Source organism: Saccopteryx leptura, chromosome 13 (assembly GCF_036850995.1).
Source record: "Saccopteryx leptura isolate mSacLep1 chromosome 13, mSacLep1_pri_phased_curated, whole genome shotgun sequence".
NCBI classification, from domain to species: domain Eukaryota; kingdom Metazoa; phylum Chordata; class Mammalia; order Chiroptera; family Emballonuridae; genus Saccopteryx; species Saccopteryx leptura.
Genome location: NC_089515.1, coordinates 56,266,832 through 56,409,549, shown reverse-complemented (window position 1 = coordinate 56,409,549; position 142,718 = coordinate 56,266,832). Strand labels below are relative to the sequence as shown.

General features: G+C 49.1%; 4 protein-coding genes and 1 non-coding gene across 5 annotated transcripts in view; 2 read left to right on the top strand and 3 right to left on the bottom strand.

Annotated features, from left to right (window-relative positions):
- The window catches only part of OTUD7A (OTU deubiquitinase 7A), a 100,446-nt gene extending 99,996 nt beyond the window's left edge, over positions 1–450 (bottom strand). Inside the window, exon 1 of the mRNA XM_066355371.1 lies at positions 304–450. The gene's annotated coding sequence lies outside the window, so the exon portion shown is untranslated. The remainder of the gene's footprint in view (positions 1–303) is intronic.
- Positions 451–37,206: 36,756 nt separating this feature from the next.
- Positions 37,207–88,252, top strand: LOC136384624 (neuronal acetylcholine receptor subunit alpha-7). The gene is made up of 10 exons (XM_066355013.1): positions 37,207–37,284; positions 37,528–37,667; positions 60,965–61,009; positions 68,178–68,287; positions 74,009–74,088; positions 75,736–75,903; positions 76,796–76,990; positions 77,921–78,007; positions 81,442–81,551; positions 87,328–88,252. The coding sequence occupies exons 1-10, from the start codon at positions 37,239–37,241 to the stop codon at positions 87,832–87,834; spliced, it is 1,488 nt and encodes a 495-aa protein (XP_066211110.1). The 5' UTR covers positions 37,207–37,238; the 3' UTR covers positions 87,835–88,252.
- An 11,116-nt stretch (positions 88,253–99,368) lies between these two features.
- Positions 99,369–99,444, bottom strand: TRNAG-GCC (transfer RNA glycine (anticodon GCC)). The gene has a single exon. It is a non-coding gene; the product is annotated as a tRNA-Gly (tRNA).
- An 11,528-nt stretch (positions 99,445–110,972) lies between these two features.
- Positions 110,973–113,897, top strand: MKRN3 (makorin ring finger protein 3). Its single transcript, XM_066355060.1, has 2 exons — positions 110,973–112,458; positions 112,957–113,897. The coding sequence occupies exons 1-2, from the start codon at positions 110,998–111,000 to the stop codon at positions 112,960–112,962; spliced, it is 1,467 nt and encodes a 488-aa protein (XP_066211157.1). The 5' UTR covers positions 110,973–110,997; the 3' UTR covers positions 112,963–113,897.
- A 19,613-nt stretch (positions 113,898–133,510) lies between these two features.
- Positions 133,511–137,054, bottom strand: MAGEL2 (MAGE family member L2). The gene has a single exon (XM_066354610.1). The coding sequence runs from the start codon at positions 136,991–136,993 to the stop codon at positions 133,511–133,513; it is 3,483 nt and encodes a 1,160-aa protein (XP_066210707.1). The 5' UTR covers positions 136,994–137,054.
- Positions 137,055–142,718: the final 5,664 nt, after the last annotated feature.

Below are 142,718 nucleotides of genomic sequence, written 5' to 3'. Positions count from 1 at the left end.
CCTGGGAGATGCGCGCCTCTCCGGGCCGGAGCCGGTGGCCACGGCGCCCGCAGGGTCCAGAGCGGAGCCCGCAATGCAGACGCGCCGTCGAGCCTTGCGCGGAGCCCACGACCCCCGTGGACCCCTGCGCCCCCAGCGCTCCCGAGCCCTCGCGCCAAGGCCACCCGGCCTCTGCGCCCACCCGCCTCGCCACGGAGCCGCGGAGGAACCCGGAGCCCGCGCTCGCACAGAGCACTTGCCTGGCCCGCGGCCCCGGCCCCAGCCCCGCCGCCGCCGTCAGCACCGCGGCCAGCGCCGTCTCACCTGCCGCGCGCGCCGCGCCGCTCCGCTCCGCCAGCCCGCAGCGCCGCAGTCGCCGCTACCCGACTTCCATTTTCTGTCGCTTTAAAGGAAAACCGGATTAGCTGTTTCGCTCGCGCGCCGGCTCCGCGGCCCCCTCCCCAGCTGCCGTTCGCGGTCCCGGGGGCCTCTCCTCCCCCGCCTTCTTCCGCGCGCTGCTCCGCCCCTCGCGCCCTGTCCGCTCCTCCCGCGGCCGCGCGCAGCGCCCGCCTCCCGGCTCCGCCCGCAGCCGCCGGGCGCGCGCCCACCCTGACGTCACCGCCACAGCCGCGCCCCCGCCGCCCGTGGACGTGCGCGCGTGTCGCCGCGCCCCGCCCCCGTCCCCGTCCCCGCCCCCGTCCCTGCCCCGCCGCGCCGGCCTCGGAGTGCGCGTACCCGCCGCACGACCCGGGAGAGCGCACGGCGCCCTTGCAACCGCGCCCCGCACCCGGGCTCCCACGCTCCCACGCTCCCACGCTCGCCCTTCCCGGTGCCCCTGGGCACCTGCCTGCTGGGCCGCCGGAAACGCTGCTGGTACGGCCCACGTGTGCCCTCGGCCCGCCGCGCGCTGCTCGCCTCCACCTTTCGCGTTTCTTTCCCCACCACCCTGCTCGCTCCTCCTTCCCGAACATCCCAAACTTTCTCCCACCCACCCGCTCTTGGCTCCATCTCCAAGCCCTGCTCTGCTCGGGGCCAACGCGTACGGTCTAACCCAGACTCGGTCCTCCTGCCTCTGAAACCGCTTCTCCGGCCTTTGCCCATATCTTCCTCCGTCTTAGTACTTCCTCACGCCACCACCTCGGATGGCCGGTGTCGAGCGCGGCCCACGGCCCTCTGCCCTCGCTCCTGACTCCCTCCGAGTGTAACCACGCCCCCCTTATATTACAGATAACCGGCACCACCCTTGCGTATTTTTTGACCATCATTACTTTGCTCTTAGCTTGGGACGTTGGCCAGGTCCCAAATATTATATATGTTTAATGAAAGGTAGCAATGTATTTGACTCCCTAAATTAATATACTTATAAAGGCCTTTTCGTAACACACATTCCTGTGATTTTTTTTATTTTTTATACATAAATTTTTATTAATTTTAATGAGGTGACATCAATAAATCAGGGTACATATATTCAAAGAAAACATGTCCAGGTTATCTTGTCAATCAATTATGTTGCATACCCATCACCCAAAGTCAGATTGTCCTCCGTCACCTTCTATCTAGTTTTCTTTGTGCCCCTCCCCCTTCCCCTCTCCCTCCTTCCCTCCCCCCCCATAACCACCACACTCTTGTCCATGTCTCTTAGTCTCGTTTTTATGTCCCACCAATGTATGGAATCATGCAGTTCTTGTTTTTTTTCTGATTTACTTATTTCACTCTGTATAATGTTATCAAGATCCCACCATTTTATTGTAAATGATCCGATGTCATAATTTCTTATGGCTGAGTAGTATACCATAGTGTATATGTGCCACATCTTCTTTATCCAGTCATATATATATATATATATATATATATATATATATATATATATATAATTTTTTTTAACAGCGATTAAAGCCTTTAAGCAAACTCTTGGCCAATACAACAAGAATCCATAAAAGAGTAGTGTCCTTAACATGTTCACCAAGTCCAAGTTGGCACCAACACCATTCCAAATCCCTGCGAATGCAACCCAACCCCAGTTCAGTCCGTTAGAAGCTGTCACAAGGAGCAAGAGTCCAGAAAAAGTCCACATCTAGGAAAAGTCCACATGGCACTGGAATTGTTGTCATAATTCTCTACTTTGCAGCTCACGTCCAAGTCCCAATGACCGCTGCTTCTAGCTGGTAATGATTCAGGTAGACTGGAAAAGCCATCTGAGGCACGTGTGGATATGGTCTCATCTCCTCTGCCTGGAGAGATGAGACCAGGGTGCTTTTCCCTGGAGCTCTGCAACTGTGGCGTGGTAAAGAGAACCTTGGGATACACTAAGCTGGGTGGCAAAGGTAAATTCACAATAGAAGTTGGCAAAAGGGGGAGAGAGAGCTCTAAATTAAGAGTAGGTCCCAGCCTGAAATATGAGTGGGGCATTGATTTTTTGTTTTGTTTGTTTTTTCTGTATTTTTCTGAAGCCGGAAACGGGGAGAGACAGTCAGACAGACTCCCACATGCGCCCGACCAGGATCCACCGGTACGCCCACCAGGGGGCAACGCTCTGCCCCTCCGGGGCTCACTCTGCTGCGACCAGAGCCACTCTAGCGCCTGGGTTAGAGGCCAAGGAGCCATCCCCAGCGCTCGGGCCATCTTTGCTCCAGTGGAGCCTCGGCTGCGGGAGGGGAAGAGAGAGACAGAGAGGAAGGAGAGGGGGAGGGGTGGAGAAGCAGTTGGGCGCTTCTCCTGTGTGCCCTGGCCGGGAATCGAACCCAGGACTTCTGCATGCCAGGCCGACGCTCTACCACTGAGCCAACTGGCCAGGGCCTGATTTTTTTTTTTTTAACACGTGTTTGGATCCATGGAACCACCAGCGCCCGGGGTGGGGGTGGGGTGGGGATACATCAGGACACAGGACTCAGAGAACACACTTCCTGGTGCTGTCCCTTTTACAACCACACTGCAGTATTCCCAAACCCTATTACCCTCTGGCACAAGGTGGAATTGCAACAGGGAAGGAACCATCATGGAAAGAGGGGAGGTGGGGGCCCAGAATGGAGTGTAGGTTTGGGGTTTGGGAGAGCCAGGCCACTTCTTTGAGAGGTGTCTGCCTGTCACCGTTTTATCTCATCCCCACAGCACCCAGGAAAGCAACAGATGAGTGACTCCATGCTCCTGAGCCTGCCCCCCTCCCCCCTCCCCCGTCTGGGCTGGGGAGAGGGGGTTCTCTAGGCAGCCAGTTCATTTATAGATTAGACATCTGCTAGACGGTGGCGACATGAGCTCCCTCTTAATCATCGCCATCGGGAGTGAATAAATACCTGCGTTTATCTTGAGCGTGGCAGTAATTGGCTGCAAGGCATCCAGCATTCCTTTCATTAGGGTGATGAGATCCAAAAATAGATGCTGAGTGTGTTTATTGGTAACTAATAGACCTACCTGATGTGTAAAAATATATATATATATATCCTGTAAAGGCAGTGGTTTGCAGACGTGTGTGTGTGTGTGTGTGTGTGTGTGTGTCCATGCTCGTGTGGACGCAGGTGAATGCAGGTGGGTTCTGGAGGGAACAGTGGGAAGGTAGAAAGCAGGGACTCATCCATTCTTCCACCAGCTAAAGTCCTTCTTGGGAATGAAGACACATTGTGTGTGTGTATGTGTTTGTGTGTGTGTGTGTGTGTGTGTGTGTGTGTGTGTGTGAGATTCACCCTCTTGGGGATAAGTGTTCCTTCCGTCTCTCCTCTCCTGCCCCAGATGAGATCCTCCTGAGAAAACCTGGTCCTGTCTCTCGTTGGCTGGAGGTCCTCGCCAGCCGGAAGACCTCAGTGGGTTTCCCTTGCCGGGTGTCCAGGAACATTGCCAGCTTAACCTCAGATCTGGCGCAGGTTCATTAACACTGGACAACCAGCCAGAGCTCTCCCTCGGCTCCTGGTGGGGATGACTGTGTGATACGCAGGATTTCGGTCTCTGTGGTCCCCACCCCCCCCACCCCCTGAGGTTATATCTGTGAATATGTTATAGGAGGAAAAGTGAAAGAAACAAAGACAGATTTCTATGGTGGAAAACGGGTGCTGGCACAATTACCTAAAAAAAAAAAAAAAAAAAAAAAAATGTCATCGTGGCTTTGGAATCAGGCAGCGGCCAGAGAACTATGAGAGGAACAGTTGGGAGTGCCTGAAACAGACCATTATCACAGACGTGGACGCTATGGACACTGGCAGCGAGGCTTGGAAACCCTAAATCTCCTTAAAGAATGTCCACATCACCCTGAACAGACTGTCGGTCGACATAGGGACCTTCCAGGCAGCCGTCTCTGGGGACAGGCCACAGGCTGGGCTTGGAGCGCGTGGTGAGAGAACTCAGATGTGGCAACCGTGGTCATTTGGCTGAGGGCAGTTCCAAACCAAGGTGCAGCCCGGTTTCGCCTTGCGGCCTGTCGTTAAATCCGTGAGAAGAGGGGCGGGGCTACGTGGAAGGAAGAGTGACAGAGACAGAGCAGACAGCAACCAGGGCCAGAAGAGCTGGGGAAGCTGGCAGGCTGGCCAGATGGCAGAAAGCGGCTGCAGGGAAGACTCTCCCTGTCGGGAATGCGCGCACTCTCGGGGAAGGTCAGGGGTGTGGCTGTGCCCGTCCTGCGCGGGAGCCTCGGACCAGACCGGAGGCTTGTCAAAAGGTGATTTATCAATTCAGTGACCCATAAGGTCACAGACGAGCCAGGGATTGGTGATTGAGACAGTACTTACTGTAGGACCTCAGAAAGTACTGCTCAACTGTCTGGAAGGCTTCAAACTGTTAGAAGCTGCATGTAGCTCAAGAGACACCACCTGGGACCCTGGATGTTCACTCATCTCTAGCCACAGGGGGCGATCGAAGGAGAAACCGGAATGTCTGACAGACCCTAAATGTCGAGGCAGAGTTGTGGATGGTCTGAATGTGGTCCCCAACTCAAGCACAGGCCATCAGCCTGGTTCAAAATGTTAAGCATACACTTCTTACCAATTATTGGTTAATCATGAAGGGATGCTGACCTAGCACCCCCTCCCCCTCCATAGAAAGCCAGGATTAAAAACTGAAACAAGAATGAAAACAAACTGAGCAAAGACATCATTGGCAGCACACTCCGGGACCGGGTGAGGAGGGACGAACAACCAGAGAATTGATTCAGACACCTCCCTCTGACTTGTCACTCGGACACAAAGTTTACAAGACAGAAATAACCGCCTCCTGGGGAGGAGGGGAAGAGGGATTCAGGATCCAGAGTTGGTACACAGTCTGTAACATTAAAATGTTACATTGGCATCAAAAGAAAAAAAAATTATGAGATTTGCAAAAACAAAACAAAACAACAACAAAAACAAACAAACAAACAAGAAAGTTACCCATAAACAGGAAGAGACACAGTCACAAGGAATTGTTTCTTTGGGGGCCCAGATGTCAGATGTAACTGACAAAGACATCAGTGCAACTCTTATAAGCACATTCAAAGATCTGAAAGAAACTATGTTTGAGAAGAGAGGACAGTGTGAGGACAATGCACTCTAACGAAAGAGAGAATATCAACTTCTTCCAGAAGTGTTGTTGTGCAGTTAGTTCTGTTGGGCGGTCTTGCACGATGTCCACATTTGATATAATCCCAGCAACATTGTCTGGGTAGAGGGTTAAAAAAAAAACCCCACATTAGAATAGCATAATTAGTGAGCTTAACTTAGTAAGCATCTCTAGAACCTTGCGCCCAATCAAAGACTGTATAAAATTTCACCAACATTGGAAAATGCTAGGTCACAAAGGCAACGTCGGCGGATACCGAGTAATCTATTTCAGGTAGATGAAATCATCACTATGCAAAAATAACAATCCATGACAAAATATAATCGCAAAGCCCTATTCCTTTAGAAATGAAAAAAAAAATTGCATTGCTGAATAATAAGTCAAGGGATAGGGACATCGCCATGGAAATCATCAAATATTTATGCTTGAGGATAAAGAATGGCTATGATATCCATACTATAGGGATGCAGCTATCGCTATCATTAGAGGAAAATTCAACATCAAGTGCATCCATTAGAAAAGGAGAAGTGTTGACCGTGATTGAGGTAAGTATTCAAAGGAATGATGATGAGAAAAAGGGAGTGATCTCAAAGCAAGAAGGAGAACGTAGGTAGATAAGGCACACACAGATATCACTGAACGGGGAAGCAAAGGGGTGCTGAAGTAGCCAACCAAGCCAAGAACCATCTCCTCAGAAAGGACCACTAGTAAACTAGATACCTGGAAAGATTTATGATGTGAAAAAAAGGAGTTTCTCAATAAATAACATTAAAATTCATTAACAGTCGGAGCTGAAGACACAGTAATAACGGAACGATTGTAAGAGAAAATTAAGCTTGCCGTCTTACCCTCGCACTCGAAGAAATAAATAAAATGAATAATGTTTTAGAAAATATGTATGCCACCTAACTTGCCACTAACATTTTTTAAAAGAAATAGGACATTTGAATAGTTCAGTTAGCATTAAGGAAAACATTTTTTTTTTTTAAAATTTCTTATAAGGCAGATCTTCTAGAAATGAATTCTTGTCATTGTTTATCTGAGAATGTCTTTATTTCACAGTCATTTATGGTTGACTGGTTTGTTTGTTTTTTTTCCTTTTGGGGTTTTGAATATGCTATCCGACTGCTTTCGAGACTTCATTGTTCCTGATGAGAATTCTCACCAGAATGATTGCAATTCCCCTGAACTCGGTGAATCATTTTCCTCTTAGCGGCTGTTGGGATTTTCTCTTTCAAAAGCGCGATGAGGATTTGTCTCGGAGTGAATTTGAGGGAGTTTATCTTACTTTGAGCTTGTTACCCTTGGAGGTGTAGATTAATCTTTTAAGTCAAATTTGGGGTGTTTAGAGTACTGCTGTTCCTTCATATCCATTTATGTCCTTTTCTCTTCTCTTTAGACTTTGTTCAATTTATATATAGTTAAAATTCTCTCTCTTCTGATTGCATAATCTCAGTTTTCTTATTATTTCTTATGCCAGCTCAAATATGAGAATGCTTTTCAAGTCTGGAATCACCATTAGGTTATGTTTTTTTTTTTCCACATGATTTTTATATCTTTTTCTTTTCTTTTTTCTGAAGCTGGAAACGGGGAGGCAGTCAGACAGACTCCCGCATGCACCTAACCGGGACCCACCCAGCACGCCCACCAGGGGGCGATGCTCTGCCCATCGGGGGCATCGCTCTGTTGCAACCAAAGCCATTCTAGCGCCTGAGGCAGAGGCCATGGAGCCATCCTCAGCGCCCGGGCCATCTTTGCTCCAATGGAACCTTGGCTGCGGGAGGGGAAGAGAGAGACAGAGGGGAAGGAGAGGGGGAGGGGTGGAGAAGCAGATGGGTGCTTCTCCTGTGTGCCCTGGCCGGGAATCGAACCCGGGACTCCTGCACACCAGGCCAACGCTCTACCACTGAGCCAACTGGCCAGGGCTAATTTTTATCTCTTTATTTATACTTTCTATTTGATAAGTCATCATACTTTTTCTTCTATTCTTTTTTTTTTTTTTTAGTGAGTGATTTCTTTAATTTTTATTGACTTTGTGGGGGTGACACTGGTTAACAACATCATACAGGCTTCCAGTGCACAATTCTACAACACATCATCTGTATATTTAATTGTGTGTTCATCACCCCAAGTCACATCCATCCCTCCATCCTTCCATCACATCCGTCCCTCCATCCCTCCATCACATCCCTCCCTCCATCCCTCCATCACATCCGTCCCTCCATCCTTCCATCACATCCGTCCCTCCATCCTTCCATCACATCCGTCCCTCCGTCCTTCCATCACATCCGTCCCTCCATCCTTCCATCACATCCCTCCCTCCATCCCTCCATCACATCCGTCCCTCCATCCTTCCATCACATCCGTCCCTCCATCCTTCCATCACATCCGTCCCTCCGTCCTTCCATCACATCCGTCCCTCCATCCTTCCATCACATCCCTCCCTCCATCCCTCCATCACATCCGTCCCTCCATCCTTCCATCACATCCGTCCCTCCATCCTTCCATCACATCCGTCCCTCCATCCTTCCATCACATCCCTCCATCCTTCCATCACATCCGTCCCTCCGTCCTTCCATCACATCCGTCCCTCCATCCTTCCATCACATCCGTCCCTCCGTCCTTCCATCACATCCGTCCCTCCATCCTTCCATCACATCCCTCCCTCCATCCCTCCATCACATCCGTCCCTCCATCCTTCCATCACATCCGTCCCTCCATCCTTCCATCACATCCGTCCCTCCATCCTTCCATCACATCCCTCCATCCTTCCATCACATCCGTCCCTCCGTCCCTCCATCACATCCGTCCCTCCATCCCTCCATCACATCTGTCCCTCCATCCCTCCATCACATCCGTCCCTCCGTCCTTCCATCACATCCGTCCCTCCGTCCTTCCATCACATCCGTCCCTCCATCCTTCCATCACATCCCTCCCTCCATCCTTCCATCACATCCCTCCCTCCGTCCTTCCATCACATCCGTCCCTCCGTCCCTCCATCACATCCCTCCCTCCGTCCCTCCATCACATCCCTCCCTCCGTCCTTCCATCACATCCGTCCCTCCATCCTTCCATCACATCCCTCCCTCCGTCCCTCCATCACATCCGTCCCTCCGTCCCTCCATCACATCCATCCCTCCATCCCTCCATCACATCCATCCCTCCATCCTTCCATCACATCCGTCCCTCCGTCCTTCCATCACATCCCTCCCTCCTCTGCCCTCCTCCACCGCCCCACCCCCTCTCCCTCCTGTAGCCCCCACACTGTCGCTGTGTCTCTGTGTTATAATTTATATAGCTTGCTTAATCTCTTCACCTTCTATTTCTTGGTGTCAATAAATTATTCCTTGAAAACATGGCCATGCAATCTTCCATGACATGGTATTTTTTAAAAAAATTTCTCTCTAAATCTCAGTTTTCAGTGTTTGGAAAAGTATGTTCAGACAGACAGATGTTCTTCTTCTTAAATCTTGATTTGTATTTGCCTCTTTTTGAAGCTTAGAGTCTTATCAATGCACGACTGATTTGTTCAATCTCGGAAAGTCACAGCTTCCGTGACCTTTTCTCAGAATTATCTTCCTCTCCCTCTCTTTCAACTCTATGACAGTAGGGAACTCCATCTTTCAGATTTGAGGAGCCCACAGCTTACTTAAATCTGTCTTTTGAGATTTCTTACTATTCTGCTCAGTATTATATCTGCTTGGGTCTCCACCCCTGAGTTATACTGTGTTGCACATTGAACAGGAGAGAGCTCTTAGTTTTTTCTAAGCTTGTTTGTCCCCAGTGGGTCGGGATGTGTTCAGATAAATGGAATTTTATTTATTTATTTATTTATTTATTTCCCGAAGTTAGAAGCGGGGAGGCAGAGAGACAGACCCCTGCACGCGTGGGGCTGTGATGCACTCAGCATGCCCACCAGGGGGCGATGCTCTGCCCATCTGGGGTGTTGCTCTGTTTGGACCAGAGCCATTCTAGCTCCTGAGTCAGAGGCCATGGAGCCGTTCTCAGTGCTCGGGCCAACTTTGCTTCAAGGAAGCCTTGGCTGCGGGAGGGGAAGAGAGAGACAGAGAGGAAGGAGAGGGGGAGAAGCAGATGGTGCTTCTCCTGTGTGCCCTGACAGGGAATTGAACCTGGGATTTTCATATGCCTGGCTGACGCTCTACCGCTGAGCCAACTGACCAGGGCCTTTTAATTTTATTTTTGAAGAAGAAGAGCAGTGGGAAGTTCAGCAGTTTGTTTTTTTAATTGAGTTTTTTTTTAGAGAGAGGAAGGGAGAGAGAGAGAGAGAGAGAAAGAGAGAGGGAGGAGACAGGAACATCAGTCTGTTCCTCTATGTGCCCTGACCGGGGATTAAACCTGCAACCTTTGTGCATCAATCAGGACGATGCTCTAACCAACTGAGCCATCCGGCCAGGGCCAGACACATGGAATTTTCAAAGATGCGCTCGCTTTCCACTGACCATTCCTCATGTGGGCCTCATGGTCCCCCTGCCTCCGGAGGCCTTTGGTGCCTCTGACAAGCTCCAGCATCTGCTGCTCTCGGGAACATTTGTGAGCTGTTAGTCATCTTATGTAGAACAGGATATATCCGTCACTCCTCCTCTGTGAAACCCTCCCTTCAGCAAGATTTATTTTAAGAACGTGCGAAAGAACATTTCACAAGGCAGCCGGGTGAAAAACCCAGTCCTCTGTCAACATGTGGGATCCAGGGCCCCGAATGTCCGGCTAGCTGCCACCAGTCACTCCCTGGGGGGTGGGGGTGGGGGGGTGGGGGGTGGCCCTTCCCCCCCCCCCCCACCCGCTGTGAAGTTCTCATAGGCGGGCCTCGTGGCTGCTGGTCCTTAGACCCACCACGAAACTGCGCATTTGTGGGGGAACCTCTCTGCTCCCCTCGCTCTGCAGGGCTCCTGAATGAGGTGCGCTCTGAGACCTGGCTGAATCCTCAAGGTCACCTGGTAACCCGCTCTGCCCCCGCTGCTGCGGGGAGGAAAGCGAGAACGTGAAGGGCCTGGACTTGGAGCTAGCTGTTTGTCCCCCATCTTGGAGGCCCGCACGGAGCTGCTCGGAGTAACCTGGGGCAGCGCGCTTTCCAAACAGCCGTGGGGACGTCGGTGCCCGGCTGAGTTTGGCGTTGGTGGAGCCAGAGAACTTTGGGGGGCAAGAAGCAAAAGTCTCTGAGAGGGATGCAGGAGACAGGGGTGACCCCCTAGAAAGAACCCAGCTGGGAGCAGGCTGCTTCCCGCCTACGCGCCCACCTGCTCCGGGGAGAGCGTGGCTCTGGCTGTGGTGGCGCTTTGTGGGGGAGGCGGTGCTCCAACCATCCTGAGCTGTGAGTCATTTCGGACAGCCCGGATGGCAGGTGGCCACTCTGGGACCTCAGCCCCACTGGGCTCTGAACCGAGGTGGTGGGATCCATGAGCTCGAAGACGTTTTCTCTTCCACGCAAGAGCAAGGTGGCTTCCCCGCCCCCAGGGGATGGCACACGTCTTGCTCGAGCTGCCGGGTTTGCGCGTGGCTCCAGGCTCCAGCCCCGGGGAGGAGTCACACTGCAGCCCACTAAACACCCCCACTGGGAGTTTCTATAGCAACTTTCCCGGAGGAATTTCTAGGGCTCGTGGATTCTGTCACAGTAACCCAGTGAGGGGAGAAAGTGCACGGGGGTTGGGGTGGTGGTGGTGGTGGTGGAGAGAGCGGGGAGATGGGCTCCGTGGGGAGGACCCCAGAGGTGAGGGTCAGCAGCTTCGGACAGGTCCTTGCCAGCCACTTAGGGACGGGCGGGTCACCAGCTGCCCCAGAGCGCCTCACTTTTGAGAGTAAAAACGTACCTCCAAGGTGCTCAGGAAGCTGCGCTAAGGCAGGGGGGCAGGCATCTCATTCCGTCTTCCCTGAGAATTAGGGCAGGGCCAGCCAGGGCTTTGATTCTAGCGGAGGGCTGCCCGTGGGAGTCTGCAGACTGGAAATGAAATGATGCAAGAAGATGGCTCAATGAAAAGACAAAAAAATATAATAAAATAATCATAATAATAAATATGCATATAAAACCATCCTAGGCATGCAGATGCTTTTTTATTTTCTTTTTGACTGTTCATCATGACACCATTCTGGATAGCAAAGACATCTTCAAGCTTTTTTTTTTTTTGAAGCTCTCACCGGGTAAACCCTGTCGGCAGCACACTACCTCAAATCACCCATCGGCATTTTGCAGAGAGGACCAGACACGGCAGGCTGGTTAGCATGCAAGCACCGGGTCTCGGCACCGTGTGCTAGCAGGGCATGGTATTGCAAGCACCGGGTCTCGGCACCGTGTGCCAGCAGGGCATGGTATTGCAAGCATCGGGTCTTGGCACCGTGTGCCAGCAGGGCATGGTATTGCACAGGTGCTACGTGCCTGGCACGGGGCTGCACACTCCGTGAGCTCTGCCCTTGCGTAGGTAGTAACCAGCCGTGGCGGTGGGTCAGGTACAAACAGCCACAGCAAGGCAGGTGGGCTCCATTCAAAAGAGGACAGACATGCTTCTCCCTGGGCTTCAAGACTGCCCCTCGGTTTCATGGGGCCGAGAGGCTCCAGCTGCCCCTCCAGCGAAGGCAGAGCTCCGTCTGAGTGGGGGGTGCCAGGAGGAAGGTAGATCAAACCAGGAGATGGCAAGGGCACAGGTCTGAGCCACGGCGGTTATGCCTCTGACCTGGCTCTTCTCTCCGGTAGATGGTCATATGAACTCCTTTTTCAGGCTTCTTGGGGGATTCATAGTCAAGAATTCAGCCCCATTCCTGGCACAGAGCAAACACTTAACAGATTATTATTATTTTTTTTAAAAAAGCAATAAAAATAATAAAACCCCATGGAAGTTGGCAGGAAGAAAGAATCTTGTGTTGTCATGGTTGGGGTTAAGGAGTATCAGTTGAGTGGGGGTGTTTGGATGAGTCATCGGTGGTGGGACATTTCTCTAAGATTTCTCTAATAAAACCTAATTTTTTGGCTCATGCAGCCCCCCCCCCCGCCATGTTCTGTTCCCCGTTGGGAAAAAGCCTTGAAGATCTTCCTGAAGACCAACATCAAAGCCAGTTCCCACCCACCTCCACAGGAAGAGGTGTCGGATGAGAGAACCCAGGTTTGCAGACAGATGTCTAACTGAGGTCATTCCTTGACCCTTCAGCCTGTCATGGATCATTTGCACAACCAGACACGGAGGAGAGAGAATATAGTGAGAAGTTCAAGTCTGAAGACAGGACAAAGACATGTCCCGCTTTAATGTAGACTACCCAGCAAGAGGAGTTCTCTCTTACTAGAAAGAGGGTCAGCCTTTTTGGTGCCAGTGAGTCCTTCAACTGATTAGACGAGGCTCACCCACATTACGAAGGGCAATCTGCTTTATTTGGTCTATCATTTTAAGTATTAACTTCATCCGGAAACACTTTCACAAATATACTCAGAATACTGTTTGGCCATATATCTTGGCCTTTTGTGTCCCTCTGAAGTTGACAAAATAAATCATCAAAGTAGGAAAATCCACTCTAAAACAAACAGAATCTGGAGGACAAGGAGACAAAAATCTGGGCCCTGGCTGGTTGGCTCAGTGGTAGAGCGTCGGCCTGGCGTGCGGAAATCCCGGGTTCAATTCCCGGACAGGGCACACAGGAGAAGCGCCCATCTGCTTCTTCACCCCTCCCCCTCTCCTTCCTCTCTGTCTCTCTCTTCCTCTTCCGTAGCCAAGGCTCCATTGGAGTAAAGTTGGCCCGGGCGCTGGGGATGGCTCCATGGCCTCTGCCTCAGGCGCTAGAATGGCTCTGGTCACAACAGAGCAACGCCCTGGATGGGCAGAGCATTGCCCCCTGGTGGGCGTGCCAGGTGGATCCCGGTCGGGCATGTGCAGGAGTCTGTCTGACTGCTTCCCTGTTTCCAGCTTCAAAAAAAAAAAAAATACAAAAATAAAAATAAAAAAATAAAAAGGAGACAAATCTGAAGGTGAAAAGGCGTCAGAGAGAGGACTGTTAGTGTCAATCACCTGAAGGCTGAGCAAACATAATCTGTTAGGTGGAAAGAAAGTGTAGTTGTTTGAATAGCATCTCCCAAATTCATATCCATCTGGAAACTCAGAACATGACCTTATTTAGAAATAGGGACTTTGCAGGTATAATGAGTTGTGTTAAGACGAGGTCTTGCTGTTGTAAGGTGGACCCTAAGTCCAATGACAGGTATCCTTATCTGGAGAGGGAGTTAGAGAGACCCACAGACACACACACACAAAGAAGGAAGGAGGCACGTGAGGATGGAGGCAGAGATTGGAGTGCTGTGGCTATAAGCCAAGGAATGCTGGCAGCCACCACGCACAGAAACTTTCCCCTTCAGAGCCTCCAGAAGCAACCAACCCTGCTGACACCTTGATAGCAGAGTTCTGGCCTCCTGAACGGAGATCATAAATCTAGGTTGTTTGAAGCCACATTGCTTGTGGCCATTGGTACCACAAACTTAGGAAACGAACCCAGAAGGTTCCTCCCCCCTCCCCTAGTGGCTTGAGTACAAAGTGCACTGAGAAATTAATGAAATGGAGATGGATGGTCAGCAGGGAAGACCACAAATGGCCTTGGGGAACCACAGAAAACATTTAGTCTTTATTCGGAGATCCAAGGGAAGCAGAGAAGAGAACTTCAGGAAGAAAGTAAAATAACAAGATGTATGGTTTATAAAGATCCCTAGAAGGCTGGTAGGGTATGGGAGACCAGAGGTTGGATGCTCAGTGGGAGGGCTGTTCGTGGTGACCCAGCTTAGAGATGAGGGTGACCTAAGGTGACCCACTTTTTTTTTTTTTTTACAATGAAAAGGAGGACAAAAATAAATGGAAGAAAACAATATCGTCAATGAAAGAAACATTTTATTCACTGCAACAATAATACACTATAATATGATAAATGCGACATAAAAACACTTGTAATATTTTATATCGTAATTATGCTTACACGCCCATTCATTTTTAATAATCATTGTAAGAAAAAAGTACTCATTTAGATACAAATACGTCACGTCACGTGTAATGAATGGATCGACTCCGCATCCGTCGAATACGAACATGGACAGATGAGTCTTCCAATATCGATAAGGAGGACATGTAAGAGGACCCTTTTTGAGGGAGGACAGAACTTACAAAAGAAGGACTGCCTCTCTAAAGGAAGATGATTGGGCACCTTAGGGTGGCCAGAACTCTGCAGCAGAAGTAGGAATTTAGACAGGTAAACAGGTCTGAAGGTCACACTGAACCACGGCCAGCATTTGGTGATTGGACCAGTGATGCTAAAATTAATGCCGGTTTAAAGTAAGTCAGAGGAAGACAAATATCATAGGTGGAACTCAAGGAACCCTTTCGTGTGAAATCTAGGAAAAAGAGAAATAAATAACCGAAATAGAAACAGACTCACAAATACAGAGAACAAGCTGACGGTTGCCAAAGGGGAGGGGTGGGGAATGAAAAAAAAAAAAAAAAAAAAAGATCAATAGATTAAAAACAATGCCGGTTTTCCGGTTTTCTGGCTTGGGAAATTCTTTAGATGGTAGTAGATTTACTCTGGCCCTCCTTGCTTTGCTCCGTCCCTTGATCCTTTATTTACTTAACTTAAAGACTTGCTGACTCTGCGTCAGATGTGTTTTGTATCCGAAGGCACCTAGAAACTGCATCGAAGACGTTGCCTTCTAAGGACACCCTTCTCTTTGGGGGCAGAGATATGTGTAAAGTAACAATGGGAACTGAAAAGATCTCTCTCTCTCTCACACAGAAGGGCTTATCAGATTGCAACTGGGGATATGCCCAACACTGGGGGCAAAGCTGGGTGAGAGAAAAGCCAACACCAACTTTGGATGAGGTCCTGGCGTTCTATCTCGTCGTGCAAAACTTAGAGGAATGCAACAGGTCAAAACCGGTGGATATGCTTATTCAAGGTGCATCTTATTTACTTTTTGGGGGGGGAGGTTTGTTACCGATGAATCGGTAACCAGGATGCAGAGAATCAGAATATCCTGATGGTTTAATTCGTGTACGAGGAAACCATTCCTCTGTGTAGAAACATTTCTCTTATGTTTGCAGGTCCCTCCCCCCCCCCCCCACTCCAACTTCTAATCACCGTGCAATATATAAGACTGCAGGACCCGTTCACTGCAATTGGATGCTTCCCCCCCCCCCCCACGCTGTGGGTTTATCTTCAAATGCTTCATGGTTTGGGTTGCATAGTACACAATTTACAAAAAAAAAGAAAGAAAAGACATCATACCTGGATGTTCCTAAACTTCCAGCCCCGCCCTGCTGCTCCATGAATCCTTCCTATTCTATTTTTCTGGTGCTCTTTTACCAGCGACAGATGCAGCCTCCTTCTCCCACACATTTAAAAAAACCACAAAAACAAAAGACAAACAAAAACCCCCACTTCGTTTGATTTCTAACCAAGTCAACAGGATGAGTCATTGCCGTTCTTTAAAATGTGAACTCTCTTTCAAGAGAGAGAGAGAGAGACGTCTCTGAATTGTCATCCCATTCTGGGCCGTCCTCTCACATGTGTTCGTTCATGTGTCCGGAGAGCTGGTGCAGCAGCAGAAGTCGGAGGATGCTTTCCGAGCTCACAGAATTTGGATCCTTTGCCGTAGAGTTTGCTTGAACTAAAACAAAAACAACAACGACAACAACAACCCCCCCCCCCCACATCGCACCAGTTCCTTTTTACTCTCCACGGAGAAACCCAGTGCTTTCTGCACCCAGAGAACCAGAAAACCGGCAGCCCAGCGAGACAGAAGGTAGTCCAACCTTCACACCACCCGCCTCGGACAAACTCCACTGAGACCCCAGCAGCCCCGAGCCCTCGACAGACCAGTCTGCTGCTGAGCCTAGACATGCCCTCTCTCCAAGCTGGGACGAGAGGACACCACTGCTCCCCCACACGTGAGTGGGTGTCCGAGAAGGCCAAGTAGGAGGTCAGGTCTTTTATTCCCTCCTGCATCGAAAAACCAGCAGGCCTTCTCCAAGACAGGCCAAGGGTGGAATGTATGAAACTGTCCAGCCTCACGCCCCTCTCTTGTCCACTGTACAACCTCAGGGGTAAACACAGGGTTGGGAGTGGATACTGGACGAGGTCACTTTACCCTTGTATTCTATAGATTTCTGTTTTCTTTCTTTTCTTTCCCCTCCCTCCAATGGATGCACTCATGACACCCACAGAGGTGAGTAGGGAGGGGATCTACACTAAAGCCCAGAATGGCTCCAGGGAGAGATGTCACTCACATGTCCCTGGCCTTAGGAAACATTCACCAAATAAATACTACCTTTCCCTTTACCAGGGTGCCCAAGGTGGGGTAAGTTCACTTTGTCCTGAAAGGACAAATCATTACCTGCTTTTGAATTTGTATGTGACAAATTTTTCTATCCAGGGAAGCCAAGACTTTGATTTAAAAAAAAAAAAGAAGAAAAAAATCCTTCAGCGGTTCTTAAAGCGGTTGCCACCCATCGCCAGTGTCTGGAGTTGTGGTTTTCCATAGTGATTTGGGCAACAATCGGTGGACCTTCAGGAAGAGGAGACCTTCTCCTCCCAGGAGGAAGGTCAAAGTCGCTTCTCTCTAAAAGGTGGTTTTGTGGCGCCACCTAATGGCCGAAGGTTCACACTGCGCGTCGGGAAGTCCGGGCGAGGGAGAGGTTGTGAAAGACGGAGGCAGACAGACAGGTGGAGGGAAGCTGTTCTCCTGCTTGCTTGGCTTTAAGACCAGAGCAAAGCTAAATGCACTTTTAGGAAAAGAAGCTAATAGAACCTGTTTCTGCATCTTCCCTGACCCACCCAGCTTACAGCCATTATATTATATCGGTCCTTCTGCAACATTGCCCGGGGGGATGTCCGATCACACACCCTTCGTGCAACGTCCAGCTCGGCAGGCCCGGCGCCAGGGGACAATGCCAAAACCTAACTCCAAGACCAGGGACACGCCGTGCATGCTCATCTCCTACTGGGCACAGGGCCAGAGAGGTCCCCCAGGGCTGAACGCCACAGCCTGGCCGAGTGCGACCGTCTCCTGGTGCAGCCAGCAGGTGGCGAGCTCTCTCCGTCCAGGGAAACGGGTCCCCGTCACCCTCTTCAATAGCTGGATGAGAGACCTTGGCCTTTTGCATGAGGGTTCCCTAGGATGGACCCACTCCATGGGGAGGCGGGGGAGGGGGGTGCAGATACAGAGGCAAGAAGAGAACGCCGACCTCCATCCACAGAGAAGGGGCGGCTCCATTCAAAGCTCAGAGAGTCTAAACATGTAGAGAGAAGCAGGAACCGAATCGTATGAAAGCGTTTGGGATAGACACGCCCTGCGGTTTCCTTCGTGCTTTTAGAAGGGAGAGAGCAAAGCCTCTCGTGGGATGGTTGGCTGCGTTCATCCCGTGTGTTCTAAATCAGGACTGTCCCTGGGTTCTCAGCCGACAGCAGTCGGAGACACCCAAGTCTTCCTGCCTCTCTTTCCCCCTCATGAGGAGAGAGGGTCAGGGCGGGAAGGGGCCCAGCGGACTGCCATGTCTGGGACTCCTGCACTGAAAGATAATGAACCAGAGATAATGACCCCTCCTGAATTTTCCAGGAAAGCCCAGGTTTGGTGGGAGTGGGGGGTGGGGAGCAAGCTGACACAGGTGCTGCCATCTGGGTGCCCAGACTGACAAAGCCCCCCACCCCCCACCCCGTTCTCTGCAACGCTCTCCCCATTCCCGGAGGCTGTGGCGGTGTCTTCTTCTGTCTCATCTCTGACTTTCAAAGAGTCCTCAACATCCCTGATGTGCCCAGGCCATCTCGCTTCCCAGTGCCTCGGCGTGAGTTTTTCTTCCCGCTTCTGCAGACACAGGTGCAGGGGGGAGACAGAGATGTGTGTCCAGCTGATCACCGGTCACCCTGTGAGGCCCGATGTGGTCACTGAAACTCTGCCCAAGGACAGAGCAGGTTTCTAGGACCAGACCAGTTGTTATGACTAGACCTTGTTTCCTTTACTTCTAAAGCAGCGGTTCTCAACCTGTGGGTCGCAACCCAGGCGGGGTCGCCTAAAGCCATCGGAAAATACATAATGCATATCAGGTATTTACATTCCGAATCATAACTGTAGCAAAATTACAGTTATGAAGTAGCCACCAAAATTATTTTTTGGTTTGGGGTCACCGCAACATGAGGAACTGTATTGTGGGGTCACGGCATTAGAAAGGTTGAGAACCACTGTTCTAAAGCCTGTCTGTCCCTGTTCTAGACTGGGGGAAAAAAAAATTATGCGTGTGTGTGTGTGTGTGTGTGTGTGTGTGTGTGTGTGTGAAATGAATCATATACCTACACTATGACCCAAAGTCTGACTCCATGGTGTTGCTTCAAGAGACATGAAAATTTATGTTCATACCAAAGGTTATATGCGCATGTCCTTGGGATGATGAATGCATGTTTAATCTGTGATACCTACAGCAAATATAATGCTCTTCAGCAACAGAAGGAAACAAACTATTCACGCAAGCCAAAACTACGATGACTCTTCCATGCATTTTTCTGAGTGGAATGAGAAAGATCCCGACAATGACCTGCTGCATAATTCAATCTGTGTAACACTGAAAAATAGAAAATGTGTATATATAGAGAAAGAAAGCAGGCCAGGGGTTGTCATGCATTGGAAGAGGGGTTGTATAAAAGGGTAGCTCGGAAGAGCTCTGGGGATGATTTGACCAGTTGCTACGAAAAAGCTGACACGAAATGGTGGCAGTTAACACTCTTCGTTGGCCAGAATTGTCCACAGAACCCTTGGTCACAGAAAGTGAGCTTTATTGGTGTGTAATGGCTTAAAATCAACCAGCATGGGTGGCACAGGTTGAACCCAGATGGTGGTGAATGAGTCAGACTATAGTATCAAGGAATGACTTCAACATACCGAGGGGCAAGAAAGAAAAGAGAAGAAACAAAGTAAGCTCAAAATTCCAGTTCTGACTGAACGCCATCAGGCCAAGGACAGAAAAGAGGAACGAGCAAACCCTGAGTCTTTGTTCATAGACTTGTTTCCCAGAGGGGCTGGATTAGGAACTCTGAAACTATGTTACCTGTGTGCTAGTGCAATACAAGCAAGTAAAATACATTATAGGGAATGAGAGCGACTGATTCCCATGGTGGGAGAAAGTTGTTACAAAGCAGGAAAGGGGAGGGAAGGGATTTTATGATACGCTGCCCTGGAGGCTCAAAATAGTACTTCCAGTTACTTGTTTTTAACTAATGTTCATGTCTTAGTTATAATCAGTGTCTTAGGCTGATGTAAGATTTTAACATAAAAGGAGGTTGGGTGAGGGGGGTACTCTGTGACTTTCTACTATTTTTTCCAACTCTTCTTTAAGTCTAAAATTATCTCAAAAATAAATAAATAAATAAATAAATAAATAAACGAATGAAACCAGCAGAAATAAAAAACAAGGCAATGAATAGAATTTAGCAACAAATAGGCAATCTATTACTCCAACTATACCAATAATCACATTAAGTGTCAACAACAAGCAATAGCGCAGTGGATCGAAACCAATGTCAATTATATGTTGTCTGGAAGAAGCTAATTTTAAGTATAAAGACAGACAGATTAAACCCAAAGGGACAAGGAAAGGTATACCGTGTTCACACTCATTAAAAGAAAACTGAATTCCTTATATTCATTTCAGACAGATCAGACTTGGCCATCACTGGGCGTGACCATCACTGGGTGTGGCCATCACTGGGCATGCCCATCACTGGGCGTGCCCATCCTGGGCGTGGCCATCACTGGGCGTGCCCATCATGGGGGAAGACTCCCTCACTCGCCCCTGGCTTTTCTGACTGTCCCCTTTTAACACGAGCCACCACTGCTATCCCCAAACAGGTGGCCAGGGCGGGAACCTGACCCCACCTTCTCCCTGGATTGCTGTCCGGCACCTGGACAGAGAACAGAGGTCAGGTGCAGCCAGGCTTCGCCCCATTCTAGGCTGTGTCTGTGGGGGGCAGAGCCCAGGAGGAAGGCGAGAAAGGCACACATGGGAGTTTCCAGTCACTTCTGGTGTGGCCTGTGTCCCTCCTGGAGTGTGTTTTTTGGTTTTCCTCGTAAGAGTCTAGCTTTTCTCTCTAATTGCCGAATGAATTTCTTTCTGTTTAGCCTCTTATGTGCACATAAGCATCGCCAAGGTGAGCAATCAAATCACAAAATCCGAGGCTCCCTGAGTCGACCTAGACCCACCTTCCTTTCATCCCCTGCTCACTGTTGGACACTCGACTATGCCGACCACGTCCTACGCAGCATCTGTTTTGACTTAAAAGGGACAAGTTGAAAATTCACCTTAGCGCCCGCGGACCACTGGCTGCCACCTTTTCAACAGGCTGGCACTTCAGGAAGGTTTTCTCTGCAGAAACCATGTCCACATGACGTCTTGCAGCCCTGGACACACTCTGTTCTCCTCTGATCACATTACAACTGGCTCTTAGGCATGGGTTTGAGAATGAGCAAATTACATATATATATATATATATAATTAGTATCATGGCTATAAATTTTTTTTTTTGTATTTTTCTGAAGCTGGAAACGGGGAGGCAGTCAGACAGACTCCCACATGTGCCTGACCAGGATCCACCCGGCACGCCCACCAGGGGGCAATGCTCTGCCCATCTGGGGCGTCGCTCTGTTGCGACCAGAGCCATTCTAGCGCCTGAGGCAGAGGCCACAGAGCCATCCTCAGTGCCCGGGCCATCTTTGCTCCAATGGAGCCTCGGCTGCGGGAGGGGAAGAGAGAGACAGAGAGGAAGGAGAGGGGGGAGGGGTGGAGAAGCAGATGGGTGCTTCTCCTGTGTGCCCTGGCCGGGAATCGAACCCGGGACTCCTGCATGCCAGGCCGATGCTCCACCACTGAGCCAACTGGCCAGGGCCTCGTGGCTATAAATTTTGATGTCTGTTTCCCAGATGCCTACACAAAACCTGGTGTCATCACATCAGAGAATCATTTCGTCACACTGTTGTTTTTCTTTTCTCCCCAACTCTCAATAAATCATGTCATCGGCAATCTGCGAAGTCATGATGTCTGAAAAAACGCTGTTCGCCGGCCAGCCTGGGTTTCCATCGGCAGGAGGTGAGCATCATCAGTGTGGGGGGGCCCTCGCCGTCCCCCTCAGCAGAAACTCCAGCGCTGATTCAGATCACCTGAGACTGCGACTTCAAAAAGAGTTTGAGAAGTTAAGTCCCGGAGCCGCTCTGGTCTTAAAGACGAGTCTGGGAATGGCCAAGCAGGGCTCGGGCACGCGGAGAGCACAGAAGGTGAGGGTTTTTGTCTTCCAGGGCAGAAAGGGCCCCGACATTAAAAGAAGTCCCTGGAGGAGAGAAGGAGGGAAACGCTAATACTTTCTCCTGCATCCCAGCTACTTTATATAGGTCATCTCCAAGATGTGTCGTCATCCTTATTTTAGGGGGGGGGGTGTCATCAAAGCAGAGCATGGTCTGGCCCTGGCCGATTGGCTCAGCGGTAGAGCGTCGGCCTGGCGTGCGGGGGACCCGGGTTCGATTCCCGTCCAGGGCACACAGGAGAAGCGCCCATCTGCTTCTCCACCCCTCCCCCTCTCCTTCCTCTCTGTCTCTCTCTTCCCCTCCCGCAGCCAAGGCTCCATTGGAGCAAAGATGGCCCGGGCGCTGGGGATGGCTCCTTGGCCTCTGCCCCAGGCACTAGAGTGGCTCTGGTTGCGGCAGAGCGATGCCCGGGAGGGGCAGAGCGTGGCCCCTGGTGGGCGTGCCGGGTGGATCCCGGTCGGGCGCATGCGGGAGTCTGTCTGACTGTCTCTCCCCATTTCCAGCTTCAGAAAAATACAAAAACAAAAAACAAAACAAAACAAAAAAAGCAGAGCACGGTGTAATGTCAAAGGTCAGCTGGTATCTACCTACCAGAGCCAAGACAGTGACAGCACACCAGTCAGAAGCACGTGGCCATGAATGACAGTGTGGGGACAAGTCAGAAGATCCTGGGGGACTTGGCCTCTGTCTCTGGTCAGGTTCCCTTCCCAGTTACCTCTGGAAATCTCCTAATCACCCCCCCCCCACCACACCCACTCTCTCTCTCTCTCTATCCTGGTGGAATCAATCCCAAGAACAGACGTTCAAGTAACTCGCAGGGTTTGCAAACGGCCTCCTGTGGACTCATCTGAAGATGAAAATACCCGCGAGTCGTTACTCTTGTCCTGCTCCAGCCCCTGAGACACGCTGGGAGAGGCCCTGGGGGTGGGTCCCAAATCTGTCTGCCGGGTTTGAACCACCTGCTGAGGCAAAGGCACGCCCGGAGCACCGGCCACACCCTATCAGTTCAAAACCTCAGTCTCTAGAGAAGTCAACGCTGGAGGCAGTATTTTAAAAAAAAAAAAAATGCTCCAGACAGGTTGCGATGGAAAGGCATATTTGGGAAGCATGAGTTTTATTTTATTCTTCATGGGGGGTCAGGCTTCCAAATATACTGAATCCAAAGCCCAGGCGCAGACCACCCATAAGCTGGGAATCACGGGGCGGGGGGGGGGGGGGTTTGAACATGGGTATTTTTCAAAAGATTCTCATGTTCATAAAAGTGAAATCCCAGCTCTGGCCGGGTTGTTCAGTGGGTAAAGCATCGTCCTCAGTGCCCCAAGGTCCCGGGTGCGACCCCCAGTCAGGGCGCCGATGAGAAGCAATCAATAGAACAACTAAGTGGAAAGTTGACTTGATAGTTCTCTCTCTCTCTCTCTCTCTCTCTCTCTCTCTCAGATCAATGGAAGCATTTTAAAAGTTAGTGAAGCCCCTGAAAGCTCAAGGCATATTTATCCCTTTTCCTGGGACTTTTCACGACTGGGTTTAGCGCTTCCCTCCCCATGGCTTGACCCTGCATGCAAGTCAACGAATCACCCATTTCTGCTTTTGTAGTGACTGCCAGTCGTTTGCAAACCCCAGAGCTGGCCAAGCATCCCCGAATGCCCCGGGATGGCCTGGTTCAGTCCTGACATTCCCAGCTCCCAGGAAACGCAGTGGTCCTGGGAAAACCGGACTTGTGGCTGGCCATGCCGCTTGCGATCAAAGCGTTGGGGCTCATTCCTCTTTCTGCTATTTTTCCTGGAAGATCCTCTCGCCACCCTCCTGATTGGGCTTCCTAACTGAACCGCCACCGTGACTCATCTCAGCTGCTCGGCTCGGTGATGACTCTCCCCACCTGTCTTCTGAGCTGTCCCTCGCCTCACTGGCTCCCATAAGATCACACAACTCCTCTCTTCACTGGTCACCTTAACCCAGAACCACCCCCCCCTGGCCCCTAATCTGCTGGCATCTCCAAGTCGGAATCACCACACTCTGCCCAACTTTGAGTTTTTCTTTCCACGCTTAATCCCTTCACCTTTTTTTTTTTTGCCCCATGAAACAAAATAAAAGAACAACACAAAATAGAAACAGACTCGTAGATACAGAGAACAGACTGAAAGAAATTGTTTCTCCCCGACCAGGTAGTGGCGCAGTGGATAGAGCGTTGACCTGGGACACTGAGGACCCAGGTTTGAAACACTGAGGTTGCCAGCTTGAGCGTGGGCTCATCTGGCTTGAGCGTGGGATCGTAGACATGACCCCAAGGTTGCTGGCTTGAGCCCAGGGTTGCTGGCTTCAGCAAGGGGTAACTGGCTCAGCTGGAGCCCCTATTAAGGTACATATGAGAAGCAATCAATGAACAACTAAAATGCAGCCACAACAAACTGATGCGTCTCATCTCTCTCCCTTCCTGTCTGTTCCTTTCTCTCTCTCTCTCACTAAAATAAAAAAGAATTATTTTTTAAAAATTTCCCCCCAAATTATTATAAAAATGAAATTTAGCTACTAGAAAGAAGCTGACTAGATAGACTAGTTTCTGGTGTATTAAAAAAAAAAGTAAACATGCAAGTAAACAGAATATTTAGCAACTGAAAGGAAATTAACGTAAATATTATATATAGAGGTTTCTTTTTTTAATTAAAAGAATTTTCCTTTAAACATCCTACTGGTATCAGAATAAAGAGGAAAAACACAGCATCTATGCAGAAGAACAGAGCAAACAAGATGACGTCAATTAATAAAACGTTAGGAACTTTTAAAAGTAGCAAAGTTGAAGGACCGTCCATGCTGTCTCTGCTCTACCAGGGCGCTAAGTGCCCACAGGGAGCGAGGCAAAGGAAGAGAACAGAGGACATTGTATCCATGGACTCAAACCAGGATGCTTTTAAAGAGCCTTCAGAGAACAAGAATTCCTGGAAATTACAAATATGATGGGGAAAGCAATACATTTGGTAAAAGGGCTGGAAGATGAAGTGGATGTATCCTTCAAGTGTGTAGAGTAAAACAACAAACAGATCAACTATAAAGGGGGAAAAAAATATCAATCTGGGAGGCCCAACAAGCAAATAATTAAAGTTTCAAAAAAAAAAAAAAAAAAAAAAAAAGAAAGAAAGAAAGAAAGAAAAGACAACAGATAGGAAGAGAAGATAAATAAAGATGAAGTAATACTAGGTATCTCAGAACTTCAGGGCAGGAGTCTCTGGATTGGGAACAGAGAATGACAAGAAACTGACCATTCAGCCCTGGCCGGTTGGTTCAGTGGTATAGCATCTGCCCAGTGTGTGGCTGTCCTGGGTTCAATTCCTGGTTAAGGCACACAGGAGAAGCAACCATCTTCTCCACCCCTACCCCTTTCACTTCTCTCTCCCTCTCTCTCTCTTTTCCCCTCTGAAGCCATGGCTCCATTAGAGCACACTGGCCCCAGGTGTTGAGGATAGCTCCATGGCCTCTGCCTCAGGTGCTAAGAAGAGCTTGGATGCTGAGCAGCGGAGCAACATCCCCAGATGAGCAGTGCATTGCTTCCCTTCCCATGGTTTGATCTCACAACCATGAGTTGCTCAGGGTGCATGCGGGAGTCTGAGTCTGTCTCTCTGTCTCCCTACTTCTCACTGAATTAAAAAAAAAAAAGAAAGAAAACCTCACCACCCATATGTCAGAGAACTTCACCTGCCTACAAAAACGTGGCTCCCAACCTTATCTTCAATGCAAACCAATCTATCAATCTCACTTGAGATACGTTCAGAAAGGAAGGTCTCAACAGGTAATGTCCATGCCCCCTTTTCTTTAAAAAAAATTTTTTTTTCTGAAGCTGGAAACGGGGAGAGACAGTCAGACAGACTCCCGCATGCGCCCGACCGGGATCCACCCGGCACGCCCACCAGGGGCGACGCTCTGCCCACCAGGGGGCGATGCTCTGCCCCTCTGGGGGGGGGGTCGCTCTGCCGCGACCAGAGCCACTCTAGCGCCTGGGGCAGAGGCCAAGGAGCCATCCCCAGCGCCCGGGCCATCTTTGCTCCAATGGAGCCTTGGCTGCGGGAGGGGAAGAGAGAGACAGAGAGGAAGGAGAGGGGGAGGGGTGGAGAAGCAAATGGGCGCTTCTCCTATGTGCCCTGGCCGGGAGTCAAACCCGGGTCCCCCGCACGCCAGGCCGACGCTCTACCGCTGAGCCAACCGGCCAGGGCCTGTGTCCCCTTTTCTTAGAAGGGTTTGTTCTACTAACATGTGACAGTAATAAAATAAAGAGGAAAGTATGAGACCTAAAAAAAAGAAAATTAGCTACTTCAGAAAATAAGCTAGTAATTCTTAGTGGATGACAATTGGGTGAGAACTTGATTCAATCAAGATTCTGGGCTCTGGCCGTTTGGCTCAGTGGTAGAGTGTCGGCCTGGTGTGCGGAAGTCCTGGGTTCAATTCCCGGTCAGGGCACACAGGAGAAGCGTCCATCTGCTTCTCCACCCCTCCCCCTCTCCTTCCTCTCTGTCTCTCTCTTCCCCTCCTGCAGCCAAGGCTCCATTGGAGCAAAGATGGCCCGGGCGCTGGGGATGGCTCCGTGGCCTCTGCCTCAGGCGCTAGAGTGGCTCTGGTTGCAACAGAGCAACGCCCCAGATGGGCAGAGCGTCGCCCCCTGGTGGGCGTGCCGGGTGGATCCAGGTCGGGTCCATGCGGGAGTCTGTCTGACTGCCTCCCTGTTTCCAGCTTCGGAAAAATACAAAAAAAAAAAAAAAGATTCTGTAGGAAGAGTCCCCAGGGAAAAACAAAATGGTAAATTATTAATGGAGATTTGCTTTTTCATAATGGAAGGAGAAGTATTGATGTGATATACATTTTAAAAGTAATTTAATAACATTCATTGACAAGAATATTATGAACGACTATAGAGAACTAAATATAAAAACCTAGATGAAGTGAAAAATTGAAAAAAAAAACATAAAAAACTAAATTTGGTGCCAGAAATAAAGGAGGGAAAAAAAAAGAGTAAATAGCAGTAACAAATATGGTCTTTGCAGATATAATAAAGTTAAGGCGAGACCATTCAGGTGAGTCCTAGTCAAAAATGCCTGCTGTCCTTATGGGATGGGGGGCGTGTGGACACAGATACGCAAGGTGAACACCACGTGACAATGGAGGCAGAGACTGGAGTGACCCGGCTCTAAGCCAAGGAGTGACAACACCGCCCAACCCCACAAAGAGACAAGAAAAGATTCCATGCAGAACTTCAGAGGCAACACGCTGACACTCTGGTTTCAGACTTGTGGCCTCCGGCACTGTGATACAATCAATTCCTGTGCGTGAAGCCAGCCAGCATTTGGTCCTTTGTGACAGACGTCCCAGACAGCGGACACATGGTGAATTATTGAAGGCCTTCTGTCCGAGATCAGGAATGAGCTCTAATGTCCACCGAAGATGGAATTGGATGGCCCCAGCAAGTGAACTAGGTCAAGAAGAAACGGAAGCAAAGAAAGTTGATAAGGAAAAGTTCAAAACTATTTGATTTGGTATTTGTTATGACTGAGGATATTTTTCTTTTGAGTCTATAGAAAAAAACAACAACAAACCCTACTAGAATTAAGAAGTGAGTTAAGAATATTTTCCCGGAAGCATGTGGAAACTGCAGGGCAGAAGCAAATCTCTCTCTCGCTGACTTCAGCTTCCAGGGAGGTGCTCAATACACCCAAGAAGAATAAAACTAAGGTGACCAACTCTTTTTACAATGAAAAGGAGGACAAAAATAAATTGAAAAAAACAATATCATAAATAAAAGAAACATTTTACTCATTGCAACAATAATACACTATAATATGATAAATGCATAATAAAACATTTGTAATATTTTATATTGTCATTATGCTTACATGCCTATTAATTTTTACTAATAATTGTAAGAAAAGAGAAACATTTAGAAACAAATACGTCACATCACATGCAATGGATTGACTCTGCATTGATCGAATACAGACCTTTACGGATGAGTCTTCCAATATCAAAAAGGAGGACATGGCCCTGGCCAGTTGGCTCAGCGGTAGAGCGTCGGCCTGGCGTGCAGGAGACCCGGGTTCGATTCCCGGCCAGGGCACATAGGAGAAGCGCCCATTTGCTTCTCCACCCCCACCCCCTCCTTCCTCTCTGTCTCTCTCTTCCCCTCCCGCAGCCAAGGCTCCATTGGAGCAAAGATGGCCCGGGCACTGGGGATGGCTCCTTGTCCTCTGCCCCAGGCGCTAGAGTGGCTCTGGTCGCGGCAGAGCGACGCCCCGGAGGGGCAGAGCATCGCCCCCTGGTGGGCAGAGCGTCGCCCCTGGTGGGCGTGCCGGGTGGATCCCGGTCGGGCGCATGCGGGAGTCTGTCTGACTGTCTCTCCCCGTTTCCAGCTTCAGAAAAATACAAAAAAAAAAAAAAAAAAAGAGGACATGTAGGAGGACTGTCCTCCCTAAAGGAGGATGATTGGTCACCTTAATAAAACCAGTTTTAAAAAGAGTAATATAAACTGTTTGGAGGTGCTTTCCAAGTCTTGTTACTGATTTGGAGTCTGAAAATGCAAAAATAAAATAAGATAAGATAAAATAAAAGGCTTTCTTCACACACTTCACTTGCAATGGTACCTGTTGGTGAAGATGAAATAAAATAGACACAAAAGTAGTTCAGTAGGTGGTAAGGAGCTATTTAGATTGCGTTGGCGCCATCATTTGAACACTCGTGTATAATTCTGAGGTGAAGACTTGCATTTCAGAGGATTCCAAGATGGAGACAGAGGAGGTGGATGGACGGTCCACTTTGCTGCCTCCCAGAACCAAACTGGAGTTATAACAGAATTTAAGAACCAGTGTCCTGAAAAATCAACTTAGGACTAAATGAAGAGGGGTCTATAAGCGTGGAGTCCCAGAAGAAGCCACACTGAGACTGGTTAGGAAGGGTGGAGACATGGAAAGAGCAGTCCCCCCTCCTCAGAAACGAGTGAGCGTGGTGGAGGGTCCACAGGGACATGTCGGCTGCAGGGCGGTTCTTCCTGAGAGGGGAGGGTCCTCAGCCCCAGGCCCAGCACCCCAGCCTAGAGCTCCAGCACCCAGAAGAGGAGCCCACACCACATGTGGTGGTGAAAAGAGCTGAGGTTTCTGTCTGCCAGAGAAAGAGGTGGGAGATGTCAGAGACTCGGGGTCCGTCTTAAAGGGCCAGCACAGAAAATCTCCTTCACAGCCAGTGACCCAGGGAGCCGGCAGTGGAAGGCTGAGAGTACCAGAGTGTCACATGAGGAGAGTGTGAACTGGGTGGCCCCCCGGGGGGAGAGATGCAGGGGGGGGAAGGCCATGGGAACCCCTGTGTTGAGCCATGGGAACCCCTGTGTTGAGTCATTCTCCATAGTGCAGTCACCGTCTTTCTTGAGTGGAGGAGTTCCCTCTGTGTGGCAGAAGCCTGGGAGAGCAGCTGCTCCCCTGTGAGGACAGCTGTGTAAGGCACGCTCTCTGGCTTCCTGGCTGCAGACGCCTCGCCTGGGTAATGTGTGAGTGTGGGGCAGCACCACAGGTGTGCAGTCTGTGTAAGGCTGCGGGAGCTTGCCCGCCCGGTGAATGCCGGATGGTGGATTGCCTTCCCGCCACTGTGAGGGGCCATTTCTGCTGTTCATTTGCCGGAGAAGCAGGTTGCCCTACCTGTGTGCTCATCCACCGGTGCAAGAATCTATTCAACGGGAACGGCCCAAAGCTCTGGCTCTGCAGTTCCTCTACTGTCTGCCCGACTCCCACGTGGACCTGCCTGGCTTCCGCCACCAGCATAACACGCCCCTCGGGAGTCTCTCCTGCCCCACTCTGTGGAGACTGGGCCATTCTGACAAGTCAGCCAGGAAGCGGGGGGCGCATCCGTGACTCAGTTTTCTGGAGTTGAGATTGGAGCTTTCTCCCACACACTCTCCCAGGACTATGACTGATGTTTCCACCTCACAGTAGACACAGTAGAAAGTGTCCAGACTGTGGGCAGACCCCATCTCTGGGCTTCAGAGGCCACACCCACTGGACTCCTGATAGCCACAACTTACTGAGGTCTGTGAAAAAAAGTTCAGGACAGACTGACATCCGGGGCCCTTGGGTGGGAGCCACACCCACCACCCTCCTTTATCGCTGGATAGCCCCAGGTTCTAGACTCTACCAGAGGTTGTTTTGGAGGCTGACCCCAACAAGCACCCAGCAGACAGAAGCAGCGGAAGGTAGACTTCAGGGAACCCTGGGCCTTTGGCTGACTTGCCCCCAGACCCAGTGCTGGTAAAAGCCAGCCTAGTGTTTAGCATGGTCCTTCCTTTTTTTTTTTTTTTTCCAAAGAAAGAGAGAGAGAGTCAGAGAGAGGGATAGATAGGGACAGACAGACAGGAACGGAGAGAGATGAGAAGCATCAATCATTAGTTTGTTTTTTTGTTGTTGTTGTTGTGACACGTTAGTTGTTCATTGACTGCCCTCTCATATGTGCCTTGACCGCAGGCCTTCAGCAGACCGAGTAACCCCTTGCTCGAGCCAGCAACCTTGGATCCAAGCTGGTGAGCTTTTTGCTCAAGCCAGATGAGCCCGGGCTCAAAGCTGGCAAGCTCAAGGTCTCGAACCTGGGTCCTCTGCATCCCAGTTCGATGCTCTATCCGCTGCGCCACCGCCTGGTCAGGTGAGAAAGAAAAATATATATCATATGATCTAACTCAGGGGTCCCCAAACTACGGCCTGCGGGCCACATGCAGCCCCCTGAGGCCATTTATCCGGCCCCCACCGCACTTCCAGAAGGGGCACCTCTTTCATTGGTGGTCAGTGAGAGGAGCATAGTTCCCATTGAAATACTGGTCAGTTTGTTAATTTAAATTTACTTGTTCTTTATTTTAAATGTTATATTTGTTCCTGTTTTGTTTTTTTACTTTAAAATAAGATATGTGCAGTGTGCATAGGGATTTGTTCATAGTTTTTTTTATAGTTCGGCCCTCCAATGGTCTGAGGGACAGTGAACTGGCCCCCTGTGTAAAAAGTTTGGGGACCCCTGATCTAACTTATATGTGGAATCTAATGGACACAATAAACTGAGGAACAAACTAGAAACAGAAGCAGGGTCACAGAGAGCAGAGGGACAGCTGTCAGAGGGAAGGGGAAGAGGGATGAGATCAGAGAAGGTGAAGGGATTAGTGAAATCCTATATACCGCATTTCCCCATGAATAAGACACTCCCATGCACAAGACGCCCCTTAATTCGGGGGCCCAAAATTTGAAAAATAAAAGTATTACATAAAGTTATTGAACTCCAGTTTTTGTTCATCATAAAATTCATACCACTCCTCATCACTGTCCAAACTCCCATCCATGAGCTTGTCCTCGTCTGTGTCTGATGACGCATCACTGTCTTCCACAATGGGCGCAAAAACAAGCGTGGAAAAGCGGGAAATGCAAGTTAAAAAAAAAACTACAACTACTGTATAAGACGCACCCAGTTTTTAGACCCTAAATTTTTCCAAAAGGGGTGCGTCTTCTACATGGGGAAATATGGTACATAACACATAGATCCAGGCAACAGGGTAGCAATCCCCAGAGGGATGGTAGGGGTGGAGGTCAGGGTAGGGAGACAGGGAGGTTAAACAGAGGTGGAAAGAGATTTTGCATGAAACATGGGGGGCACAGTGCAGTAGGGAGAGGGTATTATATTGAGTGGGACACCTGAAACCATGTCCACACAATAAATTAAAAATCAAAAAATTTAGAAAGTAAAAAGAAAAAGAAGAAGAAAGCTAAAACGAAGCCACAGCATTTTTCCAAAACAACTATAGGTCTGAGAAAGAACCCTTGTCCTGGGAAAAAAAAAAAAAAAGAATGCATTTCTACAAACAACTAAGAGCAAGACAGATGATCTGATTAGAAAAAAAACAACAAACAAACAAACACAAAATGGGCAAAGGTCTTGAAAATCACTTCACAAGAAAGAATGTTCCCCCATACCAATACACAGAGGAAAAAAAGCTAGCCAACTTCCTTCGTCCCTAAGGAAATGCAAAGGAGAAGCCACGGTGGGGTTAACTTACCCATGAGCCAGAATGTCTGACATCGCCTCAGAGACAAGGAGGTGAGGATGTAAAGCAAATAGACGACTCCCACACTGGGGCAGGGCCCTCATCAGGGACCTGTGTCATGGACAGGACATGGACAGCCTCTACGAGAGCTGAACCGTCACAACACAAATTCTAGGATCCAGCAGGGGGCTCCAGAGAACGAGGAGAGAGCCACCTCTATGTCTAGATCAGTATCTGTATCTCTCTCCGTTCCTAATCAGGTAGGAGGCGTAGGGGAGATACATGAAGCTTTTATGTGGGAATCGTCGTACACAGGGTGTGGAGCAAATGTAGGTTTACAGTGGCTCCTATGGCAGGGGGATGATGCAAATGCAATAATTAAGAAATCATAAAGTACCTTTTAAATTTAATTTTATAGATAAAAAAAATTTTTTTTGTATTTTTCTGAAGCTGGAAACAGGAAGAGACAGTCAGACAGACTCCCGCATGCGTCCGACCGGGATCCACCCGGCACGCCCACCAGGGGGCGACGCTCTGCCCACCAGGGGGCGATGCTCTGCGCCTATAGGGCGTCACTCTGTTGCGACCAGAGCCACTCTAGCGCCTGGGGCAGAGGCCAAGGAGCCATCCCCAGCGCCCGGGCCATCTTTGCTCCAATGGAGCCTTGGCTGCGGGAGGGGAAGAGAGAGACAGAGAGGAAGGAGAGGGGGAGGGGTGGAGAAGCAGATGGGTGCATCTCCTGTGTGCCCTGGCCGGGAATCGAACCCGGGACTTCTGCACACCAGGCCGACACTCTACCACTGAGCCCACCGGCCAGGGCTAGATAGATAAAAACTTTTTTAAAAGAAATACTAATACAAGGATCAACTCTGTGTTTCATGTACTCACAACTGTAAACTTACTTTTGTCCCAGCTTGTAGTGATATATATATATCAATATATGGTAATATATATAAATATATATTAATATATAATATATATAAATATATGGTAATATATTAATATATATAATATGTATATATCAATATATGGTAATACATATATATCAAGACATGGTAAATAAAACATCAGAAATCAACACAGATGTGAGCTTAGACAGGCAGGACCCAGAAACCAATGCCGCGTGAGTCACTCGCAAGCTGATTTTACTGCCCTGCAGCCCCAGGAGAGGGCAGACTACCGACTATTGCCTCATACACACATACGGCTTGTTCCCTTGCGTGTTTTATATTTTTTAATTTGAGCCTAGGTTCATGGAAGCAGTGAAGTGTTTTGAGTCCCACGTCTGTGACGGGTTATGAGTGTGGTCCTCCAGGGGATATCTTAAATTCCAACCCATGTGGGTCGTTGCCCGTTTGGATTCCACACCTGCCCCCAATGCCTTCTGGGTTGTTTTTATTTTTCATTCACTTCACAAACTTATTTTTTCTCATTCCAATTGGACATTCAATATTATTCTGTGATCATTTCAGATTTAAAATATGTGTGTGTGTGTGTGTGTGTGTGTGTGTGTATAATTAGTCCCCTATCCAGAGCCAAAGCAGAAAACATGCTTCCTCTCTCATTTCCCAGAGTCATAATTAAGGGTTTTCTGGTGCCTTTTACATAGAAGGGGGGGATTTTTTCCAGGCTCTGAATTTTTTTTTTTTTTTTTTTTGTATTTTTCCGAAGCTGGAAACGGGGAGGCAGTCAGACAGACTCCCGCATGCACCTGACTGGGATCCACCCGGCACGCCCACCAGGGGGTGATGCTCTGCCCATCTGGGCCGTTGCTCTGTTGTAACCAGAGCCATTCTAGCGCCTGAGGCAGAGGCCACAGAGCCATCCTCAGCGCCCGGGCCATCTTTGCTCCAATGGAGCCTTGGCTGCGGGAGGGGAAGAGAGAGACAGAGAGGAAGGAGAGGGGGACGGGTGGAGAAGCAGATGGGCGCTTCTCCTGTGTGCCCTGGCCGGGAACTGAACCCGGGACTCCTGCACGCCAGGCCAACGCTCTACCACTGAGCAAACCGGCCAGGGCCCAGGCTCTGAATTTATGTGGATCTATATCCATTCCAATTCCCCGCCCCTCACAGACGCAAGGCCGAGTCGCCTCCCTGGGGTGCGTTGAAATTCCAGGCTCTTATCCATGGGGCCCACGAGGAGGTCTGCTCTCCTGGGCTGCGGCTGCAGTTTAGCTTGTGTGTGACTCACTCTGGATTAGTTTCTGACCCCGGCCTTCCTAAGTTCAAGTAGGCACTCATTTTTTTTTTCTTGTTTCATTTACCATTTTTTTTTTTTTTTTTAAGGTTGGGAATGGGAGTGAGAAAGGAGCCTGTCAGCCCTACTCCCCAAAATGTCCTACATGCCTTTCCTCATTTCACAAATGAAATAAATAACAAGTCGGGGCCCCGACATGGGGTGGATATAGCCAAACACACAGCTCCACTTACCGGCGCAGCAGGAATGGGAATTTATTTCTCCACACGTGAGCTGTAAACTGGAAACAGCATAATTCATTGTGCTTGTAGACACCCCCCCCAACCCCGTGCCTAGCAGAACACAAGGCACAAATAACTTCGACCCACCTGGTGTCCTACTGAAAAGGGGTTTATTTCTAGGTTTCTGACGTCACAGGGTACAAGGGGGTACGAGGTAGTACTTACGCTCTCAGGAACACGATCCCCATGAGCATACTCAAGCTGTACGGATTCCCCGGGCCCCTCTGGGCTCAGACCCCTCTGGAACGGAAGGCGGGGCTTTAAGGGTCCTCTCCGTGTGGGACAGCCGGCACTCCGGTCACGTGGTCAGTGGGCGTGCTGCCGGAGAATCTTCCCACTCATGCTTCCTTTGCCTCCTCTATTTAATTTGCCCCCCCTTTCCCCCCCACTCTCTTTCTGCCAGCAGCCAGGGCCGGGTACGCATTTCCTCACCGGGTGCCAACTCTGTGTGTTTTGAAGGGTGGCCACAGATGGTGTGCCACCCAGCAGCCAGGTGAGGCCAGGAGCACGTCTGACTGCTCACCAGTAAACGTGGTTCTGGCGTCCCCTTATCCTTCAAGGCAAGCCCAGGTCAGTTGTCACCTCTCCTGTGAACCCTTATCCCTATCTGGACCCTCTCTCCCTCCCTTCCTCCCTCCCTCCCCCTCCCTCTTTCCTTTTTTCCTGACCCTTTCACAGTTACCAGAGCCTGTAAATGACTGTGTGTTTATCTGTGCATCCGGTAAACAGGTGTAGCTTTGCTAGGAGACACTTCATGACAAGGCTGTCCCTTTTCCTTTTTTCCCCCCCAAACTAAACAACTGCTCAGTTGTGCATTTCTGTTGCTGGGGTAAAACTCAAGGGCAATCACCTGTTTGTGAGCCTTTCCCTAGTGTTTGCTGTCATCCAAGAATCCCAGAGTCTTTAGGCAGTTCAGAAGCACGGCTAGCGGTGGTTGAGCTCTCGCGGTAGGTGCAAATGCCCTGGGGCCTGTAGAAAGGCCCGCAGCAGCTCCCCCTTCTGGGCGTGGGGAATCCCGCTGTACTCAGTTGTCCGCACCCTCGTGCTGGGAGCGAATGGCCACTGTTGCAGACCCTCCTTGAGACCCTCTCCCCCTTCCTCTTCCAGAACCATGCCCACCCTCAACACCTGGGACTTGACTGAACCCCTGACCGCCCCCTAGGCTGGTGTCCTCTCTGAGCATCCCCTTGGGCACTTAACTTTCTCCCAGGCTCACAAACAGCCTGCCACTGCCTTCCAGCAAGACGGTGAGAGTTCAAGTTTCCCTTAAGCTGAAATCGTTTGCATCTCCTTTTTTTTTTTCACTCTTACCTGAATTGTCTGTTTTTTATTATTATTATTATTATTATTATATTATTATATTGATAAATCAGGGTACCTATGTTCAGAGAAAACATCTCCAGATTATTTTGACATTTGATTATGCTGCATACCCCTCACCCAAAGTCAAATTGTCTTCTGTCACCTTCTATCTGGTTTTCTTTCTTTCTTTCTTTCTTTTTTTGTGTATTTTTCTGAAGCTGGAAACGGGGAGAGACAGTCAGACAAACACCCGCATGCGCCCGACCGGGATCCACCCGGCACGCCCACCAGGGGGCGTCGCTCTGCTGCGACCAGAGCCACTCTAGCGCCTGGGGCAGAGGCCAAGGAGCCATCCCCAGCGCCCGGGCCATCTTTGCTCCAATGGAGCCTTGGCTGCGGGAGGGGAAGAGAGAGACAGAGAGGAAGGAGGGGGGGGTGGAGAAGCAGATGGGAGCTTCTCCAATGTGCCCTGGCCGGGAATTGAACCCGGGTCCCCTGCACGCCAGGCCGACGCTCTACCGCTGAGCCAACCGGCCAGGGCCTTATCTGGTTTTCTTTGTGCCCCTCCCCCCACCCCCTCTCTCTCCTTCCTCGCCCCATCTCCCTCCCCCCCCACCATCACATTCTTGTTCATGTCTCTGAGTCTCATTTTTATGTCCTATCTATGTATGGATTCATATAGTTCTTAGTTTTTCCTGACTTACTTATTTCACTCCTTATAATGTTATCAAGGTCCATCCATGGACAGCCCAAGTGTCCATCAGAGGACGAGTGGATTAAAAAGCTTTGGTACATATATACTATGGAATACTACTCAGCCATAAGAAATGATGACATCGGATCATTTACGATAACATGCATCTCCTTTTAACAGAGGACGGCGCATAAAGAGGATGTCCACCGGAGATCCCATCACACACTCATGCAGGCCCCCTCCCTTGTAGAATGCCCTCCACCCCCACCCTGCCCCCCCAACCCCGGCTGACTTCGCCTCTCCGCTGGGCACTTCCAGAACCGGGCTGAGAATCAGGTTAGCGACGCTGAGGAAACGTCTGGATCTGGGGAGAGGAGAGGGTTGGAAGGGAGGGAGGGAGGGAGCAGATGGCGTCCCAGGTCAGTCTCTGCTGGTTGGAGAGACCTCGGGACCTGTGGGAGCCGGGGTCTCCTGGAATCTGTCCTCCAGCCGCCGTGGGGGTGGGAGAGTGGGGAAGAGGACCGGATCCCAGAATAGTCCCGGTTCCGCTCCCAGAGGCTTTGTCCCAGATCAGCTTCGGGGTGAGAACGAGAGGGAGCGCAGCCGGAACAAAGGACAGCGCGCCAGCACCTGGACAGCGCCCGACGCGTCCGGACGCGCGCGGCGCGCTGCGCGCAGGGCGGGCTCCCGGGAGCCGGAGGCGGGGCGCGGGGCGCCGCCTCCTTGCAGCCGAGGGCTGCGGTTCCCGGGTCGGCCGGCCGGGGCGCGGGCCGGGGGCGGGGCTTGTCACGTGGAGCGGAGGGGCCCGCGGGGCGGGCGCGCGCTCGGCGGTTTAAAGACGCGCCAGCCCAGCCTTGGCGAGGCGGCGCGGCGGCTGCAGGCGGCCAGGCCCGCGGACAGCTGACAGCTCTGGGACCCAACATGCGCCGCTCGGTCTGGCTGACGCTGGCCGCATCGCTCCTGCACGGTAAAGCCGCGCGGCTCCCCGCTCTCCACTCCTCCTCCGCGGGCTCGCGGTGCAGCCCAGGCGGCTCGGCGCACACCGCGCTCGGGGGGTCGTCAGCCTTGGGGGTCGCGGGGGCGTCGGGGGCTGCCCGGGGGAGGCTGCACTGGTTCGGTGGCTGGGATCGCGGGGAAGCGGGGTGGGCACCTTAAGGAGCACCCCCGCCGGCCTTGCCTGAGCAGCCCGACCGGCTCTCCTCTCCGCAAGTGTCCCTGCAAGGCGAGTTCCAGCGGAAGCTCTACAAGGAGCTGGTCAAGAACTACAACCCCTTGGAGAGGCCCGTAGCCAACGACTCGCAGCCGCTCACCGTCTACTTCTCCCTGAGCCTCCTGCAGATCATGGACGTGGTGAGTCTCCACGTGGCCACAGGGCTGCCCTCTCCCCGCTGCGGGCTCCCGGGGGTTGTGGAAGCGATGAGTGGCTGGGCGGTCTGGCCGGGACACTCTGGCTGGCCCCAGGCCAGGCGGGCTGGTGCTCTGACCCCCTCAGTTTCCCCTCCTGCGAAGCTGTCCCAGGGCCCCAGCCACCTGTGCGTGGTAGTTCATTGCCAACTGTCCCCCCCCTCCACCCCCAGCTTAGAAACTCGGGGAGCAAGTATCCTTAGCCAGGAACCACCAAGAACAGGGTCCAAGTGGTCCTATCTTAGTCCCACATATGGAATATCTTGACATGCAGACTGATATTTGGAGTCATTTAGCCAATTCTAGACTTTTCTGCTGCTGGTGGCCTGTAGGTCTCTTTGAGTAGGGGGCCTGGTGCTGGGCTTTGCAAAAAAGTAAGATTTCCAGTTCTTTTTTTTTATGGCTGCGTAGTATTCCATTATGTAAATGTACTACAACTTTTTTTTCTTCTTTTCTTTTTCTTGACCCACTCAATAGTTTGGTGAACCATGCCATCCCCATAAATTAGAAATGAAAACAAAAGAGCAAAAATGGCTGTTTATCGAGCTCGGTCTACAGGAAAGAAGATAGGATGTGGATTTTGAGTCAGGGGAGGAGAGGCTGGGAAATAGAGCCCTCAGCCGAGCTAGGTTGGAGAAATGGCATTGGAGGGGCCCGGGGCTCTGGGGCAGGTGTGGTGGTGGGAGGCAGGTACTTCACAGAGCGGCTCCCCTGTTATGTGAAGGAGCGACTTGTACGTGGGAGCCTTGGTATATTCTGACTCTCTGCTCATTCCTGCGTGGTGGGTCTTATGGAAATCTCAAATGTCCTGAGTCTGTACTTTCCCGTTGATGAACCGGGCACAATAGCACTTTATTGGTCAGGATGGTGAAACTAAATAAAGAACCGTGGAGGCAGCTTTGAAAGACCACACTATGGTCAATTTTATCAAAACAAAAAATAATGTCTCCTCCCCCACCCCTGCTCAGGACAGAGGTCCAGGCCACTGAGCTAACTCACTCCACGTGAGGTGGATGGGAGGGCGAGAAGGAAGACCCCCCCCACTTGCCCAGGGTTGGCTCTTGCCAGACTGCCTCACCGTGTGTGTGTGCTCTGTAGCAGCCTCTTTTGGCCGGGTCCTTGTGCTGAATGCATGGGATGTGAGGGTGCTGTAGATGGACACTTGGCCGAGAAACAAAAACAGCAGTTGAGTTGAGTGGACCTTCTTAGGGACACAGAAATCTGTTTTGGAGATGAAAGCCACTCCCCGAGAAGCTGCAAGATTTCTCCTGGGCACCCCAACCTTTTTAAGGGACTCTTCAGAAAGCAGGTTACATGAAGGATTGGGGATTTTAGGAGAAGCCTTAGGCATGGGCTGGGATGACACTGTGTAAAAATTAGAAACAAACATTTGCAAACAAATGCCAAAAAAGCTTTATTATTATTATTATTATTATTATTATTGGTCAAGTTAGGAAATTTTAAAGTAACCAAAAAAAGAAAAAAGTTAGGAAATTCAAAAGTAACAGATCGTAAGCACTGTGTATCACCAACACCCCAGCATGAGAGAACCGTGTGTGAAGACAGGTTGTGGGGGTGGGGGAGGGGAGGAAGACTTGGTCTGACCTTGGCCACGGACTTAGCCATTGAACTTCCCAGCCATGCAAACGCTCAGAGTTCATAGAGTGGCCTTGAGCCGAAGACCTTTCTAAATCCCCTTTTCCCTCGTGCGTAAAAGGAGAGACTAACAGTACCCGCTTCACGGGGTTTGGAGAGGATTAAGTAAGAGAAATTGCCCAGCACATATTGGCGATTCACTGAAGGTTCAGCTCGACCTTAATTAGGTAGCTTATTCAACTCAGAGGTCAGGTCCTGAATGCCCGGGAAGGCATGCTTGCTTGTCCAAGGTGGCTGGCTCACTGGTCAGAGGCAGGGCTGCAAGGCCAACCCACCTCTGGGCGCCCCTGCCTCCTTGCAAGTTAGTAGCAGCCTTTGCGGAACCAAGTCACCTTCATGGATTCATACCGCCCAAATTGTGACCGATTGACTTGAGAGGACTGTGCTGAGATCTCGGGGAAAGGAGGAAGTCTCTCTATCGGAGCTTGCACTGATACACGCAAACACTTGTAATTCCAGTCAGACTTGGCTCGAGCCTGGTTTAGAAGCTGAGCCAGCGCTTCCCATCTGGGATCTCAGCACCACGGACAGAGGCACAATGACTCGTAGGCGCTGCTTAGGAGCGAAGTCTTGACTGGTCTACGATTCTCTCTTCGCAAATTCAATTCCGGAGGACGTTTGCCCGTTCTGTTTTAAAGACTGCCCTCTCCCCCCAAATCGTTTGACTGTTCCCCTTTATGCCAGTAGAGAGTCCCAGGCTGCAGTGATAGGGAGATGACATAGGATGCTACACATTTTGTTTCTGTGCAAGCTTCTTTTTTTTTTCCCTCTCTCTCTTTCATTGCTTTATTTCACACATATTCACTGAGCTTGGCTGGTGAACTTACTAGATTCTGGGAGCTCATAGGTGAGTAAAGGATAGGTTTCTACTTTGAAAATTCACCTTCTGGCGCTGGCTGGGTGGCTCAGTTGGTGAGAGCATCGTCCCTGTGTGCCAAGGTTGTGAGTTCGATCCCCGTGGTTAGGACACGTACATGAAACAACCAATGAGTGCATTGGTCCTCCCTCTCATCTTCCTTCCCTCCCTTCCTCCATCCTTTTTTCCCTCCCTTCTCCCCTCCTCTCTCAAATCAATACAGTAAAAAAGAACTCACATTCTAGGTAGCAGGACTGGCATGGAGTCCAAGATTCTTGCATGTGTAACTTAACATAAACGCCTGTACACGCTGCTGCAAATGCATCCAGGAGAAAAGTGTTTATTCCTAGTTAGGGTGGCTGGGAATGGTTTCAAAGCTATCTTTTTAAAAAGCGATTGGGAGCCTCCCAGTTGAAGATATTACAGAAGGCTCTCCCAGTACTAAGACCAGGGCGAGGGAAGACAGAGAGGGTGTGGTAGAGGGAAGCACCCTTTTCACCGAGGTGTGTTCTAGGGAACTGGGGCTCCTCGTTCCTCAGGGCTGCAGACTCTCCAGCCAGATGTCTCAGAAAATGGAATGTGGTTGTGTTTGTTGAGAATTTCTAAAAGAGGTGCAGGATGGGCCAAACGACTCACTTTTCTTCCTCGGCCCTTTCATAAGAAGGGTGTGTTCTAGGAGCTCACCCAACAAGACAGAGGTTAGCATTATTTTTTTAGAAGGAGGTGAACTCGAGAGGTGAGTTTCAGAGACAGGAGAGGCAATAGAGTACGTGCTGTCTTGAGGGCCTCTGCAGAATTTGGATTTTTCCCAGAGCCCTAGTCTGGGTACCTCCGAGGGCAGGAGAGGGCAGGGTGCCAAGCGTTTTGTGAAGCTGCAACATCAGCTTGTTGTAGCCTATATTCCTAGAAATGGAAATGGGCCAAACCATGAAATTTGTATTCAATCCAAAAAGTAGAAATCATAGATTAGAATTAAAAAAAAATGTGCCGACATTTTAAAGACAAGACACGTATCTTTAAAGAATCACCTTATCTGTCGTGGTCTGTTTCAGTTACTGGGGAAAGTCTAGGTGGATAGTGGGAGTTTGTGGTGGGTGTTTATGGAGAAGGGAAGTAGCTAGGTCTGTGTTTAGATGGAGGATGCTAAGTGGCAGTGTGTGTGGGGGGACAGATTGGAGAGGAGGAGGGGATGAGGGGTTCACAATTAGACCGGTCACTGTGAGAATGTGGAGCAAAGGACATATTCCAGAGACATTTGGACCCATTATCTATGACATACAAGTAAAATTCACCTGGGGACGTAGACAGATGTGCTCAGTGACAGTCCTTAAATGGTTCCTAAATGCATGCTCTGACTTACAGTGGTTATTAATTTACCTTATGGGCTGGGAATGAGATAATAGCACAAGAAATCATTTTGAAGTGATGCACATGTGAGGTTCTAAACCACCCAGCAGTTTCCATGATATATCTTTTTTTTGTGTGTATTTTTCTGAAGCTGGAAACGGAGAGGCAGTCAGACAGACTCCCGCATGCGCCCGACTGGGATCCATCCGGCACGCCCACCGGGGGGCGATGCTCTGCCCATCTGGGGCATCGCTCTGTTGCGACCAGAGTCATTCTAGCGCCTGGGGCAGAAGCCACAGAGCCATCTCCAGCGCCCGGGCCATCTTTTGCTCCAATGGAGCCTTGGCTGCGGGAGGGGAAGAGAGAGACAGAGAGGAAGGAGAGGGGGAGGGGTGGATAAGCAGATGGGCGCCTCTCCTGTGTGCCCTGGCTGGGAATCGAACCCAGGACTTCCGCACGCCAGGCCGATGCTCTACCACTGAGCCAACCGGCCAGGGCTTTTTTTTTTTATTTCTACCATTTAGCCACTCACCTGTGCACACACATCGAAGGCCATTCTAAGTGTGGATTTGCATAAAATTAATGTGCAGTTAGGGAAGCGTGTTTGGTGGGCCAGGTATTGAAAAGGAACAATATGAACCAACAGCTAATTAGACACCAGCGTAAAACGCATCATTCTGCGTGAAGGATTTTGGTTAGTTTGTAGGTTTTTGTCATTGCCGCTGCACTTTTTTTGGGGGGGGGGGGTTTGAAAGCCTTAGTCACAAGACAGTTGAATAACCAGTTGTGCATTTGGGGTTTGCAGTTGCAGATGACAATAAAATGTTGGGAAGCCCACTGTCCCAAAAGCTTATATATCACCTGATAATCTCTGTGATGGCTTTCTGCTCAAGTTTATCAGGCTTATAATTTTGCATTCATTAGTGTATATTTAAAATGCTGCAACCCTAACAGAATGGTATCAAGTGTTAGCGGTAAGATCACGCACCTTGAACACAGTCTACAAAGGCAACTCAAGGTGCAGTGAAGTAATTATCCTAGTAATGTTTTGAGACATGTTGCTTCTTAAGGCTACACACCAAGTTAAAAACAAAACAAAAAAGGACTAAGGAAGGATTGACCACAATTACAATTGCTCCAGACATTCTGGTACAGTTTCTTCTCTGTTTCCTTGTGGTCATAGGATGTGCAGAGAAATACTTAAACCGTAAAACAGTTTAACAGCATTACGATGCCTTAAAAACTAATTAGCTGGCATTCGTTTTAGAACAATGCAAATAAGCCAAGTCATAAACAAATAGAGTTTTAAAAATAAAATTGTATTCTTGTCCCATTATTATATAATGCCTGTCACCACCACATCATCAGTCCTGATTCCAATTCTTATTTTAGAAAGTGGTTCTCTCTCTTTTTTTAATGTTTATCAAAATCATCCGTGATGTTGCTTCTAAGCCTGGTTGGTTTTGTTTAAATTGTGTCCCAGGCATTGCGTGTGGAAAAACGGTGGAGATAATTTGGGGGCTTTGAAAACACACACCCCTCTCTCTCTTCCTCTAGTTTTATGTTTGTTCTGAGTAGCATACAGGCTGTGGGCGCCGACAAGCTCCCACCACTGTGATGCCGTTAGTAGTTGAGATAAGCAGTTGGGTTTCCAGTTCTGTGAGGGCGGGTCTGTTTCTGACTTTGATGTCTACCTTTTAGGGTGTAAGCAGAGGCAATTGACTAGGGTCCTCTGTTCAGTGACCCCTGAACTCCTATTTTGTCCCCCGGACTCCTGAGTCTGTCAAGATCTGGTTCAACATTTGGCCTCTCCAGCATGGCTTTGGGAAGCATCCCATGTTTCTGGACAAGTGGTCCCCAATCTGGTATTCTCTCCCCTCCTGGTCTTGAACCTGAAATTCCTCATTACCTGTTCCTTTGGTGCTTTCGTGCCTAAGACAGTCCCATCTCCCCATGTTTTCCAATTGTTCCCCCTGCAATTGGTTGGTGGGAACCCCCTGGTACCTCGTTGCTGATGGCAGAACGGAAATGATGAATTAAAAATGTGTTCACAGGCCCTGGCTGGTTGGCTGAGTGGTAGAGTGTTGGCCCAGTGTGTGGAAGTCCCGGGTTCGATTCCAAGTCAGGGCACACAGGAGAAGTGCCCATCTGCTTCTCTATGCTTCCCCTCTCCTTTCTCTCTATCTCTCTCTTCCCCTCCCACAGCCAAGGCTCCATTGGAGCAAAGTTGGCCCGGGCGCTGAGGACGGCACCATGGCCTCCGCCTCAGGTGCTAGAATGCCTCCGGTTACAGCGGAGCAATGCCCCAGATGGGCAGAGCATTGCTCCCTGGTGGGTCTGTCTGGTGGATTCTGGTCGGGCATATGTGGGAGTCTGTCTCTCTGCCTCCCTGGTTCTCATTTCAGAAAGATACAAAAATAAAACAAAACAAATAAACAACAACAACAACAAAAACATGTTCACAGCACACTTTGATAACTGGCCCAGATTTATTGCAGTAGAAGTTTTATTCCTCACAAAAACCTCTTTACGGCTCTGGGATCTCCAACTGGGCCTGATTCTCTAGGCTTTATAGACTGAAAATTACGGGCGCTCCGACTACAAGAATCTTTCTTGTCAATGCTGCCTTTCACATCTACCACCAGAGATACTTCCCGAAGGGGTCAGTCCCCAGAGCCCCTTCCTTCATTCCTGACACACTGTCGATGGAACAGATACGGTCCTGCTGTGGAGGGGCACCCAATGAAAATCTCTGTTCTCTTATTGATTTATTAGGATTAGGTAGAGCTTTTGCTCAGAGAAGACAAAAGTCATCTGAAGCCTTCTGAGAACAATGCCCGTGATGTTTATTCGGTGACTTCCTTATTCACAGGTCAACATCAGCAGCGATAATACAGTTTTAGAAGAAGAAGAAAAAATCCCCAAACTATTGTAAAATAACGTGTCTGCGTGCCTATTTATGTGTGTGTAAACACACACACACACACACACACGTGTGCACACAAACACACCAGGGGTTCTTACCTCGCTCTCCCTGTTGGATTTTTAATTTTCTTGGCTGAGACATGACGTAACAGGCTTGTTAGGTTTTCGAGAGGGAAGGTGTGGCGGTACAGCTCCCCGAAAGCCAGAAATAATTGACTGATGCTGACAGGAGATTAAATCAGGCATTGTATAAAATCTTGCACGATGGGTTAAACAATAAATCACTGCAGGAGCACAGGCTGTGGGAAAGGGCTGGGCCCGAGGCCGACTCCAGTTCAAAGCCAGGTGATCCAGGAAGAAACTGACCGGCAGCCGTGGCAAAGGGGACAGACCCTGTCACTGTCCTGCTTAATGAATGCCACCTTGGAGATGCTCCAAGGCGGGGGGGGGGGGGTTTCTCTCAGGTCACGCTAAGCAAAGTGTCCGTAAATGTTCCTGTCTTGAGATAAGGAGGTGGCGTCTGCATCCAGGGCAAAGGCACAGAGAAGCCAGGAAAATGCCTTTGTTTTTATTTCGCGGAGAGAAGGTGTGTTCAGGTGGAGCTTCAAATGTTTTGAAACGTCGGAATTGTCAAAATGACGTTCTGATCTAATGTGACCAGTTTTCAGACAGCTCACACAATACAATGGGACATGACCAGAGGGTGGGAGGAGGAGGGGGGATTCAAATGAAGCAAATGAAGCCAAGGTTGCTCACTGGTTATCCAGGTAGATTTGATTACTCTCCACCTGGGAGGAATGTGCAATTGAAATCCCTAGTTAGTGGGCCCTGGCTGGTTGGCTCAGTGGTAGAGCGTCGGCCTGGCGTGCAGAAGTCCCGGGTTCGATTCCCAGCCAGGGCACACAGGATAAGCGCCCATCTGCTTCTCCACCCCTCCCCCTCTCCTTCCTCTCTGTCTCTCTCTTCCCCTCCCGCAGCCAAGGCTCCACTGGGGCAAAGATGGCCCGGGCGCTGGGGATGGCTCTGTGGCCTCTGCCTCAGGCGCTAGACAACCCGGATGGGCAGAGCATCACTCCCTGATGGGCATGCTGGGTGGATCCCGGTCAGGCGCATGTGGGAGTCTGTCTATCTCCCCGTTTCCAGCTTCGGAAAAATACAAAAAAAAAAAAAAAAGATATCCCTAGTTAGCAAACGTTAGTTTCTCCACTGTTTCCGATTAAGATGTTGTATTGGCCTCTGATAACATTGAATAGGCAGGGGCCAACTCATAGAGAGGGATACATTTCATTTTTGAAACCTTTAATCCTGTTTTGGACTTTATAACAGACAGCCACAATGTGGCACACCATCAAAACCGGCTAGTGAGTTAATCATCACCAGGGAACCCCACCCAACACGACATCAAGCACCGAGGTGTCATTTTGCACCCCCCCACGTTGTTCTGTAAGTGGAATCACACAAGCACACGCACACAGTATGCATTCTTTTCCGTCTGGTTTCTTTGGCTCCATTTTGTTTTTGCAAGCGTCACCTAAGCTGTTGTTGTCTGTTGCTATCATTCGTTGTTGTTTTTTTTTCCTATGCGTCTATAACACGATTTATTATTCTGTTAAAGGGTAGTTTGAGTGTGTTGGGCTATTATTGTCGATTATGCAGGACATGAGTGTTCTTATTGTTCATGTCCTTGGACGCATGCCGTTTGCATTTCCGTCTGTCACACGTGTCCTTGCTCAGTTTGTCACAGGGTGGCCTATTTTTAACTTTCTCCAGATGAAGCCAAACCATGTCCAAAAACAGTTTATACCAATTACCATCCCCACCAGCAGGGTATGAAAAAGTCTTATTCTACGTAGCCACCCACCATTGTTAGTTCAGTCTTTTTTTCCACTTACCATTCTGGTGGGTGTGGAGGGATTACCAATAAAGTCAAGGACATTGTCATCTCTTAATTTTCTTCTTGGACATCTTCTGAGGAGTGCCTATTCATGTCTCTTGCCTATTTTTATCTGGGTATTTTGTTTTTGGGTGTTTTGTTTGTTTGTTTGTTTGTTCCTTATTGGTCTGTATGGTTTTCTAGATTATGAACACGAGACATTAGTTACATGTTTTGCAAATATCTTCTCAGACACTTTGGCTGGTCTTTTCACTGTTTTTAATGTTTTTTGCTTCTCTCTTGTGTACACTTTTTTTTTTCCTGTATTTTTCTGAAGCCAGAAACGGGGAGAGACAGTCAGACAGACTCCCTCATGCGCTCGACCGGGATCCACCCAGCACGCCCACCAGGGGGCGACACTCTACCCCTCTGGGGCGTCGCTCTGTTGCGACCAGAGCCACTCTAGCGCCTGGGGCAGAGGCCGAGGAGCCATCCCCAGCGCCCAGGCCATCTTTGCTCCAGTGGAGCCTCGGCTGCGGGAGGGGAAGAGACAGAGAGGAAGGAGAGGGGGAGGGGTGGAGAAGCAGATGGGCGCTTCTCCTGTGTGCCCTGGCTGGGAATCGAACCCGGGATTCCTGCACGCCAGGCCGACGCTCTACCACTGAGCCAACCGGCCAGGGCTCTTGTGTACACTTTTAATTGAAGTAAAACATAGCGACAGATAAGTGGTGTCTTTTTTTTTTAGGTGAGAGGCAGGGAGATAGTAAGGCAGACTCCTGCATGCACCCCAACTAGATCCACCCAGCAACCTTCATCTGAGGCCGATGCTGGAGTACCAAGCTATTTTTAGCACCTGAGGCTGATGTGCTTAGACCAACTGAGCTATCCTCAGTGCCTGGGGCCAACACACTCAAATCAATTGAGCCACTAGCTGCAGAAGGGAGGAAGAGAGAGGGAAGGGGGAGAGGGAGGTGGCAAGAAGCAGCTTCTCTGTGTGCCCTGAGTGGGACTCAAACCCAGGACATCCATACACTTGGCCAACACTCTATGCACTGAGCCACTGGCCAGGGCCAATAAATGGTGTCTTTTGATGAACTGACATTATTCATTTTAATGTGGTCAGATGTGTAATTCTTTTTTTTTCTACCTGTAGTGCATCTGTGTTATATTCAAAAGGTAGTCTTCCTCAAGCTTGTAAGATACTTTCCTATGTATTTGCTTTTTGGGGCTTTTGGTTGTTAGAAATCCTGACTGATGATTAATTTATTATGGTTTTCAGGAAATAATGAAAGAGTTATGTGTGTGATGGCTGCATGCTCAGTGAACTTTATGAAATTTTGAATATGTCCACGTGTGTCCACAGGCACATGTGGACATCTTAATTACTGAGTATGGGTTCCCTATGGAGAAAATGTATGGGCTACAGCATCATCTAATTCTAACATATCTAAACACGTTGCCATGACACGCAGCATTTACAGAGCCGTCAGGAAAGCCGGGTCTGTGAGATGCACCAGCCCCTGATCCCCATGTTTCCCGCTGACACCAGCTTCCCAGAGTCCTGTGACAGCCTCTATTGTCAGTCCCACCCCTACAGCCATGTGTTCATGGAGGTCAGCATCATATCTGCCTACACCCGACTTAGACGTGGCCAGTCATTCTCAGTAAGGCAGGTTGGACCCAGAGTTCTCAGGGAGGTGTTCAGTATTTAAATAATCAGCGAGATCACATTTATGACTAAGCAGGGGAGGAGAAATACGAGGGATCACAGAATAGAACTCACACCATCAATGAAACAATGGGGTATTGCTCTACGTACAATTTTACCGGATGCTTTTCACCCATTTTCTATTCTAACTTTTTTTTTTTTTTTTTTGGTATGCTTATATTCTGTTGCTCATTACATAATATTCCCTTTCATGGGTATGCCCCAATTCATTGTTGACCAGTTAGCTTGTTTACATTGTGCTGTTCTTGACACTATAAATCACATCAGAAACATCTTCGGACTTCCATGTTTATTCTGGTGTCTGCCTTTTATTTTCTTTAGGATTGTGCCTGAGATGTGGCATTAGCCCAAAAAGTTCATAATTTTTTTTAAAGTCTCTTGACTTAAAAGTAAACCTAAAGGGGCCCTGGCAGGTTTGCTCAGTGGTAGAGTGTCGGCCCCGTGTGTGGAAGTCCTGGGTTCGATTCCTCACCAGGGCACACAGGAGAAACGTCCATCTGCTTCTCCACCCTTCCCTCTCTCCTATCTCTCTGTCTCTCTCTTCCCCTCCCGCAGCCGAGGCTCCATTGAAGCAAAGTTGGCCCAGGCACTGAGGATGGCTCCATGGCCTCTGCGTCAGGTGCTAGAATGGCTCCTGTTGCAACAGAGCGACACCCCAGATGGGCAGAGCATCGCTCCCTACTGGGCATGCCGGGTAGATCTCGGTCAGGCTCATGCAGAGTCTGTCTCTCTGCCTTCCCTCTTCTCACTTCAGAAAAATACAAAAAGAAAAGAAAAAATATATCATTGCTGGGTAAAAAGAGGGTGGAGAGTGACTCATGATTATAGTTTGAGAAGTTCTTAAACCAGATTATAAAATGCCCAAGATGGGGGGGGGGAGCCCTTCCTTGCCTGGGAATCTTCCATTATTTGAACACTGAATCCTCTGTAATAACCCAGCTGTTGGGGACAAATGAATCCCTTCATTACCTTGAAAATAAATGGGCTGTTTGGGGTTATCATGAATATAAAAATGCGTGCAAATTGATTTGTGTGTATAGGGAAGGGGTGCTTACAGACAGCCAGGGGTGGGGAGTTGTGGGATGGAAATCCAGCTATAACTTATTGGATGGGCTTCAACTTGGGGGTCCTGTGCAGTGAGCAATTTCTTCCTAGCCAGTGCAAGTTTATGATGAAACAAAAAAAAATTTTTTTTTTCAGGTTTATGATGAAACAAACAAAAAAAATTTTTCCCTGCTATATTTTAACTGGCCCCACACTTTAACAAAAGGTAATTTATGAGGGAAGGAATTCCTTTGGAGCTTTACGCAAACTGTTTAATCACTTGAATGACCAAAGAATTTTCAAAGTAATTTTGTTGTTCCTGACTTGCGATAGGAACATTTTTCTTGGTAGGGTGGACCCGGCCTGAGTGACGTCACTCACCCCTTTCAGGAGAAGAAAAGAGGCCAGTGAGTGGTCTTGAGTTGGGTTTACTTAGTGCCTCATTGTTCCGTATAAAGCAGGACATCAGACTGCTCTGAATTCGACGGGAAATCTAATCGACTTACATTCTGGGGACAGGGAGCAGGGTGTGTGTGGGGGAGGGGAAGTGTCAAATTTTCCTTTGTGAGTGTTCAAGTGGTGCCGTGATTAGTTACAATGAACTGCCAAATTATATCTGGGCCCCAGTAATTCGTTGCCTCTCCGCACATCCGTGAGAGAAAAGTCTTACTGCCTAAAGACCCGTGGGGGACTCCTTATTGATAGATTTCGGAGAAACAGAAAGGATGGTCTCATTCCAATTGGAGACCGCTAGCTTCCTAGGCTTCTTTGGGGTCCTCTAGGATTCTTGTGCTGATTGTGTGAGCCGGGATTCCACAGGGCTCGGGCATCAGAGTGCTTTGTCTGCAGTGGTGTGCATCTTCGGGCAATGCTCCTGGCCTGCAGGTTTCCAAGGTGACCGCATCCTGGTTTCACCGGGGTCAGGGTAGGACTTTAAAGCAGACGCCTCTGCCCACACTGTGTTACTAGGGCTGGAGTTAGCACTGGGTGCTTCCTGGGTACCAACATGCACGAGAAACTAAAGCGCTGAGACACTGAGAAACTAAAGCACTGAGAATAGCCATGCTGGGCCATGGGCAGTATAGTATTCTATCATATAAATGCACCGCCCTATTTTTTTTATCCACTCTTCTCCTGATGGGCACTTGGGGTTGCTTCCAAATCTCCACAATTGTCAACAATGCCACAGTGATCCCAAGGGAGCATAGATTCTTTCGAATCAAGGTTTGAGGTTTTCTTTCTTTCTTTCTTTCTTTCTTTCTTTCTTTCTTTCTTTCTTTCTTTCTTTCTTTCTTTCTTTCTTTCTTTCTTTCTTTCTTTCTTTCTTCCTTTCTTAGTGAGAGGAAGGGAGGCAGAGACAGACTCCTGCCTGTGCCCAGACCCGGATCCACCTGACAAGCCCACGAGGGGGTGATACTCTGCCCATCTGGGGCATTACCCGTGGCTCAGGAACCAAGCTCTTCTTAGTGCTTGAGGCGGAGGCCATGGAGCCATCCTCAGCGCCCAGGGCCAGCTCACTCCAATTGAGCCACGGCTGCAGGAGGCAAAGAGGAGGGGGAAGGTGGAGAAGCAGATGGACGCTTCTGTGTGCCCTGAGCAGGAATCAAATCTGGGACATCTACACGTGGAGCCAACACTCGATCACTAAGCCCACCGGCCAGGGCCCACTTGGATTTTCTTCAGAGATATCCTCAGACTTTCCAACCACTTCGCTATCCACCTGACACCACTACAGAGTAATACTGAATGCCAACTGTAATTGAAAAAGTGTATCTTTTTAAAAAAAGACGTGTTTGATTTCCTTTGACACGTCTCGACATCTTGCTACAGGCAGGTGTTTTGATCGTGGGGTCTGCGGTGTTGCTAGGACCAGACACAGGGCCCCCTGTGTATTATCCTGGGACTCGTGCAATTTCCCGTGGGTTCTGTGTTTCAGCTCCGGCTGTGACCTCTCTGGTTCCGCTCTCTGTCTCCAAACACTTTCTCTAATGGACTTAATTACTCTGTGCTTTCCCTCGGCACAAACGCTGATGATCTCGTGCCTTGCCGGCATGCTGGCAACTCAATTTTTATTTATTTTTTTCCCTGCAGAGTCTGTTTGGTTCCTTCCCGGGTGCAATTGATTAGCCACAGAAGAGTGCTGTTTTGATTAAGTTTAGGTATCGAGCTCTGCAGTCTCCCTTTCCATTTCATTTGATTATTTTATAGTCTTGTCTTTGAAACCGGGCTTAATTTGATCCAAGGCTTTATATAAAGTTATAGAGCAGGGGGTCGGAAACCTATGGCCCTTTGGATGGCTGCCTCTGGCTTGCCAATAAATCTTTAAGAATAAAAAAATAACATTAAAAATATAAAACAGTCTCATGTATGACAATCCATTCATTTCCTACCCCGCTCATGTTTATGGTTGCGGGTGGCTGGAGCCAATCACAGCTGTCCTCTGGGACAACACCAAATTTTTTTTTTTTTTGATAATGCATAAGGTACACGGGTCGTTGTATGGCTCTCACAGAATTACATTTTAAAATATGTGGTGTTTCATGGTTCTCTCAGCCAAAATGGTTCCCAATCCCGGTTATAGAGTATAAAGGGCTCAGAGGGAGGGGCATGGCCATCTTGTGTGGGCCTTTTTCCAGACTGTGCTTTGTATTTATTTTTAATTAAATGAGAGGCAGGGAGGCAGAGAGACAGACTCCCACATGTGCCCCGACCAGGATCCACCCAACAACTCCTTTATGGGGGATGCTCTGCCCATCTGGGACCATTGCTCCGTCGCTCAGGAAGCAAGCTATTTTTAGTGTCTGACGTAAAGGCTACAGAGCCATCCTCAGCACCCGGGGCCAACTCGCTCGAGCCAATCAAGCCATGGCTGTGGAAGGGGGAGAGAGAGAGAGAGAGAAAAGGGAGGGGGGAGGGGTTAAGAAGTTGATGGTTGCTTCTCCTGTGTACCCTGACCTGGGAATTGAACCCAGGACATCCACAAGTGAGGCGAAACTCTACCACTGAGCCAATCGGCCAGGGTTCTACTTTGTCTTTTAGTTATGTTTATCTGCCCATCTTTGTTCCTTTCTTTCTGTCTTGCATTTGCTATTTTTTAAAAAAAATAGTCACTCATTCGGGTGTTTGCAGCCACACTATGTCCATGTGGTGGTCATTTTGAATGTTTATCATCTTGCTCACACCATGTGGAGAGGCTGTGTCTACACACAATCTTTCATTTTCTGTGCTTTAAGGGTGATGCAATAGTTTTCACCTTTCTTTCCTTAGTGGTGGTCCTAATTTACTTTTTTTTCTCTCTTAATCTGTTAAACAAAGTAATCTTCAGTACCTGTAAGACTCTCTGAAGCCTCCAATAACAAAAGCAGCCTGCTGCCCTGTCTTCTGTTCACGAATCTCAACACCCTGGCCCTCTCGCTGGCTTTTGGGACCCACCTGGCACTTCTACAGAGTTATTACAGTATTATTGACTATGTCCCCAGTGCTGGACTTTACATCTCTGTGACTGTTCTGTAACTGCCCATCTGTGCTTCTCAGTCCCTTCACCTCTGTCACTCAACCAACGCCACCCCACCCCCTCCCCGGCAACCATCCGTCTGTCCAGAGAATGTATGAGACTGCTTCTGTTTTGCTTGTTTGTGTATATAATTCAGTTCTGCATAGAGGGCTCTGTTGGAATCCCCTAATCTCTGCCTCCTGTCTTGGAATCTCAGGTCTTTAAATAATTTTTTTTTTTTTTTTTTTAGAGAGGAAGAGAGAGAGAGAGAGAAACATTGATTTTTTTTGTTGCTCTTCCTTTTCTTCTTTTTTTCCTCATTTTTCTTCTTCTTCTCCTCCTTTTTCTTCTTTTTGTTATTTTCTGAAGTGAGAAGCAGGGAGGCAGAGAGACAGACTTCTGCATGTGCCTGACCGGGATCCACCCGGCACGCCCACCAGGGGGTAATGCTCTGCCCATCTAGGGCGTCGCTCTGATGCGACCAGAGCCATTCTAGCGCCTGAGGTGGAGACCATGGAGCCATCCTCAGTGCCCGGGCCAACTTTGCTCCAATGCACCCTTGGCCGTGGAAGGGGAAGAAAGAGACAGAGAGGAAGGAGAGGGGGAGGGGTGGAGAAGCAGATGGGCACTTCTCCTGTGTACCCTGACCGAGTAATCAAACCCATGACTTCCACATGCTGGGCCAATGCTCTACTGCTGAGCCAGCCGGCCAGGGATTTTTTCACTTCTTGATGCCTTCATTGGTTGATTCTTGTATGTGCCCTGACCTGAGATCAAACCTGCAATCTTGGTGTATCAGGATGACGCTCTAGCCACTGAGATACCCAGCCAGGGCGAGGGGACCTCAGTCTTGACGGGACACCTTGCGTTCTGTTTTCCAACAGGATTCACTGTACGAGCCTGAGGTTGAGGCTCTAACCCTTCCCATAACTCAGGCACCGGGAGGTGTCCGGCTGTGCGTAGGGCTGCTGCCTCAGGCCCAGAGAGATATTATAACTCATGTGTTTTCTTGGTTGTAAACCGTGAAGGAAATGCCTGGACTTGAGTTCAGTGAGGGTGAGGGCTCAAGCGTAAAGAGAATTTATTGTTCCCGTCCGGGGAGCGTTTTGACAAGCCTTGATTCACGGGTCACGCAGAGTGACTAGAGCCCTGTCTCCCCCCCCTCCCATGGGCTCCCCAGTCTCTGTGCCCCTCCCTGACCACCTCCACTGCCCGCACTGGAGGTAGGGTCTCCCCTCAGTCGGGTTCCACTGTCACAAGCCACTTCGGAGGTGGTATTCTTACAAATTTGTCATTTGAGGGGAGAGAGGGAGGCCTTCCCCTTACAGAGATGGCGACAGGACCCTTTAGTCCCAGAGCCCCTTCCCGCTTCCCCGGGGGAGAATGGGCCCCCCCGGCTGGAGATGGGGTCCACCCACATGGCTGCAAGGTTGGGTGGGGGAGTGACTCTCCTGGGGGACCCTCTTGGACCTTCACACCCGGGAGCAGAGGGAGCAACGTGGCCATGGGTGTGTTCCCTGCACAGTGGCATTGGGCAGTGGGTTTTATAAGGGGGGAAATAACTGACATCGCTCCGAGCAATGCCCTACGCTCAGAGACGCACACGCCCCTGTCCACCTGGCATCAATTTCTCAAAGGAGCCAGCCTGAGGGGCCGGTTATCCACACTGTGTTACGACGTGATTTATGGGAGACTGCATCAAAAAGGTTTTATATACTGACCTGTGTGTGTGTGTGTGTGTGTGTGTGTGTGTAACATTTAGAAAAATGCCCTCGGCCCTGGCCGGTTGGCTCAGTGGTAGAGCGTCGGCCTGGCGTGTGGGGGACCTGGGTTCGATTCCCGGCCAGGGCACATAGGAGAAGCGCCCATCTGCTTCTCCACCCCTCCCCCTCTCCTTCCTCTCTGTCTCTCTTTTCCTCCTGCAGCCAAGGCTCCATTGGAGCAAAGATGGCCCGGGTGCTGGGGATGGCTCCTTGGCCTCTGCCCCAGGCGCTAGAGTGGCTCTGGTCACGGCAGAGCGACGCCCCAGAGGGGCAGAGCATCGCCCCCTGGTGGGCAGAGCTTTGTCCCTGGTGGGCGTGCCTGGTGGATCCCGGTCGGGCACATGCGGGAGTCTGTCTGACTGTCTCTCCCCATTTCCAGCTTCAGAAAAATACAAAAAAAAAAAAAAGAAAGAAAAAAAGAAAAATGCCCTCTCTTGAAAGTTTCGCGGTGTTATTTTCAGATAGCATTGACCAACAGCATCTGTGGGGCAAACCACATAACTGTCCATCCTCTGCCCATTTTTCTATCGGATTGCCTGCCTTTCTATCGATTGGGTAGGAGTCTGTGTCTTATTCGGATGAGTTCTTTTCGTCGGACCTAAAATCTCGCTGACTCAGGGGAAAAAAAAAACACCACACACTCAATCAACGTCTCCGTCTTTGCTACCGGGACAAAAATACGGCCGGGGGGAGACTGAATGGGACAGAAGTTGTTCTCGTCATAAAGGACGGAATGCGACGCAGACAGGAATCTGTGTTCACCCAGGCACTTCCTGCGCCGACAAGGACGTCGACACCGTTAGATCTGTTGTTGTTTTTTGTTCCCCCAACATCTACCCCAAGAGCAAAGAAAAAGGGTTCAGAGTTCTTGCAAACTACTGGGGAGTGATGCAGCCACATAACTCCTGTAAGAATAACGGCTGTAAAAAAAAAGATGCAAGACAGCACATTATACACGATGAAGGGAGCTGGGCTCTAGAGCCGACACATGACTCTTCAGGAGGTGGATTTTAAAAAGCTCAGCCAGCCCTGGTACATTGGCTCAGTGGTAGAGTGCCGGCCCAGAATGTGGAAGTCTTGAGTTTGATTCCCGACCAGGAATTGAAAGCACCCATCTGCTTCTCCACCCCTCCCCCTCTCCTTTCTCTCTGTCTCTCTCTTCCCCTCCCGCAGCCAAGGCTCCATTGGAGCAAAGTTGGCCCCGGGCGCTGAGGATGGCTCCATGGCCTCTGCCTCAGGCACTAGAGTGGCTCTGGTTGCAATGGAGCAACGCCCCAGATGGGCAGAGCATCGCCCCCTGGTGAGCATGCCGGGTGGATCTTGGGCACATGTGGGAGTCTGTCTCTCTACCTCCCCGCTTCTCACTTCAGAAAAAGAAAAAAAAAAAAAAAAGCTCCTACACTTAAATCAGAGTGTGCTTATTTATTTATTTAGTTTATGCTCATATAGAGCCACTTGGTTGAGGTCAGATGGGCATCAGGAAAAGCTATGCCTATGGAATGAGTCCAGTTTCATGGGTTTGAAAGGGGGTAGGCACCCGCCCATGAGACAAGACTTTCACCACCATCGACACCATCCACGTGGGTACCTCCAAAAGTTTCTTCTGGCCCTCTTCCTATATTTATTATTTACTATCATTATTATTATTATTATTATATCCTCTTCGCAAATTTTAAGTACGACCACATAGGGTTAACTCTCGGCTCCACACCGCAGAGCAGATCTCCAGAGCCTGTTCACCTCCCGGAAAGGGGCTTCTGTGTCTTTGGATGAAACACCCCCATTCCCACCTCCCCCGCCCCCCATGGTGGGGACAGTCCCTGTTTCTTCTCTCTGCTCCTACGGTATTGCGCCTTGCAAGTGGAATCCTGATATTCATCTTTTCTGTGTGTGCCCGGCTAGGGTCACTCAGCATAAAATCCTCTAGGTTCATTCACGCCACCGCCAATGTGGGGATTTACTCTTTTTTTTTTTTTTTTTAAGGATGAGTAATATTCTGAAGTGCTCAGGTTCAAAAGCAAGCCAGAGACGGCAAGGCCAGTCGGCTTTACGGGGTGCTTGGCCACCTTGGTCTTCAGCGGTTCCCTGGCACAGAGGTCCCGTCTCCTGCCGTTGTGTCCCCGGGGCTGGGAAGGGAAGAAGCCATGAGCTCTCTGAGGACACGGGGTGCGCGTGGAGGGCATGAGGGTTCCAGTCTCTCTGGTTTCTTGGGGTCACGGGGTGTACGGGTGAAGGCTCATCCCAGGGACTCTGTCCCCTGATCCACCAGGGTACAACTTGTCTGTCATCTTCCCCGAAGCCGCCCTGACCCTGATCTCTGTGTCTTTGCCACTGTTTGGGATGAGAGTGCATCATTGTTGAACTGTGTCATTCCCCCCCTCCCCGTTCCCCAATTCCCCCTTCCCCGTTCCCCAATTCCCCCTTCCCTGTTCCCCGTGAGCTCAGAAGCAACGTCTGTCCAGGTCCCCACTAAACCTGTCACGCTGGCCTAATGCGTCAGACAGGAAGCGCTCCACAAAGATGTGTGGAATGAGTGAACATCTGGCTAGGCTCGGGCGGACACCAGGAACTCGTGTGCGGCACCGAGGACCTTAGACTCAACAATGCCTCAGACAGAGCAACACAGAGGACGACACAGGGGTCTGTCTCACAGCCCCAAAGGGCCGGACGTCCAAGATCAAGGCGCTGACCGGGGTGGTGTCCGACCAGGACCTGCTTCCTGCTTCACAGACAGCTGTCTTCTCAGAGAGCAGGAAGGGGGCAAGGGAGTAGTACCTGGGTCCCTTTTATGAAAGGGGCACTAATCCCTCGCAGGAGGGCAACACCCTCCTGACCCGTTCACCTCCCCAAAGCCCCCACCTCCTGATCGGATCCCAGCAGGGGGTTCAGCTTTGCCATATGAACTGGGGAGGGGCAGTGGAGGTGGGAAGGAAGTGTGACACCCTGGAGCAGACGGAGAGAGCTGAGAGAGTCAGCCAGCGAACTAATGAGCAAGCAAGCGGAAGGCCCTGGGCAGGGAGGGGAGGGAAGGGGACCGGCTGCGGAAACGCCCACCTGCAGCCTCTCTGGGTTCCCGTTCCGGGGGCTGGTCCTCCCCTACCTGGCATCCCGAGGACGCGCCCAGAGGGCTGTTGTGTTGGTCACAGTTTTCACCATGCTGTCCTTGGGCCCCACGCTGTGACCCTCCTCGGAAACCCTCATGTGCGCGCTGATGAGGTTTCCGGGTAGAGCGTCCCCGGAGCGAAGGTGGACACCTGCCCTTTTTAATTAGATTAGTCGTCATCAGTCTCCCCAACCGCAGAGCCTTTCTCCAGGAAGAGGAAGACGCCCGGGGTAATTAAAAGCAAGAGAGAAAGCCACCCCTGGACAGATCGCTGGCTAAGTTTAAGTCCATTAACAACAACCAGAATCAACTCCTTAACAATGAATACACCGAAGACACGGAGACGCGTCCTAAAGGAGCTTCTCGGTGTTTTTTCCGGGTAACACCGGGGGCTGGTAGGGTGCTGGAGAACTCGCAGTTCCAGCATATGACTCCGTGCAGGACGTGTTTGCTCAGCAGAGAGAGGGTGGAGGAAGCTTCGCTCAACAGCTTTTCCCAGTCGAAAATCTCAGCATGTTCTCTTTGGCAAAATGGGATTTTGTTTTTCGGTTTTGTTTTCTGTACTCAGATTGGCAGCTTCCTCTAGACATGGCCTCCCAGCCTGGGACCCTCCTGCACCCCAGGGGGGCTCATCCTCTGTCTCTCTCTCGCCATGCTGCCTACCTTCTCTGCAAGATTCATACCCCTCTGAACGCCCAGTCTCGCCTCTCGAAGGGGCCCAGTGTGTGAGAACAGCTAAGGCAGGGACACAAGGAGGCACCAGTTTTTTTGCAAACTCTGTGCACAATGCGACACATTATTTATCTTAGGGAGAAGTAGCATCCGCGCCTTGTGGGCGTCCCTGTCCCTTGGCCACGCCCCCGCAGGTGTCTGTGTTCTTCCTGCCTGAGATGTGTCTGTGAATGCCATCGGCGGTGAACCGGGCCAGACAGTTCCCACTGGAGGCGCTCCTGGGCTCAGCGCCCCCTGGCATGTCCGCATGGGATCGTTCACGAGGACTTGCACCTGGAGGGGGTGGAGATGTCTAGTTTGTGGAATCCTTGGGGGGTGGGAAGGGAGCGTGACATACCACGTGACCACGTTCTCAGTCTAACTGCTGCAGGAAACTCTGTCTCTGGTCTTGGACGAGCGTGGTCTGGGTGTGGCTCAGTCATGTTGGGTTTGGCCAGCCACGGTGAATAGCTGGTGGTGTCCTCGTTGGAAAAAGCCAATCAATGTTGACGAGTAGGTTGTATTTTTTTAGGTGCCCTGTGCCAGGGAAGAGCCACAGTGGATACACTGCTGGGCCCCCTTCTGGATGCTACATAGAGGTAGTTTGGAGATGTTGGAAAAGGGTTTTTTTTTTGTTTTGTTTTGTTTTTGTATCTTTCTGAAGCTAGAAACGGGGAGAGACAGTCAGACAGACTCCCGCATGCGCCCGACCGGGATCCACCCGGCACGCCCACCAGGGGGTGACGCTCTGCCCACCAGGGGGCGATGCTCTGCCCCTCCGGGGCGTCGCTCTGTCGCGACCAGAGCCACTCTAGCGCCTGGGGCAGAGGCCAAGGAGCCATCCCCAGCGCCCGGGCCATCTTTGCTCCAATGGAGCCTTGGCTGCGGGAGGGGAAGAGAGAGACAGAGAGGAAGGAGGGGGGGTGGAGAAGCAGATGGGCGCTTCTCCTGTGTGCCCTGGCCGGGAATCGAACCCGGGACCCCTGCACGCCAGGCCGACGCTCTACCACTGAGCCAACCGGCCAGGGCGGAAAAGGGGGTTTTTGAGTGAACTCCACGTAGGAATGAACGTCCCCTCGCCTCCTTCCTGACCCTTAGTTTGTTCCCCTGGAAAGGATTTACCTTGCGGATGTGTGCTGGGGGCTCCGCAAGCCACCTGTCAGATAAAAGGTGAGAGGAAAGGAGGCCTCCCCATAGGGGACCAGTACACACAGGGGCCACACGGCACTCAGTAATAGCCCATAGTATGGCTGCCGTCACACTCCCTTTCCCGCAGGGAGGACAGCGTAAACGTTTACGTTGTTCTGTTTGAAACTCAATACAATCTGGCAACACTGTTTTTTTTTCCTTTTTGTATTTTTCTGAAGTTGGAAACGGGGAGGCAGTCAGACAGACTCCCGCATGCGCCCGACTGGGATCCACCCAGCACGCCCACCAGGGGGTGATGTTCTGCCCATGCAGGCCGTTGCTCTGTTGTGACCAGAGCCACTCTAGCGCCTGAGGCAGAGGCCACAGAGCCATCCCCAGTGCCCGGGCCATCTTTGCTCCAATGGAGCCTCGGCTGTGGGAGGGGAAGAGAGAGACAGAGAGGAAGGAGGGGGGGGGGAGAAGCAGATGGGCGCCTCTCCTGTGTGCCGTGGCTGGAAATTGAACCCGGGACTCCCGCACACCAGGCCTACGCTCTACCACTGAGCCAACTGGCCAGGGCCTCTGGCAACACTCTTGACTTTTAAAAATTAGACTTGGCACTCCATTTAATTTTTTAAAGTATATCCCCATGTATAAGGCCATAGACTATTTTTAAAATAAACCCTGGCTGGTTAGCTCAGAGCATCATCCCAACACACCAAGGTTGTGGGTTTGATCCCTGGTCAGGGCACAAACATGAATCAACCAGTGAGTGCATAAATAAATGAAACAACAAATTGATCTCTCTCTCACTCTCACTCTCTTTCTCAAATCAATTAAAAAACTGTAATTATTTTAAAATAAAAAAAATAAGGCTCTGAATGGTTGGCTCAGTAGTAGAGCATCAGCTCTGTGTGTGGATGCCCAGGTTTGATTCCCAGCCAGGGCACACAGGAGAAGTGCCCATCTACTTCTCCACCCCTCCCCCTCTCCTTTCTCTCTGTCTCTCTCTTCCCCTCCCACAGCCGAGGCTCCATTGGAGCAAAGTTGGCCCGGGTGCTAAGAATGGCTCTGTGGCCTCTGCTTCAGGCGCTAGAATGGCTCTGGTTGCAACAGAGCGACGCCCCGGAGGGGCAGAGCATCGCCCCCTGGTGGGCATGCCAGGTGGATCCCGGTTGGGCTCATGCGGGAGTCTGTCTCTGCCTCCTCTCCTCTCACTAAATTAAAGAAAGAAAGAAAGAAAGAAAGAAAGAAAGAAAGAAAGAAAGAAAGAAAGAAAGAAGAGAAAGAAAAATTGAAAAATAAGCTAAACCACTAGCAAGGGTCCCGATGATGGGGTTGTAGGGTTTTAATATGCCTTTCCGTCTTTCAGAAGTGCTCTCGACTAAATGTGCCTTACCTCAGAAGGAGCAGGGAAGGTTAACTCTGGGGTGACACAGCCCTGAGCAGGCTTGGGGAGCCCTTGGTACCCTTTGATTTTTACACATTTCCCACCATCCCAACCATTTGACTCCTCTCTGAGTACAGGTATCCTTCCCTCTTTGGGGGTTCACACCAACTGTAGTTACAATTCTTCTCTCTCTCTCTCTCTCTCTCTCTCTCTTTTCCTTTAAAGGATGAGAAGAACCAAGTGCTCACCACTAACATCTGGCTGCAAATGGTAAGTGGCCACCGGGTTGTCCCCACCTGCGGGCGTCCCCTGCTCTTGCTTCTGAGACGCTTGTGTGTGAAGTGTAGGGGAGGTCCGGTGAGGAAACCCTAGTGCGTCCTCCCGCAGTGGGAAAAGCGAACAAGCGAGCTCTCTGGCCCCTTTTTACAAGGGCCCTAATGCCCCTTGATCGAGGATTGGATAAAGAAGATGGGGGGGGTACATATATATATACAATGGAATACTACTCAGCCATAAGAAATGATGACATAGTATCATTTACAACAGGGGTCCCCAAACCTTTTACACAGGGGCCAGTTCACTGTCCCTCAGACCGTTGGAGGGCTGGACTATAAAAAAACTATGAACAAATCCCTATGCACACTACACATGTCTTATTTTAAAGTAAAAAAACAAAATGGGAATGAATACAATATTTAAAATAGAGAACAAGTAAATTTAAATCAACAAACTGACCAGTGTTTCAATGGGAACTATGCTCCTCTCACTGACCACCAATGAAAGAGGTGCCCCTTCCGGGTGTGCGGCGGGGGCCAGATAAATGGCCTCAGGGGGCCGCATGCGGCCCGTGGGCCGTAGTTTGGGGACCCCTGATTTACAACAACCTGGATGGACCTTGAGAATCTGATACTGAGAGAAATAAGTAAATCAGAAAAAGCTCAATACTGTGATTTCACACAGAGGTGGGATACAAAGCTGAGACTCATGGACACAGAGAAGAGTGCAGTTTTTACGGGGGGGGGGAGAGGCAGGGGAGGGGAAGGAGGTGGGGGGAAGGGTGTAAAGAGGGACAAATAGAAGCTGACAATATGATTTGGCTTTAAGTGATGGATAGACAACATAATTGACTGTTCAAATGATCGTGTGATGTTTGTCTGGAATCTGTGTACACTTATGGACCAATGTCACCCTGTTAAAATTAATTTTCTAAAAAAAATAAGAGGGGGGCACTAACCCCCTTCCTGGGGCTCCACCCTCATGACCTGATTGCCCCCCAAAGTCCCCGCCTCCAACCCCATCTCATTGGGATTGGGGTTTCAACAATAGGGCTTTCAGGGGGAGGCAGAGACGTGGTCCCAAGCACCCTGCTTCACTTTGTTTCCAAAGTGCCCCTCACCCCGTGACACCCCATTGGTTGTTTATCTGTGGGTGGGCTCCGCCTCCCCTCCCCCCCACTGCAGCGTGTGCATCGGAAGGGCAGGGCTCTCTTAGGCGTTGTCCACTAGCCCTCCACAGACCCCGAATACCTCTGGATAATGAATAAATGAAACACAAACAATAAAGACTTCAAGGGGACCCTGGGAGGGGCTACCACACTGTGACACACAATAAAGCCAGCCCCCAAATATTATTTGAACACTGGTGTAAGATGAAGCTCAAGGCATTCTGGGCTAGGGGTGATGTCAACCTCCCTCCCTCCCTCCCTCCCTTCCTTCCTTCCTTCCTTCCTTCCTTCCTTCCTTCCTTCCTTCCTTCCTTCCTTCCTTCCTTCCTCCCTTTCCTACTTCCTCCCTCCCTCCCTCCCTCCCTCCCTCCCTCCCTCTCTTCCTTCCTTTCCTCCTTCCTTCCTTCCTTCCTTCCTCCCTCCCTCCCTCCCTCCCTCCCCCCTCCCTCCCTCCCTCCCTCTCTTCTTTCCTTCCTTCCTTCCTTCCTTCCTTCCTTCCTTCCTTCCTTCCCTTCTTCCTTCCTTCCTTCCTCCCTCCCTCCCTCCCTCCCTCTCTTCCTTTCTTCCTTCCTTCCTTCCTTCCTTTCCTTCTTCCTTCCTCCCTCCCTCCCTTCCTCCCTCCCTCCCTTTCTTCATTCTTTCCTCCCTTCCTTCCTTCCTTCCCTTCCTTCCTTCCTTCCTTCCTTCCTTCCTTCCTTCCTTCCTTCCTTCCTTCCTTCCTTCCTTTCCTTCCTCTCTCCCTCCCTTCCTTCCTTTCTTCCTTCCCTTTCTTTTTTTTTCTCTCTTTCCTTCTTTCTTTTTCTATTTCAAATAAAATTGGATGTATCTTGTGCTCTTTAAACCACAGAGCTGTTGTGGACTTTGTGCTTATATATAGAGAGAGAGACACCTAATACGCTCACGTAGCCGGTCATGGGCAGCTCTGTCCCCCCTCACTGCCTCTGCTCTTAGCCCTCCGTCACTAACTGATTGTCAGCGGCACTGAGGATTTGCTGGTTTTACTGGGTGGTCGCGTACTGCTGCTTTGAGTTCAGCGGCTCCATAAATAAGCATGCTTGTTTGGGGAGGGGGGGGGTGTCTCCCGAGACCTCTCAATCTCTCTCAAGCGCAGCGTCGCTCTAATTGAGACTTGTACCCGGGGGGCGCCAGGCACCCTCCACTTTGTTTGTTTTAAAACTCACTTCCTTGATCTCATTTGCGTATTGGAGTCCTCGCTTGGAGCACCTGCTAGGGAGGCGTTGACGTGCAGCAGACCCTGGAAGGGGGGGACCCAGAGGCCATTTACAGTCAGGCTGTGCAGTATATGGTGTGTGTGTGTGTGTGTGTATTTGTGTATGTATGTATATATGTATGTATATGTGTGTGTGTGTGTGTGTGTGTGTGTGTGTGTGTGTGTATATATATATATGGTTAACATATCAAGAGCAAGTCACTTCCTGGAGATGTCACAGGAGGCACTGTGGCCGGTGAAGCTCACAGGTAGGAGAACTCTCTGGAAGCCAGGGACACAGCCTGGACTCATCCGGGTGGGAAGAGCCAAGCGCACGTGCAGGTGGGGAACCACTAACGCCTGCTCGCGGGGGCGCACCACAGGGAACCGAGACCAGGGGCCTTCCGAGCACAGGACACATGGACCTGGAAGGTCACCCCGGTGGCTCTCGTAGCCGCCGAGACCCTGACTCCCGGCTGGCTTGTCAGGAACCCCGAGTTCCTGGGGTCTGGCACTGACCTCGGTAGTGACCTGACCGAACCTCCGCCCCATCCGGCTTCCGCCTGAAAAACAGGTCCCGTTTCCACCGCGGCCACAGCCTGGACCTGAGGGACTCAGACGTCACCATGGCAACCCCAGTAGCGGCCCCAGGACCACTTCTAAGACACCTGTCCCCTTGGTGCTGGGTCTTGAGGCTCCCCCGATGGGACCCGCCCCTCCCCGAGCCCTCCTGGATAATGGGCGTATATATCCGAGAGAGCAAGTCTATGTTTCAAGCTCACAGGCCGGGGTCCCGAGGGAGTGTGGACCTGTGGACCGACAGCCCAGGAAATCGGGGTCTTAGCCATTCACAGGAGCTGAACTCTTGTTCCGAACACCTGAACCCTCACCGTGCGTTCCGTGGCATCTCAGGTCAATATTCTGCACACACTAGATTTCTCTATACGTCCAACGTAGAAGAGGAAGGAAGGTTAAGAAAAAAATACAGCGAGTTCTTCCTGACCGACTGTTTATTGATTTTGTTTTCTCTCCTGACCCTCGCCCAGGGTTCTGTCTGGCTCTCCCGGTCCTCAGCCCGCAGGGAAGAGAAGGCGGCTGACCTCTCCCTTTCCCTCATCCCAGTTCTGGGAGGAAGCGGCGAGTGCACTGTGCTCTGTGGATCTGTTTTGATTATTTCAGAAGGCCTGCCGGATGTAATCTGATTTAGTCCATGAAAGAAATGGCAGAAGCCATGCGGATTCTGCAGAGATCTGTGAGCCACCGAGAGACTCACAGGGGCTCTTAGAGAGAAAAATAAAAGTCTTCTGTTTGTTCAGAATTTGGACCATTCTAGCTCTGGTTTTCCAGTCCTTCTTATGCTATTGTTTACTTTATTATTATTATTATTATTTTTACTTGCTAATTATTTTTTGTATTTTTCTGAACTAAGAAGCAGGGAGGCAGAGAGACTCCCGCATGTGCCTGATGGGGATCTACCTGGCATGCCCACCAGGGGGCGATGCTCTGCCCATCTGGGGCATCGCTCTGCCGCAACCAGAGCCATTCTAGCGCCTGAGGCAGAGGCCACAGAGCCATCCTCAGTGCCCGGGCCAACTTTGCTCCAATGGAGCCTTGGCTACGGGAGGGGAAGAGACAGACAGAGAGGAAGGAGAGGGGGAGGGGTGGAGAAGCAGATGGGCGCTTCTCCTGTGTGCCCTGACCGGGAATCGCACCCGGGACTTCCACACGCCAGGCCGACGCTCTACCATTGAGCCAGCCAGCCAAGGCCTTACTTGTTAATTTTAATGATGGACCTAATGGCACCCACGAGGTCGACGTCAGATTATAACCTGCATTTCTTTCCAAAGCGTCTCCTTCTTCATTTCCAAACTCTACCACATCACGCCCTGTGCTCAGAGATCAGCACGTCGGCAGCTAGCTGAGGGGCCACAGCAGCAGCCCCACCATTGAGGCTGACCTCTCGATCGTGATCTCAGACTGCAAGAAAACAAAGTCTTGGGGCCAGGAGAGAAGCAGGGGGCCCCCACTTTCCTTCTCTAATATCAAAACAGTCGACCGGAAGACTTGTCAAAACTGACGGAGTTCTTTCAACAGCAGATACGTGGCGTCTCCCACACCAACAACCAAGGCTCTGATTTTCAGGACGCCACCTGGGCGTCCACCCATGTGACTCTGGTTTTTTTTTTGTTTGTTTGTTTTTTACAGAGACAGAGAGTCAGAGAGAGGGATAGACAGGGACAGACAGACAGGAACGGAGAGATGAGAAGCATCAATCATTAGTTTTTCGCTGTGTGTTGCAACACCTTAGTTGTTCATTGATTGCTTTCTCATATGTGCCTTGACCACGGGCCTTCAGCAGACCGAGTAACCCCTTGCTCGAGCCAGCGACCTTGGGCTCAAGCCGGCGAGCTTTTGCTCCAACCAGATGAGCCTGTGCTCAAGTTGGAGACCTCGGGGTCTTGAACCTGGGTCTTCCGCATCCCAGTCCGACACTCTATCCACTGCGCCACCGCCTGGTCAGGCCATGTGACTCTGTTTCGACACCTTCTTCCCCGAGAGCATCAGAGCTCACCAGTTAAGGGCTCACTCAGTCCCACCAGGCTGCCCCCACCTCCACCCAATGCCCACGTTCTCTGTGCCCCATCTCCTCACCACCCACGTTTAATCAGCAACGTCGGCTGGGTGGGGGCGGAGTCTCTGTTGCTCAGATGATACCCTGGCACCATATGCATGGACACGTCCCCATTCTCGAAGGTCCGTTGCAGTAAAATGACATCATTCACCTGGACACCCTCCCCCCCTACCTTGTATGATTTCAGGCTGACCCAGAACTACTGGGACAGCCTTCCCAAGGGGCTTGGCTCCCTGCTGAGACCCTCTGGGACATGGCCTACGACTTCTGCTTCCTGAAACTCAGCTTGGGAGTTCCGAGAATGCAAGTCCCCCATCTCAACAGTTCTGAAGATTCACATTTTTGTCCCCCCCTTTTTTTTTAAATCTTTTTTTTTAATATTTTATTTATTGATTTTTAGAGAGAGGGGAGAGAGAGAGAAAGAGAGAGAGAGAGAGAGAGAGAAAGGGGAGGAGCAGGAAGCATCAACTCCCATATGTGCCTTGACCAGGCAAGCCCAGGGTTTCGAACCGGCAACCTCAGTGTTCCAGGTTGACGCTTTATCCCACTGCGCCACCACAGGTCAGGCTGTCCCCCTTTTTGATGTGGTTTTGGTAACTTTGCATTTCACACGTTGAGTCTGAGCCATGGGGAGGGAGGTAGTTTGTGCCTCACGTAAGTATACAGATGAACGGTTTGCTGCAGGAAGAGGAAGGGGGGCACGTTTGATTAGGAGGAGCCTCCCGGGTCCCTGCTGGGTGAGAAGCAGCCTGTAGCTTTCTAACTCTGAGAGAATCTGGCTCCCAAGGACTTGAGGACCTAGGGGCTCTGGGTGCAGGATGGCAGTGGTGGGCAACGTGGGTGCAGGACGGGCACAGCCCCTGATTGTAGGAACCACTGAGCCCAAACCTACAGGTCCTGCAACCCGGGCTGGGTGATGCTGCTTGTAGAGCCCCTGCTGGCTGGTCCCACCAGAACCGTCTTGACAGAGATCTCGGTCCAGGTAGGGCTGGTGTGGGTGGTCTTGGGTCAGAGGGCCCCAGGCATTGTTGTCCCCTGGCAGACACCACTCAAGACCCAATTTAGTCCTGGCCAGCTGGCTCAGCAGTAGAGCATCAGCCTGGCATGTGGAAGTCCCAGGTTCAATTCCCGGCCAGGGCACACAGGAGAAGCACCCATCTGCTTCTCCACTCTTTCCCCTCTCTTTCTTCTCTCTCTCTTCCCCTCCATTAGAAGCAAAGTTGCCCCCCTGGGCACTGAGGATGGCTCCATAGCCTCTGCCTCAGGCACTAGAATGGCTCCAGTTGCAACAGAGCATCACCCCCTGGTGGGCAGAGCATCACCCCCTGGTGGGCATGCCGGGTGGATCCTGCTCGGGCACATGCGGGAGTCTGTCTGTCTGTCTGCCTCCTCGCTTCTCACTTCAGAAAAATACAAAAAAACAAAACAAACAAACCCAATTTAGGGCTTGACCCCAGGGAGCTGCACATCATGCCCACATGTTCATGGATATTTCCCCAGTCCTCACCTATAGGCCCTTGCATCTTGAGTGAGCTTGTGACCGCCGAGACCAAGCATGTGCATTTTGGGACATCAGAAGCACTGTTCCTGCTTCTTGTACCCCACGCACCCACCCCCCCAACAAGCCCTTCGAAGTTTCCGAGACGATCCCCCTGCCACCGCGTGAAGCCGTTTCATGGAAGTGAACAATCTATGTTTTTCCCAGCCTGGGTCTTCTTCCTGTTGAACTAGGTGAATTTATTTTTGCAAAGCATCCTGGTGGAAAATTCTGTAAGCAAACCATGTCTTCATTCGGCTAGAAAACACTCATCTGTCAGGGAGGGGAAGGCTGGGGGCGGGACGAGGGGTGTGTGTGTGTATAGCAGGCCGTGGACTGGAGCCGCGGACTGGAGTGAACTTGAACCTCTCCCTCTGAACACGGCCCTGGTGACACGCTAGGTCTTAAATGGGACATTGATGTTCTCTGTGGTCGTTTTGGAAGGGATTATTTAATTCCCGGTGTCTTTCTATTTTTATAGATAGCTACTCAATTATGGAAATAAAATGTCTGGAACTCTCTCTGGGGTTGGCACTGACCTCACTGTCTCACAGGAGCGCGGTTCGGGAGGCCAGGAAGCCAAGCGCCTCTAGCGCCGTTGTCTGTGTATTTCAGTCCTGGACAGATCACTACTTACAGTGGAACACGTCAGAGTACCCGGGCGTGACGACCGTCCGCTTCCCCGACGGGCAGATCTGGAAGCCTGACATCCTGCTGTATAACAGGTAATCCCCCGGGGCCCGAGGAGAAACCATCTAGTTCCTGACCGTGTTCACGAGCAAGTGCACTTGCATCGTTTGTAGCTGTGTCCCAGGCCCTCTCTCTGATTTGGGACCATGGCTCCAGACCAGGTTTGGGAAGGAGCCTTTGAGGAGTGGCCTTCAACCCTCTTTCCAGTGTGCCCAGTCTTGGCGTGTAGGCTCAGGGCAGCCGGTGGCCCAGGAGGGCCATGTCTGCAGGGCCGTGCGTGACAGATGCAGAGACGTTGTCACGCGTGTTGGTTCCGAGGCATGATCTCGTGTGGCGTTTCTTTGCCCCCGAGGTACGGTCACAGCGTAAGTTGCTGGCCCGTGAGGGACGGGACCAGAGTCCACTGTTTGGACCCAGTCCTTGTGGTGCGTTGGGAGAGCCCTGTCCTCTCACACTGATGCATGAGGACTGTCACCTCAAAGCTACGCTTGGAAGCTTGTCCTGCGGCTGATGGCAGAAAGGCAGGCGGTCATGTTTAATTGTCCTTCACTGGAGGTCAGGAAAGGAGGGACTCATCTGTAACCCAAGGCTGTCTCTCTGGAAGACCAGATGCCACAGGGGCAGGTATCCGTGTGGATGCTATTTCTAGAAGCGTGACAAGTCTTTGCTAAACCACACTGGGAATTCAGAGCATCCTGTCATGACCAGTTCTATAAGATCTATAATGTGATAAACAGCAGTGCAGGTGTGCACACACACACACACACACACTTTTTTTGTATTTTTCTAAAGTGACAAGTGAGGAGGCAGAGAGACAGACTCCCGCATGCGCCTGACCGGGATCCACCCGGCATGCCCACCAGGGGGCGATGCTTTGCCCATCTTGGGGCGTCGCTCTGCCGCAACCAGAGCCATTCTAACATCTGAGGCCATGAAGCCATCCTCAGTGCCTGGGCCAACTTTGCTCCAATGGAGCCTCGGCTGCAGGAGGGGAAGAGAGAGACAGAGAGAAAGGAGAGGGGGAGGGGTGGAGAAGCAGATGGGCGCTTCTCCTGTGTGCCCTGGCTGGGAATCGAAGCCAGGACTTCCACACGCCAGGCTGACGCTCTACCATTGGGCCAGCTGGCCAGGGCCTATATATATATATACACTTTTCCTTTCAAAGAGATATTCTCCAGTGAGGGCTGCAGCCAGCTGTGTCTGGAAGGGAAGAAAGCCCTGTGTCTCCTTGACCATAGGCCACTGCCCTCCATGGTCACATGGTGGTCCCCTGAGATCACAGTGTGCTTGTCCCACACTACCTGCCTCCAGGAGGTTGGCTGGTTCCAGTTCTCATGTTGACTTTAACTCTTTCCGTTGCTCCAGCCGGCGGTCTCATTTCTCTCGAATCACAATGGTCCTGTCCCGGGAAGAGGGTCCCCTCCTGCTTGGCTGACACTCGTCAGCTTCTGAGAGTAGCGTGTGTGTTTGGGGGGAGCTCTTCCATCAGGAGGGGGTCCTGCTGTCCTTCTGGGTCGGCCGTGGCCCCAACGTAAGCGTGGCCTCGTGACCTGTCCATCCCGCACCGTGCCCTGTTCCCGTTGGACGTTTCCGCCCCAGCGGGAGCCGCTCGTGGTTTCTGAGCTGCCAGTCACTGTCCCTGCTTCCAAGTGGCTGCAGCCCTGCACGCACCACCCACCTCTGTGTCACGGCTGCGATGGGCTGCTTCACCCCTGCTGGATGCTGAACAAGGTCCCTGTGTCCAGCCAGGCTGCTCGGGGAGGGACATTTGCTCAGCACACACGCTGGCCAGGCGCTGACCCCGGGAGTTTCTTGCTTGGTTCATTCTGAAGCCTGTGGTTGAAGGATTTTTCTGCACATGGGCGTGATCCAGGTGATAATGGCTTGTTGCGGTTTTCCCCTTAGGAAGTCCGAAAGGTAGTCAGAAAGCCTGACCCCTGGGACGTCTCGGTCGCCCCCTGTGCTGTGCAGCCTTGGGCAGCTGCCACAGCCTCTCTGGGCTTCTCTCAGCTGCAGCAGCTGCCCAGACAGAAAGCCTCATGATGATGCTGGTCTTTGTGGATGGAAATCTTGGTAGATGCCTCTCTGTTGCCTCTGCCGTTTTCGGACACAGAGCAGAATGTCACGGCCGGGAGGGACAGCGGGCAGAGTGCTCTAGGGATGTTTGGCAGCAGGATGGCCGGGCCCACGGCCTCCTGCCAGGGGCACAGGGCCAGTCGACGGGGCAGCCCCCTCCCCTGCACCCCGAGGACTGTGGGGCCGACGAAGCTCAAGCCCATGGCTTCTGGAGATGAGCTTATTGATTTTAGTGACACCAGAGAGAAAGAGCGAATATGACTGCAAGAGCCTGTGTAATAAATATGGGAGACAGGAATTCGATAGGACGTTCAGTCATCGACAGGAGCCAGCTGTGGCCGGGGCGGGGCGGGGCGGGCAGGGCCATGGTGGGGGCCAAGGTCAGCCCTCTTGCCTCCCCCTCGGCCTGTTGTGAGGGTCCCCTGCCCATTTCTGCTGCCCACCAGGGCTGGGTGGTCTTCAGGAAGAAAGGAGAAGCTTCTTAACAATGAGTTTAAGACTCTTAGGGGCTCTTAGGGAAGAGAGGGGGAAGAGGGTTGCAGGGCTGAGGGCAAAAGGGGAAGGGATGAAGAAAAATAAAAAACAAAACCCCAAACGCAAAACATCTCATAGACACAGATGACAGTGTTGGGATTATGGAAGGGAAAGGGGGGTGGGGGGAGGTCAAGGAGAGTAGAGGGGGATGGATGGTGGGGGAGGGAGACGTGACTTGGGGTGGTGAACGCACAATACAGCGTACAGATGTGTTATATAACTGTGCACCTGAAACTTGTATCAGTTTATTTTATTTTATCATTATTATTTTTATTTATCTGAAATGAGAAGCGGGGAGGCAGACAGACTCCTGCATGCGCCCAACCAGGATCCACCCGGCACGCCCACCAGGGGGTGATGCTCTGCCCATCTGGGGCGTCGCTCTGTTGCAACTGGAGCCATTCTAGTGCCTGAGGCAGAGGCCAGGGAGCCATCCTCAGTGCCCGGGCCAACTTTGCTCCAGTGGAGCCTTGGCTGCGGGAGGGGAAGAGAGAGACAGAGAGGAAGGAGAGGGGGAGGGGTGGAGAAGCAGATGGGCGCTTCTCCTGTGTGCCCTGGCCGGGAATCAAACCCGGGACTTCTACACGCTGGGCCGACGCTCTACCACTGAGCCAACCAGCCAGGACTGTGTATCGTTTTATTAGGCAACATCACCCCAATAAATATAACACAATTTTTTTAAGATGGATACTTTTATGCCACTTGGGGACCTCAGACAGGGGCCTCAGGTCCCCAGTTGATGTAGGAGGTCCCTCCCAAATGCTAGATCACAGTTCACCAGCCCATAGGTGAGCAGAGTGCCACATTGGTCCCATTGCTCCTGTGCTTTCTACTCACCCTTCACGCACATGTAAATTTGCACATATGACTTAACATCTTTGGACACATGGTAACCCCCCAAAGGTAACCCCCCAAAGGCACGAACGGCACTTCGCCTCCCCAGGGCCAGGCGATCACCTCTCTTTTGTACCCTTTGTTCCATAGAGGCAAAGCCACAGGGAGCATCACGGTGGGGCAGCAGGCTAGGAACGGAATTTTAACGCTTTATTTCACACACTTCTGCACATCCCTTTGTACGAGCCGTCTAACACTGCGTCAGAAGGACAGCCAAGGCCACGAGCAGACGCAGGGGCATGGAGTCCGTCCACCTCTCTGTCCCTCCCAGGGCTGTGGAGAGTTCAGTGAACCATCCTGGGTCCCAAAACTAATTAGCCACGAACCCTCAGAGCTCTAAGAGAAGAGATTGATTTGGGCGCATTAGGGGGGGCCCTGATGGAGCTCAGAGATAAGACCAAGACATCCTGAAAGTGTTCCCACCCCAGGGAAGCGAAGGGAAGCTTGTGCAAGCCAGGGGGACAAAGAAGACATCTCAGCTAATGCCCTGTCGACACTTTTCATGAGTTACCTCCGGGCAAGGATGAACGATTGTCCACCGGAGGACAGGAAGGCCCTGGTAAGGGAGGGAGGGGCCTCGGGGTCCAGCCTGGAGTCGGGGATCTTGGGGAGAAGTCTGGAAGCGATTATTTTTACATTTGTCATCAGGATGCAGGAAGACCGGAGGCTGCTTCCCCAAAATCATTTATCTTTCTGATTGGAGCTGTTGGAGAGTGTGCGTGGCCTGTCCCCATGGAAGGCCCTGGCGGGGGTTTTTCTGGGGTGGACACGGCTGTGTTTGCATGGTTGGTCCCTGCAGTGTGGCATCTGCTGAGACCGTCCCCTCCCAGGTCCTGCCGTGGCTTTGGGCCACTCGATGTTTCCAGGGCCTTTTATCTCTCCGCTGCCTCAGAAAAAAAAGCTATTTCCAGGTTCGGTTCTGAGCAACAGGGTCCTCTTCTGAGCAAACCTCACCCCCAGCCCCCGACGGCCCCCATCACACAAAGTGGCGGCAGTCAGATGTTTATTGTGAGAGTTGACTTTCAGGCCGTTTCCGTATCAAACTGGTTTGCCAAGGGGAAAGGACCCCTAAAACTGCCATCATGACTGTTAAGATCTGAATTATGATCGTGGAGACCATAGGTCCGGTTTCATTTATCTCGATTTCCCGCCAGTGGGTCACCCAGGTGAGCCATTGCCAAGGGTAACAGGTTTTTACCTAATTTTATTTATTTTTTTATTTTATTTTATTTTTTTTTACCCATTTGTCTTGCGATCTCAAGGGTCTTTTCAATTAAATCAATCCAATTGCGTGTGGGAAGAGCTTGGAGGGAGTTGGTTATTTTTTTCTGTCCTCCCAGAATTGACTCGCAGATCTCACAGATGCTCATGGTCTTTGTTGTCCACATAAAACAACAGACAAGAAGAAATTCTCACTTGAAGTAAGCAAAACCATCCCTGGCAGGTCGGCTCAGTGGTAGAGCGTTGGCCTGGTGTGTGGATGTCCTGGGTTCAATTCCCGGCCAGGGCACACAGGAGAAGCGCCCATCTGCTTCTCTACCCCTTCCGCTCTCCTTCCTCTCTGTCTCTCTCTTCCCCTCCCGCAGCCAAGGCTCCATTGGAGCAAAGTTGACCCAGGCACTGAGGATGGTTCCATGGCCTCTGCCTCAGGCGCTAGAATGGCTCTGGTTGCAATGGAGCAATGCCCCAGATGGGCAGAGCATTGCCTCCCAGTGGGCTTCCCGGGTGGATCCTGGACCGGGTGCATGAGGGAGTCTGTCTCTCTGCCCCCTCTTCTCTCACTGAATTAAAAAAAAAAAGAAAAAAAAGATGCATTGGTTAAGCACCTCCTAAGAATGGGCCCTTTCAAGCTTTGAACACAGTGGGACAGAGTTCCTGTCCTCATGGGGGTCACAGTGGCAGTGTGTCCTCCTCCCTCTGTCCTGCAGATAGACTGGAACTTCCCGTCTGCTACTCATGTCCTCCTAAATTGTCTTCAGGTGTCATTTTTGCTAAGAACTTGGTTTCTGATGCATATGAGAAAAATCACCATTCACACAACATGGGGGGTGGGGGCAGACAGTGGCCCCTCTGAAGCTGTCCCTGAGAAGACCTCCCCAGGTCAGCTGCAAAACACTCTTGCAGGCCAGTGCCGGGGTGGCCAGCACTTCTCCAAGCTGCTCGCACGGCGGCGATGGCAGAGCTGAGGGCACCCGGGTGGGGTGGGGAGGAGGAGGCAGCGCCTGTTCACAGGGGCCTTTTTCTGTTTCCAGCGCCGATGAGCGGTTTGATGCCACATTCCACACCAACGTGTTAGTGAATTCTTCTGGGCATTGCCAGTATCTCCCTCCAGGTAAGCTCACTTCATCGGCCCTTCTACAGTTAGGCAAGGTGAGTTTGAGGATGGGCTTTGAGGAGCACCTGCCAGTTAGATCCCAGATCAAGGGGCTTCCATGGGACTTAAGCTCCTTTGTGACTTAGTTCTTTTTTTTTTTTTTTTGTATTTTCCGAAGCTGGTAATGGGGAGAGACAGTCAGACAGACTCCCGCATGTGCCCGACCTGGATCCACCCGGCACACCCACCAGGGGCGACGTTCTGCCCACCAGGGGGCGATGCTCTGCCCCTCCAGGGTGTTGCTCTGTCACGACCAGAGCCACTCTAGCACCTTGGGCAGAGGCCAAGGAGCCATCCCCAGTGCCCGGGCCATCTTTGCTCCAATGGAGCCTTGCTGTGGGAGGGGAAGAGAGAGACAGAGAGGAAGGAGAGGGGGAGGGGTGGAGAAGCAGATGGGTGCTTTTCCTGTGTGCCCTGGCTGGGAATCGAACCCGGGACCCCTGCACGCCAGGCCGACGCTCTACCACTGAGCCAACCGACCAGGGCCTATGACTTAGTTCTGAGTGAGTGTCTCTCCCCTCTCTTAGCCGGTCAGTAGTTAACCGCTTCCTGGGATCAACACTTTTCTACCTCCTCATATCTGTGGACTCACAGGACCCCGGTGCAGACTGACTGGTTCACGGCTCTGGAACATGGCCTCACGCCTTATGAATAGCAACAGGATTTGAAAAATCCTTTAGACGATTTTTTTTTAGATGTACTTTCCCATCAAATTCCAGGATGAGTTTGCTGCTTCCGGAAAATCTGCAACCACCTCCACACACACACTCACACACACACAACACAGACACACACTCCTGTACACACCTGCAGAACACAGTGCCTCTGACTGTTTTTGAAGACGGAGGTTGATGTTAGCGACAGAGGGTCAGCAGAGCTCCTGACCCTTGAGCCACCTGTGTCTGGGGTTTGTTTTCATGTCCTAGCCTCTGCAACTCTGGGAGCCTGCTCGAGGAAATTGCCGGGAGCCTGTGGAACTGCGTGGCTTAGGGCCGGGTGTGCCCCTGGTGGCGGGGGTGGGGTGGGGTGGGGGAATCGAGGTTCTTCTCTGCCCCGTGAAGCTAAGAACAGGCAAAGCGTGTTTTGGGCACCAGCTTTGACGTCGAGACTTTGGTTATGAAAGAGCCACTTGGGTTTATTGCCACCTCCTATTTTTATTTATTTTTTCACAGCTTTATTTGGTGGATAGGAAACTCACACAGTATACCATCTGCCCACCCGTTTCAAATGTGTGGTTCAACGACGTGTTTGTTTAGTAACTTCATGGAGTTGTGCAACCGTCTAGTTTTAGAACATTTCGCATCACCTCCCAAAGTGCCCTTTTTCATGTCTGCCACTAACACAGGGTGGTTCTAGTTCTCAGATTTTTTGTTTTGTTTATATTTTTCTGAAGTGAGAAGCGGGGAGGTAGAGACAGACTCCTGCGTGCGGCCAGCCGGGGTCTACCTGGCATGCCCACCAGGGGGCGATGCTCTTGTTTTTGTTTCTGTTGTGTGTTTTTTTGAGGAGACTCCCGCCTGGTTCCCGGTGGCCACACCCATTGGCCCTCCCCGCCGGCGGTGTGTGCAGCCGCTGAGTATCTGACGGGGCCTCTCGTCTGCGCAGGGATATTCAAGAGCTCCTGCTACATCGACGTGCGCTGGTTCCCCTTCGACATGCAGCAGTGCACGCTCAAGTTTGGGTCCTGGTCGTACGGAGGGTGGTCCCTGGATCTCCAGATGCAGGAGGCGGATATCAGCGGCTATATCCCGAACGGAGAATGGGACCTCATGGGTAAGCCCGGTGGAGACTGGAGGCTCTGGGACCTCATGGGTAAGCCCGGTGGAGACTGGAGGCTCTGGGACCTCATGGGTAAGCCCGGTGGAGACTGGAGGCTCGCTGTCTGGAGGGGAAAGCCGCTGTCTCCCCCTCTCTCTCCGGGGCTTGTGCTTCGAGGTTTGGGAATGCCCCCGCCGCCCTTTGGCGTGAGCCGTCCTTGCACCCCGTGGCCTTCTCCGTGATTTATCGAGAGCTGGGGGGATTAGAGACGAAAGCAATTAGATAATGCAGTGCTTCCTAAGCAGCATTTCCATGAGCCAGTGCCAATGTAAGCCACCCTTACATCATCTACTCATTCGAATCTACTCTGTTCTGAAAATCATGTTGGATAGCATGCTCCCAGTCATGGGAAGATTTTAAATAAAAAAACAATAATGAGGCCCTGGCTGGTTGGCTCACTGGTAGAGAGCATCAGCCCAGTGTGCGGATGTCCTGGGTTCGATTCCCAGCCAGGGCACACAGGAGAAGCGCCCATCTGCTTCTCCACTCCTCCCCCTCTTGCTTCTCTCTCTCTCTCTCTCTCTCTCTTCCCCTCCCTCAGCCATGGCTCGATTAGAGCGAGTTGGCTCTGGGTGTTGAGGATGGTCCCATGGCCTCCGCCTCAGGTGCTAAAAATGGCTCGGGTTGCAATGGAGCAGCACTCCAGATGGGCAGAGCATCGCCCCCTGGTGGGCTTTCCAGGTGGATCCTGGTCAGGGCGCCTGTGGGAGTCTGTCTGACTGCCTCCCTTCCTCTCACTTCGGAAAAATACAAAAAGAAAAAAAAAAGAAAGAAAGGAAAAAAGAAGAGAAACAAATAGGGTGATCTCGCTTGCACGACGGTTCCTTCTCTCCCTGTCCCCGTGCAGGTATCCCTGGCAAGCGGAACGAGCGGTTCTATGAGTGCTGTAAGGAGCCCTACCCGGACGTCACCTTCACGGTGACCATCCGCCGCAGGACCCTCTACTACGGCCTCAACCTGCTCATCCCCTGTGTGCTGATCTCGGCCCTGGCCCTCCTGGTCTTCTTGCTCCCTGCAGACTCCGGAGAGAAGATCTCCCTTGGTAAGCGCCCCATCTCTGCTGGGAGGGTTCTGCCTGGAGGTCCCCTCTGTGGGCGTCACTGTGGAGAGTGCCGGAGCACAGCAGGGGCTCTGGGTGCAGAGATGTCACAGGGTCTGTGGGGCATATCACACATTGACCTCCTAGTCCGGGACGTCTCCCTGACACCACAGACTCATGACATCGGCTCAGAGCTGGATGCCACGCCCTCCTGAGATTCCATAGCCTCTCCGATCCCACACGGAGGATAGGGGGACTTGGGTTTTCTTCCCTCCCACCACCCCATCCGCCTTTCGGTGGCCACCAGCCAGCATGTGAGCATGCGTTGTGCACAGGAAATAACTCAGTCTAATCCATGACCATCTTGCCTATGCTACGCGCCCCTACACACTGCCATTCCTAAGGGTCATCCCATCGGAAGATAACGTAAGATTTAGAATAGCGAAAGGAGTGTCTCCAATTCTCAGCAAGACCAAAGAGCATACTGAGTCCGCAGGGAAGATAATCATTCTCAAGCCCAGTTCCCCCAAGGTGTCACAGCTGCTACGCAGCAAAGCCTTCGAATGGGCTGTTTTCTTCTTCCCGCCAAATGAGACTGTACCTTCTCCATGATCATGGGATAAAGACAATGAGGGGTGCTAGCACTAACTCCAAGGCTTCATTCTGAAGTTCTGGCCCCCAAATCTGACCCCTCCAGGGACTTCTCTGGTATGCTGGTAAATGACGTGACTTTCCCCAGAGCAACGCCCATCCCATAAACACACCAAAACCAGGCCCTTGGTTTCAGGAATGTCTTAGACACACCGCCTTCTCCTCTCCCAGCCACTCCCTGGTTCTTTGAACCACAGGGGAGCCAGCCCCCCAACTGTTCGATGGCATTGAGGTCTGGTGGCCGGTCTGTCTCAGGCGCCCTATGGTTTGGTTTTGTTTCAGGGATAACAGTCTTGCTCTCGCTCACGGTTTTCATGCTGCTAGTGGCTGAGATCATGCCTGCTACATCCGACTCGGTGCCCTTGATAGGTAAGCGTGTGTCGGGCTCCCCTCGGAGACGTGGGCTTGAAGGGTGCCCGGGATTTCCTAGCACAGGATGGAGCAACGCATGTGCTCCCAAGATCACAGACAGCTGCCCTGGCCCCTGCTTTCTGCCATGAAGAGACGGATTACTGTGACTATTCAGAAAGGTTCACGACCTCTGCTCCGCTGGGCACCCATGAGAGGGGAGCGCGGAGTCCAGCTTTGCAGTTTGCCTCTAAGATGCAGAAACGGTTCCTCTCTAATTCTCCCCTTCATGCTTGTTAGGGAGTCAAGGGATTCTACCATTAGAGATTCATTATTTTTTTTTTTTTTTTTTTTTTTTTTTCATTTTTCTGAAGCTGGAAACGGGGATAGACAGTCAGACAGACTCCCGCATGCGCCCGACCGGGATCCACCCGGCACGCCCACCAGGGGCGGTGCTCTGCCCCCCAGGGGGCGATGCTCTGCCCATCCTGGGCGTCGCCATATTGCGACCAGAGCCACTCTAGCGCCTGAGGCAGAGGCCACAGAGCCATGCCCAGCGCCCGGGCCATCTTTGCTCCAATGGAGCCTTGGCTGCGGGAGGGGAAGAGAGAGACAGAGAGGAAAGCGCGGCGGAGGGGTGGAGAAGCAAATGGGCGCTTCTCCTATGTGCCCTGGCCGGGAATCGAACCCGGGTCCTCCGCACGCTAGGCCGACGCTCTACCGCTGAGCCAACCGGCCAGGGCCCGAGATTCATTATTTTTTTTATCAGGAATCATTGTGTGCCCACAAACCCTTTGTGAAAAATGAGAAAGGCTCACACTTTTTTTTTTTTTTTTTACAAGTTCCAATTAATTTTATGTAAAGAATATATCATGGAATAAAAAGGGAAAAATTAGAGAAACTAAACCCCTCTTTGTATATGTGCTTACAGATCGTTCTCTGAAGAAAACTAGTGTAAAAGAATGCTCATAAGGTTGTTAAAATGGGTTATTGCATGTGTTTGGTTTTTTTTTTATTTTAATGGGGTGACATTAATAAATTAGGGTACATATGTTCAGAGAAAACATCTCCAGGTTATTCTGACATTTAATTATGTTGCATACCCGTCACCCAAAGTCAAATTGTCTTCTGTCACCTTCTATCTGGTTTTCTTTGTGCTCCTCCCCTCCCCCACTCCCTCCCTCTCCCCCCCAACCCCCACATGCTTGTCCATGTTTCTGAGTCTCATTTTTATGTCCCACCTATGTATGGAATCATATAGTTCTTAGTTTTTTCTGATTTACTTTTTTCACTCAGTATAATGTTATCAAAGTCCATCCATGTTGTTGTAAATGATCTGATGTCATCATTTCTTATGGCTGAGTAGTATTCCATAGTATATATGTACCACATCTTCTTTATCCAGTCATCTAATGACAACAATCCAATAAAAAAAAATGGGAAGAGGACATGAACAGACACTTCTCCCAGGAAAAAATACAAATGGCCAACAGGTATATGAAAAGATGCTCATCTTCATTAGCTATTAGAGAAATACAAATCAATACTACAATGAGATATCACCTCACGCCTTTTGATTAGCTATTATCAATAAGACAGGTAATAACAAATGTTGGAGAGGCTGTGGAGAAAAAGGAACCCTCATTCACTGTTGGTGGGAATGTAAAGTAGTACAACCATTATGGAAGAAAGTATGGTGGTACCTCAAAAAACTAAAAATAGAACTACCGTATGACCCAGCAATCCCTCTACTGGATATATACCCCCAAAACTCAAAAGCATTGGTACATAAAGACACATGCAGCCCCGTGTTCATTGCAGCATTGTTCACAGTGGCCAAGACATGGAAACAACCATACTTTAATTCTTACCCACCGTTTCCTGGCATAACTTGATGTCTCTGTATAAAATGAACACATGTGAGGATACATGAGCAGGACACATAGGTCTAAAGCATGACCTTCTGCCCAGGGAGGGCCAGAAGATACAGGAGACAGCATCACTGGTGGCTGGGGGCCTCCTTGAATGGGAACAAGTAGAAACATGCTCAGAGGTACAGTGGTCAAGATCCGGTACCCTTGCCAGGGAAGCCAGGGTTCACTTTCTGGCCAGGGCTCCAGCCCTACAGGCCAGACGCAAGGACAAGAAGCAAACAGAATTCTCCCAGGGGAATATTAGGCTTAATATGGGAGTCACCATTCCCCCTTGACAGGGGAGGACGGAAACTGAATGGCATCTGTGACTACTTGTGTTGGCCCACGCCGCCTGGGGGGCACCCTGGGTCATTGACTAGGGTGGGTAGGAATGGGGAGCCTTCCGTGGACAGTCTCAGGCTTCGTGAATGGAGAAGGTCCTTCTCGGTGGAGCCCCCTGTACATGTGGTATTTTGGCCAGAGAGACCACGGATTGGTATGAAAGGCCTTTGTGGGCGTCCTATTTCCCAATGCCATCCAGAGAATGAGGAACCATCTTTCAACTTGATGGTCTTAGGCCATTCCTTTCCACACAGTGCCCGAATGGGGACTTGGGACAGAAACCGTCTTCCGTGAGGCAGTGGGCGGGCTCTACCTCGACGGATGAGCCAATGGAGAAAGAAATGCTCGGCCCATCCACAGTTCACGTCTGGAAGGACGGAATGCTGTTGGCCTTGACCTCTGTTTTGACATTTCAGCTGTGAGGTCCTTTGACCCTGGTACCTTCCCTAGGTCATTGTATTCATCTGCTAGAGATGCCACAGTAAAATCCCACAGACTGGGTGTGGGGGGTGCTGACACAACAGAAATGTATATGGTCGTCGTTCTGGAGGTCCAAGATCAAGGTGTTGGCAGGGTTGGTTTCTTCTGAGGCCTCTCTCCTTGGTCTGGAGATGACCACTCTCTTGCTGTGTCATCACCTGGGCTTCCCTTTCTGTGTGGGTCACTGGTGTCTCTTTGTGGGTTCAAATGTCCCCTTTTTTTACAAGGAGACCAGTAAGACTGGATCTGGCCCCACTCACAACCTCATTTTAATTGAATCTACTCTTCAAAGGCCCCATCTCCAAAGAAAGTCCCTTTCTCTGGTCCTGGGAGTTAGAGCTTTGACACAGGAATTTTAAGGGGACACAATTCAGCCCACCACGGTCGTGGTGTGGTTCACTCTCTTTCCCCTTGTGATCCCTGGTGCTGATTTGATGTCTCAAATGTCCACCTGCAGAAGTTCCTCCCAGGGACCCTTTGGTCTGCTCTGATCTCACCTGCAGCACGCCCGTGCCTTACCTCATCACGATCGTTCTCATCATCCAGGTGTTTTCAGTTGCAATATATATAGAGGTCCACGTGCTTTCTCGCGGGAACTCTTGCATCCCCACCTCCTGCGAGGTGCTGTAGATCTCCTTGGAGATGGGTCCACTCTCCGTCCCCGGAGGTTGGTGTGGTGGATGGAGGTGGAGTCTCACCCCGCGTCCCTTCTCTCTGCAGCTCAGTACTTCGCCAGCACCATGATCATCGTGGGCCTCTCCGTGGTCGTCACAGTGATTGTGCTGCAGTACCACCACCACGACCCCGACGGCGGCAAGATGCCCAAGTGGGTCCGTTCCTCCTGCCCCGCCCCGCAGAGAGTCAGGGCCCCTCCCTGGAGGGGGTTTGAAAACCCCACGGCAGCTAGCATTCCTACAGTAAGGGTGGGACTTCTCAGGTGACCTCCCCTGCCTGCGCGTCTGTGTGTGGGGGGGGTGGATTAGTGGTGGTGGGGGGCATGCTTTCAGCGCCCTGGGCGCTGTTCTTACACTTGGACACCCAGAGCCGGGCTCATGCGCGCTGACTGCCAGGTGGGTTTGGCTAGCACAGTGAGTTTCAAACCACTTACTGCTTTTTGCACGCACACTGTGGAGACCCATGCGGCGGTTGGACGCGAGGGAACAAGAGCTAAGCACACAGCTCACCTTGGTTCCTCCAAACAGTAGGAAATAGAGCGAGCAGTGTACAAAATACGCATTCAGGACACAGAGGGATGTCGTCTAATCGAAATCCTAGAAAATAAAGAAGTTTCCAGTGGAACGGGGAATGGATAAAAGAAAATAGATGAAAAAGAGAGGAGTGAACACAATAGCCTGTCCTGGCCCAGGCCACACCCACTTCAAGCAGGCCACGCCCACTTCCCTGCAGGCCACGCCCACACCCCTGCAGGCCACAGGCCACACTCATACCCATGCAGACCATACCCATCCCTGCGGGCCATGCCCTCTTCCTCCTGCAGGTCATGCCCACCTCCTTACAGGCCACACCCTTATCTATGCAGGCCACACCCACCCTGCAGGCCACACCTACTTTCTCTGCTGGTCACGCCCACCTTCTCTGCTGCTGAGCAAACAATGGTGTGATGTTTGCAGATGTTCCCCAACATGTGCTCTGAGCCTTTCCAGTTCAGTGTCCACTGCTGCACACCCACCCTCCTGGACATTCAGGCCCACCAGACCCTGGGTTTTCCCCACCTCACCGTGGTGCGGCAGACCCCCAGCAGGAGAGGGCTGACCCCACCTGCCTCTTACCCGGGCCTTGCAGACCTTCCAGTTTTCCTGTCCAGAGAGGGTGGCCTAGGGGATTGTTGGAAACTAAGGAAGCCCTCTCCTGTCAGAAACGAGCCCGTCTTCTGAGACCCTGGCATCCAAGTTCGGAAGGGTATCCGGGACTTGCCAAGGCACTAAATGCCGTTGCAAGAGAGAAGCATGCATGTTGTGTGACTTCCAGGAACAGGGAGCTCTGGGCCTTCTAACGGTATTTATCTATCGTGCCGTAATTTACAGTGACCCAAAGTCAACGCAGGGACGGCCACTAGTTTTGATGATTTCAATTTTGTCAATTTGCAGCCTGTATACTTTTAAAGCCAGCCAAGGTTAAAACCACTTATAAGACTTCCCAACATTATTTATAAGAGCCAAGATCTGGGAACAGCCTAGATGCCTAGATCAATAAGTGAATGGATGCCATAGAAGTCCTCGTGCCTCTCGACCGTGGAATATGACTCATCTGTAAAAAAGAAAGGAAATCCTACCATTTGCGACGACATGGATGAACCCAGAGGGCGTTATGCTAGTGAAATGATGCAGACAGAGAAATCAAGTACCCTACATTGTGTTTCACTCACATGTGGAATCTCAAAAAAAAAAAAAAAAAAAGGCTGTACAAAGTGACTGTTTCCTCTTACTTCCTTTCCCATGGCGAGTTCTTACCCTGCAAAACAACCCCCTCTCATGGCTCACTGCATCAGCAGTAAGTAGCTTGAGCTTCCATAAATAGAGCCATCTCCTATCGTCACATACAGGGCACGTCGCCCCCGTAAACGGGCTTGTTCTGAGAAGATCCTTTCCTTACCAAGCTGGGACACCTGTGTACACATTCACCTATTGAAGACTTCCTCACCTGACTTTCTTATAACCCTGCCACAATACACTGACAGGCTACCAAAGTAAAATTACAGGTACAGAAATTCTGTCCCTGTCGTCCCCGCCCCTCAACCTCCTCCCACCACCCACACCGATAACCATTGGAATTAGTTCCTTCTTTTTACCCTTCCGGGGTTGGTTTATGCAAATATCAACACAGAGTCTCACTTCTCACGGTTGGGCTGATGTAAAAATAAGGAAGGTAAGACATAAAGACGCCAAACTAGTTTTAAGGCCCTGGTAATGCTTGACAGTTCCCCCCAGAAAAAAAAAATCTTTATTAAGAGCAATAATTATGTGCCTCTCTCTCAGCGCAAGAGTGAAGACCAATGGCTGAAAAATGAAGTGGGAGGCTTGTCTCTCTCTCTCTCCCCCATTTTACACAGCACACTGTGTTTTCTTCTTTCCAAGTGTATTTGAAACATAAACAGCCTCCAAGGGGCTTTTATGATGATATGTTGCTACGAACAAGAGACTTCCGGGTGCAGTGGCATTATGTGACATTTGCACAGGCAGAAACAAAACCATGACCTAACAGAAGGGGTCACAAGCACAGTTTGATAAGTGCCAGGAGAGATGGTTCCACCTTTTGCGATGCCTTCACTTTGAAAGCTAACTACTCAGGCCCTGGCATTCAAAATCGACGTGGTGGCGTGGGTCATATTAGCTGGAGATGGGACCCCGGGGGGGGGGGAGGCACAGAGCCACCACACAGCAGGAGAGGCTGTTGGCCCTACCACTCAGCTCTCCGGGTGCCCGGCTGGCTGCCTCTCATTTGGAGGCACTCAGGCCCACCATGCTTTCTCAGGCCCTGGTCCAGGTGAGGCTGGGCAACAGCCCCGGGAGTTTGAGACAGAACCCAGTAGAGGTGTTTACACATCAGGCTGCAGAAGTCTACCTCTATTAGGTGGCATGATATCTGTGAAACCCTGAGCCAATGCATTGGCCTCTTTGAACCTCAGTTTCTTTATCTGTAAATCGGGGACGTACATTGACTTCATCGAGCCTTCAAAGGCCCAAGATGTGGAGGGCCACCGTGGCCTGAAGATTTATGTGGGACAAATGTCTCTGATCTTACTGGACATGGAAAGCCTACGAGGGTCAGTAGACAGGACTCTCCCAGCTCTGGAGAGATATAATCATGGGATGCAGGCAGGATATATGGAGAGCCACCTGCTGCTATGGCTGAGGGTTACCTTGATAGCCGAGGTAAAACTGCTAGTGTGATTTCTACCGCAGTCAACCGTGAGGTCATAGAAATGATTGCCAAGAAAGTGCCACGGACGTGAACTTTACAACTCACTGCCCGTGCTCACAGATGGAAGACGGACCCTGTGGGTGGCCGGTGGAATTGGCCGAGAGTCATAAACCAGAATGGAAATAAAACTGGTCTCTGGATAGTTTCAGGGAACGGGCCCAGTTGTCAGGTTCTTGTCCCAAACAAACTTGCCAAAATGCCTTTCTGTATTGGAATGGAGGCTCCAGATGGTTCCCTTATTTCACAAGAGGGATACACAAGAGCATGGTTCTTCTCCAGTGTCATCTCCGTGCGTGGGCAACCCGTGATTATAAAACACCTTGGGTCAGAGGTCCTCCAACTATGGCCCTGGTGGCCAAAGCCGGCCCACTAACTACTTTTACAAGTGAATTTTCTTCCTTCCTTCCTTCCTTCCTTCCTTCCTTCCTTCCTTCCTTCCTTCCTTCCTTCCTTCCTTCCCTCCCTCCCTCCCTCCCTCCCTCCCTCCCTCCTTCCTTCCTTCCTTCCTTCCTTCCTTCCTTCCTTCCTTCCTTCCTTCCTCCTTCCCTCCCTCCCTCCCTCCCTCCCTCCCTCCCTTTCTTCTTCTTCTTATTCTTTTTTTTTTTTTTAGCAATCAGCCTGCCTGTTCCTTTATAGCAGTGGTCCCCAACCCTTTTTTGGGCCACGGACCGGTTTAATGTCAGAAAATATTTTCATGGACCGGCCTTTAGGGTGGGACGGATAAATGTATCACGTGACCGAGACAAGCATTCAGAGTGAGTCTTAGACAGATTTAACAGAGGGAATCTGGTCATTTTTAAAAAATAAAACATCGTTCAGACTTAAATATAAAGTCTGAACGATGTTCATAAAACTGAAATAATGTAAGTTATTTATTCTTTCTCTGCAGGCCGGTACCAAATGGCCCACGGACTGGTACCGGTTCGAGGCCCTGGAGTTGGGGACCACTGCTTTATAGAGTGTCTGTGGGTGATTTTGTGTGACTCCAGCAGAGCTGAGGAAAAAACAGAAGTCTCAGGGCCCACCAGGCTGAACTAATGTTTACTTTTGGACTCTTTACAGAATGGTGGACAGCCTGTTCAAAGTCTCCCACTCCTGTGATCTCACCTGGTCTTCCGTGCAGTCTAAGGAGTTAGGTTACAGGGTCTAAACTCTCTCAGTTAATACGCCTTTAGTGTCCGAGGGCCTTGTGTTTTCTTTTCCCCCTCAGAGCCCCCTTAGCGCAAGTCTGCTTTTGAAACATGTCAAAGCAACTTAATGGGCTTTGACATCGCAGCACCTGTTGGGCCAGTGCCTGTCTCCTCGGCTTTTTGTTTCATATTGTTGACTTTCTCTGCACTTGCTTTTTTAAAAAAACAGTTATCGTATTGGTTTTAGAGAGAGAGAGAGGAAGTGAGAGAGGAAGAGAGAAAGAGAGAGAGAGAGAGAGGAACATTGATCTGTTCCTCTATGTGCCATGACTGGGGATCGAACCTGCAACCTCTGCCTTTAAGGATGATGCTCTGACCAACTGAGCTATCTGACCAGAGGGTCTCTTCACTTGCTTTAAAAACAAAACAAAAACAAAACAAAGCTCGCCTTGCTACCATAGGGCATCATTTTCAAGGGGTGTAGCGATCTGCTGTGACAGGGTGAACCACTTCAAGCCAGGGGTTTAGCAGCATCTGCCGGATGTCACCCGGGTGCCCTTGTCAATCTAAAGCCTTCCGGGAGGCCCCTGGGGATGTGCAGTATGCTCTGGGTACCTGACACGGAGTGAGGGAGGGTGGCCCCTGGTCACAGATAAGGAAGGATCAGAGAGGGAAAACCTCGTGCCCTGCTCCGGGCTCTCTTTCTAAGAAGGGTTTTTCTCCCCACGTGGAGGTGTGCTCATTGCAGAGGAGAATTCAGCCCGTCCCCGTGGGATAGGGGCGTCCGACACACCCTCGGGGGCGGGGACGCAGGAAGGGCCAGGCCGGTGCAGGAAGGGCCTGGCCGGTGCGGGAAGGGCCTGGCTGGTGCGGGAAGGGCCTGGCCGGTGCGGGAAGGGCCTGGCCGGTGCAGGAAGCCAGGCTGGTGGTGCAGGAAGGGCCTGGCCGGTGCGGGAAGGGCCTGGCCGGTGCAGGAAGCCAGGCTGGTGGTGCAGGAAGGGCCTCGCCGGTGCGGGAAGGGCCTGGCCGGTGCAGGAAGCCAGGCTGGTGGTGCAGGAAGGGCCTGGCCGGTGCAGGAAGGGCCTGGCCGGTGCAGGAAGGGCCTGGCCGGTGCAGGAAGCCAGGCTGGTGGTGCAGGAAGGGCCTGGCCGGTGCAGGAAGGGCCTGGCCGGTGCGGGAAGGGCCTGGCCGGTGCAGGAAGCCAGGCTGGTGGTGCAGGAAGGGCCTGGCCGGTGCGGGAAGGGCCTGGCCGGTGCAGGAAGCCAGGCTGGTGGTGCAGGAAGGGCCTGGCCGGTGCAGGAAGGGCCTGGCCGGTGCGGGAAGGGCCTGGCCGGTGCAGGAAGCCAGGCTGGTGGTGTGGAAAGGGCCTGGCCGGTGCGGGAAGGGCCTGGCCGGTGCGGGAAGGGCCTGGCCGGTGGTGCAGGAAGGGCCTGGCCGGTGCGGGAAGGGCCTGGCCGGTGCGGGAAGGGCCTGGCCGGTGCGGGAAGGGCCTGGCTGGTGCGCGCGCCCTTAACGCCCCGCTGCGTCTCCCCAGACCAGGATCATCCTGCTGAACTGGTGCGCCTGGTTCCTGCGCATGAAGAGGCCCGGAGAGGACAAGGTGCGCCCGGCCTGCCAGCACCGGGCGCCGCGCCGCTGCAGCCTCGCCAGCGTGGAGACGGGCGCCGTGGCCGGGCCGCCCGCCGCCAACGGCAACCTGCTCTACATCGGCTTCCGCGGCCTGGACGGCGTGCACTGCGCCCCGACCCCGGACTCGGGGGTCGTCTGCGGCCGCCTGGCCTGCTCCCCGGCGCACGCGCACGACGAGCCCTCCGAGGGCGACCCGGACCTCGCCAGGATCCTGGAGGAGGTGCGCTACATCGCCAACCGCTTCCGCGGCCAGGACGAGAGCGAGGAGGTGTGCAGCGAGTGGAAGTTCGCCGCCTGCGTGGTGGACCGCCTGTGCCTCATGGCCTTCTCCGTCTTCACCATCATCTGCACCATCGGCATCCTCATGTCCGCGCCCAACTTCGTCGAGGCCGTGTCCAAGGACTTCGCGTGACTGGTCTGGGTCCCCACCTGCGCGGAGGAGGGAGACCCGATCGCGCGCCCCTGTCAGTCACGTTGGTGATGGCCCCCTTGTCACTTTCAGGAACAGGAGGTCAGCCCGTTTGGGTTTGGTCCTTTCAGATGGGCTGCTGGACATCCTCGCTCTCCCTGAAAGGTCATTTTGCCCGGGTCCCCGCTTCCTGGCGAGCCCCTGTGGGGGGGTGGGGGTGGCCCGGAGTGCCCTGGAGGCCTTGCCACCTTGGTTTTGCATGCCCGCGTGTCACCTGTCCTGAAGGTCCCCGTGACCGCTCAGCGTCTGCTTTGGCTTATGTACCAACCTAGATGGGGGACCCACACATAACAATAAAGCACCCTCACTAAACCCATCCCAACCGGTAACGGGTGACAGGAACCACAACGAAACCAAATGAAAACAGAAAAACCCGGACTGCTGGTATCCCTACAACGCAGATGTTACTGACCAAAGACGGGGGGGGGGGGGGGGGGGGGGGGGGGGGATTGTCTTAACGCTGTTTCAACGTTTAAAAAACCAAAAGAGAGGAAGACCCAGGTGATCTTGCAAATTATGTTTTTACCAGCCTGATGCCTATGGAAGGAGCAGACCCAGTCAAGTAATGGGGGGGGGGGGGGTGATTTCTGCAGATTCTATGTTGCCCGGGAGACACTGGGTGGTTCAGAGAGCTGGCTCTATTCTGCAATTCCCAAGCATAGTCAAGTTTTATTAGAATTACCAGCCCAATGTAATAGCTAAAGCTAAATTAAGCCATCTGTGTGTGTGTGTATGTTTTTTTTTTTTTTTTAAAGAATGCCTCAGATGTATGCACACATACTGGAGTGGATTAGTCTTAGAAATTTGTGGATACGTACAGCCCACAGCATAACCTGAAAGTATTGTGTTGGGACCAGGGGAAGGAGAGTGGAGATCTCTTCCTGCTCCTTGTGTGGCAGAAACAGGAGGAGACGATGTGTCCCGTGGCTTCCATGGTCAGCAGGAGGGGACTGGCAAGCTCACACTGTTGTTTCTGGCTTTGGGGGACCTGCCTCCCCACAGCTTGTCTGCCTATCTCAGCCCAGAAAGCTGGCTGAATGGGTGGGATCCCGGGAGATGGGTGTTTTAAAAGCAAAGGGAACCTTCCTTTTAAAATTTACATGGTGAAGTACCTACCGCTTAGATCAGGGGTCCCCAAACTTTTTACACAGGGGGCCAGTTCACTGTCCCTCAGACCGTTGGAGGGCCGGACTATAAAAAAAACAACAACTATGAACAAATCCCTATGCACACTGCACATATCTTATTTTAAAGTAAAAAAACCAAAATGGGAACAAATATAATATTTAAAATAAATAACAAGTAAATTTAAATCAACTAACTGACCAGTATTTCAATGGGAACTATGGGCCTGCTTTTGGCTACTGAGATGGTTAATGTGCTCCTCTTACTGACCACCAATGAAAGAGGTGCCCCTTCCAGAAGTGTGGCGGGGGCCAGATAAATGGCCTCAGGGGGCCACATGTGGCCCGTGGGCCGTAGTTTGGGGACCTCTGGCTTAGATGATCTAATAGATGACAGTAGTCACTTTAACTCTTTGATAGTTCTCATTTTTTTTTTAATATCAGAGGGAGACACAAGGAAATATCTCTTGTTTTATGGTTCCATCTGATAACTGCTCAGAGCTCAAAACTGCAGAAGGCTTTGCGCCCCTGGGGATCTTTTGTTGGCATCAGACCCCTGAAATGGGCACATCGTGAGTAAAGATTAGATTTTTTTCTTTTTCCAGAGAAAAGGACATTGCATACACCTCTCTGGCCACTTATTTTGGTCCTTTTGGGTAAGGCACATGGAGTGGTTTGCCCTGAGGAAGATGGCAGCTTGCACGAGCTGTGAGTGTCTGTGTGCGTGCGTGCGTGTGCACCCGTGACAGGTTCAGAGAGGACGCGTCGTGCCCAACAAAATCAATCAGTCAGGGCATCCTCAAATCACAGCTTTTGGAGCAAGGCTGTCCTCAGAATTTCCCCATCTAGGTAGGATAAACACCAACCAGTCCTTTTTTTCTTTCTTATTAAACTACCTTTAGAAACAAGTGACATGTTTTGATCTAGAAAGAAAATACTTCATTTCTTATAGCTAGATGAAAATTGATCCTTACCACATTTTGGCTTTGGGGGGGGGGGAGGAAGATAAGCTTTATGGGTTTTGTATCTTAAAACATAAAAAAAGCGAACAAAAGTAGTCCGTATTTTGACCATCCGAATAATGACGCTGCCATTTTAAAGCATAATAAAGAAATGGATGCCTAGTTAGAAAAGTGTGAATGGCAAAAAACATCAGCCTCTTATCTTAATTAATTCGCCAGTGCCCTCTGGAACTGTCGGGCCTGATGTCTTGAAATGTTTTGTTTATTACTTGTCTTTTGATGTTATTTTTGTTGATTTCCTTATTGGCATATAGAAAGAGTAAACTTCTTGCTGTCCATTTATCATACTTTCTTTTGTAGAGCCTGGATTTGTTTCTCATTTTAAAGGGCCCTCCCTATTCTGAGATGATAAATAAACTTACTCATATTTTTTTTTCTAAATCCTTATGGTTTCACTTCTTTACCTTTATGCCTGCTAACTCCCTGGAATTCATTTGTCGCAGGTAATGGAAGTCAAAATGCATGATTATAGGACCTGGCCGGTTGGCTCAGCGGTAGATCATTGGCCCGGCATGTGGAAGTCCCAGGTTTGATTCCTGGTCAGGGCACATAGGAGAAGCGCCCATCTGCTTCTCCACTCTTCCCCTTCTCCTTTCTCTCTATCTCTGTCTTCCCCTCCCACAGTCAAGGCTCCATTGGAGCAAAGTTGGCCCGGGCACTGAGGACGGCTCCATGGCCTAAGCCTCAGGCACTAGAATGGCTCCAGCTGCAACGGAGCAACGCCAAGATGGGCAGAGCATCGCCCCCCAGTGGGCATGCCGGGTGGATCCCAGTTGGGTGCATGCAGGAGTGTGTCTCTGCCTCCCCCTGCTTCTAACTTTGGAAAAAAACAACAACAAAAAAAGATGCATGATTTTTTTTTCTCCAAATGGTTGATTACTTGTACCACTAAATTATGTAAGTCCATTTTGGTAATACAATTATAATCTCTTCCCCACTTGTTCAAAATGCCACTGTTTTTCTTTTGTAAACTAAACTCCTCTAAATGTTTTGATCTATTTCTGCTTTATTATCTCTCCAGGAAAGCCTTTAAATTTCTGAGGGTTTACTCATGTTAGTATCAAATATTCACATTGATACATCAATCTTCAAGTCAACACTCCCCTCAACCAAAACATACACACACTCTCACACATACACAAACATACATCTTTTTTTTTTTAATTTTTACCTAGAGTCACAATTAATTTATAAAATGAATCTTTCTATTCAAAATACTGTATTCTAGGCCTGTATTCCAATAGAATTTTACACCACTGAGTAGGTTTTACCGCTTTGTTACGACAGGTCCTATACATCACTCATGGTTTATTTCTACATATTTCACCACATCACTTGATGACCATTTTCAATGGAATAATTCCTCCACTTTATTTTCGAACTGGGTGTAGAAGAAAAGTAGTAGCTTTTGTATATCAACGTCACGATCAACCACAAAAACTGATTTTTCATTGTTTCTAAGATTCTTTTTTTTTTTAATTTATTTTTTATTTTTCTGAAGCTGGAAACAGGGAGAGACAGTCAGACAGACTCCCGCATGCCCCCGACCGGGATCCACCTGGCACGCCCACCAGGGGGCGATGCTCTGCCCCTCTGGGGCGTTGCTCTGTTGCGACCAGAGCCACTCTAGCACCTGGGGCAGAGGCCAAGGAGCCATCCCCAGGGCCCGGGCCATCTTTGCTCCAATGGAGCCTCGGCTGTGGGAGAGGAAGAGAGAGACAGAGAGGAAGGAGAGGGGGAGGGGTGGAGAAGCAGATGGGCGCTTCTCCTGTGTGCCCTGGCCGGGAATTGAACCCGGGACTTCTGCACGCCAGGCCAACGCTCTACCACTGAGCCAACCGGCCAGGGTCTATTTTTTTTTTGTTTCCTCCTTTCCAATATATCCCTTATTTATTCTTAACGACTTGAGAACAGGGTTGGATAATGGGGCTTCGGGTGGCAAACAGATCTTGCTCCTGACATTAACGAGACAGTTCAGTGTCTCCCCGTCTAACTCGTATGAAGACAGGTACTTTTGTTGTCATAATAAAAAAAGTATTCAGGTATTCTCAAACTATCAAGGCTTTCCAGGGAAGATACATAGGACAGATTTTTGTCACAGTATACATCCTTGTCAGTATCCATGGAGATGATCAGGGTTCCCCTTTCCTCAACCCCTACATTGTATTAATAGCTTCCTTAAGACCAAACCACTCTTCTGTTCCTGTGGTGATCCCTAGTTACACTTTTTGATGTTGCTATTCATAATTGAGATGAACCGTTGTTGTACATTGCTTTTGTGTGCTAAACAGAAAAGGAAACAAACAGAAAACTCAATATTCTGCAACCGTTCACTTGGTTTTAAATCATTTTCTACTTAAATGTAAAAAAAAAAAGTTACCTAGGGGTTGTCTGAATGTCCAATGGTGTGTTTCTTTCTGGATTTCACTCACAGGGACCTAACCTGGTCCCTGAGCTCTTCTAGGGCCTAACTTAGTTATACGTCCTGAAGACCTGCACTCAGTGCCTTCACAGCTGTACATTTCTAAATAACTGGAATTTCATTTGTGGTGTCCTCTTTATGAATTATTAAGAAGCCTGGGCTTGTTAACAGGATAGATTGTTTTGTTTTTGCTCGCTTTTTATTCTTGACTCTGATTGCATCATCTGGTGGAAGGAGCTACGACAGGTATCACTTTCACTTGCAGGAATTTGAAAAGATTTTCTTTGTGGCCAGAGCATTGTTGATTTGTGTGCTTATCGGGGTGGGTGAGTTTCAAAAATAATTGGGTAAGAAGAGGGAGCTTTAAGTATCTTAAAACCAGGGCCAGTCCCGGCTCCCCCATGTCCCAGCCGCCTCACTCTAGACCATGAATTCTGGGACAAACCACTGAGTTAAGAACTAGGACTTCACACAGCTTCATGCTACCTTCCCCCCCCCACACACCCCGTGGAGCAAGCACTGGGGGACCTATAGGATTCTGACCAATTGGCCTTGTATGAGGCAGTAAGACAAAAGAAGAGAAGGATCAAGTGCTAATTTAGGGGTATGGTGCACGCTGAGGAAAGCAAAACTTGGAGGAGGAATTTTTAGAATGAAAGGATGGCATGAATGTCTTGGAATCTTTGGGAAGAAGAGCAACACATAGTTTCCCCATATTTAAGCAGAAGTGGTCACTTGTTTAAGTCAAAGACAAAAACTAAGAAATTCTCTGGCCATTCTCAGGAACGAACACAGCATGTATACTTTATGCTGGTCATAGTAACAGGTGAATTTTGCTCACACTGACGAGGAAGCAGAAAAGAAAGAGATAAACAAAAGTATAAGAATAAGAAGCAATCAGAGAGGCCAGGGATAAATCTTGGTGCCTATATTATAAATAATTACAAATGATCCATACAGAAACCTGGAGATTCTGAACTTTCTATTTAAATTTTTTTTGGTCTTAGATTATTTTCTAAAATTGGATCACCTGGAGGCTAATTTATTTGCTTGTCACTTTCCTGTTAGGAAGTTGAATTCATTTCTATTTTCACCACTGGGACACAGCAGCTTGTCCATCATTGCCTTCACCCAAATCCCACATGGACGAACTTGCAGCATTTTAATAAGACAGCTCTTTGCTTTGGGAGGAATTTATAATGGGTGAAATAAATCTTCTTATCTTTGAAGTGAAACCTCATTTGTGCCAGCAGCCCCCCCCCCCCCACACACACACCATAGGGATGGGATTGTGGCTTGAATTCAACATCAAAGTGGTTCTTTATACTTGGCCCCACAACAATCTAGGATTCCTTCTTTAAAAGTTCCATACTGACATTGTTATGCAGCATTTTATTAGGTGATAATAAAAGCTCCCTTTCTTCATATATACTCCATAAACCACTGAGTTGTCAAAGTGCCCCATAAATAACGTGAGCATCTGGCTCATGAACAAAAGACACCACTCAGTAGACAGAAGATTCAATGATTCCCCAATTACAGAAAGCACAGGACACACGCTGACCACAATTTGCTGACCTTGCCCGTCAAATACTGTCTGTGGGAACGCTGGCCCTGGGTTCCTCCACACTGGCTTGCAGAGAGCTGCAGATTCTCAGGGGGACACTGAGCCTTGAATGAAAGTCTGACTTGGCTTTAGAACTGGGCTACAGATGAAAACTGGGAATCCCTGCTTCTCTTCCATACAAAGGTGGGCTGAGCCAGGGATCTGAGCTCTTGCAAGAAGTTAGTGTGTAGTAAGCCCACGTGAACCAGAGGGGCAGGTTCCCAGCGTGACAGCGGGTGTATCACTAATGACAGGCCATGAATCATCCTTCTTGTGTCTCGTTTGGACCATGTCAAATACGCCAGTCGAGCATATCTGCCCCAGGGAACTGAGTTGGGATAATGCAACCTGGGATAACAGAAGACTTGGTAAAGTCATTAATCCCAAAGACAGCAGGTGCCTACAGGGTAAATCTGCCTAAGACCAGGAGATGTCCAGGTGCTGAGTCAGTGACTCCCGGGTGTCTGACCTCCCGTAGAGCTCCCAGCATGAAGAACAGACAGGGTGGGGGGGGGGCAAAAGTAGGTTCATAGTTGTTCGTACGGAAAACAAGATGGTAAGTGATAAATAACAATACAAAAAAGAACTCTGTGTTTCATGAACGTACAACTGCAAGCCAACTTTTGCCCCAACCTGCGGAATCAAGAATAAACAGCGCATGGACAGGAAGATCTGAAAATGGGAGCCAGCCTGTCACGTGAGATTTCAAGAAGGGACGATTCAGCCATTTTCAGAATAGCAGGGTGATGAGGATTATCAATGGCATTCAAACTTGCCACGGGCTTGGTTCCTGCAGACCCTGACTCCGTGGTCCACTTGCAACATTAAGAACTGGTGGACATAAAGGACATCTCTGTCCACCAGCACCTTGTGAGGGGAGTCCCCAGGATGATTAGCTGTGCATTTGTGTCCTGTGATGACTGCAGACTCCCTGCCATGTTTAAATCAAATTCCAGTTAAGCCCTGGCTGGGAAGCTCAGTTGGTTAGAGCATCATCACGATAGGCCAAGGTTGCAGGCTCGATCCCTGCTCAGGGCACAGGCAAGAATCAACCAATGAATGCATAAATAAGTGGAACAACAAACTGATGTTTCTCTCCTCTCTCTCTCTCTCTCTCTTTCTCTCTCTCTCTCCCCCCCCCCTCAAATCAATCAATAAAAGCCCCATTCCATCTCCATAGCTACAAATACTATTACCTTTTGGTCTGGCTATAAACATGAATAAGTTTCCCGTTGCTTTAAAACATTCAGACATAAAATGCAGATGGAGGAAGCATAACATGAGGTCCACTCTTCTTTATTAGGGGCCTTGGGGCCTTGGTGGCTTTATCCTTTACTGCTTTCTATTTCTGTATATGGCCCGCTTTGCAGTCTTGTTTCTTTCCCCTACTTCTTTTTTCCCCTCAGACATAAGTGTAGAAAAGGGCATTAACTATAACTCAGCGATACTGGAGGAAAAATTGCATCAAGTCAGCTAAAGAGAACCAAAGTATGCTTTTATGGGCTCCATGTTTGTGGAGCGGATACAGAGGCTGACAGCCTAATAAAAAATTTAAGAGCGCGTGCTCACCTATTCGCTGTGGGCTCTTCAAGGTCTTTGCCAGGAAGGACGGTCCTGGAAAATCCCCGCCTAGATCCTCAGTCGTTATTCACCGGCTGACCCCTGCGCTGCATTATCCGTCTCGCAGACAGACGCGAACCTGGATTCGGTCCCGTGTCCTTCTGCAGAGCTGGAGGTTTAAGAATTCAGTTACTCTGGGAGCAGGAGGAAGAAAGGGAAGCTAAATCAGGATCTCCAGAAATTTAGATATTTTTTTCACCTTTTGAGAACCATTCTAAAAGCAAGTGACAGAGTGTATATATATATATATATATATATATATGAAAAGAGTTTATATATATAAACATGAAGAAAAAAATATTTTTTAATTTAATTTTTTTTCTTTCACTGCATTTTCATGCAAGCAGTTTGTCCTTTAGCAGAGGGAGCTGAGGTCCGGCGTCCGGGCATCTTGTCTGTGCTCTGTACCACCGAGGAGCCTCTCAAGGGCTACAGGAGGGACAGACTGGAGCCCCGTGTGCACAGAAAACCCAACAGGGCTTTGGCGGGGGTGGGGGAGGGGTGACGAGTCTAATGTTCAGAGAAGCACCATCAAGAGAAAAGGCAAAAGGGTAGCTATAGAGCTAATCCTGTCATATTTCTTAAGAGTTTTTTTAAAAATTTATTTATTTTAGGGAGGAAAGAGAGAGAGAGAGAGAGAGAGAAAGAGAGAGAGAGAAAGGGGGAGGAGCAGGAAGCATCAACTCCCATATGTGCCTTGACCAGGCAAGCCCAGGGTTTTGAACTGTGACCTCAGCGTTCCAGGTGGATGCTTTATCCACTGCGCCACCACAGGTCAAGCCATACTGTCTCAGTTCTATGTTTCTGGATCCATTTGTCCCTGGATGCATCTCTATCCTCAACTCCCCCAGGTAAGATGGGACCCAGCCATCCCTTGTCAGTGTGTCTAGTGCCTGGGAAGCTTTGTCTCATCAGACTTCTTTGCCTGGCCATAAAAACGCAGGTGCATGGGAGTACACACATGCACACTGACAGCAGGGTCTTCGGGAGAAGTCAGAGGACAGTGGCTAGAAACTCAGATGTCAGAAAATAAAAATCATCATGATATTGAATGTGTAACACTCATCTGGTTTTCTTCCTTGGGAGCTCTGACTTTCTACAGCAAGGGCAGCGTTCTGACTCTTAGAAACAAATTATCCTCTTTGAAAAGCACTTTTGAAAGCGACCACTCATTCCATGAACAGCCTGTGCCAGGTACCGTGCTAAGAACCCCTTGCATCTAGCCCTCTCCATAACTCTTTGAATAGATGGGATGTTTCCAGCTTCCAGAGAGGCCAATAGAGCACAGGAAAAATTGGACAACCCGCTCAAGGCTGCCCAACAAGGAGAAGAGCAGCCAAAAAGATGTCAACAGAAGCCCCGCAATATTAAGATAATTAAAATAAATAGAGTCACTCGGTGAGACTTACATACATTACTCACTAATTGCGGGGTATTGGCAAAGCCGATTTTTGCTTTTTTCCAAAGATGAAAAAGAAAATTGCTATCTTGTTATGGTGTGTCATTATTTAGACATAGTCATTGATATAGAAATATATATGGGTGCATTTACAAAAACAGAAGTGTATTTTGACTGTGTGATGTAAAGAGATACTACTGTTTTATTATATGCTCTTTGATGCTATGCTAAAACAGGTCATTCTATCATAATTCCAATGCACCCAAGCATTAAATTCCAAGAAGGGTGAATGAAGCAAATGACAAGATATATAGGATTCTGTATGGGAAAAAAAATCGCCTCTCGACCCCTCAAAAAGCAAAAGACATATTGAGACCTATGAACGTGATTTCCAATCTAGAACAGTGGGACACTTTAGATAAGCTTTATTTATATGTTCTCTTTCAAGAAAGGTCAAGTTCCTGCTGGAAGTCACAGCCACTGATGTGGATATTTATCTTGCGTGTGGCTTGTTTCAGATTGTCCTATCTCAGCAGAGATTTACATAATAATAGGCCACAGAGCTGGGACTGGATTCTCCATTTGGGTTTAGGGAAGACAGTAAATGTATTATCCCTCACGGTTATGTCACAGCTGACGAAGGCTTTGACAAAGAATGACAGTTCATTCTAGAAGAGCTATATCCCCTGGGTGTTCATGATTCCCATTTGCAATAATTAGGATTCAAATAGGAGACAGCAGGTGTCAACACCTCCCAGAGCAGTGCAGGACAAAGACCTTGTTCCTCAGAAACTTGGTTTCAGCACAGTCCTATTTCCATTAATAGCAATCAAAGCAGAAATCAGGCTGGTACCACTTCCACTAAGCGGCATTTCTGAATTTAAAAAAATGCAGAATTTAATAACATTTTATTCTAGCAAATCACTAGATGACTCCTGCAAGGTCAGGCAACAGGGGCTCAGGGATGAAAAAGGCACAGGATTGTGAGTAAAGTGGACAGAGAGATGAAGAAGAAAAATGAGGTGGCAAAGTGCCCAGTGCTCCTAGCACAGTCATTGCACAATGCCATGAGCTCACCTGTGGCAGCAGTCAGGACAGAGAGGTCACCCCTATGATGGGAGGAGACTGGGCTTTGATGAACCTGCTGTCAGCCTGACCTTCTGGGATGTCCAGCTAGAGGAGCTGGAGGTTGACCCTCACAAGGTGACACAGCGATTTTATCAGCCATGCAAGCAAACGCCAATAAAAACTCAGGATTCCGAAGCTCAGGTGAGTTTTCCTGGTTAGTAGCACACATCGACATGCCAGGAGAGACACCCCTTCCCCCAAGGGCCTGATGTTCTGCATTTGGGGCCTTGGCCAACCTCACCCTATAGATTTCTTCTGTTGGCTGGTCCTGGTTCATAACCTGTATTACAACACCATCTTCATAAGTACAGGGCTTTCCTGAGCTCTGCAAGTCATTCTAGCAAATTACCAAACCTGAGAGAAGTCGTGGGAGCCCTCAGTTTTATAGTCAGTTGGTTGAAAGGGTTGGTGATCTGGGGACCTTGAGCTTGCAGCTGAGTCTAAAGTGTTAACTCTACTTGTCCTTTGGATACACTATACATAGGAGATGTCACATCCTAGGTTCAAGATTTTCCCCTTCCTGTAGTTGTCAAAGTCTTTTCAAAAACACTAGTTACTGTTTACAATTACAAGTGCATCTGCATCTGTGAGGTTTTTATTTCAGAGTTGATAAAAAGAGAAGTTTTGTTTATTATCCTATTTATTCATTACATACATCTCAAATATTCATATTAAAATGACTAAAATTAGATAAAATTTAAAAACAAAAAATTCAAAAATGCCTAGACACTTGAAATTAAAAACTGAATACCATCTACTGTAATGAACCCCAAAATAAAATACATATGCATACAAAACTAAACATACTCTTTTTTTTAAGCCTGACTTCTTTTTTTTTTTTTTTTTTTTTGTATTTTTCTGAAGCTAGAAACGGAGAGAGACAGTCAGACAGACTCCCGCATGCGCCCGACCGGGATCCACCTGGCACGCCCACCAGGGGCGACCGCTCTGCCCACCAGGGGGCGATGCTCTGCCCCTCCGAGGCGTCACTCTGTTGCGACCAGAGCCACTCTAGTGCCTGGGGCAGAGGCCATGGAGCCATCCCCAGCGCCCGAGCCATCTTTGCTCCAATGGAGCCTCAGCTGCGGGAGGGGAAGAGAGAGACAGAGAGGAAGGAGGGGGGGGGGTGGAGAAGCACATGGGCGCTTCTCCTGTGTGCCCTGGCCGGGAATCGAACCCGGGACTTCTACACGGCAGGCCGATGCTCTACCACTGAGCCACCCGGCCAGGGCTAAACATACTCTTATCATAGGTCCTACACTCACTAATGTGTACCCAAAGGGGCTGAAAATGCATAATCCAACAAAAACCTGCACGTGAATGGCAGCTTTATTCACACTTTGCCCAAAATTGTAAGCAACCAAGATGTCCGTCAGTAGGCAATGAATAAATAATAGGTGTGGTCCACTCAAACAAATGGAGTAGTATTCAGTGCTAACAATTAATGAGCTCTGAGACCGTGAAAATACACGAAGGACACTTAAATGCAAACTCAGTGATATAAGCCAGGCTGAGAAGTCTACCAACTGTCGGATCCCAACTCTATGGTGACTCTGCAAAAGGCAACATGGTGGAGTAAAAATACCCATGTTTTCTGAGGAAGTGGGGAGAAGTGAATAGACATGCTACATACAGGGTTGAAGGCAGTAAGAATACTCGGTGTTGTATTGTAAAAACGAGCCCACTCCACAGCCCATCTGTCCGAACCTACAGGATGTACAACACCAAGAATGGACCTTCAGGTAAAGTACTGAACTTTGGGTGATTATGATGTATGTCAATGTAGGTTCCCCCCGGGTTAAAAAATATCCAAATAAATGAATAATTTTTAAATGTACCACTCTGGCAAGTGATGTTGATAGTGGGACCAGGTTATCTCTGTCTTCTTTTCTCAGCTTTATGGTAAACCTAAGACAGCTCTAAAAATAAAGTAAATAAAGTCCAAAAAAAAAAAAATGCTTCAATAGCTCCTGTAAAATTATCCAGGTTAAAAAGTACCTGGGCCTCATGGAAACTCATGTTGACTGCATTTACATTTTATTTCAGGATCTCAATTTAACTTTGTGATTCTGGCTTTGTCAAATGTGCAAATGTGACCTTTGAGAAAATTTATTTTGTAATTTATTAGGCAGTCAATCTGAATGTTCTTTCTCTGAGGAACCGTTCTGTTATGCCTATCCACTTTGACAGATGGAGAGATTTGGGTAACTAACTCGAACGACAAGGAGAGTGAAGGCCAGTTCCATTGCCCCCTGAACAACTTCACACAGTTACATCACATCCTCCTGACCTCTGAAGACCACTGATCTTGTCAATGTGACTGTACTTGTGTCTCATCTTGAATGTCACATAAACAGAAGCATTTTGAGACTGTTTTCTTCAACCACCCTGGTTGAGACTGTCTCTAACCACCAGACTGGTCGTTAACTCTTTTGCAGACCAACACGAAATGTCTGGTGGATGGGCAGTTGAAAACCACTGGCCTAAACTAATGTTTGACAAAATATCTGGGTACCCCATGGCCTAGACAAGTTGTCATAAAAATCCACCATCTCACTATCTTATAAAGCTGTCCCATACATTTTCAAATTTCTGTATTAATTTGATTACTCATTCCCTCATCCAACCTCCTGTTAATTATATCTTATGATGAATGTGTGCTGAGCAATTTAGCACAGATTAGAAAATGGTTGGCCAAATATAGTTCTTCTACAGTTCAGTAATTTTCCGTTCCTATTGCATCCTGATGAGCCTCTAACTCAGGGTCTCGATACACTGACCACTAGTATCAGGGTGAGTGCATGATTTGTTTGCGTAAAATCATTGCCTCTTGCGAACAGTGCCAGCCTTACAGCACATCCGAGTTTGGTAGTGGGTGGAATCTGAAATGCATAAACCATTTGTTCATTCCCGGGCTCTCTGTGACTAGGTCTCCTTCTCTCCAGCTGTCACCGATTTTCACCCGAACTTTCCCATCCTCAGAAGCGATGTCAGGCTCAGCCCTTCTTCTCGGTTGCCAGCCACAATTCCGGGTCAGTGAATGCCTCCCGGAGAGTCCCTTTCCAATTATGTCGGGGATGGTTACGGGGGTACAGAACTCATGGTCTTTCTTAACCACTGAGCAATGAGGCTGCAGATTTAAGGTATACAATTTCTCCTAAGGGATCAGTCACCCTGGCTTCTGACACACACAAGGAAAGCCCTGGTCCCAGGACCATTGAATCAAGTAGGAGAAAAAAAAAAGCTTGGTTTGATTTGGGGGAAATAGTACAGTTTTAGCAACATTTTCTCTCTCTGCCACACCCCCAATAAAAGTAGCAGAATCCATCTAGCGAGGACCCTCCTTTGTCCCTCGCCATGTCGACCATAAGCACACATTTCTGAAGGCGTGTCAGCCCGCCCTTCATGCCTTAGAATTGTCCCATCTTAGAAAAGTTTTTGTCCAAGACCAAGGGCGAGGCGTGGATGCCTGATGTTGCTGCATCCGTTCAATATTGTAATAGAGGCCCTGGGAAGTCCAGCAAGATATACCAAAAATAAATACAGGGACTAAGAATCAGAAAAGACATGAAACAGGCCCTACTCACAGGTGACACAGTTGGGCGTGCGACAAAACCCAAAGCAAACTAACAGGGCCATTGGAGACAGTTACAATTTATACTGCCCAGAGCCGAGGACTTAATTTTGCCATAAAAATAATTCAGTGCTCTTTGTCCCGAAAGTCATGCGGCTTGGCATTCAAAGAACAGTTAATACCTGAATTTGTCATTGAGAATTGGTGTGGGGATTTCAGCACAACAAACAGGACTAAACAGAAACGACTTCGGAAAACAAATTGGGTCTGCATTTATTTCAGTTAATTACTGAAAGAGTGCTGCTTACAGCTCTCTGTGACAATTGGCTTGTGTTCCAAGGAAATACAGGAGACACGTAGTCCTGACTTTAGGTTATTTTATTTCATTTTCACAAATTCTATCTATATAAATGATCATGCAGATTTTCTTCAGTCAAGAAAGAGAGAGGAAGTAGTTCCAAATCGCTTCTTGAAACTGGCTTATTGCCAAAACCTCTAGGGATGTAGTGGGCCTTGGGTTCCACCTGGTGGTGACACAAAAACCACAAGCGTGGATCCAGAAACAAGTGTATGGGCCTGATGCCACGGCTTTCTTTCTTTTCTTAATTTTTTATTGAATGTACTGTATTGGGGTGGTGTTGGTTAATAAAGTTAATACAGGTTTCAGATGTACAATTCTACAAGACATAATCTGTACATTGCTTTGTGTGTTCACTACCTTGAGTCGTCTCCCGTCATCACCATCTATCCCTTTAGAGACAGGTGGACATTCTGTCCATGGAGATACACATATCTGTGTCCTCCCTGGGTTCTTCTTGTCTCCTGACCTTTAAAATCACACGCTTTAGGCTTGGGACAGACCTTAACCACTGTTCTTGTTTCTGGTATGACTTCTGACAAATGACTTTGGGCAAACACAGCCTCTTGGGCTCACCGCTCTGATGTCAAAACTCACACTTGTAGAATCATCTTCACCATGCACCTGCTATCTCAGCCTCCGCAATTCTCCCATGTGCCCAGGCTTGACACGTGGATGGTACATACCGAGAGTGTTGTTTTTTCTTCCTCTTTCCTTCAACTAGTCACCTAGTCCAGAACTTTGTTCTTTATTATTACACAGGGATAAGGACTGGATTTCCATGCCTCCATCACACACTGTAATGACAATCCCATCCGGTAACAGTCTAGTTAGTCTTCCTGAAATAATACCGTTCTTTATCAGCACAGTTTCCCTGATGTTCGATGACAATTCATTCCATTGTAAATATTTGCTGTCTTCCAGGAACTGAGCTCATTTGTTTTTAGATTTATTGACTCTTATCAGCACAACAGGTCAGCAAAAAGGGATGTGTTCAGTTCACAAGGTGGGGAGGGAGGGAGAATAAGGCTTAGAGAATTCGCCATACAGTTAGCCACCTAGAGACTGAACTTTGGTAGGAGAAACCAGGCAGGAAGACTTCTAGCCTATCAGGGAGCCTTCTCATGAAGCTTGGGCATATAAGCTCACCTTCAGAGGAAGCGTATCAAAATCATAAGTGTAAAATTCTGTCCTTACCGTGATTCCAGGGACTGCCATCAGAGTTCTGGCTCAAGAGTTGCACTCACCAACAGACCCCTGATCAATCAGCCAGAAGGGAAGATGAGGGCATCACAGTGGACATCTGGAGTCCCTCTCACCCAGGACTCCAGGTTCGAGTTTCAGGCCCTCGAGCTGTTCAAGAAAAAAAATCATTCAAATTATTCATGACACTTGTTAAGGATGGCAGGCTTCTTTTCTTAAAGGGGGTATTGTAATGGGGTTCTGTAGTAGGCAATCAAGATTGGGCTAAACTCCAATTCCAATGAGGACAAGTGGGGATTTGTATCCAAGGAGCAGGGCGAGAGTGGGGGAAGTGGTGGTCTGCGGATGAAAAATTACTAAGAGGAAACACCAGAACTAAAGGGAATTCTGGTTAGACTAACTCAACAGAATTCTTATGAAAAGCAGGCCAGGGTGTTGATACCAAGGGTGGAAGTTGATAAATTAGATCATATATAAAATGTGGTCAGGTCCCAAGGTTGGGGGTGGTAGTGGTTACTAGACTGTCTTAGCCATATGGATGCTGGATAAGATATTCCACATTGGATTCCACCAGGACAGAGAGAGAAACCTAAGTGTGGGCCCTGGCCGGTTGGCTCAGTGGTAGAGCATCGGCCTGGTGTGCAGGAGTCCTGGGTATGATTCCCAGCCAGGGCACACAATAGAAGCACCCATTTACTTCTCCACCCCTCCCCCTCTCCTTCCTCTCTGTCTCTCTCTTCCTCTCTCGCAGCCAAGGCTCCATGGGAGCAAAGTTGGCCCAGGCACTGAGGATGGCTCTGTGGCCTCTGCCTCAGGCGCTAGAATGGCTCTGATTGCAACAGAGCAATGCCCCAGATGGGTGTGCCGGGTGGATCCCAGTCGGGCGCATGTGGGAGTCTGTCTGACTGCCTCCCCGTTTCCAACTTCAGAAAAATACAAAAGAAAAAAGAAAAAAAAAGAAACCTAAGTGTGGACCCAGATGAACAGAGAGTTCAGAAGTTTGATTAAATTTTGCTCAATGGGGAGAAAGTCCTTGTCATGGGCAAAGAGCATGGTTGTCTTTTCATCCTTTTTTAAGGCGTAGAATCCAAGTTCTTGTTACAAAGTTTCAAAGGAACCAATGCATGGATTGTCACTTTATTGTTAGCATGAGTGCAATGTCCTTGAATGTGCCTCACTAATTAATACCTTTTAAAAATCTATTTCAATGTTCATGTATTGGGGTCATCCTAGAAATATATCTCTTCCTTAAGATAGGTTTGGTCTGCATTTGCACAGGGAGGTTACACTCCCTGTAGGCTTATTCACCTGTTCATTGGTGTGTGTGTGTGTGTGTGTGTGTGTGTGTGTGTGTGTGTTTGATAGATATTTGTGTAAATGTTCATTTTTACCTTGAAACTTTTGCTGCACCACCCTTGTTTTTTTTTTTGTTTTTGTTTTTTTGTTGTTTTTTTTTTCATTTTTCTGAACCTGGAAACAGGGAGAGACAGCCAGACAGACTCCCGCATGTGCCCGACCGGGATCCACCCGGCACGCCCACCATGGGGCGACGCTCTGCCCACCAGGGGGCGATGCTCTGCCCATCCTGGGCTTCGCCATGTTGCGACCAGAGCCACTCTAGCACCTGAGGCAGAGGCCACAGAGCCATCCCCAGTGCCCGGGCCATCTTTGCTCCAATGGAGCCTCGGCTGCGGGAGGGGAAGAGAGAGACAGAGAGGAAAGCACGGCGGAGGGGTGGAGAAGCAAATGGGCGCTTCTCCTGTGTGCCCTGACCGGGAATCGAACCCGGGTCCTCCGCACGCTAGGCCGACGCTCTACCGCTGAGCCAACCAGCCAGGGCACCCTTGTTTTGAAAACATGAAAACGCTGAAAATATTTACCTGTGCCAAATAAAATGTGCATGCATAAAGGGCATTCTCTGGTTGGTGGAGAGGAATGAAGTGTGTAAGAATTTGCTTGTTTATGCTATCCAGATTTAATGTGCTATCAAAATGAGCCATCCTTTTCCCAACTTTATCCAGAAAGCAATTTCAAAGACTAGATCTAAGTATTTCAGAACAGCTTCTACAAAAGCCCCCTTTCAGACCACCATAGACCTAGATGAAATGTATTCTTTACAGTTATTTTCATTCCAGTTTGTTCTCCTAATTACAATTTTTAAATATTATTGATTCATGACTTAAGACCCTTCGTACCCTATTCTTGCGACCTATAAGGGCATTGATTTTAAAAAAGATATTGACACAACACTGAGTCATGGTTGTTTTTGCAAATGGGACTTTTTACAAAAGAAATTCTACTACAGTCTCCCCTACCACCCCGAATTTTCCCTGATTCTTTATCTAGTTTAGCTGAAGCAACGTGGAACCCCCTGCCCCAAAACGGCAGTAAACATGATATAAAAATATTGCTATGAAGACATCCGACTGACCTGGAAGAAGTCAACAATTTGTATGTGTGTGGGGGGGGGGAGGGGAGGGAATTTAGGAGTTAATCAAGTCACAATATTTTCTGACTTGGTGATTTTTTTCTCTGACCTGTGGGTTATTTCAAATTTTACTTATTCATGTTCTAATACAGAAATGATTTCTAACAATAGTTTGTTATTGATTTCTGGCTAAATTCAGTCTGGGTGTGGGGGCTCAGAGAATATTTTCTTAATTATTTCAATCCTTTGAAATTACTGAGACATCTTTTATGCCACATTTGTTATATATTGGCCTAAGTGTCTGATGTGTTTTCACAGACTAGATTGGATGGGGGCGGTGTTTTTATATGTAGCCTTTAAGTCAGGAGAATTCATTGTGTATCAACATGTTTAGAACCTTGTCGATTTTTCTCTCCCTCTGCTTATTCAAATCAATCCCATTCGCCCTCTATTGCTCAGAAATATTAATGCACTTCCTTATGTTCTAGTAGGAGGCAATCGCCACCCTCTGGTCAACAGTTCTAAGTATGATGGTTCACAATTCTTTTAAATCACAGCTTAAATGTGTGGAGGGGGAAAGAAACAAGGCAAAGAATGTGGCAAATTGTACGAGTATTTATATATATGTATTTTTTTATATATAAATGAAAGTCACGCCTTCCCTAAGGAGCCAAAATTCAGATGAATTCTGTCCCCTTTCCCTATGGCCAGAGCACCTGTGCCCTCTTCAAGGAGAAGGAAGCAACAGGTCTCCAACATTACTGTGACAGTCTCCCCTATTGTTTCTTTGTGCCTTTCTCTACCTTCCAGAAACAAAGCTTCTCCCTTCCTTATTAATGTATATAAGACTATAAATTTTGCTGCTGGGCATAGCTTTAGGTGCATCTGGAATGTTTTTATATTTCAAATTTTCACCGTTGTTCATTTAAGACTATTTTCTAATTAAAATTTTTGTGTGTGACTCTTCTGTAACTCATCAGTGACTTAGATGAACTTTTGCTCTTTCTTGGGTTCTGTCCTTTGGGTGTTCACCAGATTAGCTGTTCTCTAAGTCCTTCAAGCATTTACATCACATATATACCCAGAGTCTATCATTTCTCAGATGGAAATAGAAACTTTCTATAAGCAATTTAGTAGAGCTAGAAACTGAAATTTAGGTGTGTTCAAGAAAATTTAGGTAAACGATAGTAACATGAATATGACAAAATTTTGCTAACCACACCAGAGTATACACATGGCTGAATTCTTAGCATGTGTAAAAAAAAGCACCCAGAAGATTTCTTGAAATTTCCAGCATTTGAGTACAATGTAGGTAATTTGGTGTCATTTTTGTCAGCTGATCAATTTTATGATACTATAACTGAGTGGTTTGGGAAGTATTTACACCTCTATTTAATATCCATACTGAAATAACCAATTAGAAAGGCATTTTTCCCCAGTAATTATCTTGTTTAGTTCTTCATTCATGCTGACCAGATGTGAGTTCCTCTAAACAGCCCACGTCTCCCAGGATGAGCTAATGGTTTCTTCTATGCAGAATCTCATAACAATTACAAGTGATGAGGAGGAAAAATATCGCATGGACATACCTACTACTGAACTTCTTTTTTTAAGTAAGATATTTTAATTTACCTAGCTTTCAAACTCAACTTATTATTCCCAGTTTTACTGAGGTATAATTAATACACAAAATACTGCACAAAATTAATGTATTTGACGTGATGAGCTTAGATTTCTGAACTACAGCTGGAGACAACTGCCTCTGTGAGTTTAAAATAAAAAAATCAGTTGATCCATTATATGAGTTGATCTCATATTGAAAATATGAGAAAATAAGTATTGACTTACTACCTTTCACATGCCTGGAACTTCCAATGATTTGTAAATATATTACTGCTATATGCAGACAGCCAAAAATGAGACTAACCTGGACAGTGACTTCGGTTACAGAATTTCTTGGGATGATTCTAAAACACAAAGACATTTATGGAGATCTCAAAGACTGTCCCTTGCAACAGATACCGGTGCAATAATTTTATAAGAATTCCCATTTAATAAAACAAACTTGTGGACAAATCACCCATTATTACTACCATATTGTTATTATTATTATTATTATTATTATCATTTTCTGGATGAGATAAAATGGTGTAATTAATTTTCCCCAAGATAAATTCTTGGATTCAGGATTTGAACCCCAGATGCTTGACTGAGATACTTGATTTTAATCACCCACCAACTCCATTCTGTAACCCCAAAGATGTACCAAAATTTTGGACCCGAAGCAGGTGTGTATACTGGGGAAAAAATGGTATACAGCCCTAGCTGGGTAGCTCAGTTGGTTAGAGCATTCTTCTGGTCAGAGCAAATACAAGAAGCAACCAAAGAATGCATAAATAAGTAGAACAAATTGATTTTTTCTCTCTCTCATCTCTCTTGCACCCTTCCCCCTGCCTCTCTCTAAAATGAATAAGTAAAAAAAAAAATTTTAAAAAAAATACAGACATCAGCCATGTGGAGCACAGCCCAGCATGCCTGAGCTGTTTGGAATAAAAGACTCTGAGGCCTTTGTCTCTTTTCTGTCAAACCCTGAAGTCCACTTCTGAGCTAGCTTCCCACCCCTTGTGCCTTTGTTAAGCTGTCCGGACTGTGTCTCAGCCCTGCATTGCTGTATACCACCTCCCACACGGTCACTCTGCTCCCCGGTAACTGCTCAGGAGTGTTCCTTCCATTCCTTGTGACCCCCAAACGCTGACCAGCCAGGAAATCTTGAGCTTCCCTGTAGACTGGAGTATGTACAGAAGTTTGTCTCAATGAAGTCTCAGACCCTGAGGTCTTCCTGCACTTTTTTGGAAAGAAAAAGATCAGCTGAGCCAAATAACTAGAGAAATGACCATATGAGTATGCTCAGAGACTGTGTGAAAACAACATCGGAGCTCAGGTAAAAAAAAAAAAAAGTGGGGGGACAGGAAAATGGGTTATGACAGAGAAAATTCTTTGAGAATACTGATTTGATTGGGATGGACAATATTTGCTTATTTCTCTCACAATGCATTGCCTGATATTTTCAGTTATTCGATCACACATGATATTTATAATCAGATGGTAAAATTTTAGTTTCTAATAGTGCACATGAAACACTGTCACTATCAAACTAGATGATACAGTTCACGATGAGATGGCATGATATGAACACGACCAGGGGGCACACAGTGCCCTGTGCCAACAGCATCACCTTGGGCAAGTTAGGAAATCTCCTTGGTTCATCCTCTTTGAGAAAATAAAATGGTCAAATGCTATCTGGAGTTTCCCTGCCTGGTACAGGAGCTATAAGCCATAAGTGGCTTTTAAAATTAATTCTGAAATTTAAAAAATACATATTTAGTCCCTAAGTTACTCTAGCTACATTTCCAGTGCTCCAAAGCCAGTGGAGTTAGTGTCCATTATATTAAACAACAAATATAAAAAAATTCTACTAAACAATACTGGTGTATTTTTAAAAAATAAGGGACTCAAATATAATTTAAACAATTCTGGGAACATATTATTAATAAACAAATAATAAGTTTATGTTCATTATTCTTATTTTTGTGAATCTGGGAAAAGCCTGGCATATAAGACTGATTTCTGTGCTCCCAACATTTTTTTTCTGTGAAACTCTTAGGAGAGGTAAGAGAATGCAAGTAAGTCAGACTTTGGAAGAACAGTTTCAATCATTATTTCAAAGGATTTTGTTTGATTCATTCCCCTTACTTCACGTTTGTCTTTCCTTTAATTTCTTTACTATATTATTTGCTTCCATCTGATTTACATGCTATATAATCATACATTCTCTCATTTTAAAATATAAATTTAGGATATAAAATCCTCCCCTCAGAAACTTGTTTAAACAAAGCACACCCAGAAATATATAAATTTATGCCATAAGCATAACAGATTTATTTTAGGAAAAATCGTAAATTACATCCTTAAAAATACATCAGTGCAAATAATCACATTCAGAGGGTAAAGAGAGAATATATGATATCTCAAAAATAAAAAAAAATGCAGAAAATTCCGTGATAAAATTCAGGATATTTAATAATGACTACCCTTAGCACAGTAGGACTATAAAATATTCTTACGGAACAAATAAAATGTATCTTCGAACAAAGAACCCCCCCCCAACCCGTCTCCCGAGCGGGAATTTAAAAAGCATCACTTGTGAGCTGACCAGAGCAAAGACGCTGTAAAAGGCAGTCTTACCACAATGCAGCAGCACAAACCTGGATGAAAGGGGGGGAACAGGGAGACAAAGGGGCGACCACGGCAGCTTGCGACAGAGAAACAAAAAGCCCGGGTGGCGCGGGGGACAGGGGCTTATTCAGCCGGCATCAGGCTTGGAAGAGGCTTTTGCAAAAATGCTGAGAGAGGACAGTGAGAAATCCTAATCCACCGAGATACGCAGAACCCCAGAACCCCCTCCCCTGCTCATGCCTAGTTGGCCAGAAGTCCCCCCAACACCCACCCCCAAATATTCCTAAGCCCGTAAAAATTTTGGGGGAATCAAGACCAGGAAAAAAAATCCTGTCAACAGAACAAAAGGATTGAAGCTTCCCTCAGTGACCATCGCGAGATCTCTCTTTTTTCCCCCGCAAAAAGAAAGCCCCTAGCAGACATCATAGGAATAGAAAAAAAAAAAAAAGTTTTTTTTAATATAAAATTCTAGGGTGAGATATTTCATTAGAAGGTGCAATTTCCCACATGAAAGGTAGGGGGAGCAAGAGCGGCAGTTTTCCTGGTCATGAACACAGACACGGACATGCGGACCAGCCATCCGATGCGTCACGGGGACGACTGCGTCTGCGTGAAGAGCCGGAGCGACGAAACGGAAACCGCAGAGGGCGGCGACCACATCCTCCAGCCAAGCCCACCGGTGCTCCGCGCCTCGGCCTCGGCTGCAGCGGCGGAGGCGGCTGGGGCTGGGTGGACGGGGCCGGAGCCGGGGCCGGGGCCCGCCTGCTGCTGACAAAGCAGGCACGAGGTCCGCATTCATACGCTGGGACGTGACAACCGAGCGGACTCGAGAGGGAACTGGTGGAGCTCCCACCGGAAGTGCCCATCGCGCTGACGAGGCAGAAGAGGTAGGAACCAAAGTGACCAGGAGTAGGGGGCGGGTCGGAAGGAAAAAAAGTGAGCACTTCCGGTTGAGCTCCGTGCCAGCTCCGGACCACCGAGACCTCATGCCCCGAAAGAAGACACCTGGGGCGCCCTTTAGGGGCGCGACAGGTGACATGCAAGGACCTGCAGCTCCCTCAGAGCCCCAGGAAGCCGCAGGGGGCTCAACAGGTGCCCAGGGAGCAGGTGAGGGTGACCCGGGGCCCGGCTACCCGACGCGGCCGGCCCCCCGCCCATCACCCGGATCTGGCCACGCCCACTTGCGTACGTCATGGTCTAGGCCCGCCCGCACTTCCGGGGGCGGGTCCCCATTCCGCTGGCTGCGGGATCTGCGGCGCGCGGGGCCCTGGACGAAAGACGTCGTGTGCAGGTACTATGCGCACGGGATGTGCAAGCACGGGGAGGACTGTCGCTACTCTCACGACCTGTCAGGGCTGCCGACGGCCGGGGAGGGCGGTGGGTCGCCGCGGCGGGCGTCGGCGGAGCTAGGCCGCGGCAGCAATGGCGGCGATGGCGCGGCTGCGGCGGCCGAGGCGGCCGCGGCGCCTGCGCCGAGCGAGCCGGAGCCCCCGGAAGTGGCGTGGGAGCCCCCCGCCGCGTGCTCGCGGTCCTGGCCGGCGATTGGCCCGGAGGCCGGCAGGGCCTTCTTTGAAGAGCAGCCGAGCCTGCTGGCGGCGGGGGGCGCGGGGGCTTTGGGCTGGTCGGAGCCGTTGCATTTCGTTCCCGGGCATTTCTGCTGGGGCGACGGGGCTTTCGAAGCCGCCGAGGCCCCTCCGCCGCTGCAGCCGCCGCAGCCGCCGTGCTGGGGGCCCGTGCGGCGACAGCCTGTCCGCGGGGGTGCGGGGCCGGGGCTGCCGCCGCTGTGCCGCGACGCCGCGCTGGGGGCGTGCTTTCGCGGGGACGCCTGCCCGTACCTGCACGGCGACGTGTGCGATTTCTGCGGGCGGGAAACGCTTCACCCGGAGGACGCGGCGCAGCGGGCTCGGCACATCCGCGCCTGCATCGAGGTGCACGAGCGCGACATGGAGCACTCCTTCGCCGTGCAGCGCAACCTGGATCAGGTGTGCGGCATCTGCATGGAGGTGGTGTGCGAGAAGGCCGAGCCCAGCGAGCGCCGCTTCGGCATCCTGTCCAACTGCAACCACCCCTACTGTCTCAAGTGCATCCGCCACTGGAGGAAGATTCCCCACTTCCGGAGCCGGCTGATCAAGTGCTGCCCCCAGTGCCGGGTCTCTTCTGACCTGGTGATCCCCAGCGAGCGCTGGGTGGAGGATGAAGAGGAGAAGCGGCAGCTCATTCAGGAGTACAAGGAGTCCATGAGCACCAAGACCTGCAGGTATTTCGCTCTGTGCACGGATTGCTGCCCATTCGGACAGAACTGTTTTTACAGGCATGGCGACCCCGAGGGCGAGGTCGAGGTCGAGGGCGTGGTCGAGGGCGAGGTCGAGGGCGAGGGCGAGGAGCCTGAGGGGCAGGCTCCTCGGGCATCCCGCAGTGCCCGCCGTCGACTTTTGGAGTCTGACCAGGTGGGAGAGGGCGGCATGCCCTTTAAAAGCTGTCACCAAGAGCTTGTCATGCTTTGGCTGGCCGGTCTGTTGTGGTGTAATGTGTTTTTTTTTTCCACGGGGTGGTGGTGGTGGAGGGGGGAGAGGCTGCGCTCCCCAGACTCTCAGAACCAGTGGGACTCGCTTCATGAGTGGGAGGGGGCGGGGGCAATGTTACATCTTGAATTCGTGGCGTGACGCTGTGGCTTGTGGCGTAGTGTGCTGAGGCTCTTGTGTCGGCTGTTGCTTGTTCCTTGTGTCTAGGGACATCCACCATGTCCAGCAGCTGTTGAAGCCATTTTTATAGATCATTCATCCATGCTCTCGCCCATCCCCATTTCTCTCCCCTTTTAGGAGTGTGGTGTTGCGCAAAAGTAACCAAAAAAAAAAAAAAAAAAAAAAAGTCCTTAACGTTGTTGTTTGGTGAAATGCCTATTGCTGTCAGTTTATGGTTTATCTTGTCATCTCTGTTTCCAACAGGATTGACTCAGTTCTAGTCTAGTGTTAACAGGAGTGCTACACTCATTTTGAAGCCCCGCAAGCATAAAGGTGCAGGGTCATGGGAGAAGTCTTAACTGAACAAGGAACTTTTTGCTGCTACAGCTTTAAGAAATGGACCCTTGGGGGGCGTGGTGCAGCTGCTCCTCTCTGCTGTTTACGTGTCTGCTCCTTCCCCGGCTCCTTTTCAAGTGCACTTGTTCTTGTTGTCCACTGTGGTTACCTTGTGGTTTTGTGTTGTACTTGACCCAGAACTAGGTGTATATGTTTACATGTTCTGATCCTGCTTGACTTGATGTGAAATGACTTATGTTTAGAGGTAGTATATATTTAAGAATGCTATTTAACTGTGTGTGCGTATAAGTGAGTATAAAAGTTATTTACTTGAAGGCATATACGTATATATATATACATACATATATAAAAGGATAGGTACAACGTAACTATCGTATAATGTGCATGTAATAAAATAACTTAAGAACTAAGAAGCTAAAGGTCAAATGCCTAACAAAATTCACTGTTGTGTTGAGTGTGAGGTGGGTGAATAATTTTTCTGTTCCTTTCACAGGCTTCAGTGATTTTGGCCCAATGTGCCACAGATCATAAAGGACTTACTAAGTAGGAAATGCCTAATTTCTGTGGTGACATTCAGAGCTCACTCCGCTGTTAAAAATACAGAAATGTGTGTTTAAAACTGTCTCGTTCTTCCTTGTAACAAACAGCACAATTCTGGACACAGTTCTTTGTATGCAATGTTGTGTTACCTCTATGTCGTCCACATGGTGGCGCTTGTGACAAAAAGTTTTCAGCATGTAAGTGACGAGGTTATTACAAGAGAACATAGAACAATAAAAGTTTTGAAGCCACTGAGAATGCAATGCAAAGACAAAACATTGACATTCACCATAAATAGATTAAATGAAAATGGCTTACAAACTGAAGTCAAAGGTTTCTGAGTCTTGATTATAATTAAAACGAAACTACGTGCTATTTAAAATACACTTCCCCCTCACCCCCAAAATACCTGAAATAGAAGACTACAGAAACATTCCACGTGGCGGGATTTCTTATAGACCAAGTGCGTATTAAGGATAAATGCATTGCTGGAGGTCAACAAGGATGGTGTGTGCAAACATTAAGTTATGATTAACCAGGGAGATAAAACTATTCCAATTTCATGGTCATTTAATAACGTAGCGTCAGACAAGTGTAGAAAAACATGAGTGAACAATTTGAATACATCTTTTCAGTAACTGAACAAGGAAAGAATGTGACTACCCCACAAAGACAGAATTTCTGCAGCATTTATACTGTGTACTTAGAATTCTGCAAAGCATGAAGTTAATTCCTAAGGACCGTCTTAATGTAATTTCCCCCACCATCCTGATGAGGTGTAAATAAGGTGCAGAGGGCAGATTACTCACTGATAGCACTCTGGCCTGTAGATATAAGTTAGTGGGACAGTGACTGGGACTCGCTGTATTTCCAGATCACAGACACTGTCACCACCCCACCTCCATGGCCAGGAACAGATGGGGCACCTGAACACAGCTACCAGAAACACGTGTGTCATCTTGACCTGTGGATGATTCAGCCAGGTGGGACAGAGATAGGCATAAGTAAGCTCCTACAGAATGTGGAGCTTTGGGGGCTTTCTCTGTGAGTTGTCAGGCTTAGTATTTCTCAGTCTACTTCTCAGAATATGCCTCTGGCACCCACGTTTTCACACCACCTCTGCCATCTTAGTTGACTTCTGATTGCGTAGGGACGTTTCTCAGCCTGTTTTCACTGCTGTCCTTGCTGTAGTCCTTCCCACTTGATTCCTTTGCTCCAGAGAATTCACCCATCAGGAGGTGCCCTGGATGCCTCTTTATAACTGGCTTGCAGGGTGGGTGGTTCTGCATGAAATCCAAACACGTGCCCACTCCCCAGGACCGGGAGAAGATGGGGTACCCTCGAAGGCTCAGTGAGCTCCGAGGCATGGCTCTGCTGTCCAAGAGGTAAAGCTGAACTTGGAAAGCTCTGAGAACTTGGTTCTAATGTACCTCACCTAATGTTGTGAAATACCACGTTTTCGTTCAAGTAGTGTCTCGCACCAGGCAGTGATCATAAAGTTCAGGGGGTTGAGTGGGACAGAGGTTAGTGGAAGATAAAATATTCAGGCATCAGAAAAAGGGTCATTAGAATCCTGACTCTGCTTCTTACCAGCCGTGCACCCTGGGGCACAGTAGTTAAATTTTCTACACCTCAGTTTGTTTGTGTGAGAAATGGGTACAACCCGTGCTTTGCAGGGTTGTTGTGAAGCTCAGGTCTGATTGGGCAAGGAGCTTGGATCACATGGTAGTTTTTAAAGTGGCAGTTCTAAAAGTGGAGTTTGTGTGTGTGGACCTGAGCCGAGTTTGCATAAGAACTAATAGCCCATTAAGTTTTTCTCTTTGGGAACCTTTGTAACTTGAATTAAGGGAACATTATTATTTTATGATTATTTTTCATAGAAAAGGGGGCTCATTGCCTTCATGGTCGTAATTTCAAAGCGGCCAAATAATTTTGTCAGCAGAAGTCACTCAGGTAAAACTAAAAATGTGATCCTATTTCTGAATATACAGTAAAGAACAAAAACAATGCATTACCTGTGACAGATGCCCACCTTCCTGAGTAAAATCAGAAATAAGATGATGCTTAAGAAGATGAAATGCCCTTTCCCTCGTCAGCTCATTCAGGAAGAGGTCAGATCACAGGGTTGTTCCAAGGGCCTGCCCTGTTGGCCTCAGGGACAAAGGAACCCCTGACACACAAAGGTTTTTTCTGTGAGTAATTCAGAGCGTTTGTGGGGCCCCTCCTCCACCAGGACTGATGGACTCCATCCCGGGGTCTGCACAGAGGTTTGGTTCCAACCACATGAAAAACTGCCCAGGGGCAGCAAGTCTGATTTGCCTGTACTGTGTCCAGAATCTGTGGATGTGCAGACTTGAGCAATGCTGAACTGCTGCCTGGAGCTCCTTTCCCTTCTAAGCTGTGGAAGCCACTCTGCCGTACACACTACTGACTCCGTTTGTTGAATTTCAGTGAGGTAATGGGAAACACGTTCAGTTCATAATCTGTTCCCCTGTGTTCCCCTAGTTTGCCTTTTATTTATTTATTTTTGTAGCCCTCCTGGGAGGTTGGCCTCCAGTTCTCACAGCAGTTCTAACCTACAACCTCAGCATGGAATAGAGTTGGGGTGTGATGGGGAAAGGGGTGTTTGGAAAATGTCCCAGCCCTCATGCAGAAAATAATAATAATGATAACTATTACATGTCAGAATTTTTGACATGAAAAATATATACTGCTCACAAAAAATAGGGGATATTTCAAAACGAATATGAAGCGATCAAAAAAGAAGCACTTGATTTTTGTTATTAAACAAGAACATCAGAAAAGCAAACAAGTCAAAGAACGCTGTTTGATTATGCAAATGAGATGCAAAACCAGCTTTTATTTCATTGGTGAAAATGCATTGTGCCAAAGGCTGAAAGTACTAGAGTATCTGCACATTCCCTGATCCCCTAAGTTTTATGAGTGGTGTATATAGTGTATCCCATTTTCCGGTAACCCTCACAAACTAACAAAAATAATTGTGTTAGATCACAGTGAAACTCTCAGTTCAGCTGAGAAATTAGTGGTAGGACAGGCAACATTCTCTGGTATCAACAAAAGAAAATAAAGCTACTGGCACATGGGAAAAAATATTTTTTAGTCTCTCTCGAAAACAATTTGGCAGAAGAATGAATTCACAATCATTTAGCAGGATAGAGTAAGTAATTAAAAATTATACATGCCATGATTTATAGGGTGGTACTGATTGCACTCAAATTAATTTTAAATGCCAATATCGCACTGTTGAGAAAGAAAAATCACATAATAAAATAGGTATCCCAATCTGTACATTTTAAAGAAGCAACGGCATACACACATATAATCAGACACGATTAAGAAAGACAAAAGCGAAAATTAGCGGGTTAGAAAGTGGGACTATAAAAGCTGTCCGTTGGAGGGGGGAATCAATAAACAGATCAGCTGTTAACTTAAGAATTAAAAGACAAAGTGCACCGTCTGTGAGGAAGAGAGATGTCCTACTTTTGGTTGGTTGTGGGCACGTGGGGCGACAGCCCCAAAAGTTCACACAGGAGCAGGTGCGGTGGTGCCCGGTGGTCGACTGCTCTTCCGTGGACAGCCGCCTGGAAGCGGGTTCAAATCCCGCCCACCACTGTTCACTTCAGTTACTCTTGTCTCTGTCCCTCGCACTGGGACCCCTGTCATTTAATTAAGGACATCTTGGAAGTTTTCTCTCTTACCTTCCACCCATTTCTCCCGTCTCCCGCTCCCTCCCCCTAGAAACTGCCAGCCTTGTTTGTTGTCTGTTTCTGTGAGTTTTTTCTTTTTCCAATTCTGCATAGGAAAGAGATCAGACAATATTTGTCTCTGACTTATTTCCCTTGGTGTAATGCCTCAAGAGTCATTGGTGGTTTTACAAATGGCTAGATTTTCCTGCACTTTTTATGGCTTAATAATATCCTCTCGTCTGACATAATGTCTACCAAAGCATAACCAATGCACATAGCACACACACATGATCAATTTTATGGAAAAAAATGGCACAAAAATGTAAAAATAAATAGGAAAGATCAGGATAAAATATTTCTGCATTTTTATCCTTTTTAATAAGTTAAAGGGAAGGAATGGAATCATACCTGCTTGAATCAGACACAAACAAGGAGGTCCCTTCTTTTTATTGACTGTTAAATTATTTTGATAATCAGTGCATTGCCTACAAACACAAAAAACATGTCAAAGAGGGATGTAAATTCACCTCTCTCAGCAGATGGTGTATAACATTGCATGTTAAAAATCTAATACTATCTGGAACACTTCAAAAAAATAAAAACCAGGTGTGAAAAAGATTATATGTAAAGCAATCATGTAGAAAATATAACAGAGACCTACTTTCTATGGAAACAGTCCTTTAAAGTGCGTAGGAATAAACTTTAAAATCCACATATAAGTGAAGTTATACAATATTTGTCTTGCTCTGCCTGAGTTATGTCACTTCATAAAATACACTCAAGTTTCATCTATATTGTTGCAATGACAAGATTTTGTTCTTCTTTGTAGCCAAGTAGTACTCCACTGTGTGTATACAAGGGCCAGAGTAGGTTTTCTGTTGTGATATGTGCACCGATTTATTCGTATGTTATTATTTTCGTTATTCTCTTCCATATGAACCACTGTAAGCCTAATTTGTCCCACTCTGTGTACGTATAAAGATACAGAAGGACTGAGTAAGAGAACTTGAAGGGTTCCCCTATATTGCAGGAACTTTATAAAGTATTTTATAACCAAGTAATCCACAGACTGGTTAGAAGCGAGGATTGGAGGACTCCAGGAGTCCCAGACAACCATAGGTGCCATAGGTGAGCCATAAGAATTCTCACTCCATCCATGCCAGTCTCTGTACCACTGGGTTGGCACTTATATTAGGTACATATTACATATCATAAGGAGAAAGTCTCTTATTGTACTTCCACCAGCGATCACCCCATTTCTTTGATTCTTTTTGAAGCCAGACTCTTCAAAATGTTGTCTGTACCCACTCACCGTCTCCTGTTCAGCTCCCTTCTGGTCTGTCTTAAAGACCCTCCTCTCTGCCTTCACAACCTCCACTCTGTGGACACAGACTGCACCAGGTCCGTGTTGTTGAATCCAGCACTCAGCCCACTGCCCCGTCCTTACTCAATGACTCAACAGCAGGGGACACGGCTTGACCCTCATTCTCTTCGGGGGTGAATTCCCCCCATGTGGCTTTCAGGACCCCACACTCCCGTCCGGCTCCCCCCAGTCTCACCCATCATCCTTTCTCCTCTTCCCCTGCAGACTTCTCTTCAAATGAGTTATTAAGAAAAGGCACGTCCGGGGCCCTGGCTGGTTGGCTCAGCGGTAGAGCGTCGGCCTAGCGTGCGGAGGACCCGGGTTCGATTCCCAGCCAGGGCACACAGGAGAAGCGCCCATTTGCTTCTCCACTCCTCCCCCTCTCCTTCCTCTCTGTCTCTCTCTTCCCCTCCCGCAGCCGAGGCTCCATTGGAGCAAAGATGGCCCGGGCGCTGGGGATGGCTCCTTGGCCTCTGCCCCAGGCGCTCGAGTGGCTCTGGTCGCAACATGGCGACGCCCCGGAGGGGCAGAGCATCGTCCCCTGGTGGGCAGAGCGTCGCCCCATGGTGGGCGTACCGGGTGGATCCTGGTCGGGCGCATGCGGGAGTCTGACTGTCTCTCCCTGTTTCCAGCTTCAGAAAAATGCAAAAAAAAAAAAAAAGAAAAGGCACATCTGTCACCTCCTGGTTTTCTGCAGGAGGAGGGGAAGGTATGTTCTCATTCAATGGGTTGCAGTGGAAAGGGTGTCCTTCCTGGGCCAGAGCTGGTTTTGTCAGTGAGAAAACGGCCTGTGCAGTCACATCAAAGCCAGCCCAGCTTAGCGCTGGTCTTCTTATGCTCAGCATGCATTCAGCCCTGGGCTGCTTTAAATCACAGTACTGGACTGCCCAAATCAGTGATGGTCAGCCCCAGGGTTTTCAGCAAGATGAGAAAATAAAAAAAGAGCTCTAGAAAGAGAGTTGGGGTGGGTTGCAAGGTAGATGGAGTTAACACCTCTCCCAAAGGAGGAATCGGATCAGGCTCTCCCCCTGATTAAAATCTTCCTGCTGCCCGTTAGAAGAAGTTAAGACCAAACCTGTTCATCTAATTTGCAAGATACCTTCACACGTGCGCGCGCGCGCACACACACACACGCCTTGAAGTTGTAGCAGCAATGTTCTCTCTGTTCATTGAATGCAGGGTACTTTTGCTAAACATCTTTGCCTTGATGCACTCTCTCCGTTGATGCTATAACACTGTTTCAGTGGTGGAATTTAAGCACAGGACTCAGGATAAGGTGGCTACAAGCAAGGTGGCTACATCAGAGCCCAAGGGACTGCAGTAGTTGTCACGGTCTGTTTTAGGGAGACACTTGTGGGCAGAGATTGAACTCTGGAAGAGGCATCAGGTAGATTGGAACTTGGTTGGCATGATTTTCTCTCCAGATGTGACGTCTGCCACCTCTTGTCTGCCTCGTCAATCCCCAGCACTCACTCTGTTCCGGGCACACTTAAATTTGTTTCATTTCCAAGCCTGATGACCTCGGTGCTAGCTCATTTCTCTGCTTAGGATGTTGTTTCCTTGTTTTTATAAAATAATTTCCTTAAAGATTTTATTTATTGATTTTTAGAGAGAGGAGAGAAAGAGAGAGAAAGGCAGTAGGCAGAGCAGGAAGCATCAACTCAAAGTTGTTGCTTCTCATTTGTGCCTTGACTGGGCAAGCCCAGGGTTTCAAACCCGCGACCTCAGCAATCCAGGTGGACACTTGATCCACTGCGCCATCACAGGTCAGGCTAAATTTTATTTTCCATTTAATGTTTGCACTTAATATTTCAAGTGTACAACGTAGTGGTTAGAATTTGCGAAGTCTCCCCCCCCCCCCCGATATTTCCATTACCTATGTGGCACCGTACATAGTGACCACAGTATCAGTGACTGTGTTCTCTGTGCTGGACTTGACATCTCTGTGATTATTTTGAAACTACCAATTTGTAGTTTTTAATCCTGTCACCTTTTTCACCCAGGCTCCCACCCCCACCCCTTTGGCACCCATCAGTCTGTTCTCTGTGTCTCTGAGTCTGTTTCTGTTTTACTTGTTTGTTTATTTTGCTGCTTAGATTCTACCTATAAGTGAAAGCATATGGTATGTGTCTGATTCATTTCACTCATAATACTCTCTAGGTCCATCCATGCCATCAAAAGTGGCAAGATTTTATTCTTTTTTTGTGACCGAGTAGTACTCCATTGTGGAAAGGCACCACAGCTTTTTTATCCGCTCATCTGCTGATGGGCACTTGCCTTGCTTTCAGACCTTGACTATTGTAAATAGTTCTGCAGTGAACATAGGGTAGGGCGCATATATTCTTTCCAATTAGAGTTTTGGTTTTCTTTGGATATGTTCCCAGAAGTGGAATTGCTGGATCATAAGGCTGTTCCATTTCTCATTTTTTGAGGGAATTCCATACTGTTTTCCACAGTGGCTGCAGCAGTCTGCATTCCCACCAGCAGTGCAGGAGGGTTCCCTTTTCTCCACACCCTCGCCAGTACCTGTTGTGTGTTGGTTTATTGATGAGAGCGATTCTGACGGGTGTAAGGTGATATCTCTTTGTGGTTTTCACTGGCATTTCCTCATTTTTTTATGTTTTTGTTTGTTTTGTTTCTTTATCTCTACTGAAATGACCTATGGGATCACAGAAGCTGTCTCTTTGTGTTTTGGTTTCAATTGCCTGGAGCCATGTGCACACTCATAGACATCCCCATTCTAAGGGAATGTGGTCCGCCCCAGCAGCAGAAATAAGGGGCTTTGAGTGACAGTTTACCTCCATCACTATTGCCGTTGACCCCTCTATTTTAAAAGTCACTGGTCAATACAGAAATCAATTGCCTGAAAGCTTGCCAAGCTGGCCAACTCTGCACGAAACATTCCTCTGCAGCCATGGAACAGGATAACGGCCTAATGGTGAGAATGTAGCCACCAACCTCCTCACTGCAGGGAAGCCCCCCAAATATGTAGTCGCTGGGCCCCAGCCCCTCGATTCTGGAGCTCACTGCCTTTCTGGCTGCTGCATTTGACAGCTGTTTTGTCTTCTGATTGTATCCTTAACAATTTCAAGTCTTCCGGATGAGAGTGCTGACATCTTTGTATTTCATTATAGAAATTCATAAGGGGCCCTGGCTGAGTGGTTCCGTGGATAAAGCGTCATCCTAGAGCACCAAGATCATGGGTTCGATCCTCGGTCAGGGCACCTACGAGAAACAACCAATAAGTTCACAACTAAAAATGGAACAACTAAGTGGAACAATGAGTTGATGGTTCTCTCTCATTCTCTCTCCTTCTCTCTCTCTCTTCTTCTCTCTCTATCTCTCAAATCAGTGGAAAAGAAATTTAACTATTAAAGAAATTTAATTAGTGAATTAAAAATTTACCCCCCAAAAAGCCACACAGGCCCCAGATAATAATTTCTAACAAATCGTCTAGAAACAGCTCATATTGAAACACAGACTTTTCCAGGAAATGTCAAAGGAACAGATTTTTCCAACACGTGTCACGTATTTGAAACAAATACATTCAAATTTGTACATTTTTTTTCCACGTGACTTTTAAAGGTGAGATGAAGAAGGCTGTGGTCTGATAAACAAAAGGCAGGCAGGTCTTATTTTTAGATGCAGAGGAAAAAAATTCTGTGTAACAGTTTGTAAATCAAATCTAGAAATGTAACAGTAAAAATTGGAAAATATTTTAAAGCAAGAAATTCCTAAGGGGAGCGGTGGAGCCACGCATTGGGAAAATGATAGGACTAGATCCATGGCCAAGGTCATACTGCCTGTCTCCTGACATGCTGGGATTTCAGGCCTGAAACTTTGGTCAGGACTCTGCCTGGAGCCATGAAGGAGGGGCTGGTGCCGAACCTGGGTTCTCTAAAGACGGAACTAGGAACCCCTGTTCTTGCATTGCCTTAAGGGATAGACACCATCCATTTGGAAGTCCCACTAAACGTCATTGTTCATGGACAACGGAAACCCTCTTAGTCTTGGATCAGAGCTATGTTAAGAAAGAATCTTGTGAAAAATCAGTCGTTTCATTGGAGGATTCTACCAAACATTTAAAGAAGAATTAACGCCAAGTTTTCACAGTCTCTTCCAGAAAATAGAAGAGTAAGAGCCATTTGAGGAAATCATCAATACCTTGGTACTAAAATCAGGCAATTGCAATATCCCCTTCCCCCCCAGAAATGAAAAGAATGGAAAACCACAGACCAGCATCCCTCATAAGTGTGGATACAAAACTCCTAGAAATGTTTGTAAATATAATTCAGCAACTTATATATATATGCACCATGAAAAAATGAGGTTTATTAAAGGAATATTGAAGCAAAGCTGTTCAATATTCATAATTAAATGGAACCCATCATATATTACTAAGCTAAAAAAGGAAAAATCACATGGTTATAGCAGTCAATGCAGAGAAAACATTTTAACATAATTAAACACCCATTTATGATTTTTAAAAGTCTAAAAAAAAAAAATGGAAGGCAATTTGGATGGCCAACACACAATGCACTCTACAGATGATGTACCCTAGAATCACCCACTTGAGACCTGTATCATTTTATGAACTGATGTCACCCCCATATTTATATGTATATGTGTATATGTATACAACTTGTGTATATAGACATATATGCATGTATGTATGCATATGTATATATTTACATAAATGTATATGTAAATAGGAGAGCTGCCCCAACTTGATAAAGCCATCAGGTATCCAGCAGGTGACATACTCGATACTGAGAGGTTGAATGTTTTTCCTGAAAACATCCAAACAAAGCAAGATGTCTGCTCTCGCCACTCCCAACATATTACTTGAAGTCCAGCACAAAAAAGTGATTTTAAAAAATGCATACAGATAGTAAAGAAAATTAAAAGTGTCCGTTTGCAGATGACAAAATGGTATACATAGAAAACCCTAAGGACTTGTACACGAACTTCTTAGAACTAGTATGTGAGTTCAGGAAATGAGGACAACATGCAAAATTCAGCTGCCTTTCTGTGTTCTAGCAGTGACCAGGCAGAAACTGACATTCAAAATGTACTGGCGTTTATAACCACTCAAGAAGAATGAAATACTTAGATATAATCCAGGACTTCTACTCAGGAAAATACACACTGCTGGTGAAGTGTTTTTGTTTTTAAAAAATCCCAATAAATCAAGGGATACACTGCATTTATGGGTTGGAAGATCTGACCCAGTAAAAATGCCACTTCTCCCCACCTTTGACTACAGGTTGAACTACATTCCTATGAAAATCCTAGTAATCACTTTTGTGGTTATCGACAGGCTTATTTGTGGCACCGTGGATGGAGCATTGACCTGGAACGTTGAGGTCGCCGGTCTAAAAAAACACCTTGGGCTTTCCTGTCTCTCTCTCCTCTCTAAAATAAATAAAATCTTAGAAAAATTAAAAATAAAAATTTATGTGGGGTGTCAGAGGCTTTAGAATAGTGAAAAATAATTTGGAAAGAAGTAACAGTCACTATAGTTGTTTTCAGGACTTACTGTGTAGTTACAGTAATGAAGATGGCTGCATTGGGGGAGAGAGAGATACTTCAGTGAGACAGAACAGAGAACTCAGAAACAGCCCACGCACACACAGCCAACTGATTATTTACAAAGGTGCAAAAGCCTTAAAGGGAAATAAACCGACACTTTATTTTTTTTAAATCTTTTATTTATTTAAGAGAGAGAAGAGAGGAAGAGAAGGGAGAGGATGAGCAGGAAGCATCAACTTCCATATGTGCCTTGACCAGGCAAGCCCAGGATTTCAGACCAGCGACCTCAGTGTCCCAGGTCGACGCTTTATCCACTGCGCCACCACAGGTCAGGCCTAAACCTACACTTTATACAGAGTGAATTAAAAATGGATTATAGATTTTATTTTTAAATTTTTTTACAGGGACAGAGAGAGAGTCAGATAGAGGGATAGATATAGACAGACAGACAGGAACGGAGAGAGATGAGAAGCATCAATCATCAGTTTTTTGTTGCAACATCGTAGTTGTTCATTGATTGCTTTCTCATATGTGCCATGACCGCGGGCCTTCAGCAGACTGAGTAACCCCCCGCTCGAGCCAGTGACCTTGGGTCCAAGCTAGTGAGCTTTTTGCTCAAGCCAGATGAGCTCGCGCTCAAGCTGGCAACCCCGGGATCTCAAACATGGGTCCTTCTGCATCCCAGTCAGATGCTCTATCTACTGCGCCACCGCCTGGTCAGGCAAAATGGATTATAGATTTAAAGAGAAAATATAGACCCTGGCCAGTTGGCTCAGCAGTAGAGCGTTGGCCTGGTTTGTGGAAGTCCCGGGTTTGATTCCCAGCCAGGGCACACAGGAGAAGTGCCCATCTGCTTCTCCACCCCTCCCCCTCTCCTTCCTCTTTGTCTCTCTCTTCCCCTCCCGCATCCAAGGCTCCGTTGGAGCAGAGTTGGCCTGGGTGCTGAGGATGGCTCCATGGCCTCTGCCTCAGGCGCTAGAATGGCTTTGGTTTCAATGGAGCAACACCCCAGATGGGCAGAGCATCGCCCCTGGTGGGCGTGCTGGGTGGATCCTGGTTGGGCGCTTGCGGGAGTCTTTTCTCTTCCTCCCTGCTTCTCACTTCAGAAAAATACAAAAAAAAGAAAACAGAAAATACAGTAAGCACTAAAATACTCAATATAGGAGAAAATATTTGGGACTCATGGTCTGATAGAGGATCTTTAGATAAAAAATCAAGAACACTACCCATAAAAAGTGAATCAATAAATTAAACTTCATCAAAGTGTAAAGTTTTTGGCCCTGGCCCAGTCACTCAGTTGGTGAGAGCATCATCCTGACAGGCCAAGGTTGCATGTTTAATCCTCGGTGAGGGCACATACAAGAATCAATTAAGGCCTGACCTGTGGTGGCGCAGTGGATAAAGCGTCGACCTGGAAATGCTGAGGTCGCCGGTTCGAAACCCTGGGCTTGCCTGGTCAAGGCACATATGGGAGTTGATGCTTCCAGCTACTCCCCACCTTCTCTCTCTGTCTCTCTCCTCTCTCTCTCTCTCTCTCTGTCTCTCTCCTCTCTAAAATGAATAAATAAAATTAAAAAGAATCAATTAAGGAATGCATAAATAAATGGAACAGCAAATTAATATTTCTTTTTCTCTGAAATCATGTGACAGTAACGGGGAGGGGAGCGGGCGAGGAAGGAGAGAGAGGGGGTGGGGGAGGAGAGGGGCACAAAGAAAACCAGATAGAAGGTGACAGAAGACAATTTGACTTTGGGTGAGAGGTATGCAACATAATCAAATATCAAAATAATCTGGAGATGTTTTCTCTGAATATATGTACCCTAATTGATCAATGTTACTGCATTAAAATTAATAAAAGTAAGATAAAAATACCCTAACAAAAACTAAGAAAAAAATGAAATCAATAAATTAAAAAAAATTAAATTTAAAACCATTGCTATGTGAAAGGCCCTGCGATGATGATGAAAAGCCAAACTACAGACAAGGAGAAAATACTTGCGAGCCACATATCTGATGAAGACTAAAATCTAAATTACATAAAGAAGCCTCAAAACTCAATATTATAAAACCAACAAACAAAAAAAATCATTTTGAAAACAGGCAAGGGCCCTGGCCCTTTGGCTCAGTGGTAGAGCACTGACCCGGCTTGTGGGGAAGTCCCGGGTTCGATTCCTGGTCAGGGCACACAGGAGAAGTGCCCATCTTCTCCTCCCCCCATTTCTTCTCTCTCTCTCTCTCTCTCTCCCTCCCTCCCTCCCTCTGTCCCTCCTGCAGCCATGACTCATTGAAGTGCATTGGCCTCAGGCACCAGCCCCCACCTTAAGGGCTAAGAAGACCTCAGTTGCTGAGCAACAGCAGTGCCCCAGATGGGCAGAGCATTGCCCCCTAGTGGGCTTGTGGAATGGATCCTAGTAGAGGGCATGCGAGAGTCTGTCTCTGCTTCCCCTCCTCTCACTGAATTAAAAAAACAACAACAGGCAAGGAAGATGAATGAACATTTTACTAGAGAGGGCGTACAAATGACAACAAGCACATTGGAGAATGTTCAGTTCCTCCAGCCACTAGAGGAACGCAGATTGAGATGACAGTGAGGTATCGTTACACACCTCTTAGGACGTATCGTTTCTTAAGTGGTAACACCAGTTACAACCCAAGCACTCATCAGGAGGTGAGTGGATAAAAACTGTGGTACATTTGCACCAGGGAAGACTACTCAGACATAAAAAATAAAGAAGAAAATCTTACCTTTTGCTACAGCATGGATGGACCTGGAGAGCATTTATGCTAAGTGAGCAAGGCAGGCAGAGAAAGACAAATTCCATATAATCTCACCTCTATGTGGAATCGTAATGAACAAAAGAAACAAACAAAATAGAAACAGACCCATAGATACACAGAACAGACGGACTCTACCCAGAAAAGCTATTATTTAGAATCAAAGGACCAATAAATACCTTCCCAGACCAAAAAAAAAAAAAAGCTAAAGGTGTTCATCTCCACCAAACCAATATTACAAGAAATGTTAAAGTATCTTCTTTAAGAAGACAAAAATATAAAAAATATGAGTAATAATAGGTCCTGGCTGGTTGATTCAGTGGTAGAGCATTGGCTTGGCGTGTGGAAGTCCCAGGTTCAATTCCCAGCCAGGGCACACAGGAGAAGTGCCCATCTGCTTCTCCACCCCTCCCCCTCTCCTTCCTCTCTGTCTCTCTCTTCCCTTCCCACAGCCAAGGCTCCATTGGAGCAAAAGATGGCCCGGGCACTGAGGATGGCTCTGTGGCCTCTGCCTCAGGCACTAGAATGGCTCCGGTTGCAACAGAGCAACGCCCCAGATGGGCAGAGCATCGCCCCCTGGTGGGCATGCTGGGGGTGGATCTCAGTCGGGTGCATGTGGGAGTCTATCTTTGCCTCCTCGCTTCTCACTTCAGAGAAATAAAAAAAAAAGAGTAATAATAAAATGGCCATAAATACATATCTATCAATAATTAACTTTAAATGCAAATGGATTAAATGCTCCAAATCAAAAGAAATATAGAGGCTGAATGGGTAACAAAACAAGACTCTTAACATGTACTGCCTACAAGAGACTCACTTCAAATCGAAAGACATACACAGGCTGAAAGTAAAGGAATGGGAAAAAATATTTCATGAAAATGGAAACAAAAGATAGTAAAGACAAAATAAGTAAAGAAGCAGAACAGAAACAGACTCAGAGATGCAGAGAACAGACTGATGGTTGTCAGCGGGGAGGGTGCTCTGGAGAATGGGTGAAAAGTCAAGGCATTAAGAAGTACAGATTGGTGGTTACAGAATCAGTCACGGGGCTGTAAAGTAACAGCCTAGGGAATATAGTCACTAATATCCTAATAGCTGTCTGGTGCCAGGTAGGCACTAGATTCATCAGGTGGTCAGGAAGTGATATAAATGTCTAATCACAGGGTCATACACCTAAAACTAATAGAATATTGTATGTCAACTATAACTGGAAAATTAAAAATTTAAAGTAAAAAAAAAAAAAAAAAAAAAAGATGAAGCCCCTTGGAGGAAACCAGATGAAGGGTGCAGGAGATTATGAAGTCATTAGATACACACCCAAGAGAATGATCCATTAAAGAAAGAAATCAGTAAGTCAAACCTTATCAAAATTTAGCTGTGTGGAAGTCCCTGTGGGCTTCTCATTATTTCAAAACAAAAAAATATTTTTAAGAATGTCTCACAGATTAAAAAAAAAATCCCCGCAATCCAATTGTTCTGTGGCCCCAGCTCACTGTGTTCCGGGGAAGATTCTGAACCACTTGGGAGCACTTGGCAGGACATCTACCAGGTCTGGGAAAGGCTTCTGCCATTGCTGCTGGTTGCCTGGGTGCCACCTAGCCCCTCTCTGAACCCTGGTTCTCATGCTGAGTTGACTCTGAACACCTGAAAGCACAGAGGGCCAGTCTCCCCAGGGGACGGCTTGGAGGCTCGTAGGGTAGCGCAGTCATCTGGGCCAAAAATGGCACCTGGGTGATTTCTGCAGGGTTACCAAGACAACAGAAGAAAGCCGTTAATGAAGATGCCCCAGCTCCCCCACCCCCGGGCCTCCATTTTACACAGAAAGGGGCAGGCTTAACTTTCAGAATCTAAAGGGATTAGGAGATTGGACCAAAGAATTACCCTGTTTCCCTGAAAATAAGACATCCCCCCAAAATAAGACCTAGTGCAATGTTTTTCAAGTTTAGAAATATAAGGCCTCCCCTGAAAATAAGACCTAGCGCATCTTTAGAAGCAAAAATTAATACAAGACACTTGTCTTATTTTGGGGGAAACGGTAGATTGTTGTATGTGGAAACAGTCACAAGAAGTCCTTGAGGGAATTCAGAGTTTGGCTGGTTATGCTGATATTTGTGATGACATGACTACAGTATATAAATAAATCTTGATTTTTTTGGCTCAACAATAAAGGAATTCTTGTTCATGGAAAAATAAGGCCTCCCCTGAAAATAAGACCTAGCGCATCTTTAGGAGCAAAAATTAATATAAGACACTGTCTTATTTTCGGGGAAACACAGGAGTAGCGTTCTACATCCCTTGATGGGATTCACAGTGGAACCCTCTGAAAGATCTGCCAGGGAAAGAAAGGAAGACCAGCGGCTTGGGCTCTACAGGTAAATCCGCTCAAGTCTTCCTTTCACAGAGATTCCTTCTAGAGAATTCAGCCTGCCAGGATAACCATTGCTTTCCTGTGTGCCTCTGGCTCTCTGGGTTGGGGGTGAGAAGAAGAGAAGGTCTCTTGAGTGCTAAGACCATCCTCGTTTGACTCACCTGGGTTTTCCAAATAACAGCATTCGAGTGTTCCTCAATCTGTCCAGTATCTGTCCAGCAGAGGGAGCCCTGGCCCTTCAAGTACCTAGTGTAACAGTGGGTGACTGTGCTTCAAAAGTAGGTGTGCTCATAGCCCCCAAGGTAAATTAGTAACGAGGTAGGAGGTCCCTCCCGTAGAGGCCACAGGGACCCGGGAGAGGGCTCTGTCCATCACAGCTCCAACGATCAATTCCTGGTTGCTGGCAGCGTTGCTTTGTGTACAATTTTGATAATCAACTGGCCCTTGTCTTTGTGTGTGTGTGTATGTGCATGACAGAGACAGAGAAGGAACAGATAGGGACAGACGGACAGAAAGGGAGAGAGATGAGAAGCATCAATTTTTCATTGCAGCACCTTAGTTGTTCATTGATTGCTTTCTCATATGTGCCTTGATGGGGGGGGGCTACAGCAGAGCCAGTGACCCCTTGCTCAAGCCAGCAACCTTGGGTCCAAGCTGGTGAGCTTTTTTGCTCAAACCAGATGAGCCTGCACTCAAGCTGGCGACCTTGGGGTGCCGAACCTGGGTCCTTCGCATCCCAGTCCAACGCTCTATTCACTGCACCACCGCCTGGTCAGGCTGGCCCTTGTCTTGATGGCTGTCCGGGAGCACCGTTTAGAGCAAAATTATCCCAGAACTCAGACCCTCACCTTTTTTGATAAGTATCCTAAGAGATCAACTCACTTGCAACATAACATCCTTCACAGTGGGGCACTGGATCTGGTCACTTCTGACACAGGTTTTCACTGTCTCTTCTCTATAGGAGTCAGCTTAGTGGGAAGTGGCTTCTGTTGAGGGCATTTTAGCCCCCACTTTAAATCTTTCCAGGCACACATTGTCACGTCCCCATCCCACACAATGTCATGTGTTGGGGCAAACCGAAAGTCATTTTCTGGGGACGGCTTTTGTCTTCTCTCAGCAGAACACTGACTAGACCACGTTGATGTTAGTATGGTCATATGGGGGGAGGTTGTTACATATCATAATTAATATCCTCTGTTCTCATTAGCAGCTCTTCTTCGTGAAGAAGTCTTTGCTCCCCACACTGAAGATTGTATCCACTCAATTGAGTCCCCTATGAATTTCTAAGTAAAATTGTGTATTTTAATGCTCTTGAAGATGCCATTGGCTGAATTTATATCAGGGAAAGTTGTAATTACTTTCCTCAGGGGTGTGTAAGGATGTCAGTTCTGTAAATTTTATTTACACCAGGTGTTCTAGGGGTTTTATTCTGTCCCATTTTAATGAGTGGAAAGTAGAAAACTGGTCTAATATTTGTCTTAAAATATTAGTGAGGTAGGACATTTTCTCAAAGTTATTACCCATATATGTATTATATATCTATGTATATAATATATGTAATATATATATTTGTCATTTGATAGCTTTCTCCATTTAGTTACAGGTATTTTATTTCTTCATTTTACAACAAAAAGCCTTGCATTACACCTACCTACACTTTAATAATAATAAGTGGGTCTTGAATCCGTTCCTACCGCTTGTTATCCCGTATTTTCACATCTCCCCATACTTTCTGCTTCCTAATGTCAGCTTTCACTTCTTAAATGTTTCAGTCGACTACCTGGCTAATTTGATTTCTTTTCTCCGCGCTTAAAAAAACTTCATTGTCATGATCATTTGCCCCTCATTGCGGTTTGACCCAGGTTGGGTCCCCAGCTCTTGGCCTGTCTCGAAAAAAGAAATTGCTGTTTGGTCTGTGTCGCGAGAGACACGGGAGGCGGAGGGCTGTCAACCCAGGCATCCCTTTCCACCGCGGAGGGCAGCACAACTCGGGGCGACGCCAGTCGTACACGTGGTGCTACGTCCCGAGCACCCCATGAAGTCAGTGGTTCAGAGAGGACTGTTGGAACAGTAATGAATGACGCATGAACTAACAAGAAACCCTAGACCCATGCGGCTCTCCACCGGCTCAGCGAAGTCTCTCTGGGGTTGGGGGTCGTTGCCATGGGCTACCTTCCGGGCTGTTGTCCAAGTCACTGAATATTGATCGGGAGCAGACGCCTTGTCCTTCCTGACCCATGTGTACAGGAAAACCTCTCCTCCGAATTTTTGGGAAACCTGACGACTCGGGCAATTTTCCAAAGAACCCCCGTGGCCAGGAAGGTCCTGGCGGGGCGGGGCCCGTCGCCCTGGAGGGCTCCGCCCTCCTTGTGCTGGGTGTGGACTGACCATCACGGGAGTCCACCAACGCCTGTGGGAGCTTCCTTAGTCCCTCCGTGCTGGTGGATTGGACCTGTGCTGTGAGCCAAGAGGAAGCAAGGGGACAGTCGGCCAGTGCAGTGACAGGCCAGCGTTAGGAAGCGACAGGGAGGAGCTCCGACACAGGTGTTCTGGGTGTGGCAGGTGGGACATCCTGCACCGGGCGGCGGCAGAACCAGGGAAGGCCGCTAGGTGGCAGGCGAGTTCCACCGTCGTGGGTTACCTCCTCTCCAGACCTTCATCTGGACCCAGAGAAGGGGACTCAGGGTTAGGGTGCCTGGTCCTTACAGGACAGGAGGGGTGACGGCAATGCTGGTGACCCCCGTCCACTGGCAGAGTGACTTCGAGAAAGTCTTGGTCTGCTCCAGCCTGGTGTAGGCATGGTTACTTCTCCCCTCAAAACACCCAGCACGGTTCACTCGTCCCTTATGAGCCCCCCAACACCAGACCATGCACCCCAAGGCTCCGGCGCTGCCAGCTGACATCTTCTGCATGCTGAGGTTGATCACCCCCCAACCCCCAGGAGCTCCCCTCAGACCCCCAGGTGCCTGAAGACCCCTTCTTTCCCCACCCTAACACCTGCTATGTGCAAGGTTCCTCGTTCACTGAAGGCTGTTTCCCGTTTCCTGTTAGACGGCTGTCTGTGTTTTCAGGGAGCATGCTTCCGTCCCAATATCAGTGTGATGATAAAACCCAAGTCCCATCAGTTCCTGGGCACCCACCACAGCCCCCGTGATTGACCAGTGCCCCTTTGGCCAATTTATTAAGAAGCTGGGAGACCCTGTGCCCCTGCAGGTGGGACAGTTCTCGCCCATATAACCTTAAGACATTTTTTTTTCTGCTTCCAATTCCTACTCTGTTAACTTGGCACTGGCCTGTGCCATTTAATTACTCTTAAGTCCCCCATCCCCTTGTGCCCGAAGGACTGTGATGAGGATGAGGTCAGGAGACATGGTCAGCCTTGTGAAGCTGTACTCTGGGTTGGAAGGACCCCTTCTGTTCCCCCACCCGTCAGAACTGTTATGTTGTGAGGAAGAACATGGAGCCCACCCTCCGAATGCAGTTTCATCCACCTGTGGTTTCTGCTGTCGCTGGTGGGAGTAGACTTGGTGTTGGGTTTATTCAGAGAGAGAGAGAGGGGAAGGAACCCCCCCCAAAAAAAAACTTGGCTCCCACCATTCGAGTAAAAATAAGAACAAAGACTACACTTTTTTTTGTTATGCTGAAAGTATATTTATATATATAGATATAGATATTTATTTCTCTGCAGACAGCTTTACTGATGAGTCATTTTCAACGTTCAAAGAACAACCTGTGTCGATACAACAGTAATCTGTACCAGAATGAGATGGGTAGCTTGTCAGTTAAGTTTCACAAAGTCAGCACAAACTCTGATACCATAAACAGGACAACTGTAAACACGTACACACACACACACACGCTCACAAACAGAATCACAGGTCTCACTTAAAGTTACAAAGGCCAAAAATACCCAAGAGAACAGTAGCCAGTGGGAAGTCCACACCACGTGAAGCTGTGCAAAGCTTTGGCAGATAGGGGAGCAAGTTGGAACCCAGGTTTACAACACGCACGCACAGGCACAGTAGAGAGAGAGAGAGAGAGAAACTGGAACATCAACACCAGATAGGTCACATCCCCACCCCACCCCCACCCCCACCCCCACCCTGCCAGTGGCCTTTGGCCGGGGACACAAAGGAGCAGAGAGAGCTGCGTTTCAACCACGTTAGCGTTTGGCGTCTAGCGTTTGGCGGGAGGAGGATGGCGGGGGGCCGGGCCGGGCTTGTCGTCAGGGTCGTCCTCGTCGTCCGCGTTGAGGTCTTGGGCCTCGCACTCAGCCAGGGCTTCGAAGTAGTGGAACGGCCAGCACTGGGGATCTTTCTTATGGAGCCTGGCCAGAAACCTCAAAATCAGCATCTTGCTGATTTCCAGGAATGCCCGGGGGCCCCAGAGGAACTCATACTGTGCGGGCTGGGAATGGGGGACCCGCCTAACCTCGAGGTACCTCTCCCTCACAAACACATCAGTGATGAGCTTCTTGGCGTTTCCGAAGAGACCCTCGGTCTCCCGGACGTCCACCCCTAGCTTGTACAGGAAAGTGAAGATCAGGTCCTCCCTGACACAATTGCCTTTCATGAAGATTAGACTCAGGACGACCATCAGGAGGCCCACGGTGGGCGTGTCCAGGCAGGACAGCCCGGGCCTGCCCTGATAGTACTCAAACTTGTTGATAATAATGTAAGAGTGGGTCTTGGGATCAATTTCCTTCAATTGATAACCAAAGACACACTCCAGCTTAGTGTTGGCACGGTTAATGATTTCCAAGCACTCATCTTTGTATTCACGGATGATGAATTTCACCATCTCTGAGCGCTTGACGGGCACCTTGGCTTGGTTCTTGGCCAAGAGAAACTGCACCAAGGCGTTTGCCCTCTCATCCAAGGGGGACAGGGGCTCGTTCTGGGCCACACCAAACCCCACAGACAGCCCCGGGATCTCAGAGAGGACCAGAGACTGGGGGCTGCCCAGGCTTTCCCAGAGACCCAGGGCCCTGGAGGTGCTGGGACCCTCCCAGGCGCTCAAGGCCCATGACGGGCCGGGCCCCTCCCAGCCACTCAGGATTCTGGAGGTGCTAGGCCCCTCCCAGCCACTCAGATCATAGAAGGTGTTTGGGTCCTCCCAATCACCCAAGAACTGGAGAGGGTTTTGTACCTCCCAGTCACTCAAGTTCATATTGTCCCGGGGCCGTGGGGCCTGCCGGTCAGGGTCACGCAGTGCCGCCATCCGGCCCCCGCGGTCCTCTTCCGTGTTCAGGTGCTTCTTCTTCCTGGTGGCTTTGCCGGTGCGGCGCGGAGGCTCATCGGGGGTGTTCGGCACCTCTGGAATGGTGGCCATCTCCTGGGGGGCAGCTGCTGCGCCCATCAGGATGGCGGCTGTGGCCTTGGAGACCCTGGGGGCACTCACACTGGGCTGGGGCACCCAGGGGAGAGCAGGCAGGGCCTCCACGTAGGCATAGGGATCCTTCAGAGCGAGTGGCATCGACTTGGGGACCTCTGGGATGGCAGAGGGGCCCCTGAAGGCATTAGAAGAGGCAGGCTGAAACTGAGAGGTAGCCGGGAAGACCCTCGAGGCGGCACTATAGGTCTCCGGCGTGGCAGGCAGATTCTTCCAGGGGGTTGACAGGTGACCTCGGGCACCTGGCACCACCTTTGGAGAGCAGAAGGTGGCAGCGAAGATCATGCGGTCCTTGGAGGGGGCCCGGCGGTCCTTCGAAGACGTTCTGCGCTCCTTGGAGGTTCTACGGTCCATGGAGGAGGCCCTGGTCTCTCCTGATGGAGTCATCAGTGATTTGGAGGAGCCCATGGGAAAATTTGCCACCGCTATGGGGGCTTCGGGCTGCCCCTGCGCGAGGGCCGGGGTCGCCTGCCAGGCTGTTTGGATTTGCAGGCCGGGCAGCTCTGCTTGCGGGCCCGAGGGTTGGGCCTGCTGGGTGGGTAGCTGGATTTGCAGAGCCTTTTGGGAGGCGGGGACTCCCTGAAAGGGCTGCTCCATCTGGCCCAGTGGTGGACCCTGCCTCTGAACCTCCTGGGTGGGCAGGGGCTGCCAGAACTGCCCCGGGGCTTTGGGGGGCTGCCATGCCAGCGCCTGGGCCTGCTGCACTTCCTGGAACTCAATGGAGGTGGGCATCTCTTGTGGCACAGGGGCTTGGCCTTTGGGGGCCTGCCAGATGATGGGGGGGCAGTGCACAGCCTGAGGTGCCGACAGAGGGGCAGACAGCACAGCCTGAGGCACCTGTGGACCTGCCAGGGGCGCTGTGGGCATCTGCGCCGCAGGAGGGGCTGTGGGCACCTGTGGGGCTAGACGCATCGGGGGGGCCGCCCGCAGCTGCGGGGCGGGGAGCCGAGCCTGAGGGGCCTGCCGCAGAGGGGGCGGAGGGGGCAGGGCCTGCCACAGCGGGGGCGGGCTGGTCAGCGGCCGGATGGGCGGCGGTGCCTGGCGGAGCAGGGGTGGTGCCTGGCGGATGGCGGGCGGCCCCTGGCGCACAGGTGGGGGCCCAGGTCGGATGGGGGGTGGACCTGGGCGGATGGCAGGTGGGCCCTGGCGCACAGGTGGCTGCGCCTGCCAGGCAATGGTCGGGGCCGGCCAGGTGACCTGGGCAGCCTGCCAGGTCAGGGGCGTGGCCTGCCAGCCTTGCGCAGGGGCCTGCCAGCCCGGCGAGGTGGCCTGCCAGCCCGGGGGCGTGGCCATCTGGGCTGGCGGGGCCTGCGGACCCTGGGGGACCTGCGGAGGAGCCCTTATAACCGGGGACTGGATTTGCAGAATGAGAGGCTGAGCCTGCGGGGCCCAGGTAGGCAAGGGCTGTGCAGGTGGGGCTCCTGGCTGCACCATCGGGGCCGGCGAAGCTGCAGGCTGGTTGATGGGTGCTCTTGAACCCGACGGGTGGAGCATCAGGACTCCGGGACCTGGAGGCTTGGCCATCGGGGCTCCTGGCGGTGGAGGCTGGGTCATCAAGGCTGCTGGGGGCGGAGGCTGGACCATCGGGGCTCCCGGAGCAGCAGGCTGGACCATCAGGACTCCCGGAGTGAGAGTCTGAGCCATCAGGACTCCCGGAGCTGGAGGCTGGGCCATCGGGGTCCCCGGAGGTGCAGGATGCGCCATCGGGGTCCCCGGAGGGGGAGGATGAGCCATTGGGGTCCCCGGAGGGGGAGGATGCACCATCGGGGTCCCCGGAGGGGGAGGATGAGCCATCGGGGTCCCGGGAGGTGGAGGGTGCACCATCGGGGTCCCGGGAGGAGGAGGATGGGCCAGTGGGCCTCCGGGAGCCGAAGGATGCATCATCAGGACCCCCGGAGTCGGAGGCTGTGCCATCGGGGCTCCCGGAGGGGGAGGATGGATCATCAGGACCCCGGGAGTTGGGGGCTTGCCCATCGGCCCTCCCAGAGGGGGAGCCTGGACCAGCGGACCTCCTAGGGGTGGAGGCTGGGCCAGCGCAGCCACGGGAGCTGGCGGCTGGCCCTGCGGTCCCTCCCAGACAGCCTGCGATGCCTGCCAGGCGGCCAGCGAAGCCTGCAGATCAATCGGAGGTGGGTCCCAAGGGACCGGTGGCGCCCGGGAGGAGGCGGGCGGGGCCCGCATCAGAACCGTAGGGCGGCTATAGACCGGCGGCTTGGGTGACTCCGGTGGGGGACTGGAGTCACCCAGATTCTTACTTAGCTGCGACATGTCCGTTCCTGCTGACAGCCGATGGGCCTTCACCGACAGCTGCTGGGCTTTTTCCTCCAGAGAGAAGAGAGACCGCTTACGTGGCCGAACAGAGCAGAGGATTCCTCTCTGCTGACTGGTGAATGGGGAGTAAGTGCTTTTAGCTCTGCAGCTTTCCGCAGTAAGAAGGAGGGGGGAAGAGGGCCCAACCCCGCCCCTTCCCCGCCCCCGACCACCACAAGTGGATCTTGCATAGGGGCGTCCGCCAGACATGCCGGCTGACACAAGACACCTTCTTGCTCTGTCCTGTCCCCAAACACAGCGGGTTCTTCCTGTCCGGGGATGACTTTTCACGGGGGAGTGACCAGGGGCGTGCATATGTCTCAGAAACCCCCCGTCCTGTGGGGCCGAGTGGGAGGAGACCACAGGGACACATGGAACCTTTCCAAGGGGAGGGGGGAGCTGGCGTGGTCGGAGCCTGGAGGCGGCTGAAGCCCAGCCCCTCCGCAGGATGAAAGACGTGTATGAGTGGGTGATTCAAGATTCATCCCGGGCAGCTAATGTTTCGTAAAAGTAAAAGAAGTGTGTGGGGGGGCACAGAAGCCTGCCCCGGAGGGGGGGAATGGGGGAGAGCCTGTGTCGCCAGTCCTCTTAGAGACACAGTGGGAAAGCAGGAAGCACCCCTGGCAGGAGAGAGAGATTGATGAGTATTGATTAGGACGCAGGCACGGACAGTACCCCTGGGGCTCTCAAGGAGCAGTAGACCCCCTGTAGACACTCTGGGGGCATTGAGAGGGAAACTGAGGTAGGAGTAAGGTCGTCCCCCCCCATAAAATAGAGCTTTGGAGGAAGAAGAGAGTGTTTCGCCTGAAACTCATGAGAAACGTTTTGAGGAATATAGGCGCTTTTTTTTTTTTTAAAGCACAGGCAGAGAAGACGGATGGCAGAGAGTAAAGAGAGATGTTGCAGACATTAACAGAAGGTAGCATTTTTAGCGCGGGGGGGGGGGGGGGGACATGCCTGTGCAACAGCTGGGATGAGAGGGTTGGTTTTCTATTGCTTTGCAACTGTTGCAGAGCGGGAAAGAATGAAGCCTGTTGCCAGAATGAAAACCAAACGCGCGCGCGTACGCACACATGTACACGCTGGAAAATAATTAAGTGGATGAATGAATAGATCGAAGGTTGATCTATAGGGGTGAAAAAAAAACAAATGAAGAATAAAATACAACACTTGGAGGAAATCTCCTCCTGGATAAAATTCAGTTTAAAAATTAGAGAAGTCATGAATTAAAAGATAAAATAGGAGATGTAAAAAATATATATATATATATTTGGTAATGCTGTCCTGCTTCATGCAGAAGGGAAGTGGCAGTCTCGGTGCTACACAGTTGGGTCGTTTTTTGGAAATAGGCAACATATTAAAACACCAAGGATGTTTAGTTTTAGAAGAGGTGGTTTTTGCAGTCTAGGGCAAGAGTCCAGAGTGACCCCAAACTCCACGACAAGAATGCCACAAGGGGGCATGAGAGAATGGTGCGGACTCTACCCCACTCCCCTCTCTGGGACCCTCGGCCGGCCGGCCGGAGTTTCTCAAATGCGGGAGTTTCTGAATTCCAGTGGGAGCCTGTGTGCACGCTCCCAAGGTTGTCGTTGCCTTAAGGATTAAGACAATCATTTGGGGGAATGAGGCAGCAGTGTTTTTTGTTTGCTTTGTTTTGTTTCTCCTGATAATGGAAGGGGTGAGAAACCAGACTTGTTAACGCCCGGGAGCATTTTCCTTTCCAAAAGCAAGAAGATCTTTCATGGTTCCTGACCGTATACCATAGATTCCCCAGAAATCTCCGTCTCCAGGCTGGATTCTACCCCACACTTCAAGGTTTCTGGGTCTGTCTCAAGGGTTAAAAAGACTTCTCTATTTGATAGGGGTTTAGAGCCGCTTTGGCGAGGTTAACTCTAGATATGACCCTCACGGTCCCTCCGGTGACAGTCCCAGGACATGGATAGCTTTGAGAAAATCAGTGCACTTTTCCAAGTCAGTCTCAGCCCTGCGACCTTTCTACACTCCTTCAAGTGTACTTTTTCCCTCCCTCTAATTCAAATGTGTAAATTCCTCAGAGATTAAGTTCTGCTAACTATTCTTTCCAAGATCACTGCAAATTTAACCTTCACTGTGCCGTGTGGCAGTTCATCTGCTGCAATAAAGGGCTGCTGGTTGGGCCTCACTGGTTCCTCTGATGTTTGGATCACAATGTGTAGCCCTGGGGCCCCATGTCCGTGCCCCTCAGATTCCTTCGGTGAAAGCAAGTGCGATTCAGAAGCCGAAAAGGAGGTATTAGGAATTGTGGAGAGGGGAAAAAACACCTTGTAGGTGTCATTAGAAATGGGAGGTTGTGTGTGGGGGGGGCACGGTACAGGGGTGTAGAGAGTGTTGTATTGAGTGGGACGCTTGAAACCAGGTCCACACACACACACACACACACACACACACACACACAGGAAATGGGAGGTAGTCACATTGCACTTGGTAACGTTCTTGCACTAACGAAGGAAAATGGGGGCACAGTTATTCAACGACGCTGGTAGGCTGGTAATTGTGGGTGAACCAGATTTATTTTTTCCCTGGAAAAAAAAATACATCTGCCAATTGCAGACAATCACTTGACAGCCCAGCTACCCACCAATTACTGTGACTCCCAACAAGACCCTTTGTGAAGATAGATGGCTTTCATACCAGCAAAACCCAATACTCGCCGAGTCCAGTGGGAAATTTGGACCACAATTTTAAACAGGTCTCCAAGCTCCCCTTGCCCCTTTTCTCTTGGTTAATCTCGTCTTTGGAAGCCCCCTCTCCTCTTTTGTGTATCCGCTCTTTGGACTCTGGACCTCTGAACCGAGTGTCAGAATCCCCCTTCCTTGTTTCTCCGTGAAGCTGCTTAAGCCTCCAAGGTGAGTACAAAACCAAAAGGTTATACACGAAACACCCGGGGGGTGCAGGTGTCTGTTTGCCTTCTGATTACCCAGGCCATTTGCTATTTGCCTAAGTCGCTCACAAAACGGTAGCACAGTAATCCAGAGAGACCTAGGGATAAGGAGAACTGAGCATAAACAAGTAGTGTGAAGAATTGGTGTTAATCATTTATTATTTATGTCATCCCACGAGGGGACCCTCCCTGCAGACTGAAGCCTTATTGTGGTCACTTGTGTGCCCCACCGCAGCCTGAGTGGTCAGTAAGGAGCCGTGGAATAAAAGTGTAAGATCAGCACCAGAATTGTCCCCCTCTGCCCCTCCATAGCTGTGAGACTTGGGGTCCCTATTTAGGAGTAGGTAAAATCATCACTGGTAACTTTCAGAAAGTCCAACAGAATTATTCATCTGTGAAATGCCTTCTGCTGAGGATTTATTTTGTACCCAACACCGTGCTACGTGTAGCGCTCCAGAGAAAAAATCAGACACCAGATCTGATGGACACACGAGGATATTAACGTGGTATTTTGAATGCAATGGAGTGTTATCATTGGCATCGTTTAAAACTCATATTGGTCACAGTTGATGCACGTAACCGAATGCTCCCTTCTGTGTGCAGCGTCGGGGTGTGAGGCTAGCGGTAGCCAAGCAGAGGAAAAAATAATAATTCTGAAGACATGGAGATTTGTGAGAGTGTCATCCAAATGACAGACTGAGCCCTAAAAGAAAATAAAAACGTATAGAGTATACCAGGAATGCAAGGCGTGTGCACAATTTACAAGTTCATTAAAGCAGTGTGACTGCTGTTTATGGCGTGGTTTGTTACCTGATCAAAAACCATGCTAAAAGAAAGGTGTGCAGGCTGCCTACGCCTCACAAAATCCACAGGTGTGTGGCCCCCATTTCGCACGTCAAGAAATGGAGGCTGAGGGAGGTCATGAACTTGTCACGGAGCCAGCAAGTGCACGTGGGGCTAATGCCTGACCTCTGGGTTGCCAAGAGCCCGCAGTCTTCGCCATTACGCCAGGACTGCCAAAGCCATTTAAAATTCTGAAGTGCCATTAACAGACACTGAAGTGCCTAGATCCACACATTATTCTGTTTAATAAGCTGTGTCACTGTGTTCCCAGTTCTCTCAAAACAAGATAAAGAACATTTTCTTAGTCTTTGTCCAAAAGTACCTGAAAGGCTCGTTTGAAAAGACATAGACATCCTTATGTTCACGGCAGCATCGTTTATAACGGGCAAGATAAGAAAGCAACAACCTAAGTGCCCATCAGTCAACGAGCGGGTAAAGAAGATGTACGTTCTACACACACACACACACACACACACACACACACACACACACACAATGGAATATTTCTCGGCTATAAAAAAAAAAGAATGAAGGCATACCATTTTCGATGACATAGTTGGACCCTAGAGAGACTATATATTAAGTGAAGTAAGTCAGAGGAAGACAAATACCATATGATTTCACTTATATGTAGAATCTAAAAACAACAATATAAACGAACAAATGAAACGAACTCCTATAGACAGAGAATGTTTTGATAGCTACCTGATGGGAGGGGGAGTGAGGAGAGTGGGTGACAAAGGGGAAGGGGTTAAGGGATACAAATTGTGAATTATAAAAAATAGTCATGGGGGGCTGTAAAATACAGCCTAGGGAATAGAGCCAATATTTAAAAACTAGGTGAGGTGCCAGGTGGGCAGTGGAAATATTAGGGTGAACACTAAATTATATAAATCTCTAATCACTATGTTGTACACCTGAAACTTACCTAATCTGGTATGTTAATGGTAGTTGAAAATTTTTGGATATGTAAATTAAAACAAAAAGGACGTTTTTTAAATTAAAAGCACTGCGTGTCCTCTGCTAGTAAATTTTTCGACCTCCAAAGGCAACCAATTTCTGACTTCTCTCCTCACCACATGTCAATTGTGCCTGTTCTTGAATTTTATCAATACATAAATGGTATCAGTATAGTATTCTATACCCTTTTTGTGTCTCAATTCAACACGTATCAGAAATTTGCTGTTTTATAATGCTGGATAGGACCCCATTCTCTTTGTATTGCACAATTGCTTTACCTACTACCTATGGATATTTAGGATATTTACAATTTTGGAACGACTATGAAAAAGGGCTGCTTTAAAAATTATGTTGTAGAATTCGTTCATCTGAAACCTGTGTAATTATGTTAACCAGTGTCACTCCCAATAAATTCAATAAAAAAATATTTTTTGCTGTTTAGTTGAATGAGTTCTCTAGTTTGGATATTAACTCATGTATATGATTTGCAAATATTTTCTCCCATTCCACGGGCTGCCTTTTTATTTTCTTGTCTCCATTATGATGGAGAAACTTGATTTTGATGTAATCCAACTTGTTTATTTCTGCTTTTATTGCTTTTGTTTTTTTGTGTGCATAAAATCCCCCCCCCAACAAATTATTACCAATAAAAATGCTAAGGAACTTTCCCCATGTGTTTTCTTCTAGGATTTTGTGGTTTGAAGTCTTTAATCCATTTTGAATTAATTTTTATGTATAAGATTATTAATTCAGTTAATTTTTTTCATTTTTTTAATGTTCAATTTTCCCCACACGGTTTTTTGAAAAGACTTTGTTTTCTGTTCAATATTTTTGGTCCCCCCCACACACACTCTTGAGATATCTTTTTGCTGTATAAAAATTGCAGATGAACAATTTTTTTTTTTCTTTTCAGCATTTCGTTAACATTTACCAAAAGAGCATATTTCTTCTTTTTTTTTT

What these genes read in the sequence shown, in the direction of transcription:
- LOC136384624 (XM_066355013.1), top strand. Translation starts at nt 37,239, where the DNA reads ATGCGCCGCTCGGTCTGGCTGACGCTGGCCGCATCGCTCCTGCACG. An exon ending in TCCTGCAGATCATGGACGTG is followed by an intron (nt 37,668 to 60,964) that starts GTGAGTCTCCAC and finishes TTTCCTTTAAAG; the next exon opens with GATGAGAAGAACCAAGTGCT. An exon ending in CGGAGAATGGGACCTCATGG is followed by an intron (nt 75,904 to 76,795) that starts GTAAGCCCGGTG and finishes GTCCCCGTGCAG; the next exon opens with GTATCCCTGGCAAGCGGAAC.
- MKRN3 (XM_066355060.1), top strand. Translation starts at nt 110,998, where the DNA reads ATGCCCCGAAAGAAGACACCTGGGGCGCCCTTTAGGGGCGCGACAGGT.
- MAGEL2 (XM_066354610.1), bottom strand. Translation starts at nt 136,993, where the DNA reads ATGTCGCAGCTAAGTAAGAATCTGGGTGACTCCAGTCCCCCACCGGAG.